The sequence below is a fragment of the Chiloscyllium plagiosum genome, unplaced genomic scaffold (assembly GCF_037043375.1).
Source record: "Chiloscyllium plagiosum isolate Xiang-an unplaced genomic scaffold, Cpla_swu_hap1 HiC_scaffold_28, whole genome shotgun sequence".
Taxonomy (NCBI): domain Eukaryota; kingdom Metazoa; phylum Chordata; class Chondrichthyes; order Orectolobiformes; family Hemiscylliidae; genus Chiloscyllium; species Chiloscyllium plagiosum.
Window position 1 is genome coordinate 48902701 of NW_028270166.1, and position 112577 is coordinate 49015277.

General features: G+C 43.4%; 2 protein-coding genes across 2 annotated transcripts; one reads left to right on the forward strand and one right to left on the reverse strand.

Annotated features, from left to right (window-relative positions):
* Positions 1 to 4377: 4377 nt before the first annotated feature.
* On the reverse strand, positions 4378 to 60087 carry tmem38a (transmembrane protein 38A). The gene is made up of 6 exons (XM_043720802.2): positions 59790 to 60087; positions 22405 to 22561; positions 8904 to 9088; positions 7933 to 8020; positions 7266 to 7383; positions 4378 to 5617 (listed from the first exon to the last, which is right to left on the reverse strand). The coding sequence occupies exons 1-6, from the start codon at positions 59911 to 59913 to the stop codon at positions 5387 to 5389; spliced, it is 903 nt and encodes a 300-aa protein (XP_043576737.1). The 5' UTR covers positions 59914 to 60087; the 3' UTR covers positions 4378 to 5386.
* Positions 60088 to 76911: 16824 nt separating this feature from the next.
* smim7 (small integral membrane protein 7) lies at positions 76912 to 102266 on the forward strand. Its single transcript, XM_087976187.1, has 5 exons — positions 76912 to 76988; positions 83895 to 83936; positions 86793 to 86845; positions 93876 to 93966; positions 100028 to 102266. Exons 1-5 carry the CDS (start codon positions 76963 to 76965, stop codon positions 100041 to 100043), a joined length of 228 nt encoding a protein of 75 aa, XP_087832313.1. The 5' UTR covers positions 76912 to 76962; the 3' UTR covers positions 100044 to 102266.
* Positions 102267 to 112577: the final 10311 nt, after the last annotated feature.

The following is a 112577-nucleotide window of genomic DNA, read 5'->3' on the forward strand; positions in this document are numbered from 1 at the left end:
TCTAGATGCATTTTGAATTAATAGTGTTGAATACAGCTATGGGGGAAAAAAAGACAAGGTGTAAGATTTGGACAAACAAAACATTGAAAAAGTTAAAAATGGAGCATTGTGTTTTGAAATTTCCATCATCGAAAGATACTAGAAATATGAAACATTTTATGAAAATCTCTGTGATGAGTTCTCGAGTATACTTGTTCTTGTGGGAAAGACATGGAAATGTTGCCCTTTAGCTTAGGAAGTTCAAAAGAACAAAAAATGATACAGCACAGAAACAGGCCCTTTGGCCTTCCAAACTTGCGCTGACACGTTTTACCCTTCCAGATTAAAATTTTCTTCACTTTCACAATTTGCATCCCTCTATTACCTTCCTATTCATGTATTTGTCTAGGTGCTTCTTGAAAGCTGCTATTGTGTCTGCTTCTACCACCTCCTCTGGCAGCACGTTCCAGGCATTCACCACCCTTTGTGTGAAAAATGTGCCTCGCACATCTCTTTTAAACATCCCCCCCTCCCCCCCCCACACACACACCTTGAAACTGTGTCCTGTAGTAATTGATAGCCATTTGGATACAGAATTGGCTCAAAGATAGAAGACAGAGAGTGTGGTGCGAAGGGTTGGTTTTCAGACTGGTGGCCTGTGACCAGTGGTGTGCCACAAGGATCGGTACTGGGTCCACTGCTTTTTGTCACTTATGTAAATGATTTGGATATGAACACAGGAGATATGGTTAGTAAGTTTGCAGATGACACCAAAATTGGAGTTGTAGTGGGCAGCGAAGAAAGTTACCTCAGAATATAACAGTACCTTGATCAGATGGGCCGAGGAGTGGCAAATGGAGTTTAATTCAGATAAATGTGAAGTGCTGCATTTTGGAAAGGCAAATCAGGGCAGGACTTATACACTTAATGGTAAGGTCCTGGGTTGTGTTGCTGAACAAAGTGACCTTAGAATGCAGGTTCATAATTCCTTGAAAGTGGAGTCTCAAGTAGATGGAATAGTGAAGAAGGCACTTGGTATGCTTTCCTTTATTGGTCAGAGCATCGAATATAGGAGTTGGGAGGTCATATTGCGGCTATACAGGACATTGGTTAGGCCACTTTTGGAATATTGCATGCAATTTTGGTCTCCCTCTTATCGGAAGGATGTTGTGAAACTTGAAAGGGTTCAGAAAAGATTTACAAGGATGTTGCCAAGTTTGGAAGGTCTGAGCTATAGGGAGAACCTGGATAGACTGGGGCTGTTTTCCCTGAGTGTCAGAGGCTGAGTAGTAAATCATGGATAGACAAAGTCTTTACCCTGGGGCGGGGGAGTCCAAAACCTGAGGCATAGGTTTAGGGTGAGGAGAGAAAGATTTAAAAGGGACCTCAGGGACACCTTTTTCATGCAAAGGGTGGTACGTGTATGAAATGTGCTGCCAGAGGAAGTGGTGGAGGCTAATACAATTGCAACATTTAAAAGGCACCTGGATGAGTACGTGAATAGGAAGGGTTTAGAGGGATATGGGCCAAGTGCTGGCAAATGGGGCTGGATTAATTTAGGATATCTAGTTGGCATGGATGAGTTGGACTGAAGGGGCTGTTTCCATGATGTATATCTCTGTGATCCCTCCACCCTGGAAAAAAGCCTCATACTTTCTGCTCTATCTATGCCATTCACAATCTTATAAACTTCTATCAGGTCACTTCTCAACCTCCTGTGTTCCAGTGAAAGCAAACCCAGTTCATCCAATCTTTTTCAGAGCTAAAATTCCCCATGCCAGACAAATCCTGGTAAACCTTTTCTGTACCCTCTCCAAAACATCCACAGTCTTCTGGTAGTGTGGTAACCAGAACTGTACGCAAAAAAAGATCAGAAGAGTAGCAAAAGGATCTTAGCAGTGGATACTGTCAATATTAATGACACAGTAGAAATGGTATAAAAGGGATTTAGCAGCAAACCCCAGCAAGTATTGATGATATGGCACTCTGAGATAAGACACATCAGTGAAATGTGAGAGTGATAAAAGATTGAGGATCAATATTGTAGTTTCAAAACTGATAGTGGAGAAAAGATAATCTCCAAATCAAACCGGGTGGATAGCAGCAATCCACTTTCTGGTTATTTTACAAAGAAAGCAGCAAATTCTAAGAAACTGTAGGACATAGTGGAAAAATGAAGCTTGAAACTTTAATGGACAAAGAAAGAAATGGGAATGTTATTTTGTTTTGTTATGTTAGACTGATTAAGAAAAAGGTTACTGTTACTATGCCACTTAACATGGTCTGAAGGAATGCTTGAAACCAAATAGAATGAAAGAATAGGTAATGGATTAATTAAGGGTTAATTGGTATTGAATTGGTTGTACAAATATGAAGAGCTAGTTATCAATGGGGCATGAGTATGATGGAGTGTGTCTTACTTAACTATAACTCACATAAAAATGTGGACTTGAATTATATTTATAGTTATCTTTTGAAATATAACAGGCAGGCAGGAGGGGAACGGGGAAGGAGACTATAAGTGAAACAGAGGGGATACATGGAAGTTACAAAAAAGAGATGTTTAAACCTGTTAATAAAGAACACTCAGCTTCCAGAAAAAAAACCCAGAAATCACTAAAGTGATGAATTACTTGCAAATGAATGTAGAAACTGTAGCTTAAGACTGCTTATGCTCAGAAGCTACCATACAAGGAAAGTGCAGTGGATACTATTGTGAAGATCACAGTTTCAATCATTACATTTAAATCTGAGATGCAATGAAAAAAGGTAGCAATGGTGCAATATTAAGGATAGCAGTTATCTGGTTAAGATTTTCCAGCATGTGATGGAAGTGCACTCACTGAGACCTCTACAATATGGAAGCTGTATTTAGAATAAAATCATACTGTATAGAAAATGCCCTTAGGCCCATAGAAGTTTTACTGCTGAAGCTACAGTAAATCCTGCTTTCTAGCATTCGGCCCATCGCCTTGAATGTTATGACGCTTCAAGTACTCATCCAAGTACTTTTAAACTTTTTTACACCTCAATTATCTTCCCAGACTGTACACTCCAGGCCCCTACCACACTCAAATGTCCTCTAAACATCCTGTCTTTCACCTTAAAATTATACCCCCTTGTTAATGACCCTTTAACTAAGGAGAACAGCTGATTTTTGTTCACCTTGTCCATGCTCCTCAAATTCTTATACAGCTCCATCAAGTTCCCAGTCAACTTCCTCTGTTCCAAAGAATTCAAACCAAGCTCGCTCTGCTTTTCTTCATAGCCAAAGCGCTATGGCAGCATCCTGGTGAATCTCCTGCACCTTGTCTACTACAATCACACTGCTTTTTAAGTATAAAAAAGTGTGTTATTTTGAAAAAAAAATTACTCCCTTGTAACTGTGGTCTTTTGATAATTGAAATACTGTCTCAGAATATTATGCTTTCCTTAGATGTTGTGCCTTTAAATTTAATGTAGGTTTGATAATTGAGGACTTTTTTGAATTCTTCTAATTCTGTTTCTGTTGTGTCCGGATGCCCATAAATTTCACAAATAGAGGTCATAACCATACCACCCAATCCATAAGTCAGTGAGAATGAAAAGATAGCCCCTGTATGTAAAAAAAAGCCCTTGGGAAAACCTCAAGACAAGCCCTCAAAAATTGTGATTACAAAGCATGTTGCATGCCAATCAATGAAATATAGTGGCTCAAATTTTTTTTTAAAAGTTCAACAGTGGAGCCATTATCTTTAAAACTAATGATCGCTGGAAATTTAAATTTCAGTCCAAACATAACAGGAGAGTTACCCAATACATTCTTCTCCAGTTTCCTCTTAGAAAAAGCACTGTCATGTTAAACTTGCACAATGGTGGTCAATGTAATAATCAACTTTTCTTTGCAAGACAAAACGCCATAGTTAACTACTCAGGAAGAAAGAAAACAAAGCTTACCGAACGATATCTAACTACCGAAAGTAGATTTTTCTTTTTATTTCAAACTTTTTCAAGGAAAGAACTCCATGAGCAAATGGCTTTTTCTTTGTTTACCCACTTGGGATTGAGGTCCTCCTGTGGTTCATTTCTCCTCTAAGGTGCAGTCGACCACATCTACCAAAATGGACTTGACTCCATGAAAATAGAGGGGCATCTGAAATTGCCACCTCCACAATTCTTAGGAGTGTAGGTGATTGCTGAGTGAAGTCATACTACCTGTGCCCTTATCCTAGGGCTATAAAAATCCCAATGAGACGTGGGAATCCTAGAATCAGGTCCTGTCAATAATTTTAAATTCCTACATATCTACATTCCAACACAGACAGAGGTATGAATACTTGGGCATATTGTTTGATAACCAGTGAATTTAGTTGTGGAAAACATGGCAGATAAGGGGAATTTCAGACATTTCAATAAACATAAAGTGTCTTATACTTAATCTTTATTATGTTACATCAGTTTCATTTCTTGGAAGACCACAAATAAAACACATTTCCTTACAATTTATTTTTTTGGCAATGATGGAATACTCTCTACATTCACCTGATAATGATTATTTTGTGCATGTTTATACAGAATTATAGGAGAATGTGGTTCTCTTTTTTTTAAAAAAAGGCACAATGACCTACTTTTGACCTGAATTTTCCTGAAGTAGCATTTTTGGCAAATGTTTGTGGTACAAATACAGCTACTGCATTTTATACTATAGATGTTAGTGAACTAAGAGTTAACGATACATATGGTATTCCACTGTCTATTTAATGGAGACTTTGACCTATTTCATTTGCTTATTACAGCCCCACTGTCCATACTGGAGATAGTGTCTGCATTTCTGCTACAAATTCAGAATGAGGACAACGCAGGTGCTCTAATTATCAGCAGAGGTCATTTCACTTCACCACTAGTTGGTATTTATAGCACCTCCACTTTGACTTTTGGCTGTCTAGTCCAAAGTCTGATATAATAATGCTGGAATTTAGAATTTATGTATGCTTTTACAAACAATGACAAAATGAAATTCTCTCTGATCTAGTACAGTATTGGTTTGACGTGAATAAAGCATTTCCTCTTACATAGTTCCAACAGTACATCCCAACAATTTTAGAAAGGAAAACGATTATTATCATTTTCTTCACATTCTATACCTGGTTGTTCAAAGACCTTGATAAATCATTACTATTACTAATGCTGTCTGCTTTTTCGAGAAGGAACTTGCTGAGGAAATATGTCCCTGCGAAGGATAGGCTAACTACTGTTTGTTCACATTTTTCTTTCCATTTAATGAGACAGACAAGCTCAAATGCAAACCCTAGTAGACTGTATGAGTACAATTATGTCGATTTCCTCATAGTACAGTTTCCAGATCACGTTAAGTACCAGAAATTGCACTTCCTGCACGCTTTGATAACTGTGATGGGAGTCATATCACTTATTCAGTCTTTTTGCATTTCTTCTTCCTTGTCCCTTCATTAAGTTCCTCCTTTGTCTTGGCTGAGTATGGAGACAGATTGGAAGGGGTACAGCTCTGTACATTGTCGCGAGAGCAGACACGATCATGATCATCATAGATACCACAGGCATTCCCAAATATAATGGGGCAAATGAAGGCTTCAATTGGAGCGAAAGGTGACCCATGGGAGTGTGTTGCTGTCATGAATACCTAGAATGGTAGATGTAAAAATTCAGTAACTAGTGATATCCATTTACTTGTCACATTCATTAATTTTCTGACATTATTTACAAGTTCAGAACAGGAGTTAGGCAGTAAGACATGTTCCATTGTTCAATTAGACCTTGGTTGAGCCGAACCTGAACTCTGTTTAACTAAGAAAAATCTAGTGAATGATCAGCATTGACAGTGTCTTTGAACAAAGGTCCAGATTTCCACTAACCTTTGTGGGAAAATGATTTCCTTGATTTCATTCTAAAATGGTTCAGATTATGGTCCGTTAACCAGGCCAGATTTGTTTTTGTTAGATCTGACCTATTGAGCTTACTTGCCCATTTTAAACTCCATCTGATCTAGAATTTGTTTATGTCTTTTTTTTCAACTTTCTGCTCTTATCAACAGCCCTTATTGTTCCCTCTTAGTGTCGTCTGTACTAAATGGCGAAAATCTGTTTATTTGTCCCTCTGGATTGTTTTTTTTCATATTTATTGACTGAACTTGTTTTATAAATTTTTTTTTTTTTAGATTAGATTAGATTACTTACAGTGTGGAAACAGGCCCTTCGGCCCAACAAGTCCACACCGACCCGCCGAAGCGAAACCCACCCATACCCTTACATTTACCCCTTACCTAACACTGCGGGCAATTTAGTATGGCCAATTCACCTGACCCTGCACATCTTTGGACTGTGGGAGGAAACCGGAGCACCTGGAGGAAACCCACGCAGACACGGGGAGAACGTGCAAACTCCACACAGTCAGTCGCCTGAGACGGGTATTGAACCCGGGTCTCTGGCGCTGTGAGGCAGCAGTGCTAACCACTGTGCCACCGTGCCGCCCACTAAAGTGAAACAACAAAATAAATAATCACAAAATTAATGTCATTAGAAGTAATAGTATGAATTGTTATTTTGGTAGCATTATTAAATTAATCAGTGCAGCACTGGCTTGGAATTTTCTGGATTATTTTTGAGTAATATGTTCAGTCCCAACCAAGGAGCAGGCTTTTTGTGTAATGATGTAGGATTAATTAATAACCTCATAATGAAAGGAACCTCTAGCCAATACTGATCATAATATGATACAATCTCACTAGCAATCTGTGGCACCAATGTTTTCCATCCACAACATGCATTTTATCAAATCACCAAGGCTCCTTTGACAGGATTTCATGCCTACAACCTCTATTACCTAACAGGACAAAGCCTTCAGGGATCTGGGAACACCATCATATGCAAATTTTCCTCTGACTGAAACATCAATCTTTACTGTTAATGAGCTTGGAACTGGAAATCCTGCATTTCTCTACCTAACAGCATTCTGCATGTACATACACCACTTGGATCACAACAGTTAAGAAGAAGGTCCACCACCAGCAAGTGAAGGCTGACATTGTCAGTGACTTTTATTCCATGAGTGAATAAAAACAAAAGTGTCTTAATGGACAATGTATTAATATACTGAAAGAAACATGAGAACTTTTTAGTCACAATCAGTATTGAGTTTCAATATTTCAATCTTTCATGAACTTTAGATTGGAAGGTAAATTAGCACTCTTGCATCCACTTGCGCAGACAGTGCATACATAACACATTCCTTAAACCTTGTTTTATTTTAATCAATTGAAAAGGCGTACTTACCTTTGTAACAACCATGAAGATGGTGAACAGGAACACGACATTGTGTTTGGATATGGGAAGCCAGCGGGCCTGCTGTAGGGTGAAGATAACTGCTCCAACCAAACTAGCTTTTGTTGGGCTATGAGAAATCAAAATAAAAACTTTACAATTTGTTTTACCAGCTGTGTAATATCTCTAGCTTTGTTTTCCTGAATTTTTTGTGACCATTGTTGTGCTTTCAGTTTCCTGATTTTTTGGATGAACTATTTTTATAACTGAAAAGGCCTGCCTTCAAATTCTGCAAATGTTTCAGGTCAGCAGCAATGTTGTTCATAACTCTTCTGTTTTCTTGTGGAGAGGCACCCTGTCTCTGCTCAAAATCCTTATCATTTGCCCTCCACCTAACCCCCCGCCCGCCCAAATCCTTGCTTTTCCACATCGGCATGGCGAGGATCTGAAGAATAGGGCTGAACTTGTACATGTCACAGTAACCAAACACTGCATCTTTAATTCCTCCACCCAGAAATACTGAGAAGATGCTAAGTTGTTTTGAAGGCAGCACAAACCAGGTTTGAGTTAATTGGTAACCACTTTGCATTCCATATTCCAAACATTGATTTTCTTTTCCTAAATTGCTCAGGTTGAAAAAGAGGCTGCCCTTTTACTTTGTGCTGTAATTTTCACTTACAAGGACATGTTGAGAAACTCGTTTGTTTCTGGCTTCCAGACTCCACGAATTAGCTGCTCAAAGTTGGAGATCAGTGCAACTCCAGCACCTGTGGGGAACAAAATAACAATGACCAGCATGTACTAATGGTCCACATGGTCTGGATATTTTGTTGCCTTCGACAATATAGCTGGGTTTCTTTCAATATGGACTGCAATTGCCATGTCATAAAATTGGACATTTTGTTTCAAGCCAATACCGATCCCTTTTTCGGGTTTGACTTCAACAAAATGAATGTTGTTGGAGGAATACGCAGTTAGAGGGCAGTGTTTGGCTCTCATGCAATTTCCGTTAGTCAGGTGTCAGAAGGATGGGGATTGATCAACACAAATGATTGTTTGGCACTGTAATATCCAATATAACATCTCAAACATAAGGCAACAAAAGACAACTTAGGCCTCCTAGCAGAGCCCTTTAGGGAACATCTCTGGGACACCTGCAGCAATCAAGCACACCGCCTTTGGCCCAACATTTCAACTCCCCCTCCCACTCAACCGAGGACATGGAGGTCCTGGGCCTCCTTCACCGCTGCTCCCTCACCACCCGATGCCTGGAGGAAGAACGCCTTATCTTCCACCTCGGAACACTTCAACCCCAGGGCATCAATGTGGACTTCAACAGTTTCCTCATTTCCCCTTCCCCCACCTCACCCAGTTCCAAACTTCCAGCTCAGCACTGTCCCCATGACTTGTCCTACCTGCCTATCTTCTTTTCCACCTATCCCTATCACCTTCATCCCCTCCCCCACTCACCTATTGTACTCTATGCTACTTTCTCCCTACCCCCATCCTCCTCTCATTTATCCCTCCATCCTTCAGGCACTCTGCCTGTATTCCTGATGAAGGGCTTTTGCCCGAAACGTCGATTTTACTGCTCCTCGGATGCTGCCTGAACTGCTGTGCTTTTCCAGCACCACTAAACCAGAAACTTACCTTTGGCCCATCCAACCAAAGCCATTATGATCCATCCGTGGTGGTAGGCATGGTGTGCATGGACAACACCCATACTAATTTTGCGGACCCGCACCACCTCTTTCATAGCAGTGAGGATCAACTTCACAGGCATGAAGGCCACACACTTGTAGAAAAGGTTCAGTGGGCAATAAAAGATGAGGTACCTAAGTTGAAATCATAGTGTTTATTTCAGTAATGACAAACTCTCAGTATTCATAACTAAATCTTATTTAATAGCTGATATGTCAACCACGTTAGTTTAAACAAATATATGGTTTTAATATGATTTTAATGTCCATAATGTCATTCACTTTGAAGTTTTCTTTTCACTCATATCAGATTGATACAGTCGGCACAGGTTCCAGCTGTGCCAATTGTCTGCTGCGTTCTGAAATTCATTAAGCAATTAGACAATAAAATAGAAGAGGGTAGAAAACAAAAGGTAAGGTCACTAACAGACCTCTCCTATTGTTTGATGATAAAAGCGTTAGTGAAGGCCTTGAAGAAAGTCGCCACATAATGTTCCGTTGGTCCAGTAAAACTATGTACTATGTTAAAAGTGAGGGAATCAAGCCAATAGGAGACACAGAAACCATGAGTTTATTCACTACTTAGTCGTACACCCCCTTCTACACTCCAGTCTCCCTTTATATCTACCAATCAATTTAATAAGTTAATTCTAATTCTGGGCTCCCTGTGATTGGAAGGATGTTGTGAAACTTGAAAGGATTCAGTAAAGATTTACAAGGATGTTGCCAGGGTTGGAGGATTTGAGCTTCAGGGAGAGGATGAAAAGACTGGGGCTGTTTTCCCTGGAGCGTCGGAGGCTGAGGGGCGACCTTACAGAGGTTCATAAAATCATGAGGGGCATGGATAGAGTAAATAGACAAGGTATTTACTCTAGGGTGGGGGAGCCCAGATCTAGAGAGCATAAGTTTTGGGTGAGAGGGGAAAGATTTAAAAGGGACCTAAGGGACAACTTTTTCATGCAAAGGATGGTACATGTATGAAATGAGCTGCCAGAGGAGATGGTGGAGGCTGGTACAATTAAAACGTTTAAAATGCATTTGGATGGGTACATGAATTGGGAAGGATTTAGAGGGATATGGGCCAAGTGCTGGCAAATGGGAGTAGATTTGGTTAGGATATCTGGTCGGCATGGACGAGTTGGACCGAAGAGTCTGTTTGTGTGCTATTTCCGTTTAACTACTTCCTATAATCAGATACTCTTCTCTTTAAATAAAACAAACAATCCTCATTCTATATATTATACAACTAATTAGTAATGATATTTTTCATATTTCACATAATACAATCAACCTTCAATATCCCTCTTTCTTTAAACAAAATGTTACATGGTTAGTCACAAAGCAGCCCAAAGTTGATTTTTATGTTCTTGTAATGCCTCATATCACCAGGTGTCCAAATTGAGGATCTGCAAAATTGCTTTTGTGAAACAATCTGACAACTAATGACTTATGAGCAAGCCAATTCTGAATTCACACGGCCAATTCACTGTTAGTCACTGTAATCTTAATCTTCTGGATGAGCCTACCTTGTTGAAAGCCTTACTAAAATCCATGGAGACAACATCAGCTGCTCTATCCTCACTGATCACATGTTTCACCTCATAAAATTCAATCACGTTAGTAAGACATGACCTGCCCTGCACAAAGCCATGCTGACTGTCCCTAATTGGACCATACTTTTCCAAATGCATCTAAATCCTATTCAATAGTTTCTCAACTACCAATGTGAAACTGATTGCTCTATAGTTTCCTGGATTGTTCCAGATTCCCTTTTTGAACAGAGGAACAAAGTTACTATATTCAGTGGTTCTCCAGGACCTCCTAGTGGCTAAGGAGGATACAAAGATCTTGGTCAAGGCTCCATCAATCTCATCTCGCCTCTTTCAGTAACCTGGGGTACATACCATTGGGCCTTGGGAACTTATACATTTAAATGCTCTTCAAGAGAGCCAACACTGCTTTGTTGATCTCAAAATGCTGTAGCATATTAGCATGATCTACACAATATCCTCAATATCCTTCTCCTGGGTGAATAATAATGCAAAGTACTCATTTAGGATCTCACCCACATCCTCTGCCTCTAAGCACAAGTTCCCTCTTTTGTCCTTCAGTGGTCCTTTCTTCTAGGCAAAAGTGAGGACTGCAGATGCTGGAGATTAGAGTCAAGAGTATGACGCTGAAAAGCACAGCAGGTCAGGCAGTATCTGAGGAGTAGGAGAATCGACGTTTTGGGCAAAAGTCCTTCATCAGGAATGAAGCCATGCTGACTCCCTAATTGGGCCAAGCTTTTCCAAATGCATCTAAATCCTATCCCGAAGAATTCTCTCCAATAGTTTCTCAACCAACAATGTGAGACTCATTGTTCTATCATTCCTGGCTTGTCGCAGTGTCCCTTTTTGAACATGATGAAGGGCTTTTGCCCGAAATGTTGAAACTCCTGCTCCTCGGATGCTGTCTGGTCCTCACTTCTCCCAGGTTATCCTCTAATTTTTGATTTAAGTATATAATATCTTGGGATTCTCTTTCACCCTACTTGCCAAGATCATTTCATGACTCCTTCTTGCTCTCCTGATTCCCTGCCTGAGTTCTTCCCTGCTTTATTTACATTCCTAATGGGCCCTGTCCAATTTTAGCTTCCGAAACCTTACAAATGCTTCTTCTCTCCTTTGACTAAATTCACAACCTTCCTCATTATCTAGGGATCTCTTACCTTGCCATCCTTATCCTTCCTCCTTACTGGGCCTGAATTCTCATCAGCAGGTCTTTAAACACATGTCAAATGTCGACTTGTCTGATAACAGCTCTTAGGAAAAAGTGAGGACTGCAGATGCGGGGGATCAGAGCACAGCAGGTCAGTCAGCAGCTGAGGAGCAGGGCAGTCAACATTTTGGACACAAGCCCTTCATCAGGAATGTGGGTGGGGCAGTGCAGAAGGGAGCTCAGAGATAAATAGGAGGGGGGAGGGGGAAGGTAGCTGGGAAGGTGATAGATGGATGCAGGTAGAGGGATGATTGTGATAGATGGGTGGAGCGGATAGGTGGGAAGGAGGATGGACAGGTAGGACAGGTCAAGAGGATGGTGCCAATATGGAGGGTTGGATCTGGGATGAGGTGGCAGAAGGGGAGATTTGAAACCTAATGAAGTTGATATTGATGCTATATGGTTGAAGGGTCCCAAGGCAATAGATGAGGCATTCTTCCTCCAGTCAACGGGTGGCTTGGATTTGGTGGTGGGCGGGGGAGTTGAACTGTTCGGCCACAGGGCAGTGGGGTTGTTTGGTGCATGTGTCCCAGAAATATTCCCTGAAATGTTCCATGAGTTGGCGTCCTGTCTCCCTGATGTACAGGAGACCACATTGAGAGCAACAGACACAGTAGATGAGGTGTTTGGATATGGAGGAAAGTCTCTGCTGGATGTGAAAAGATCCTTTGGCGCTTTGGACAGAGGTGAAGTGGGAGGTGTGGGTGCAGGTTTTACACTTCTTGCGGGGGCTAGGGAAGATGCAGGGTGGGTTGGTGGGGATCATGGACCTAATGAGGGAGTCACAGAGAGAATGGTCTCTGCAGAATGTAGTTAGGGGTGGGGAGAGAAATATATCTCTGGTGGTAAGGTCTGATTATAGGAAGAGATGGCAGAGGATAATGCACTGTATCTGGAGATTGATGGGGTGGAAGGTGAGGACTGGGGGGGGTTCTATCCTTGTTGCAGTTGGAAGGGTGGTGTTCAAGGACAGAGGTATGGGAAGTGGAGGAGATGCGTTTGAGGGCACTGTTGATCACGTGGTAGGGGAAATTGCAGTCCTTGAAACAGGAGGCCATCTGGGATGTCCTGGAGTGGAATTGCTCATTCTGGGAGCAGATATGGCAGAGGTGGATTTATTGGGAGAAAGGGATCACGTTTTTACAGGGAGTCGGTGAATTTGAAATAGCACTCATGTTGAGTTGGTCGCCAGAGATGGAGACAGGGAGGCCCAATTAATACTCCCTAATTCCTGCCTAATATTGATGTAATTGGCCCTCTGCTAATTTAGTACCTTACCCATGGTCCTGACCTCTCCTTATTCATAGCTGCTTAAGACCGAAGCAGTTGCGATCCCTGTTTCCAAAATGCTCTCGCATTGGAAGGTCAGTCACCTGGCCAGGCTCATTCTGCAGTAAAAGATCCAGTATTACCCCTCCTCAAGTTGGATGATCCAACATACTGTTTCAAGAAACCCTCTTGGATGCACTTAGAGTCATAAAGATGTACAGCACGGAAACAGACCCTTCGGTCCAACTCATCCATGCCAACCAGATATCCCAACCCAATCTAGTCCCACCTGTCAGCACCCTGCCAATATCGCTAAAAAACCCTTCCTATTCATATACCCATCCAAATGCCTCTTCATTGTTGCAATTGTACCAGCCTCCAACACTTCCTCTGGCAGCTCATTCCATACACGTAGCACCCTCTGCGTGAAAAAAGTTGCTCCTTAGGTCTCTTTTATATCTTTCCCCTTTCAACCTAAACCTATGCCCTCTAGTTCTGGACTCCCTCACCCAGGGAAAAAACCTTGTTTATTTATCCTATCTATGCCCCTCATAATTTTGTAAACTTCTATAAGGTCACCCCTCAGCCTCTGATGCTCCAGGGGAAAACTGCCCCAGCCTGTTCTGCCTCTCCCTCCTCCCAAATCCTCCAACCCTAGCAACATCTTTGTAAATCTTTTCTGATCCCTTTCAAGTTTCACAACATCCTTCCAATAGGAAGGAGACCAGAATTGCTTGCAATATTTCAATAGTGGTCTAACCAGTGTCCTGTACAGCCACAACATGACCTCCCAACTCCTATACTCAATATTCCGACGAATAAAGGAAAGCATATCAAGCGTCTTCTTCACTATCTTATCTACCTGCGACTCAACTTTCAAGGAAATATGAACCTGCACTCCAAAGTCTCTTTGTTCAGCAACACTCCCTCGGACCTTACCATTAAGTGTATAAGTCTTGCTAAGTTTTGTTTTCCCAAAATGCACCACCTCGCATTTAAATGAATTAAACTCCATCTGCCACTTCTCAGCCCATTGGCCCATCTGGTCAAGATCCTATGGTAATCTGAGGTAACCTTCTTCGCTGTCCACTACACCTCCAATTTTGGTGTCATCTGCAAATTTACTAACTATACCTCTTATGCTCACACCCAAATCATTTATATAAATGATGAAAAGTAGTGGACCCAGCACGATCCTTGTGGCATTCCACTGGTCACAGGCCTCCAGTCTGAAAAACAACCCTCCACCACCACCCTCTGTCTTCTACCTTTGAGCCAGTTCTGCATCCAAATGGCTAGGTCTTCATGTATTCCGTGAGATCTAACCTTGCTAACACTTAACAAATTCCACCCCATCTAAGCCTCTTGCACTCAGGAAGTCCCAGTCAATATTGGGTATGTTAAAGCCATGCACTATGACAACCATGTTGTTATTACATCTTCCATAATCTGCCTACGTGTTTATTCCTCAATGTCTCATTGGCTGTTGGGCGGCCTATAATGTAATCCAATTAGAGTGACTGCACCCATCTTATTTTTGAACTCTACCCATATTGACTCAGTGGATGAGCCCTCCAGTGTATCCTCTCTGAATGCAGATGGAGCATTCTCCTGATTAGTAATGCAACTCCTCCACTTCTTTTATCTTCCTCTCTATCTTGTCTAAAACAATGAAAGCCTGGAACATTGAGCAGCTAGTCCTGTTTCCTTCTCAACCAAGTCTCTGTAATGTAACCTTTTAAAATTTCCCATTCTCCCAGGCAGTGTATTCCAAATACCCACCACCCTCTGAGTGAAAAAGTTTTTCCTCAAATCCCATTTAAAGTCTGGCCTTTCACATTAAATTTCCTACAGTGTGGAAGCAGGCCCTTCGGCCCATCAAATCCACACTCTATGATTCTATGACCTTCTGAAGAGTAACCCACCCAGACTCATTTCCCTACATTTATCCCTGACGAATGCACCAAACATAGCCAATTCACCTAACCTGCACATCATTTGGAATGTGGGAGGAAACCGGAACAAACTCACGCAGACATGTGGAGAATGTGTAGACTCCACGCACACAGTCACCCGAAACAGGAATGGAACCCAGGTTCCTGGTGCTGTGAGGTAACAGTGGTAACCACTGAGCTACGATGCCGCCCTTAAAATTATGCTCCCTTGTTGTTGGCTAATCAAACTTCTTAACTGGTCTGTTACTTCCCAGACTGAAAAAAATCATCTTTCTGTAGGGATTTGGCCAAATTTATTGGGATGCAATTAACCATTTCCAAGTAAGACTGTGAATCCAAAGTCACTTGTGATGTATCCAACTTAGTTTCTAAACCCTATATATTTAAAGGACTCAGAAACCTGACTTCCAATCTTAAATTCTCTTTTATCTAACATGCACTACTTCCAACACCAGCATCTCCAAATCATGCAGTATTTGAATTCCATAGAAACTCCCTGCAGATAATCATCAACATGTATCATGAAGATGTCTGTTAGTTTCTCTTTGTAATACCAGTCGTACATTACTAGGTCTTCTTTAAGCTGACTGCAACCCACTTTCAATAATACAGATATAACGGAGAAATACCATACCCTCACTCAACATTCAACCCATAAGCACATTTACTTTCATAGTTCCATACTTTCCCTTCTACGCCACCTGCTTCTTTAGGTGGTTTCAAAAATGCTTCCCTTTGAAACTTGTCATCTTGCAAAAGGGCAACTTTTAAATAAAGTGACTGACATTCCCATGAGTATGTTAGTAAAAGAACGAAGATCTTCAAGATCAATTTTTCTGTGTTCGGGGAATTGACATTGGTATCTGATTACCAAGTTTTTAGTTGAAACAATATTCTGTCCATACCTATCTTTATGAAAAGGCTGTGATCCCCTATTTGGTACCATAGTGTATGCTAAGTTCTTTCCAGCTCTCCAACTCTATTTGATTGGCATCCTTTATAAACTTCTGATTAATCTGTAGTCACTAAAATGTGTCAATGCTACATCTATTGGTTTTGTCAGCATTTTTATCCTCTATTTTTGTTTAGATTCGCTTTTTGTGTTGATGCTTTCAGCCTGTATCTGAATGGTTTCTTTTTGCCACTCCAATCGATTCCCCCATTCTTTATGATGCTGTTAAATATCCCAATTGAGCTTGTAGTGAACATGCTTCAAGGATTTTTTTAAGCATTTCTGATATCTTTTCCAAGATAGTGTTTCTTTCTAAAAATGATTGGGACTCTAGTTCTGAAAATACTTTACACCTGATTATGTTTTTAGTAAGAAGTGGTAGAAGAGGTAATTACCTTCCTTTTTCTCTTAGTGTAGGCTTAACCTATGTACATATATCTAGTTCATTTGTCCATGGATTGTAAGGATCAGCTTTACAGAATGTCACTGGGAAATCATAACACTTTGCACTGGTTTCAATACTCTTTGCTAAAATAACTCAAATTAAAATCTTCTGCCTGCAAAGAACTTTTAGTTTTCAATCTTCACTTTTAGGCTGCTCCCAATGTCAATCTGCAACCAAGTCAGACAGAAACCAAGACATCTTTCTTTGTCAATTGAATTTATTAATGATTCAGCCTTACAGCTTCTTCCCCATACAGTCCCACTTATTTCCCCTTTATGGTCACTTTAATTAAGCTGTTCAGTTATGTTTCAACGCACCTCTGGGACATTTATGACTTGAACCCAGATCTTCTAACTTAGAGGTAGCGACACTAACATTAAACAACAAGACTGTACCTATTTGCCCTTTACACCTACTCAGTCAGTTTAATCAATTAACCTCATATCTGCTCAACTACTTTCCATATTAACAACTGCATTTACTTGCACAATGGTGTAACCATGGGTGGTAGAGAGTAACAATAGTACCTCCTTGTCACCGAAAACACACATCTCTGTCTTTTGCACATGTGCTTCTCCAATTTCTCTGAAGGTTAATCAATGAAACAGTTGGTAAGTCGAGGCTTGATATCATTGTTAAATTGAATTATTTGACAAAGGTGAACATATAGGTGGCACAGTGGTTAGCACTGCTACCTGACAGTGCCAGGGACCCAGGTTTGATTCCAGCCTTGGGCAACTGTCTGTGGAGTTTGTACGTACTCCTTGTGTCCAAATGGGGGTCCTCCAGTTTCATCCCACAATCCAAGGATGTACAGGTCAGGTAAATTGGCCACGCTAAATTGTCCATAGTGTTCAGGGATGTATATTAGTTCGGGGTAAAATACAGGGTAATAGGGTAGAGGAATGGGTCTGGGTGGGTTACTTTTCAGAGGGTCGGTGTGGGCTAATTGGGCCTGTCTCCATACTCTTTGGATTCTGTAGAGTAATGGCTGTGATCAGCTTCTTTTGAAACATTGACCTAACTTGTAATTATGCAAAAATGAAAATATATATAGTTCCCCCTTTTTTTAATTGAATAATTTAGAATTTTACTACATAAAAATAGACCTCCTCCTATATCACTCCTCCTCACTTTCTCAAATTATCTAGTTTCTTTATTAATTCCTCATATCAATCTCCCCTGACATAAGCACTCATTTCCAACTTCCAGCTTTTTGTCAGATCTACTGCTCCACAGTATTCTCATTTTAAAAAATTGAGAGCAATGCACCAGTTTTAAAACCCTCTTTTTGACTATGTTCGTTCCTGTGTTTTACTTGCCATTTGCTTCACTATCAGTAACTGTTCTTTCAGTTGCCTAGTCCCAAAGGTTTGGAATACGTCATCCACCTCTCTGGCTCTCAACTTCACTTCCTCCATTAAGACATTTGCATAAGATACAGAAGCAGAATTAGGCCATTTGGCATCGAGTCTGCTCCATCGTTCAACCATGGCTGATTCCTTAAAGCATTTGGTCATTTGACCTAACATTTCCTAATGTAGTTAGTGTCACACTTTGTGATGGAATGCTGTGCACCTTGTTGGCAATTGTTGATGTTTCATTATGTTTAAGGCACAATAGAAATAAATTGTAGTTTAGTTGCCAAGCATGTAGGACCAACAACTCTTCACTACAATAGGCGTGAATTCTTTCATTTGCCAAAACAATAAACTATTTTAACTCATTTACATCATAATTGCCTATTATTTCTATTCTTCTTTCTGTGAAGAGATAATGTTGCAGCTGTACAGGACATTGGTTAGGCCACTTTTTGAATATTGCATGCAATTCTGGTCTGCTTCCTATCCGACAGATGTTGTGAAACTTGAAAGGGTTCAGAAAAGATTTACAAGGTAATTGCCAGGGTTGGAGGATTTGAGCTATAGGGAGAGGTTGAATAGGCTAGGGCTGTTTTCCCTGGAGCATCAGAGGCTGAGGGGTGACCTTATTATAGAGGTTTATAAAATCTTGAGGGGCAGGTGGGACTAGATTGGGTTGGGATATCTGGTCGGCATGGACGAGTTGGACCGAAGGGTCTGTTTCCCTGCTGTACATCTCTCTGACTCTATGATTAGAGTACAAAAAAATTACAAATGATTCAGCTTGACCTATACAGTTGTGGTACCTTGCATTTCAGCACATATACACATCCCAGTTCATCCTCAACCATATAAAAGTAACAACTGATAAAAAATTAAAATGAAGCCAATTAGAAATGGAAAAAAGACTCTGGAAAATTATTTTTCAACTCAAAACTAGTCAGCGAGAGTACTCTGGCCCTGATTAATATTACAGGGTACCTATGCTTGTACCAGGTGATCTTCATTCAAGCTAAAAACATGCCCAGCTTTTAGAGCATAGAACAGTACAGCACAGTACAGGCCCTTCAGCCCACGATGTTGTGCCAAGCATTTATTTTAGTCTAAAATCAACCACCCTACATAGCCCTCAATTTATTGCTGTCCATGTGCTTGTCCAGCAGTCCCTTAAATGTCCCTAATGTCTCTGACTCTGCTACCACCGCTGGAAGTGCATTCCACTCGCCCACCACTCTCTGTGTAAAGAATCTACCCTTGACATCTCCCTTACACCATCCTCCAATCACCTTAAAATCATGGCACCTCGTGACAACCATTTCTGCCCTTGGGAAAATGTTTCTGGCTATCTACTCGATCTACATCTCTCATTACCTTGTACACCTCTGTCAAATCACCTGTCTTCCTGCTTCTCTCCAGTGTGAAAAGCCTAAGTTCACTCAACCTCTCTTCATAAGACATGCCCTCCAAACCAGGCTGCATCCTGATAAATCTCCTCTGCACCCTCTCTAAAGCACCTACATCCTTCCTATAAGGATGCAATCAGAACTGGACAAATATTCCAAGTACGGGGTAACCAGAGGTTTTTAGAGCTGCAGCAAAACCTTATGGCTCTTAAACTCAACCCCCTTGTTAATGAAAGTCAGAACACCATCTGCTTTCTGAACAACCCTATCAACTTGGGTAAGAGTTGCCTCAGCCACTTCCACCCCCAACAACGTCACTCACTAAACACTGCTGACGACATCGCAAATGTCACATGTTACGTCACTTCCACCCCTTCGGATGCCACAAAAGGCACCTCTTCCACCAGACCTTCCCACCCACCCCTCTAACCCCATGGTGACCTTCCATTGTCATTTCCATTGATTATGACACCCCCGATTCCATAACCACACCCACTCCAGAGACAGTCTCCACCCCCACTCCCAATTCCAGCCCCACACCAGGTCCTAGCTTCCAGCACTGCTGTGTTTTTACCATCTTCCCCCAGACCGTCCTCAGTAAAGGCCTCACCTTCATCCCCATATGCCCCAGATCAATGAATTCAACATGCATTGCGACATCAAACTCTTCTTCCACCATCTCTGTCTCTGTGCTTACTTTTTCCATCAAGACACCCACTCTCCCTCCAAGGACCCCTTCTCCCGCCTCCACCACAACCCATCCACCTGGACACCCTGTGCTGGTCTGTTACCTGCCCTCGATCTCTTCATTTCCAACTGCTGCCATGACATTGACTGCCCCAACCTGTCCACCCCTCTCACCTACTCCAACTTCTCACCCTTGCCACGTGCAGCCTTCCATTCCCTCTGCTCCAACCCCAACCTCATCATCAAACCATTAGACAAAGGGAGCACAGTAGTAGTTTGGCCCACCGACCTCTACACCGCTGAAGCCAGGTGCCAAGTCGACCACAACCGCACCTCTCATCACCAAACCATTATCTCCCAGACCATCCACAATTTCATCACTTCAGGGGATCTCCCACCAACAACCTCCAACCTCAGTTCGGGAACTCTGCACCGCCCAGTTCTGCCTCTTACCCAAAATTCTCAAACCTGACTGCCCAGTCGACCCAGCATCTCAACCTGCTCCTGCCCCAGCAAACTTATCTCTGCATACCTTGATACTGTCCTGTACCCTTTGGTCCAGGATCTCCCCACATACATTTGGGACTTCACCCACACCCTCCACCTCCTCCATGACTTTCATTTTCACGGCCCCCAAAACCTCATCTTCACCATGGACATCCAGTCCCGGTATACATCCATCTGTCATGACGAAGGCCTCTAAGCCCTCCCACCAACACAACCAGTACCTTTCCACTGACACACTCATTCAATTGGCTGAACTAGTCCTCACCCTCAACAGTTTCTCCTTTAAATCCTCCCACTTCTTCCGGACCAAAGAGGTAGCAATGGGCACCTGGATGGGTCCCAGCTATGCCTGCCCCTTTGTCGGGTACATGAAACAGTCCATCTTCCATAGCTATACCGGCACCATTCCCCATCTTTTCCTCCGCTACATCGATGACAGTACCAATGCCTCCTCGTGCTCCTAAGCGGAGATTGAACAATTTGTTAACTTCACGGACATCTTCCATCCTGACCTCAAATTCACCTGGACCATCTTGGACACCTCTCTCACCTTCCTGGACCTCGCCATCTCTATTTCCGGCGACTGACTCAACACAGACATCTAATTCAAATGCACTCACTCCCACAGCTACCTGGACTACACCTCCTCCCACCCTGCCACCTGTAAAAAATGCTATCCCTTATTCCCAATTCCTCAGCCTCCACCACATCTGCTACCAGGAGGACTAATTCCGCCACAGAACATCCCAGATGGCTTCCTTTTCAAAGACCGCAATTCCCCCTCCCAAATGGTCGACAATGCCCTCCAGCACATCTCCTCCACTTCCTGCATCACCACCCTTGAACCGCACCACTCCAATCGCAACAAGGACAGAACCCCACCCCGGTCCTCACCATCCACCCCACCAATCTCTGGATAAGATGCATTTTCATCTGCTGTTTCTGCCACATACAAACAAATCCCGCCACCAAGGATATATTCCCCTCCCTCCCCTATCTGCGTTCCAGAAAGACCCAACCTTCGCACCACCCTCTTGAACTGTCCTACCTGTCCATCTTCCTGCCCACCTATCCGCTCCACCCTCCTCTTCGACCTATCACCTTCACCCCCACCTTCATCTTCCCATCACATTCCCAGCTACCTTACCCCCAGCCCCACCCTCCTCCCATTTATTTGTTATCCCCCCTTAGGCCACCCCTCATTCCTGGTGAACAGCCTAAGCCCGAAACATCGACTCTCCTGCTCCTTGGATGCTTTCTGATCGGCTGTGCTTTTCCCACTGTTCCTCCATACTGCCAAGAATCCTGTCATTAGCCCTGTACTTACCTTCCAAAATGAATCACTTTGTATTTATCCAGGTTGAACTGCATCTGCCACATCTCAGCCCAGCTCTGCATCCTGTCAATGTCATGTTATAGCTTGCAACTGCCCTTGACACTATCTACAAAATCACCGATCTTTGTGTCATCGGCAAACTTACTGGTGCTCCCCCCCCACCTCCTTCCACTTCTTCATCCAAGTCATTTATAAAAACTACAAAGAGCAGAGGCCCAAGAACAGACCTCTGCAGGACACCACTGTTCACCAACCTCTAGGCGAAATACATTCCACCCACTACCAGTTGCTGTCTTTTTTCGACCAGCCGATTCTGTATGCAGACAGCCAAAATTCCCTGTATCCCATACCTCCTAACTTTCTGGATGCGAATGTTTAAAAAAAATTTGTTTCAAGAAATTCAATGAACCAGCATTCCCCAAACAAACCAACAACCTGTTTTGTAAATTTCTGTCCTTATGCTGTCAGTAAAAGTGACCCCCATTCTCCCTAGTCTTTTCAGTTGGTCTATGCAAAAACATTTTAATTCCAATAATTTTATAAATCTCACTAAAATTACCCTTTTAAATTTATGTTTCCCTCGGCATGCAACTCTTAGTACAATCTGGATAACCACTGTGTTTTAACTTGTAAACTAATCCTATGGTTCTTCTCAATATTTATTCCTCAATATATTTTACACCCTCATGTTCTCATCTGCCAACCAACCTGATTATCACACCTGCAGCAAAAAAGTGAATTTGACAAAGTGAATGACAAAATCTGTGTTTACTCACCAAACAGCAGTTGCCAGCAAGATGTGAGAGGTGTTGTTAAAATAATGGAGGGGTGATTCTCCAAGCAGTATATCAGCCATTATATAACTGGCAAAGCAATAAAGCATTGCACACATCCATGAGGCAATTGGATTACGACGGGACACTTCCACTGATCCTGGAAAAATAAAGAAGCTAATTAGCCATTTTTACTAGTCATTTAGGCTTTTACAATTGTCACTGAAGGTGAGAAACCTTTCCTCCCCTTAATGTCCATCATGCTCACATACTGTTTGTAAAAATAACTGAAAATTTGGTCCTCTCTTCTTTCCATGTCACCTGAAATTGATGGTGCAAGAGTTAAGAAAGACTTGCATTTGTGTAATATCCTTCATGAGCTCAGGGCATTTCCAAAGTGTTTTTCAACCAATTAAGTACTTTTAAAAGATAATTATTATTGTAATACAGTGAATTTCTTTCATCATGCAGTCATAGACATCAATGTGATCCTGTTAATGACAAGATGAGTTAGGGATTGATGTAGACATCAGAGAGACCTCCCATGCTATTATTCAAAATAGTGCCCTGGGCTTCTTTAGGTCCACCTGAAAAGGCACTGAAAGACTAAACTGGGATTGCCAACCAAGATTTTGTGTTCAAGACTTTGGAACGGGATATGAACTGACTCAGAAAGAAGTGTGACTCAGAGACAAAGGTTCTATCATGGGCAGACAGATAATGGCTATCAGGTATGAATGCCAATTGCCTGTGCCTTTCTTTCAGGGTCTAAAATCATAACTGAGATTGAAATTTCGAAGAGGGCTGGGTGAGCTTGTGTTTAGAGCCGTTTGGTGCTGTAAACACCAAACCAATACACTCTCATTTTGACCCCTCTCCTACACCAATCAGCCAATTAACAAGTGAGTTCCAAACACATTTGTTCAGTTTTCGAGCTGCAATTTACCCATGTATCTCTCACCACCTATATCCTACATCAGCACAAAACTCTTAATCCCAGATAATAGAGTTGTTTTGAGTACAGGAATCATAGAATCTTGCAACACCAAAGGAGACCATTTCAAATCGAAGTAATGTTCCAACTTCCCAGCATTCCCCAAAACCCTTCAAATTAATCCTACTAAATTACTCATACAATGGCTAGGTTCTCTTGTTTCTCTTATATTAAAACTTCTCATAATGTATGAATTTTAGGATTCCCTGTAACCCCTGTTCTGGGTAGACCAATCCCAATTTCTCAATGTGATTATATAAATGAATTCTTAGGGTTTTGGTGGTAATGAACCCACATCTGGACCAGGTGATCCGGGTTCACCTGGTCCAAAGGTATGTGACAGTATGTCTGAATGTTGGGGGCGGTACGGTGGCTCAGTGGTTAGCACTGCTGCCTCGCAGCACTTGGGACCCGGTTTCGATTCCAGCCTTGGGTGACTGTCTGTGTGAAGTTTGCACATTTTCTCTGTGTCTGCTCCAGTTTCCTCCCAGAGTCCAAAGATGTGCAAGTTAGGTGAATTGGTCATGCTAAATTGCCCATAGTGTTCAGGGGTGTGTAGGTTAGGTGCATGAGTCAGGGGGAAATGTAGAGTAACATGGGGAATGGGTCTGGGTGAGTTATACTTTGGAGGGACTTGCTATGCCGAAGGGCCTGCTTCCACACTGTAGGGATTCTAATTCTTAACATGTTGATTTAAACATACTTATAACTCAATTCTTCCCTCCATGGAAATATCATGGGAGTTCTGTTACCTCTCCAGGATGTTAACACCGTTCCTAACTATCCAAAATTGTATAAAACAATACTCTAGCTTAGGCCTAAACAGGAACCTGCCTTAACAACATGCTGTTCCTCCTTCCACTGCCAGATTTGGCAATATTTGCATTCACCAAATTAGTACCTGTTAGAGTCAGCTGCCTTTCCATGTTGTTTTACCTCAGATTGTTTCAAATTAATCGCATCAACGATGGTTTTGCCTATTTCATCAGTCTATCTGCTTTCAGTGTTCTTTTTTAAAAACCAAATTGTCAAATTTAATATTGCCTTCAGAATCTGAAATTGTATTCCCTATACTCAACCCCAATTCATTTCCATAATAATAAAAAACAGTCTTAATATGAATCTTAAGTACCAAAACTGCACCCGTCTATCCAGTCAGCAAAACATCTGTTCACCGCAATGGTCTACGTCCTATTCCAAGTTATAGCTGTGCCTTCTTGCATTTCAACCTTCTGTATGAATATGTCTTTTGAAATTTTACATATACATTTACTGCAGTACTTTTAGCAATTCTGTAAGAAATAATGGGGTTTTAGAATTATAGGAAATGGTATTATGGAATTGGAAGGTCATTAAGGGAAATCTTCAGCAGTCTAAGTGAAACAGAATAATAGTGGTAATCAGGTCAAATGAGATTTTTCACAAAGACCTGCAATGTGGCCAATGACATAAGCCATAAATAAGCCTTTGTGTGGGCATAGTGTGTGCCTGCTGAGAGGTTGGGATAGAAGCCTCAAGATCCCCATATCTAAACAAACTGCAAGTTAACAAAATATGCATACACGAGATAAATAAAAACATCTGGAGTCTGTTCAGAGTCTGTCTATGTATTCCTCACAACTGAACAGATAAATGTAATTGAACAAAGGATTATTGTGAGATAGCCCCGGCCCCTCCAATGAAGTTTATAAATCAGCAGTCCAGGAGAGAAGACCAGATGGAGGAGAACTCCCTGTTAATTTTGATTAAACAGCTCAACCATAGAGTCATACGGCACAGACACAGACCCTTCAAGTCCAACCAATCCATGCTGAACATAATCCCAAACTCGACTCGTCTCACCTGCCTACTCCTTGCCTATCACCCTCCAAACTCTTCCTATTCATATTTCTATCCAAATGTCTTTTCACCATTTTCTCAGAAAACTCATTTCACATGCTAACCATCCTCTGTGTAAAACATTTGCATCTTGTGTATTCTTTAAATGTCTCTCCTCTCACCTTAAAAATGTATCCCTTCATCTTGAAATCTCCCATCCTAGGAAAAAGGCAACTGCCATTAATTCTATCTACACCTATTTATTATTTTATAAACTTCTATCAGATCACCTCTCAAACTCTGATGCTCCAGTGAGAAAAGTCCCAGCCTCTCCAGCCTTTTTTTACAACTCAAACTCTTCCATACCCGGCAACATTCTGGTAAATCTCTTCTGAACCCTCTCCAGCTTCATAATATCCTTCCTATAACTGGGTGACCAGAATTGGACACAATATTCCAGAAGAGGCTTTACCAATGTCCTGTACAACCTCAACATGACTTCCCAACTCCTTTGCTCAAAGGACTGAGCAATGAAGGCAATCATGCCAAACACCTTTTTAACCACCCTGTTTATATGTAACGCTAACTTCAAAGAATTATATATCTGCACCCCTCAGTCCCTGTGTTCTACAATACTACCCAAGGCTTTACCATTAATTGTACAAGCCCTACCCATGTTTGTTGTACCAAAATGCAACATCTCGTATTTATCCAGATTGAACTCCATCTGCCATTTTTCAGCCTATTGATCAAGAACCCTTTTGTAGTCTTAGAAAACCTTCTTCACTGTCTACAAATGCCACCAATTTTGGTGTTGTTCACGAACCTACTAACCATGCCTTCTATATTCTTATCCAAATTATTTATTTATGTAAATGACAAACAAAAGAGGACCCAAAACCGATCCCTCTGGAACTAGTTAGAGAGATTATCAAAGAAGAACCAATCATTACAATAGGCTGCAAAGATCTGCTTCCTCACCCATTAGTCCAGTCTTCAGTGGGAAGACCTTCTCAATTTTTACTTAAAGTCATCTTTATCAATAAACCACTTGTGATTTCTTGACTCTAGTAGGAGCGATCATGACTTAAATCTCTCAATAGCATCAAAAATGGGATCACAGCAGTAGGAGACATGCAGGTCTTGATAACAAAACTTAATCAACTATGACCACTGCTAAGACTGGATAGGAAGGTGTCTTGAATAAGTGGAATCACAATTTCAATGGCATTTGCATTTCACATGGATGAGTTGATAGAACACAAGACATAGGAGCAGAGTAAGCCATTCAGCCCATCAAGTCTGCTCCATCATTTAATGAGATTATGGCTGAACTAATAATCCTCAACTTCTCTTTCTAACTTTTGATTTCCATAATCCTTGATTTTCTCAATGATTTAAAAATAATTGTCTACTTCAGTTCTAAATATATTTAATGACCCACCTCAAAGGTCCTCTGCAGTAAATGATTCTGGATAGGAGTGAAAGTAACAGGGTCATTGTTATGGGGGTCTTTAACTTTCCTAATATTGACTGGAAATGCTAAAGTTCGAATATCTTAGATCAGTCAGTTTTTGTCCAATGTGTTCTGGAGGGTTCCCTGACACAGTATGTAGGTTTTTTTGTATTTCAAAAATATATTTTAATCATAAAAATATTTTGAAGATCTGTACAATTGGTCATGCCATACATATGTAAACATTCAATTTCTTTGCATACAGAGATCAAGTCTTTGCGTACAGATACAGGTCTGTACGTTTACAATGCATATATTTAGCTGAGATGTCGGCGGAGCCCACTTACTGCGTGGGCCCCCTGTTCTTTGGCAGGCAGACATTACATGGTGGTCTTTCCCCACCGCGCCTTGGCGGCAGCTGCCCCAAGCTTCAGCGCATCCCTCAATATGTAGTCCTGAACCTTGGAATGTGCCAGTCCGCAACACTCAGTTGGGGTCAGCTCCTTCAGCTGGAAGATCAACAGGTTCCAGACAGACCAAAGGGCGTCTTTGACCGAGTTGATGATCCTCCAGGCACAGTTGATGTTCGTCTCGGTGTGCGTCCCAGGGAACATAGAGCAGGGAGTCCCGCCTCACGGAGCTGCTCAGGACGAACCTCGACAAACACCACTGCATTCCTCTCCAGACTTCTTCTGCGTAGGCACATTCCAGAAGGAGGTGTGTGACAGTCTCATCCCCTCCGCAGCCGCTTCGAGGGCAGCGTGCGGTGCGGCAGAGAGTCCGGGCGTGCATAAAGGATCTCACAAGCAGAGCCCTTCTCACCACCAGCTAAGCCATGTCTTGGTGCTTGTAGGAAAGTTCTGGCGATGAGGCATTCTGCCAAATGACTTTGACAGTCTGCCCAGGGAACCGCTCAACCGGATCCGCCCTCTCCTTTTCCCGAAGGGTCTCAAGGACACTATGTGCTGACCACTTCCTGATGGACTTGTGGTCAAAGGTGTTTTTCTTCATAAATTTCTCCACGAAGGACAGGTGATACGGAACGGTCCACCTACTTGGAGCGTTCCGCAGCAGCGAGGCCAGGCCCATCCTGCACAACACCGGGGACAGAACCTCAGTACATAGTGACACTTTGTGTTTGCGTACCGGGGATCCATGCACAGCTTGACGCAGCCACACACAAAGGAGGCCATCAGGGTGAGGGTGGCATTAGGTGTGTTTTTTCCCCCATTGCCCAGAGCTTTGTACAACAAGTCCCTTCGGACCCTGGCCATCTTTGATCCCCATACAAGTGGAAGATGGCCCAAGTGACTGCGAAGGCACAGGTTCTGGGAATAGGCCAGACCTGTGCCACATATAACAACACTGACAATGCCTCACACCTGATGACCAGGTTTTTCCCTGCGATGGAGAGCGACCTTAGCTTCCATCTGCCCAGTTTCTGCCTCACTTTCTTGATACGCTCCCCCAAGACTTGGCGCACGCCCCAGCCACTCCGAACCAAATACCCAGCACCTTCAGGTGGTCAGTCCTGACGGTGAAGGGGATGAAGGATTGGTCGGCCCAGTTCCCGAAGAGCATGGCCTCACTCTTGCCTCGGTTGCCCTTGGCCCCCGAGGCCCATTCGAACTGGTCACATATGCACAAGAGTCTGTGCACGGACTGCGGATCCAAGCAGAAAACGGCGACATCATCCATGTACAGGCAGGCCTTAACCTGCAAGCCCCCACTGCCAGGAATAGTCACCCCTCTCAAGCTCGCATCCTTCCTGATGGACTCGGCAAATGGCTCTATGCAGCACACAAACAAGGCAGGAGAGAGGGGGCAGCCCTGCCTGACTCCAGATCTGACTGGGAAGCTATCTGATTCCCACCCATTGATTGAGACTGCACTGACAATGTTGGTGGAGAGCAGTCTGATCTAATTGCAGATTCCCTGCCCAAAGCCCATTTTGGAGAGAACATCTCTCATATACGTATGTGATATCCTGTCAAAGGCTTTCTCCTGGTCCAGGCTGATGAGGCAGGTGTCCAAACTCCTGCACGTAGGCGATCGTACCCCTGAGGAGTGCGAGACTCTCAGCGATTTTCCTTCCCGGTACAGCACAGGTTTGGTCAGGGTGGATCACCAATTCCACAGCAGACCTGATCCGGTTGGCAATGATCTTTGCCAAGATTTTGTAATCTGCATTTAATAGTGAGATAGGTCTCCAATTTCTGATTTCCTCCCTCTCCCCCTTCCGCTTGTAGATGAGGGTGATGATGCCTTTCTCATGGATTCACTCATGGTACCTGCCAGAAGCATTCTGACATACACTTCCAGCAGGTCCTGGCCAATCAAGTCCCACAGAGCAGAATAGAGCTCGACCGGTAAGCCGTCGCTTCTGGGAGTTTTATTCTTTTCGAAGGACTCGAGGGCCTTGGTCAGCTCGTCCAGAGATGGCGGTTGGTCCAACCTCTCCCATGTTCTGTCGTCTAAGACCTCCGTGATAGAGGACAGGAACGACTGGGAAGCTGCACTGTCGGTTGGCTTCGAGTCATACAGACTGGCTTAGAAGGATTTACTGATCCTCATGATGTCAGCCTGAGATGACGTTATCGAGCCATCTTCTTCCTTCAGGCTGCTGAGCACGGAGCTCTTTTTGTGTACCTTCTGGAAGAAGAAACGTGAGCACGTTTCATCCTGCTCCACGGAGCGGACCCTGGACCGGAAGATTATCTTGGAGGCCTCCGAGGCAAAGAGCGAGGCTTGCTGGCCCTTCACCTCCTGGAGGTCCTCCGTGACATCGACCCCCATCGTCTGCAGCAGGAGTAGGTTCTGCATACTTTCCTGGAGTTGGGACAGTTTACACCACCTCTCTCTCTCGCCTCCTGAACACCTTTGAGGATGAAGAACCTCTTGATGTTCCCTTTTACTGTTTCCCACCAGTCCGCTGGAGACTCAAAGAGGGACTTCATGGTTCTCCAACCTGCGTAATCCCTCTTGAGCTCCTCAATGTTTCCCAGGGTCAACAGCTTGGTGTTCAATTTCCACGTTCCCTTATCAGCCCACTAATCGTCCTGTAGGTGACAGTTGACCAGCAGGAGGCAGTGGTCAGAAAAGAACACCGGCTTGACGTCGGTGGATCTAACCGAGAACGTTTGGGACACAAACAGGTAATCTATCCTTGAGCGGATAGACCCGTCTGCCCGTGACCAGGTGTATCTACGCTGCGCTCCGTCTGCAGGGGTGCTGAAGACGTCGTGCAGCTTGGCATTTTTGACCGTTTCCATCAGGACTCTGGACGTGGTGTCCAGTTTACTGTCCCCCTCTGCCGGATCGTCCATCTGCATCAATGATACAGTTGAAGTCTCCGGCCAGAATGACCGGCCTGGACATAGCCAGCAACAGTGGAAGCTGCTGCAGGACGGCCAACCATTCACTCTTACCCACTGGGGCGCACACATTAATCAGTCTCAGGGGAGCATTTCTGTGCATGACGTCGGTGACGAGGAGGCGCCCGCCCACCATCTCCTTAACCTCGGAAATGGTTAAGTTACCTCCTTGCAACAGGATACCCAGGCCGGAGGCATGGCTATCGTTGCCCCCCGACCAAACTGACGGCCCATGGGCCCACGAGCTTGACCATCTCCTGTAGCTGCTGAGGTGCGGTATCCCACACTCCTGCAGAAACAGGAAAAAGGCCAATAAGAGGCGAAGCCACATTGATTTTGGTACTGGGTAATGGACTGGGCCAGGTGTTAGATTTGGAAGTAGGTGAGCACTTTGGTGATAGTGACCACAATTCAGTTAAGTTTACTTTAGCGATGAAAAGGGACAGGTATAATTTGCAGGGCAAGAGTTATAGCTGGGGGAAAGGCAATTATGATGTGGTTAGGCAAGAATTAGGATGCATAGGATGGGAAAGGAAACTGCAGGGGATGGGCACAATTAAAAAATGGAGTTTGTTCAAGGAACAGCTACTGCATGTCCTTAATAAGTATGTACCTGTCAGGCAGGGAGGAAGTGGTCCAGTGAGGGAACCGTGGTTTACTAAAGAAATTGGAGCTCTTGTCAAGAGGAATAAGGAGCCTTATGTAAAGATGAGATGTGAAGGCTCAGTTAGGGCATTTGAGTGTTACAAGTTTGCCAGGAAGGACCTAAAGAGAGAGCTAAGAAGAGCCAGAAGGGGACATAAGAAGTCTTTGGCAGGTAGGATCAAGGAAAACCTATGTTCCACAGATTCAATACCGTCTGACAGAAGAACTTCCTCAGCTCTTTTCAAATGCATGAACTCCTTATTCTGAGATTATGCCCTCTGGTAGACAACCTAACAGAGATAAATAGGCTTAGAGGATGGATATCCTAAAAAGGTTAGATGAATGCAGTGGGGATTACAATTGCAGATTCTCTAAGGACATCCAGAAATACATATTTAAGGTAAATATTTTGATCGGTTGTGGGGACATTTGTGCACCTCATTGTTAAATGAAAGAGAATGAAGGAATTGAAAGAACAATGAGCACAGGAGCTAAAACAAGCTGCTGAGATCATAGATCAAAAGAAGAGAAATGAACTTAAAGTTGCAAACATCACTGAAGCTGATAACAGATTTGGAGCAATAAAAATTAAACCAAATGAAAAATCACCAAGTGAAAGTTCCTTTTGTTTGAAGTCTCTCTTTAAAAAGTATTTGTGATTTATTGTTTTCTGTAGCATTACCCACCTTGTGCAGTCTTGTCTTGAGTGTTAGCAGCATGCAGGCATATTTTATTTTAAGTCAAAAAGTGTGGCACTGGAAAAGCACAGCAGGTCAGACAGAGTCTGACAAGCATGAGAGTCGACATTTCAGGCATAAACCATTCATCAGGAATGTCAGGGGGAGGGGCCAAGGCGGCTGAAAGATAAATAGGAGGAGGGTGGGGCTGCGGGGGGAAAAGTAGCTTGGAAGACGATAGGTGGATGCAGGTGGGGGAGTGATGGTGATAGGTCAGAGTGGAGGGTGGAGCAGATAGGTGGGAAGGAAGATGGACAGGTAGGAGAAATTCAAGAGGGTGGTGTTGAGTTGGACGGTTGGATCTAGAGTAAGGTGGGGGAAGGTGAGACCAGGAAACTGGTGAAATCAACATTAATGCCGTGTGGTTGGAGAGTCCCTAAGCGGAAGATGAGGCATTCTTCCTCCTGACATTGGGTGGCTAGCATTTGGCGGTGGAGGAGGCTCAGGTCTTTCGGAGTGGGAGAGGGAATTGAAGTGGTTGGCCACAGGGCGGTGAGGTTGTTTGGTGCATGAGTCCTGGAGATGTTCTCTGGAATCTTCCGCAAGTTGACATCCTGTCTTCCCAATGTAGAGGAGATCATATCAAGAGCAACGGACACAGTAGATGAGGTGATTGGATGTGCAGGAAAAATCTCTCTTGGATGTGGACAGATCCTTTGGGGCCTTCGATGGAGGTGAGGGGGAGGTATGCTGGCTTTGCACTTCTTGCATTGGCAAAAGAAGGTGCTGGCAGTGGAGGGTGGGTGTTTGGTGGGGGCACTGGATCTTGCGAGGGCATTGTGGAGGGAATGGTCTCAGTGGAATGCTGATAGGGATGGAGTGGGAAATATATCTCTGGTGATGGGGTCTGACGTAGATGGTGGAAATGGCAGAGGATAATGCGTTGTATCCGCAGATTGGTGGGTTGGAAGGTGAGGACCGGGGGGTTCTATCCTTGTTGGGGTTGGAGGAGTGGTGTTCAAGGGCGGAGATGTGAAAAGTGGAAGAGATGTACTGAATAGCATTGTTGACTACGTGGGAGGGGAAATTGCAGTCTTTGAAGTAGGAGGCCAACTGAGATGTTCTGGAGTGGAATTGCTACTCCTGGGATCAGTTGCGGCAGAGGAATTGGGAGTAAGGAATAGTGTTTTTACAGGAGACGGGGTGAGAGGAGGTGTAGTCCGGGTAGCTGTGGGACTCAGTGGGTTTGAAGTAGATGTCTGTGTTGAGTCAGTCACTGGAAATGGAGATGAAGAGGTCCAGGAAGGGGAGGGAGATGTCCGAGATGCTCGAGGTGAACTTGAGGCCAAGTGGAAAGTGTTCTTGAAGTTGGTGAACTGTTCATGGGAGCACAAGGTGGCGCTGATACAATCATCAGTGTAGTGGAGAAAAAGGTAGGGAATAGTGCCAGGGTAACTATGGAAAATGGACTGTTCCACGTACCCAACAAAGAGGCAGGCAAAGCTGTTACCCATGCTACCCCTTTGGTCTGAAGCAAGTGGGAGGATTTGAAGGAGAAGTTGTTGAGGATGAGGACCAGTTTAGCTAATCGAATGAGGGGTATTGATTGGGTCTATGGGAGAGGAAGAAATGGATGGCTTGGAGGCCTTCGTCATGGTGGATGGACGTGTACAGGGACTGGATGTCCATGGTGAAGATGAGGCATTGCAGGCTGGGGAACCAAACATCATGGAGGAGGTGGTGGCCCAAATGTATGTAGCGAGATCCTGGACAAAGAGGTTCAGGTCGTTGTCAAGGTATGAGGAGATAAGTTCGGTGGAGCAGGAGCAGGCAGAGATGATAAGTCGATCGGGACAGTCAGCTTTGTGAATTTTATGTAAAAGGTGGAACTGCAAGGTGCGGAGTCCTGGAACTATGAGGTTGGAGGCTGTGAATTGGAGATCCCCTGAGGTGATGAGGCTGTGGATGGTCTGGGAGATGATAGTTTGGTGATGAGAGGTGAGATCATGGTCAAGGGGACATTAGTGTTCATTAGTTGGCACCTGGCTTCAGCAACATACAGGTCGGTGCACCAAACCACTGTGCTCCCCCTTGTTCACTGATTTGATGGTGAGGTTGGGGAGTGGATAGCTGCACATTGCGAGGGTGAGAGGTTGGAGTGAGTGAGGGGTGGACAGGTTAAAGCAGTCAATGTCACGGCAGAAGTTGGAGATAAAGAGATCAAGGTTTACTTAGTGTGTGTGTGTGTGAGAGTGTGTGTGTCCACATTTTGTTGAGAAATTAAGTCATATTTTTCATTTCAAAAGGGTTAAAAATCTAAACTTCTCTTTGCCTAAACTTCTGGTCTCCTTCCTATTGGAAAGATGTTGTGAAACTTCAAAGGGTTCAGAAAAGATTTACAAGGATGTTGCCAAGGTTGGAGGATTTGAGCTACAGGGAGAGGCTGAACAGGCTGGGGCTGTTTTCCCTGGAGCATCGGAGGCTGAGGGGTGACCTTATGGAGGTTTACAAAATAATGAGGGGCATGGATAGGATAAATAGGCAAAGTCTTTTTCCTGGGATGGGGGAATCCAGAACTAGAGGGCATAGGTTTAGGGTGAGAGGGGAAAGATATAAAAGAGACCTAAGGGGCAACTTTTTCACACAGAGGGTGGTACGTGTATGGAATGAGCTGCCAGAGGACGTGGTGGAGACTGGTACAATTGCAACATTTAAGAGGCATTTGGATGGGTATATGAATAGGAAGGGTTTGGAGGGATATGGGCCGGGTGCTGGCAGGTGGGACTAGATTGGGTTGGGATATCTGGTCGGCATGGACAGGTTGGACCAAAGGGTTTGTTTTCATGCTGTACATCTCTCTATGACTATGACTCTAATATCACAAAAGGTTTGATTCTTCTGTATTCATAATGTATTACAGAAATTCATATTTCTAAAGTGCATCTAAGTGTGACTATGTAAAATGTGTTCACTTCAACTTGAGAATCTCCAGATTTGGCGTACTGCAGAATTGGAGTAATAAAACATTATAAATGAAAGATGATGTGGATTTATTTTGATTAAAATTTCCTTGTACAACTTTGAAAAGCACCAAAGATTTTATTTTTATGAAAGAAGAATTTCAGCCCTGAAGTTACCTTTTCTGGAATGCTTGGTAAAGAATCAATTTGAACATTTATTTAGACTAATTTAATTTCAGTTGTATTTTTTATTTAAATTTTTGGAAAGTGTCACAATTATGTGCATCTGAGAATGTTTTATTCCACCTTTATTGCAAACAAGCAGAGAAGTTAACCCTTTTCACTGACAGCTGACAGTTTATTCACCATGCAACAGGTTTGCTTTAATAAATATGCATGTATATATTGAGCACTATTTTTAAAGTTATAGACAAACTAAGTGTTAGTGGTGTTTTTGCCCCTTACTTGAAGAGGAATGTGGTTGTATTGGAGACAGTTCACTAAATTGATTCCAGAGATGAGGGGTTTGTCTTATGAAGAGATTGAGCAGATTAGGTCTGTACTATCCAGAGTTAAGAAGAATGAGAGGGGATCTAATTAAGGTATACAAGATGTTAAAGGGATTTGATAAAGTAAACGTAGAGAGGATATTTCCTCATGTAGGGCAATCTAGAACAAGAAGCCATAGCTTTAAGATAAGGGATAGTAGATTTAAATCAGATGAGGAGAAATTACTTCTCTCAAAGGGTCATGAATCCGTGGAATTCACGAGCCCTGTAATATAGAAGATGCAGTATATTGAGCAAATTTAAGGAGGAGCCCGACAAGGAGATAGACAGCACTGTGGCTCACTGGTTAGCCTCACAGCACCAGGGACCTGGGTTCAATTCCACCTTCAGGTGACTGTCTGTGTGGAGTTTTTATGCTCTTCTTGTGTCTGAATGGATTTCCTCTGGGTGCACTGGGTTCCTCCCATAGTCCAAAGATGTGCAGACTAGGTGGATTAGCCCTGGGAAATGTAGGGTTATAGGGATGGGGTGGGGTGCTCTTCGGAGGGTCGGTGTGGACTCAATGGGCTGAACAGCCTGCTTCCACACTGCAGTGATTCTATAATTCATCCAAATACTTTTTGAAGGTTGTGAGGTTTCCTGTCTCAACTACCCTCTCAGCAGTACATTCCAGAACCCCACCAACATCTGGATGAAACGCCCTTTAAATTCCCTCTCTTCCAAGTTAAAATTATGCCCCTCCTGTTATTGACACTTCAAATAAGAGGAACATTCGCTTTCTATTCACCTTACCCAATGTTCCTTCATAGTCTTCTAAATCACTTTTCAGCTCCCCCACTCTTCACAGCTGAAATGCTTCATCCCAGGCAATACCCTGATGAATATCCTCTGCACCCCCTCCAGTGCAATCACATCCTCCCTGTGTTCTTATGCAGAGTGACAACAGATTCTTTGAGCATTGCTGAGAAAGGAACAATGCTGTTGAAGCTTTTCTGATTTGAAATTAAAAAGCTTGCCAGTTAATTCATGCAATGTCCCCAGTAACATGTCTGGATCAGAGTTCACTTGTTAATCAATGAACACCTTCTTATGCAATATATAATGTTATTCCCTTTTGAGATCTCGTATTATGTCAATTCTTGCAAAACAAGAACCTTCAGTAGCATGTAATTTTCTTCAGTAAACCTTAAGTGGTTTACCTTCAAGTGACTAATTGTTTATTTTCTTCTAATTTTAGAAAAATGAAAGGTGATCTCATTGAAATGTATCGGATTCTTAAGGGACTTGACAGGGTAAATGCTGAAAAGATGTTTCCCCGCATGGGAGAATCTAGGACCAGAGGGCATTGTCACAGTGAAAAAGGGGTACCAATTTAGAAATCATAGAATCCCTGCAATGTGGAAACAGGCTATTTGGCCCAACATGTTCACACTGACCCTCTGAAGAGTAACCCACCCAGACCCATTACCCAGCCTATTACTCTACATTTACCCCTAGCTAATGCACCTAACTTACACATCCCTGAACACTATGGGCAATTTAGCTTGGCCAACTCACCTAAACTGCACATCTTTGGATTGTGGGAGGAAACCAAAGCACCTGGAGGAAACCCACACAAACACAGGGTGAATGTGAATGGAATCAAACCCAGGTCCCTGGCGCTGTGAGGCAGCAGTGCTGACCATTGAGGCTGAGATGAGGAGGAATTCTTTTTTCTTGGAGGGTTGTGAGTCTTTGGAACATCTTGCCACAGAGCTATGGGAGAAGGATCCTTGTGTAAATTTAAGGTTTAAATAGATAGTTGGATAGATAGACAAACAGATAGACAGATTCTTGATCAGTTGGGGAATTCAAGCATTATGGAGAAAAGGTAGGAAAGCGGATGTGAGGTAGACTGGATCAGCCATGCTCCCATTGAATGACAGAGAAAGCTCAAGTGGCCTAGTCCAGTTCCTATTTCTTATGGTCTTAAATTGAGACTAATTGTTTTCTGTCAATGTGAAGAGTTCTAGTTGTTTTAAGAAATTAAGAACTCACCTGAATAGGATTTCCAGCTCCCTTTGAGGGTGGGATCAAATATTGGCAAGGGATTAAAAATGCCAGCACAAATCATTTTGCTGTATTCCCATCAATAATCCTGGTGCAGGTGAGTTTCACCAGCTCTAAGAACTTGTCCAATCCATAAGCTGCATAACTAAGAGCTCATTTAGCTCTTGCTGAAGAAAGTCCAGGCGCACGGAGGCAGACACATATTTGAGATCCAGTCATGCTGACCTAGGGAATTCGTTGGACTCCATGAAAGGGAGAATCAGTGGAGGACTTAGCAGAAAACAGAGGGGGATCATTGTGTGAGCACATGATATGGGCAGAGTGGTCATTGAGATCTCAGACCTTGCAGGGGTTTGGCATTTTGATGGAATTATGGAAGCATATGAAGAAGGGGACAAAGCTTCCAAACATAATTGGGAGACCACCTGAGTACAAGGAAAATAGTAGCTGGAAAAGGGGATATTAGTTTCTGATTATGCATCTGGTGGCAATAAAGAACAAAACCCTTTGTGGTAATGGTCATGGAGGACTACAGAAGCTGAAAATTCCTGCAGGAATACATTTCATTCCCTGCCAGTAACTATTAAAGTCACTTTGGATTAAGACTACAATTGATCTTGAACTTGTCTCTGGCTTTTTTCTTGGATCAGTTTTGAAGTTTAGTGGCATCTCACAAAAAGGCTAAACAACACAGCACTCACAAGTCATCTCACAGGTCAATGGTGTCTTCTTTGCAATCATCAGCTCCGCACAGATGGAACCTCACTAGGGTTGAGAAACTTATCAGCCATGATTGAATGGCAGAGCAGACTTAGTGGGCTGAATGGCCTAACTTCTGCTCCTTAGTCTTATGGTCTCATCAATAAGACCTTCCATTTTTTCAACATTCATATTGTTTGAAGACAAATCTCGAGCTTCCATCATGTGTACCTTCACTTTCCTCGTAATTTTATGTCTCCTTCCCCTGCTAATCTAAGCTGCCACAGCTCCACCCTTAAATTCCATTTTTGAATTTCAATTGGCAAAGGCTATCCCTAATGAAATGTCATTCACCTACAGTAAGAACTCAACATAGAATCATAAAGTCACAGATATATACAGCACAGAAACAGACCATTCAGTCCAACTCATCTATGCCATCTAGATATCCTAAATAAATCTAGCCCCATTTGCCAGCATTTGGCCCATATCTCTCTTAACCCTTGCTATACCCACCCAGACACCTTTTAAATGTTGTAATTGTACCTGCCTCCACCAATTCCTCTGGCAGCTCATTCCATACACGTACCACCCTCTGCATGAAAAAGTTGCCCCTTAGATCCCTTTTCAATCTTTCCCTTCTCACCTTAAAGCTATGCTGTCTAGTTTTGGACTCTCCCACCTGGGGAGAAAAACCTTGTCTATTTACCCTATCCACACTCCTGCAATTCTCTAAAACTCGATCAGGTCATCCAACACTCCAGGGAAAATAGCCCTAGCCTATTCAGCCTCTCCCTATAGCTCAAACCCTCCAACTCTGGCAACATCCTTGTAAGTCTTTTCTGAACACTTTCAGGTTTCACAATAGTCTTCCTATAGCTGGGAGACCAGAACTGTATGCAGTATTCCAAAAGTGACCTAACCAATGTCTTGTACAGCTGCGACTTGTCTTCCCAACTCCTGTACTCAGTGCACTGACCTGAAGCAATTTGCTCATTGAGACCATTATCGAACATCTTCTGAAGATGTGGTTCCCACAGCAGAACAGGTTACATAGCATGTGCATCATTCAGTGCCATCCTTTGTCAAGGGCCACCAAAATATATCTGCACTGGTGATGGATTTGCTTGTACAATGTGACAGTGAGCTCTGCTCTGACAGCACTTGGCTTGGAGATGATCGAATATTAGTCTTAACACTTCAGTGTCTGAACCTGCAAGAGACACTGAATGAGGGGAAACCATGCCGTAGGTTTTGGGCTTTTGCCTGCTCCATGTTTAGAAATGAATGTGAAACAGCAGCTATAGTGTTAGCTGCTATGGTTTATTTAAATCAGGCACGCAGTCTTGCAGTCCTACCTCTGTTTCTGCTGTTAGTCATTCACCCAAAGTGACTTCCATATTATTAATAGCCCAACCCCATGATAATTAAATGCTATGACTGGTTCTTTTTGGAGGTGAAACCTGGATCCAGAGAAACAGAGGAAACAGGAGGAAAATCTTGCCCCAATAGTCACAGCATAGTAACAATTTGAATAAAAGTGTTTGCCTTACAAAGATTTCAAAAACTGGACTCCACTGTTTTTTTCCCTCGACAAACGTTTGGGGAAGGGAAATGTGGATGCCATCTCCAAAATAGCTGCATACACCACCAAGCACTGTTAGTGACTACAAAAAAAAGAATTTAAAGGAAATACAGGGTAATCCCATTCTCAGTGAGAAGAAAGTGGTGGAAAGTGGATTGGTATCAAGAGTTTTTTTGAGAGGAGAAGTAAAACTGAATTTTGACATAATCTGTAAGCTCAACAATTATTTGAATTTAGGGTAATTTTCAAATGATTAAAATGAGTAATCTGTGACATTGAAAAATAGGAGCAGGATTAGTCTATTCAGTCTATCAAGCTCACTCTGCTATTCAACATTATCATGACTGACAATATGGCTGATAACCCTTGAAGCCTTTCGTCTCTAAATATCTATTTCTTAAATATGTTCAGTGACTTGAATTCCACAGCCTTTTGTGGTAGAAAATTCCATTGGTTGACCACCCCTGAATGAAGAAATGTCTCCTAATTTCAGTCAGAAATATGAATTCTAGGATCATGATCCCCTGTCCTGGACAACTCAGCTAGGGATAAGATGGATACGTCCAGCCAGTTCAGCCCTGTCAGAATTTTGTACATTTCAGTGTAATCCCCTTTTATTTTTCTCAACTTCAATTAATGCAGATTTAGATTTTATTGTCACATGTACTCAAGTACAGGAGTACATGAAAAGTGTATAATAGTACACGGGTACCTGGATACAAAAAGTCTTTCTTAATATAAACTAGAAAAATAAAGTAATGAAGTTAGAAGTTCAACAGTCTTTCTTGCGTGCTTAGCTATGTTGGAGTCTAATTTCCTCCACTTAGCTTGCTCTCCAGGAGACCTCAGCTACCTGTTCTTGCTGCAGCCACTGATATCGAGCACCTTCCTCCCTGCTCGCCATGCTACACCAGTTGTGATTTCATTGTTGCCCATGCCACCACTGATGCTGCTGCCTCTGATCTCCTTCAACTGCCTCCAAGAACATGTCAGGGTTCTATAAATTGACTTAATCTCTCCTCACATGATGTGTCTGCCATCCCAAGAGTCAGGCTGGTGAACCTTTGCTGCAGTCCCTCTATAGTAAGTATATCCTCTTAAATAAAAAAAAACTGCACCCAGTATTCTAGGTGTGGTCTCACCAAGGCCTTGTAAGACATTCTGCTCCTGTACTCTTGTAATGAAAGGCAATTTCCTAACTAATTGCTGTACCAGCATGTTTTCTTTCAGTGACTGATGTACAAGGATCCTGGTTTCTTTGCAGTTCCCAATCCATCACCATTTAAATAGCACATTGTCTTTTTGTTTTTCCTCCCAAAGTGTACAACCTTATAATTATCCATGTGAAACTGCATCTATCATGCATTTCCCCACTCACACAACTTCTCTAAAATCACTTGGAAGCATCTTTACTTCCTCCTCACCACTCATAACTCCACCTAGTTTTATGTTTCTTGCAAACTCGGACATATATTTGATTCCTTCTTAAATAGTTGATAAATGTTATTAATTGTTGGGGCCCAAGCACTGATCCTTGCCATATCCCATTCATCATCACATTCCAATTTCAAGTTACCTCTGATACCCTACTTTTACCCTCCTACTCAAAGTCTTGTTCATCATTTGCTGAGTTCTAAACTGTTCCCAATCCTTAGGTTTGCTACTTTTACTAGCAACTTTATAAGACTCATTTTTGGATCTAACCATAGTAGGGCCACTTTTCCCTTTGTGTTCTTTCAGTCGAGAGAATTGTATAACTTTTGCAATGCATGCATTGCTTCCTGAAATGTTACCCATTACCTATCCATCATCATGCCTTTTAATTAAGTTATCCAATCTATCATAACATATTTGTACATTTCTTTCAGATTAAAGTCCCGAGTTTCAGATTGGATGACTTCAATTTTTATCCCAATGAAACATTCCATCACGCCACAGTCACTTTTTCCTGAATAACCTCTCTCAATTTTTTTTATATCCATTCATGGGATGTGGGTGGCAGTGGATAGACCAGCATTTATTCCCTATCCTTAATTGCCCAGAAAGTAGTTAAGAGTCAGCTACAGTCTATGGGTGTGGAGTCAAATGTAGGCCAGACCAGGTAAGGATAGCAGATTTCCATCCCTAAAGGATGTCAAGGAACTAGATGGGTTTTTACAATCATTGCTGGTATTTACATGGTCACCATAAGACTAGCTTGTATTCCTGAGAATCTTTTAACAGTAAATTCAAATTTTACCATCTGCCATGGTGAGATTCAAACTGATGTCCTCAGAATTACAGCTGGTGTTCTGGATTGTTAGCACAGTCTCAGGATAACTGGTAGGCCATTTAGAATTGAGATGAAGAGAGGGTAGGGAACCTGTGGGATTCTATACCGCAGAAGTCTGTGGAGGCTTATGAGAATAAAGTAGGAATATAGCATTAAGACAGAGGACTTGCCACAATAGTATTGAAGGGTGAAGTAGGCTTGAAGGTCAAATGGCCTGCTTCTAGTTTTTATTATTCTGTACAGGGTAGGTTTCACCAGATCTCCCAGAGAGTGAAAAACTCTCAGCAGAAACAAATCCTTCATATTAAGCCTAACATCTGTGGTAGGTAAGTTACTTGAGAAGATTTTGAGAGATAAAATATACATGCATTTAGAAAGACAGGGTTTAGCAACAGTCAACATGGCTTTCTGCATGGGAGATCATGCCTCACAAATTTGTTAGAATTCTTTGATGAAGTGACCAGGAAGGTTGATAGGACAGGATGGTACACATAGTCTAGATGGATTTCAGTAAGGCCTTTGATAAGTAAGCTGGCAGACTGCTCTGGAAGGGGTACTGGCAAATTGGACACACAATTGGCTTGATGGTAGGAAGCAGAGGATAATAGTGGAAGAATGCATGTCAGACTGGAGACCTGTGACTAGTGGTATGCCTCAGGGGTTGGTGTTGGGCCCATTACTGTTTCTTATCTATATCAATTATTTGGATGAGAATGTACAAGACATGATTAGTAAGTTTGCAGATGACACTAAAATAGGAGGTATTGTAGCCAGTGAGGAAGGTTATCAGAAATTGCAGTAGGACCTTGATCAGCTGGAGAAGTCGGCCGAGAAATGGCAAATGGAGTTTAATATGAATAAGTGTGAGGTCTTGCATTTTGGAAAGTCAAATCAAGGTAGGGGTTTCATGGTGAATGGTAGGGCCTTAAGGAGTGTAGTGGAACAAAGGCACTTTGGAGTCAGGTGCACGGTTCTCTGAACGTGGAGTCACAGGTAGACAGGGCAGTGAAGAAGGCTTCTGGCTCGCTGACCTTCGTCAATCAGGGCATTGAGTTTAGAAGTTTGGAAGTTATGTTTAAGTTGTACAGGATGTGGGTGAGGCCACACTTGGAGTATTGTGTTCAGTTTTGGTCTAGGAAGGATGTTATTAAACTGGAATGAATGCAGAAGAAAGTTACAATGATGTTGCCAGGACTCAATAGTCTGAGTTATAGGGAGAAGTTGAACGAGCTAGGACGTTTTTCTTTAGAGCACAAGAGACTGAGGAGGCATCATATAGAAGTGTATAAGATCATGAGAGGCATGGATAGGGTGAATACACTCAATCTTTTTCCCAGGGTTGGGGAATCGAGGACATCAGTTTAAGGTTAGAGGGGAAAGGATTAAAGGAAACTTGAGGGGCAACGTTTTTACAAAGAGGGTGGTACACATATGGAATGAGCTGCCAGCGGAAGTGGTTGAGGCAGGTACATTAACAACATTTAAAAGGCATTTGGACAAATACATGGATAGGAAAGGTTTAGAAGGATATGGGCCGTGCAGGGGAATGGGGTTAGCGTGGATGGACATTTTGGTTGGCATGGACCAGTTTGGGCCGAAGGGCCTGTCTCCGTGCTGTAGGATTCTATGACTCTAATTTTTAATCTCTGCTGACTGCATTTGCTCTAATTCTGTCACCAACCTTGAATCTTCAATCACCGTTGTGCTGTATAACTGACATTGTCTCTCTATCCCCCAACAAATTGATTTTTAAACCTTTTTCCTCATCTCAATGTGTTTCTGTTCTGCACAGCTTCATACTTCCCCAAACTTACAAAACCAATTTACATCTAGTTACTGCCTGGACACTCCACTCTTCTAGTTACCTGCTTTTGCATTTCCCCGTGTTTAGCTGCAATCCCATTTTACCCCCAAATCTCTTATTCTGCTAGCTGTAGGTGTCCAGTAACTCTCAGCATTTTGGGGTATTGATTTTCATACATAACTTTTCCAGCTGTATGTGATTTCTCTGCTATTGGCAGAGGGGTGGAAAATCAGTCATGGCATCATGTCACATGGCCAACAGTGCCTTCTGAATATGTTCTCATTTATACTTACACATAAAGCATTGTGATTCTTTAAAATTGTTTAAATTGTTCTCCCCATTTTGTAATGATGTTTCTGATTTATCAAGAATTAATGAAAGGAAACAGATAGGATGACACTACATTATTTTTATCATTTGATACACCCATATCCACAAGTACTTGCAGCAGAGAATCTCAAAAGTTTGAATTTGAAGCCAGTAGAAATTCCCTAAGACAAACAGGGAAAAGAATGAGAACTTGGACTGGTATTTCATTACAGCCACATCGCAGTGACTCATTCCCTTAGTGGTTATCCGATAGAGATCTTGCCTGGTCTAGTATTTCTCTACAGTGCTATCACAGTGGCTTCAGCATAGCTGGTGGAGGGATGCTGGTATTCAGTGAGACTGAAGCTGGCTTTGCAGGATAACCTTGAAGAGCTCTAGACATTGAAGATATGGTTGCAAACTGCAGCAACTCAGCATTAGTGCAAACAGCAAGGTCAATGGTGTACCTGCAATGAGAGCAGGATAAATGCTGCCATCTTGTAAAAGGATAGCAAATTTGTATTCTATGATACTATTATCTCTCCCCCAGGATGGCAGCTTGCTGCCAGATCCTGAAAGCCTCTGAAGACTGGTGTCCACAGTCATGATAGCAGCCGAGTGAGCCTTCATGGCATCTAGATAAAATAGTAATCCAAACTCGCACAACACTTGGCTGAGCTTCCATGACATCAGCCAGAATTTCCACTTCAGCACTTTGGATGGTTTTGGTTTGCTCTGTACTGGAAACTGAGATATTAATCATGAGACATTGCATCATGGTTGAGTCTGCAAGTATAGAGCGGGCCATCATGGGCTTCAAAGGTCTGCAGACAGCTCCATGCCTGGCTGATGCTAGACTTCTCAATATTACAAGCTCTGTGACAGGCTTGCTAGTGCATCAAGTATGTCATTGTACAAAATGACTTCTTCTGCTTAGCCTCCCATTAAAGTTTTCTTCTAAGTATTCTGCAAATCTCAAGTGTAACCTTGCCTTCTGACATGGTGAGGTACCATGTGAAGATCCCTGTCTCTAAGCTTTCCTGTAAAGTACATACAGTGTCAATGCCTGAACTGGTGGCTGAAAGTGTGATATCGAGTGATGATGTTTCTTCATCATCACTGCAAGTGTCATTTCTTGGTTTCTAGAAGGAAGAAAACAAAGGTAATGTTCTAGTGAGGGATGGGGAGGAAAACAAAAGGTACATATTGGAACACAGGTATTCACAGTTTTCAAATCAGTAGTGATTGTGCGATGGGGCAGTTCATGGAATATGAGCACAGGAACCAGGTGTAAGCACGCCAGCCTCACTGCTGGGGCTAATCTCAGTCATGACCACTCAGACGATAGTGAGTGCTATAAACAGACCATGCATTCTACTCCTCTTGCATTGTGTTCTTTTGTTTCTCTATTGCTACAAGGACATGTAACCGTACCTGTCTCACTGGTTAGAAACCAATTTAGGCTTCCTTGTCCTGCAAAAGAGATGCAAGTGTGTCAGTGATTGCAGTCAGGGTGATGTGACTATCATGATTGAATATGTAAGTTGTAAGATGTGGGTGTAAGACTGTGTGAAGTGTGTGAGGGTGAGATGAAAGTGTGAGTGAATGTAACATTGCGATAGGAGTTAAACATTACTCATGAGGATGTGGTGAATTGAGCAGTGGATAAGACTAGTAGGAAGCTGTCCATGGGAGTCGTCTAAAAGCAGAGAAGTTCTTACAGTACATTGCTTCTGCTGCTGATCTACTTTATGTGCATAATTTTAGCTCAGTGCATTTCACAAGGTATTTCTGTTCAAAATGAAACTAGAATTCCAGGTGTTCTGATAAAAGTTTTGCTATTGACATCTAATAGCAATTTATCACTCAGCAGAATGCAGGATTTGTATGAAAATATGTTACAAAGTACAATGATTAGACAGATTAGAGATTTCAGGTGTTTATTTGCTGTAAGCATTTTAGAATCACATACAAGGTGGCCTTAGAGAATGTTGCCCACTTGTCAAGTATCCTGTCAGCCAAAGCAGCTATTGATGAAGAGATCCAGCATCGCCTCCAGCGTGCTAGCACAGCTTTCGGCTGCCTGAGGAAAAGGATGGTTAAGAACAACAACATCAGTTCCAACACCAAGATTATGCTTTACAGAGCTGTGGCGGTTCCTGCCCTCCTACATGGCTCTGAGATGTGGACAGTCTATAACAGATACCTCAAGGCACTGCAGCAGTACAACCAACGCTGCATGAGCAAGATCTTGCAAATCCACTGGGAAGAAAGACACACCAACACCAGTGTCCTTGGCCAGGCTCACATCCCCAGCATTGCGGCACTGACCACCCTTGATCGGCTACGATGGGCTGAACACATTGTCCACATGACCGACACAAGATTTCCCAACCACATGCCAACTTCCAACTACTCCCAACTTCAAAACAGCAGGTGAGCCCCATGTGGACAGAGGAAGCATTTCAGTGATACGCTCAAGGCCTCACTGGCGAACTGTGGCATTCCCACAGACACTAGGAATCACTAGCCAAAGACCATCCAAAGACCAAGGAGGAACATCCGGCATTGCGCACCTTGAGACTTGCCATTGGGGAGAAAATGGAAGCCAAATGAAATCAACGAAAGGAGCATGCTGCCACACCAATGCCCCAGTCACCCTTTCCTGTGACCACCACATGCCCCAAGTGTAATAGAGCCTGCGGTAGCCGCATCGGTCTGTACAGCCACCCACAGACTCACCCTGAGAGTTGAAGAGAGTCATTCTCGCTTGCAGGGGATCACCAATGATAATGATGAGAATCACATAAGAAAAAGGTGTATCTGGGAGAAATTTTGAGAAATATGATAAATATCAAGTATAATGTCAGAATTTGATTGTGGTATGGGAAAATATAATCATCCCCTTTCACTGCAATACTGCACCATGCCAGATTGTTCACTGCAGCATTCTCACGAGAACACCTTGACATACAAATGCACATCTTTCTACTCTGGCTTCCATACACATTTATTATCTGCTACCTCAGTTATATTGCACAATGTGGAATATCTGTGTTGCATTGAATGAATGATAACTGAGAATGTCATATATCAGAGTGATTCATTGAGAAGTGAAGATCAGAGGGATCTAGTGAAGGGTATAATCCATCATACTGAGGCCAGATGCACACTAGACAGTCATGTGAGGCACATTGTTTTCAGTATTATTTAATAATTGGTGTGGAGAAAAGAGAGAACGCCATATATTGACTTATGTTTGACATTAAAAATGTTTCACACATTAATTAAGAATTATACTGATATCATGGGTGAGGTATATATTATTTTGAGTAGTGTGGTATGTCAGAGTATACTGGGAGGCTAAAGAGCGGCACGGTGGCACAGTGGTTAGCACTGCTGCCTCACAGCGCCAGAGACCCGGGTTCAGTTCCCGCCTCAGGCGACTGACTGTGTGGAGTTTGCACATTCTCCCCGTGTCTGCGTGGGTTTCCTCCGGGTGCTCCGGTTTCCTCCCACAGTCCAAAAGATGTGCAGGTTAGGTGAATTGGCCATGCTAAATTGTCCGTAGTGTTAGGTAAGGGGTAAATGTAGGGGTATGGGTGGTTTGCGCTTCGGCGGGTCGGTGTGGACTTGTTGGGCCGAAGGGCCTGTTTCCACACTGTCAAGTAATCAAGTAATCTAATCTAGAGACTGCTGTATCTTCAGCAGGTTCTTCCAATAGAAATATTTCTTGTTGGTATTTATGTTTACAAGTTGTTTTATTCTTTGAAGAGTTGTGTGTGTCACTTGGCAATTTACTGCTCATTCCTAATTGCCTTTTACCTTGCTTGGCCATTACAGAGGACAGAGTCGAGAGTGTGGTGCTGGAAAAGCACAGCAGGTCAGGCAGCATCTGAGGAGCAGGAGAATTGACATTTGGGACATAAGCCCTTCATTAGGAATATGATGAAGAGCTTATGCCTGAAACGTCGATTCTCCTGCTCCTTGAATGCTGCCTGACCTGCTGTGCTTTTCCAGCACCACACTCACGACTCTGATCTCCAGCATCTGCAATCCTCACTTTCTCTTATTACAGAGGGCAGCTAAGAGTCAACTATATTGCCATGAATCTGGTGTCACATGTAGTCCTGGAAAAGGTTGGCAGATTCCATTTCTTAAAGAACATTAATGATGGTTTCCTGGTCACCAGTTGAATTGAAATTTCACAAGCTGTTACGGTGCGATTTGATCTCATGTCTGTGGTGCAGTAGTCTGGCCTTCAGATTATAATCTAGAGTTGTTACCATTATACTACTGTCTATACTTCTCTTTCAAGTAGCTGGGAAACTAAGGAAGAGATTGTAGAATATTTAATAACATCACAAAAAATTGTAAAATAATGGGTAGATATACGAACTTAGGTTCAGCTCTTCTTACTATTAGATAGAAGCTGGATCTGAAAGGATAATAGAATCAGAGGCTAATGCACCAAGCTCCATTTACCCAATAGGTGTTTTCAAATCGGTCTACAGTAAGAACCAAGTTGTTTTCTAGGATTCCATTTAATAATAGTTTGTTCACAACACTGTACTGAACTCCTGTTTAATACAAATATTTATTATCATTATAAAATTAAGATTACTTTTTAAATCTCCTCCAGTTCACAAAAAAACTTAAGTATTTTCTTCTGAGTGCTAGATCTTCATTCCGGTCTTGTCAATCGTAAACAAATTTATTATTAACTGTTTCTAATAATTCTCAATGTACTTAAAGACCAGGAGTTAATCTTCCCAAACAGCTGCTCTCAGTTAGGTCCATTACAGAATGATGAGGCTGCAGATCATGTGTAAGAGATATGGGGATCCTAAAAATATCACGATATGATCATTTCCAACACCCTCAACCTGAATACCACCACTCCCATCCACTGTCACCTGCTATACTCCTTCACCCAACCCGTCATCATGTCAGATAGAACCAAAAGCCACACACATCTACTTTATGCAAAGACCAAAAACAGTGAGAAAAATTTTTGAAGAATAACTAATTGTGTATTTCTTAGATCTAGTTAGTGGCCTTGGTAAAGAAATAAAGAAGATTGTGTGTGTGTATATATATTGGTCAAAAACATTAATAGTTTGAAATATTAATTTTAACTGAACTGGCCAAATAGCAACCCATTGACTTCAATGGAAACTGATTTTACACCGATGTAATTTTATTGTTAAAACCCAATTCCATCAGCTTTTGAACGGGATGATTGTTAAATTACCCATGCCAAAATACAAGACTTATTAAAACAAATCAAACTGCTGAACACTTTTGGTGTGTTTGCTTTGTAATTTGGAGATAAATACAATAACAAATATTTGAAAGTAGACAGATCAGTTTGTGAGACTGTTCTTTTCTTTTTACTAAATTTATAGATTGAATAATTATGTTCATTGCTATGTTAATTTATACCATATTTGAAGGAAGGAAATGGTTTCACCACTAAATCAACCATGTTGAGACAGGAGTTGTGTGAAGGGCACTACTTAAATCTGAGTTTTTAATCAAAAGGCAACCTTCATTTATATGTTTCTAATGCATTATCAGATATTATGAAATAATTTGCACAGGTAACTTGTTATTAGTCTGGGATCATAACCATTAGACTGTCATATCTATGGATGTTCATCACAATCTAAATACAATAGTGTTATTCTTGAATGTAAATTTGATTTAATGTGAGTTTATCCAGCAGTGAAAATGTTTGCCTTGTTCAGAAACAACAGCATTTATTGTTTTCTCTGGGATTTGTTCATCAGAAGCATAGATCAGCAGCATAAATATTCCTTACAATCTCTTATCTTGCTGCATCTGTTTTCTTTTAATCCTATAGCCTCTATTTGGTTAATTGTTCAGTCAAAATTAAAGAGTCTCCATATGTCCACACCATCTGTATCTCCCAACAGTTCAGATACCTGAACTATCATTTCCCTGCCCCTAACATACACTCAAACTTAATTGCTCTATTAATAGTTCTCTATTTCCATTCTATTCTCACATGTCGGAACCAAATGGCATAGAAACATAGCCAATAGAAGTGGGAGTAAGCTATTCAACCCTTCAAACCTGTTCTTCCATTCAATATGATCATGTCTTAAAATCCAATTCAGCATCCTGTTTCTACTTTTGCTCCATACCGTTTGATCACTTTATTCCCAAGAATATTATCGAATAATCCAGAAACCATCTGGACTGTTATTTGCCCAACCTGCTCCAAATGCAAAATTCCACACAATTCAAACTCATCATCAATACTGAAGAATTCTTAGTATCAAACATAATCAGCAAACAAATAAGGCAAGTATAGTCATTGGAACCAGTTGGATCTTGTTGACTACGAGATCCTTGATTGGGGTTTGTTAACCTGGGCCAATCAAGAAGCCCTGGCTGACCAATATAAACAGAAGATTCAGAGCCTTCTCAGTTTAGGGGATTGACTCTGTGTTGGCTGGTATTATTGTTGGTTTCTACTTCTCTCTCTTTTGGAGGGGGAAAAACCTGATTACTGAACTGGCTGAATTATTTAGCCAGTTTGTTAACTGGCATTCCTTTTAGTGAGGGCTGTTTGTTAAACTCCTGATGCACATAATGTGTTTCAGGTGTGACTCAGTTCTCACTAGGTGAGTGTTGTTTCACTGGCTGGTTACAGCCTGTGTTACTCTTTTTTCACTCCTTTTTGAGAAAAGGATAATAATTTTGTGGTAGGGCTTAGCCCTTGGACTCTAGTTTCCTTTGCTTTTTGTAAGTGTCTTCACTGTTTTTTGGTGGTTGGACTGAGCCCTTGTGGAAGACCTCCACTTCACCAGAGGAGTGGTTCCTGTGGGGAGGCCTAGCCCTGGGACTGGGCCTCTGAAGATTGAATACCTGTGTGTGTGCTGGGAGGTGAGCACTTGCTGTATCCTGGAGTTTGGGTGAAGACCTTTCCTTCAGGAGTTGATCAAACCCCAGTGTGTTAACTGCACCTGTACTATGTTCCTGTGAGTGGGCCTGGTTTTCCCTGGCTGGGCCAGGACTCCATGGAGGCTGAACACCTGTGGGATGTGGATTTCCTGCCTTCAGGAGTGGACTCTGCTCTTGGTTGTGAAGAACTGGAAGGGGCATGGGGTGGACTGAGAGCTGGAAGGTACTTGGGGATGGACTGCCTTTAGTGGTTGAAAGGTGGGAGGGATGGGCTTGCTGGGTCTGTATTGTATGCATTTTTTATGTAACTGGATTGTCCTTTTATGTACAAATGTTGCTGTCACTGTCCTTTATATGTGAAACTGGGATTTGAGGTTTGTCTTCATCTCCCTGTAAACAGGTTGAATGGTAGGGGTTTGGGGCCTAGCTTTGCTGCTCCCCTCCCTTGCAAAATTGCTGTTGTATGCAGCTGTAAATGTTAAGCTTTTTTTGTAAACCGTTTTGTAACTTGTTTAATAAAATATTAAAAACAGCAGATCCCCTGCTACTGCAGATTGTGGTGGCTTATGGACTCAGCCCAACTGCTTGTTCTGTGGTGCTCTGGAGTCTGAACTATGTATATATTGGTGTGGGCATTTGCACTCTTTTGGTTTTCTTAAACTTTCTTCTGTTTACGGTTGCATTTCAGTCCTATGCTCTTGATCTTTGAGCAGGTTTGAGGGCCTCCTTGTGGGTCTGCTCCTGGGCCTGGCCAAACTGGAGGGGGTTGTTATGGCCTATTATTGCTTGGCCCTCTTTCACGGTTCTTTTAGAGCCCAGATGTCTCTGGAGAAGGAGCATGCAGTGTCCACAACACCCTGGAGTAGTTCAGGGAGAAGTGGGCAACACGGAGTAGAGTGTATTATTTCCCTGTACAATCTATTTTGATTTAATCCCTGCCCTCCCCTTCACTTTGATCACAGCATTGCCCTTTGTGAAGGGCTCTGCTTCTCTCGCCACTCGGGTGTTTCTTTTCTTCCTGGTGGAAAGTGAATAAACATTTGTACATCTGTTATCTTTCTCTCTCTCTCTGCCACACATACAAACAACATGGGTGCTGGGGAAAATATAAGCACTATTGCAGTTAGGTGGTAGTAAGGGGGGTAAAAAATTAAATATCCAGGAGATTGGAAAAATAAACTGTTCAATAAGAAATATAAACAGGGGATTAATTGTGTGGACCAGAGTGGGCTAGTCAGTACAAGCTACCTGAGGTAGTCCAGTCAGTATGCAGGGTGACTGGGAGCGGAGTGGTCATGACCAGCCTGGAGGAAAGCAGGCCTGGGGAGGGTCAGTCGGTACACAAAGCAGGTAGAGACTGGAACTCAATGTTGCTGGAAAAGTGCAGCAGGTCAGGCAGCATCCAGGGAACAGGAGAATCGATGTTTTGGGCATAAGCCCTTCACCCTCACCTTGACCTCTTTCCACCTATCACATTTCTGATGCCCCTCCTCCCTACCTTTTATCTTAGCCTGCTGGACAAACTTTCCTTTAATAATTTCAACCAGGTAGAGACTGGAAGGCTTGCGACCTTTCCACATGAAGGCTAGTCAAGAACTCTGATCAGTATGTTGTGTGGATGAGTGTCAGGTCTTTTATAGCTATATTGGGTCTGTGATGTGTGAATGTTGCTGGAAAAGCGCAGCAGGTCAGGCAGCATCCAAGGAGCAGGTGAATTGACGTTTCAGGCATGAGCCCTTCAGGGTGTGTCCTGAAGGGCTCATGCCTGAAACGTCGATTCTCCTGCTCCTTGGATGCTGCCTGACCTGCTGTGCTTTTCCAGCAACACTTTTCAGCTCTGATCTCCAGCATCTGCAGTCCTCACTTTCTCCTCTGGTGTATGCACTACTTCTCATTTGATTGCACTCTTGTCTGTTACTGTTATCTTTGTGATGAATGGAAGTGAGATTTAAGGTTTGTCCTCATCTCCCTGAAAACTGATTGAATGGTGAGGTTTGGGGTTTGGCTTTGTTGCCCTTTCCCCTGTGTATAGTGTTTTATTGTGAACTGCTTTGTTTATTGTCAACTGTGTATTTTGTGCTGTTTAAAATTTTTAAAATAAATAAACAGGAGATTTAGAATCTACATGGTCTAGGGGACTGACAGAGTTGATTGGCCATAGCCAGTGTATACTGTTGGTTTTTTTTTTGGGAACCTAATTCCTGAACTGGTTGATCTACACAACCAGTTTGTTAACAGATACTCTTTTTTTTGAGGACTTATTTCTAAACTGGCTGTTCTTCAATGTGTTTCAGGTATATTTCAATTCTCAGTAGGAAACTACTGTTTCACTGGCTGGTTACAGCCAGTGTTGCTCCTTTTTTAACTTTGAGAAAAGGACTATACTGATTTTGTGGCAAGGTTTAGCCCTTGCCCTCTGGATTTCTGTTGGTGATTGGACTGGGCCCCTGAGAGTCAACTGCACCTTTCCAGATGAACTGTTCCTCTGTGGGTAGGCCTGGCCCTCTGTGGGTGGACTAGATGTCAAGACTGAATACCTGTGCTGGGAGGTGCACAGTTGTTGCAGCCTGGAGTGGACCATTCCCTGTGAGTTAACTGTACCTTTTTACAATGAACTGTTCCTGAGTGGATCTGGTTGTGTGGATAGACCAGGCCTGCAGTTGAATGCCTGTGTGCATTTGCTGTCTTCAGGATGGGACTCTATCTCTGACAATGCATTCTGCCTTCAGTTGTGGACTCTGTTTCTGGTAATGGACTCTGCATTCTGAAGAGAACTGTTTATGATAATTGACAGTGTACCAGAAAGGACTCTGTTCATTGGTGATTGACTCCGTCATCCTCAGTCTTGTCTATCCCTGGGCATGGTAGGCCACACTGAGCTGGGAGGCTCATAGGTCATCCTGAAAGCTGTCGCCCCGAGATCTGGAGGGTGGTTAGGCCATCCTGAAAGGTGGAAGATGGGTAGGCCATACTGAGCACTGACTTCCCGAGAAGGGGTAATCGGGACGGGCCATCTTAGAGGTTGCCAGCAGGTGTCAGAACAGCTGAGTGCCAGGAGGTGCATAGTGACAGGCTGAAATCCATAAGGCCTGTGGGCTGCCCTGTGCATTGTTCCCCCAGGAAGGGGGATGAGTTGGTCTAGACATGGCCCTGATGTCTCAGTGCAGCCCACAGGCTGGTTGGTGCACTGGGGTGGGTGAGAGCCAATGATATGTAGGGGCAAAATAGCTGGAAGGCAGGTAGGCCATCCTCAGCGCTGTCACCCCAGGAAGGTACCAGGGTGGACAGTGCACAAGGGTGGTTAGGGAAGCCAGAAGGTTCATAAGCTGTCCTGAGGTGGGGGGGAGGGGTAGTGAAACAGGATGGGCTGTCCTAGAGGTGGCTAGAAGGTGTCAGGTGGACCAAGAGTCAGGAGTGAGGCAGATTGAGAACCAGAAGGGGCATAGGGGCAAGCTGTCTTTGAGTGGCCAGAAGGTGGGAGGGTTGTGTGGTTGCGGGGTTGCCAGGGGTCTGTTATATGCACTGTTCTATTGTTTGGTTTATTGGACTGTTTGTATGTGACTGTCTATTGTTTTCTTTTGATATGATAGTGGGATTTGAGGTTCATCCCCTTTTTCCCTGTGAACTGGTTGTATGGTGGGGATTGGGGGTCTGGCTTTCTCTTAAACTGCTGTTTCTTGTAACCTGCTGTTCATTGTTACTGTTTGTTTGTAACTTGTACTGGTTAATAAAATTTTTATAAATAGGGGCTTTAGAACTTAGTCTAGGGGACTAATTCTGAGCTGGCTGGCCAGCCAGTGTACAGTGCACAAGTAAATAGTGATTTGGTGATGGGATACTGGCCTCTGTAGTTCAGCAAAATACTGATTGGAAATGTCAAATCACAAACTGATCCAGCATAGAATGAAGCTATTCAACCCATTGAAAGAGCTCTCCAATTAGTCCTATTGTGATCTTTCAACAAAAGCCAATAAGTCTTTTTACATATACAGTTTGCATTATGTTCTCTTGTAAACAAACTGATTTTTAGTTTTCTCAAATTTTGCCATCTTTCTAAGAATCCACAAGCAAATGTGTCAAAAGAAAACAATGAAATTTTAGTTGGCATAAAATATCTATACACTCTTGGGGGTCAGTCCACAAATCCAGATCACAATTGATTGTCCATCTCAGTACCACATTCCTTGCCCTATTCCCATATCTTTTGATGTCATTAACATCTAGAAATCTGATGAACCCTGTCTCCTACATGCTCATTGACTGAGTTTCCATAATTGAGGTAGAGAATGCCAAAGACACACCCCTTTTTGAGTGAAAGAATTTGTCCTCCTCTCAGTCCCAGTTGCTGGATATTGCAACACTGTGCTCCTGGGATCTCCACTCACTCAAACAAGGGAAGTATCCTTTCTGGATCTACCAGGTGAGCCCATTAAAATTTTAAAATTCAATTATCACTTCACATTCTTAACTCTAAGGAATACAGATTCAATGTTTCAATCTCACCTTTTAATGTATGTACATCATTCCCTCCCACAGAGCTTACTGTTGACTATACATGTTTTTAGGGAGGTTGCTGAATAGTCTGATTTCATTCTGTTCTGCTTCACACAATGAAGATTCATCTTTAACAATTATCACCTATTTCTGGACTACTATTGATTCCTTGAATGGGAGGAACAAAGTGAGTGTGAGGACACTTGCTTATTATCTCATAACATCAGAAAACAAGAATCCAGAAGAGCTTGTTCCTTCTATGGGCTATAAGCAATTTTTAATCATGGTTTCTATCCAACCATTTTGTTTTATCAGGGCCAATCCTGCTAAAACTTGATCCCAAAAACTCTTAAGATCTATCTATCCATGCTTCTGCTGTTCAGTGACAACCAGCTTCCCTTGAAGAAACAAATTGCTGAAAAAAACTCAGTTCTGAAGGATAATGAACTGTAATAATCTGTGAACAAGTGCACAGATTCTAATATTTAGAACTGGGGGCAATTCAATATCATAAACATCCCCTTTGAGTAGTATTTAACCTCAAGGGTTAGTTTCACTTCGAGGCAAACTTTCTTCAATGCCAAAGATCATAGTTGGGATTTAATGGAAGTAATAAGGATCTGAGCCAATGAGTTCCACATTATGTCCCACAGGGTGTGCCTGCTAATTAAGTATCAGGCACTTAACTGGGCACAAACAGATCCCTGAGTTGTGTGGCCAATCAGAGGCAGGCAGCTGTGTAATTTTTAAGGAACAGTGATTTGTTAGTTATGGACTGCAAGGAGGTGGAGGATGACTGACTGAGACACCAATGTATGGGGGGAGGGGCACTGGACATGATGATGAAGTGGGATCACAGAACAAGGCAGTAGCTGTCAGTTGGCCATCCCCTCTCCAAAGCAGCATGCTTCAATCAGGCACTGAGCCTTTCAACAAGCTACCACCCACCTCCCTACCCTTTCCTCTCCATCACCACCCTATCATCTTGGAATCTAACAAGCAACTGCACCAGAGGTTCTTGCATGGTGTTACCCCACCTGCTACTGGGTTCATTGCTGACTGAAGAACCTCAACTGCTGGTGGTATGTGCAGGCCTTACATTGGCCTTCCTAGCCCAGCTTAATCCAGGCAGAAGCTGATGGCACCTGCAATCCTCCTGTCCAATTACATGCTTTCCCTCCATTAAATCCACCTTGGGAAGGGCATTATGCAATATCCTGTGAATTCCAAACCCACTTCAGAGATCTAAGCACATAATCCAATACAGTGCTGAGGAAATGCTGAAGAACCATCTTTCAAATCATACACTAAACTACAGTTTTGTTAGTCCTCGCAAATGGAAGCAGAGTGTATGGTGCTATTTAAACTCAATGGTGATATCCAAATTTACTAAAGTATATCGACTGGGCATTTATTACTTCGGTGTTTGTTGGATCTTGTGCACACTTTGGCTACTGAGTTTGTTGCAAGTGAGACGCAATATAAATGCAACTCCTTTCTCATTTAAAAATACAATTCACTTCTGTTTCTAAGCTGATCAGTTCCTGAATTGTGGGGTGTCACAAAGACACCCCTCATTAGCTTAGTAATCAAAAATGTTATGACCACCTCTAGCAACTGACTATGCAGCAGCTTTCTGTAAGATCACTATCCATCTCCCAAGTACACTTTCCCATCCACCTTCAGCCACCATCTCTAAAATTATTTCTCATTTCCAGCTCAAACAATTCAAAAGCTGTTCCATTGCAATGATTTGAAACACTAAGTTAGATTTTGAAAGCATTGACTCATTCCTTGATGCTTGAAGACTGAAGATTGGCTCAGGGTGGCAGTGAATCCTATTTGTACATATCTAAATATCAGTAGAGGCCAGGGTTGAAATCACATTCTGTTATAAGAATTCAGTTTTGACCCACAGTTATACCAAATTATTTCAACTGACAGTGTAGAACATTATAGGTCTCTGAGAAAATGAACACAAACCATGGTCTATGCTCTAATCTCAATACACTCAACAGGGTTTGACCTCTATTGTAAATTATACAAAGATTCTTACTGGAGCCCATGTCTTGCTATAACTCTGACAGGAGTGGAATGGAGATTTGGATGGGTGTAACTTAGGATGTGGCAGAGTAGGTGGGTTTGGACTGGAACCATGATCTCTAACATTAAGGAAGACAATACAAAGTATACTTGAAAGCCAATGCTGATGGGCAAAGATTCAAACAATGTTTGAAAGAGACAATTGGTAAGACTATGGAAGTGTGTAGCCAACTCAGTTTTCAGAAATCAGCATCTGGGGAAAGAGACTAAGGAAATGTCCTCCAATGTATGTTTGCTTCTCAGTCTGATAATGAGACAAATGAGATTTGATGTCTGAGAAAAGAATGGATTGTAATACTAATATAGTGCAATTTATAGATTCAATATAGTTGTATACCCAACTGTTCTTTTAAGTAGATTGTATTGATAGATACAAGGCTGTTTGAGACTAGGTTAGGTCATTAAATGGGTGCATTTGGGAGGCAGCAGTAATATGGCTTGGGTTACAGACAAAGGAGGAAACATGAACTAATGGACACAGGTCTATTTTATGGTGTGAGGTAAGTAGTCCAGAGTTCTGCACTAATAATCTGAGGACATAAGTTCAAATTTTACCACAGTAACTCAAATTTAAACTCAAATAAATCTGGAATTAAACATTAAAAAAATTATAGTTTTGGGATGGAATTTGCCATTGTTACCTGCTCTCTACGTAAGTCCAGACCTGGTGTTGGCTCTGGAATGGCCTAATATTCAGTGATCTCAATTCATGCTGGCCTTACCAATGATATCCACATCAATTGAATAATTTTAAAAACCCCAAGTCTCTAAATGAAAAATGTTTGCTCATCTCCTGTTCTGATCATTCTTCAAACATTGAATCCCAGTAAGAATCTGCTTGACAGATGGAATATTGTTTCTTTAAAGTTTCAGTGAAAATCATATCTTAACCTTCTCTATGCACAGGAACAGTCCTAACCTTTCCAATGCCTCTTCACATTAAATGCCCCTCATCCTGGTCTATACCTTTTCTATTCCCTTTACATCTTTCTTGAAATCTGGTGCTCAGAATTATCCATAATATTCCAGTGAGGCTTTAGCCACTGTTTTACATTTGAGAAAAATCTCTTAGCCTATATATTCGGTCCCTTTATTTACAAACTCAAATAATCCATGTCATTTTGATTACCCTATCAACTGGCCCGACCACCTTTTTGTAAATGGACATCAATGTCATTGAATCAGGCAGTGCAGCAGAGGCCCTTTGGCCCATCAAGTCTGTACTGCCAAAACTATACTACTACCTAGACTAGTCTCAATTTCCCACCTCTATCTATCTCCAAGGTTTCCCAAAGTGAAGGCAGAACCCCAAGTGGGATTATGAGATGACCCAAGCTCAGAGGCAGTAATGGCCACAACATAGATCTGATCAAGTTCCAACAGTTGTGCTCCCAATTCAACAATCTCCTTACTATCACGGTGACTTTCCCCAGCCCCATTTTCACATTTCCCTCAGGGGTTGGGTGCAACGATTTTTAAGCTTTGAAATGGGTCACAGTGGGACAACATTTGGGAAACATTACTGCTGTAACTTGTCAAATGTAAGCTACACTAGCTTTTTGTATTTGCCCTCCCAAAGTCTATCATTTCACACTTAGAGGATAAAAGAGTTGACAAATAAATAACAATGTCTTTAAGTGTTGAAGATAAAGACAGAAGGCTTGAACGATACTGCATTTTTTGATGATGGGCCGTGTGCTCAGACATGGAGATATGAAAGAATGAGAAGCTTCAATCATGCTTCCATTGGCACTGCCCCTTTGAGCAGATTGTCTATTTTCCCTCTCACTTAGAGCATGACACAGGCAGATTTAGCACTTGGATGGCACCTGTCCAGATCAGGGAATTTTGGGCCTTTTTACATCAACAGTGTTACTATTTGATCAACAAATGTTTCAATTGATTTGTTGTTTAATGACTGCCCTTCCCCAGGGTAATTACAACATTCGGTCTGATCAGCAACATTCATGCAGCATTAAGATGTATTTTTTCTTTCAAATCTTGATACTATTTGCTTTATTTCCCTTTTTTGGTTTTCTTCCAATTGGAAACTGTTCGGTAAGGAGATAGATGTGAAGGTCAAGCTCCCAGTATCTATATTAAGAATAACTATGTAGCCTTGTTGCTTCTACTGGGGATTGATAGCTACAATCCAGACAGCTGCAGCTATTCTCGGATAATTCCATTTGGACTCTTTCCTCCTGACACATCCAGAAGATTTCTGTAGATTCTCACCATCCCCAAATGTGTCATAAATGCCCCATCCAACAATAGTTTGATTCCAGTTTTAAGAAAGAAATTGGGTGAAGGAAAAGACAATTGTTTTTTTAATTCTAGCAGCAGCTCTCGTTGTAGATGGAGCTAAATCCCATTCACGATGTGGAAAGGGACTCCGTGCAAGACACGACTCAGTGACTCTGGCCAGCGTCCTGCAGTTTCTGGGATCACTGCTCTTGTTCCCCTGAAGTTATTTTAATCAACAACAATGTAAATAGAACAGAGTCATACCTTTTAAGGCCCATCGTTTTCGGGTTCACGGAAAAACGCCCCTTGCATTGACAAACCGGTTAAAACACCGCAAATCCCATGCATTCACAGCGCTGTAAACGATGCTCAAACCGCGAAATTAAAACATTTGTGCCATCACCAAAACTGTATACAGTACGCACTGCCCTCAGTTACAGCAATCAGAGTGAAATGTACAGACCTGGTTCGTATTTTAGGTAGAGAATGGACACGATGTAATAAGCCAGGTCAAACAGCGGGAACATGGACATCTTAGAAAAATAAAGAGCGATTTCGCTCAGGTTCAACACCGCCAGGATATCCATAACTGAAGAAGTTCGGTGTTTGCAGCTCCTGCGTGTGATTCCGATAGCTGCTTCGACCCAATACCTCTGAGTCTCGTCTCCAGTTCCTGGTCTCTGATATCTCTCTCTCTCTCTCTCTCTGTCTATATCTATCTATCTGCCTTTCCCTCTATCTGCCTTTCCCCAGCCACGGTTGACAGTGTAACTGCCCCCAACCCAACCCCCGGCCCTTCCTCAGCGATCACAAATAACCCCTTGACGTCAGGACCACAGCACACAATTGCACAGCCAACGTCTGATCCAAGCCAATCAGGGACTGAGTGTAACTGCAGCAGAAATAAACACGACATACACAGCCCTAAAAAGGCAGAGGAAGCAGTGATCAGGTATAGCCTAGTCAATGTGCAAACCTTCACTGAAGGCAAATACCTCCACGCACTCCTGCTTGGCCTGTTGTTGGGGGGAAGAAGGGGTGCGAATTTTGGAGGGTCACGAGGAGAGGATGCGAGCCTGAGGCTCCAGAAATTCTGATCACAAATTTTGAACCCGAATTCAATATGCACGTTTTGTTAAACAGAAGCAAGATGCCGCAGATCATGGAAACTTGAAACTAAAGCACAACAGATAACACCGCAAATGTTCAGCAGCTCAGGCAGCGTCGCTGCAGGGAGACTCGGAACTGCTGCTAAATGCGGCAGAGTTTTCTGAGCAGGACTCCTGTGAGATCGGGGCGTTAACCGAACCCCGGAAGAGTAGGGGGGAAAGCCTCGCCCACCTACAGATAAACCTGTACGGACAAGTTTAAAAACACAAAAACACACACTTAATGCACGGAAACAGACCCTTCGGCCCACATGGTTCATTCCGACCTGGTTTCCTAAACTGAACTAATCCTATATACTGTACCTGCGTTTGGCTCACGTCCCCTGTAAACCTTTCCTATCCATGGACCTGTCCAAAAGACTTTAAATGTGGTGGTTGTACCCATCTGTACCACTTTGCACTTTCTGACATTTGATTTTCCTCCCTCGTAACTACAGTGCTGAAGGTTTTCAATATTTTTCTACTGCATCAAATGAAACACAGCTCTTCTCTTTATAACAGAAAATGTAATTTGTATTTCAATAGGCCTGTCATATCCTCAAGAATATCACGGCCAATGATTTGGAGATGACGGTGTTGGACTGGGGTGTACAAAGTTAAAAATTACATAACACAGGTTATAGTCCAACAGGTTTATTTGGAAGCACTAGCTTTCAAAGCGCTGCTCCTTCATCAGCTGGTTGTGGAGTGTAAGGTCATAAGACACAAAATTTATTGCAAAAGTTTAGTGTGATGTAACTGAAATTATATATTGAAAAATACCCGGATTGTTTGTTAAGCCTCTCATTTTTGTTAGAATGAACATGTTGGTTTCAGTTCTTTCATATGTAAATTGCAGAACTTTTTAAAAGTTACATTCTCAAGTGAACTTTAACAACTGGTGCCATGTCAGCCCAGATAATGCATTGAAGGTATGAGGTGCCCTGTGTGAGACTGTCTGTGCCACAATGTTCAGACTGATTCTAATCTAAAAAACGGGTTTAAAGAACCTTACATGGATTGATGCAGTTTTTGAGCAAAATAAAATGTAATTCTGCAAGTACAAATTCACCCCACAAAGTTATATGTGTATGTGTGCATGTGGATGTATGTGTATTGGGTGGGGTGTTATGAGTGTCTGTGAGAGAGTGTGTGTATGTGTGTGAGTGTAAAGAGGTATAAGTCTGTGAGAGGGTGCATGTGTGCATGTGATTGTGGGAGTGTATGTCTGAGTGTGTGAGAGAGGGTCTGCGTGAGTTTATGGGTCTGTAGGAGTGTGTATGTCTGTCTGTAGGAGTATGTGATTGTGCGTCTGTGTGTGTGCATGTGTGTGTGTAGTGCAGCGGGTCACCTGTAGTGTGACATGAACTCATGGTCCTGGTTGAGGGATCCCAATTAGTACTGAACTTGGCTATCAGCCTCTGCTTGCCACTTTGCGTTGTTGCCTGTCCCGAAGTATGCCTTGGAGGACGGTCACCCAAAGGTCGAATGTCCCGGACCGCTGAAGTGTTCTCTGACTGGGAGGGAACACGCCTGTCTGTTGATTGTTGTGCGGTATCCATTCATCTGTTGTCGTAGCCTGTGTTTGGTCTCGCCAATGTACCATGCCTCAGGGCATCCTTGCCTGCAGCATATGAGATAGACAACGTTGGCTGAGTCACATGAGTACCTGCCATGTACATTAGACAATAGACAATAGGTGCAGGAGTAGGCCATTCTGCCCTTCGAGCCTGCACCACCATTCAATATGATCATAGCTGATCATCCTTAATCAGTATCCTGTTCCTGCCTTATCTCCATAACCCTTGATTCCACTATCCTTGAGAGCTCTATCCAACTCTTTCTTAAATGAATCCAGAGACTGGGCCTCCACTGCCCTCTGGGGCAGAGCATTCCACACAGCCACCACTCTCTGGGTGAAGAAGTTTCTCCTCATCTCTGTCCTAAATGGTCTACCCAATATTTTTAAGCTGTGTCCTCTGGTTCGGCACTCACCCATCAGCAGAAACATGTTTCCTGCCTCCAGAGTATCCAATGGTGAGAGGTGTCCCCAAGCGTAATGGTGGTTATCCATGTCAACACTCTGACATGTCTTGCAGCATCTACCGTGACAGGGTTGTATGGTGTTGTCCTGAAAGCCAGGCAGTTTGCTCGAACAGTGATCTGTTTGAGGTTTGGTGGTTGTTTAAAGGCAAGACGTGGAAGGATGGGGAGGGTCTTGGCGAAGTGCTTATCCTCATTGATAATGTGTTGCAGGCTGCGAAGAACATGGCGTAACTTTTTCGACTCCTGGGAAGTACTGGAAAATGAAGGGTACCCTGTCGGTTGCAGCGCATGTCTGTCTCCTGAGGAGGTCATTACAGTTTCAAACAAAACTTCTTCTCTATGCAGGACCTCCAATCAACTCTATACACCAGGTACATTGATGACATTTTCTTCCTCTGGACCCATGGTGACGAGTCACTGAAAAAATTACACAGGGATATCAATGGGTTTCATCCCACCATCAAACTCATCATGGACTACTCTCTACTATCTGTCTCATTTTTGGATACATGCATCTCCATCAAGGATGGGCACCTCAGCACCTCATGCTACCACAAACCCACAGATAACCTCACGATGCTACACTTCACTAGCGTCCACCCGAAACATATTAAAATAAAACTGAAATATCAAGTGTGTGGAGATCTAAAATAAAACAGGAAGTGCTGGAGAAGCTCAACAGGATCTGTGGAAAGAGAAACTACCCTTCGCTCCAACTCATCCATGCTGACCAGATATCCCAACCCAATCTAGTCCCACCTGCCAGCACCCGGCCCATATCCCTCCAAACCCTTCCTATTCATATACCATCCAGATGCCTTTTAAATGTTGCAATTTTAAGGAAGTGCGAGTAAAACACCTAGAAGGAACATTTAGGGCCTTGAACACCCAGAGGTGGTGGACGTGGATGATCTTTTGAATAGAGAGGCTGGTGGAGAGAAGGTGAGGTAAGGTGAATCCTATTCTGGTTCTGAAGGAGGAGGAGTACGGGCAGAAGTGCAAGGAATGGGTCAGACCTGAGCCATGCCACTTCTATGATGGGTGGCATGCATGACTGTGGGGGGAATTATCATTGGTTGAGGAAAAAGAAGACAAGTTAATATCACTGCTATGAATAATAGTATCAACTGGGAGATGAAATTTAATCTTTACAGGAGGCAGGGTGTGAAATGGTGCAGCTATGGTAACTGTGGGAGCTAGTGGGTTTGGAATGTATATTTACTAAATGGCCTATCTCTGGAATGGAGGCAGAGAAGTCGAGAAAAGAAGAGAAGAGTCAGAGATGGACAGTGAAAATGAGACAAAGGTTAGAAGAACAATTGATCAATTTTTCTTTTCCGGACAATGACCAGAAAGTGACACCAGGACAAGTCATCCATGTTATTTCACCTACAACTCCTCACATCCTGCTTCCTGTAGCGGCTTAATTTCATTTTCCTCGTGTCTCCTTCACTGTCACATCTGTTCCAGTGATGTTACCTTTCATAATGATTATGATATGTCATCATTTCCTCTTAAGTGAGGATTTTCTCTCACTTCTCTGCAATTCTGTCCTCACTCCTTCTCCTCTCTCCCAGGACCATGATAGATTTTCTCTTTCCTCACTTTCCACACCCCACCAGTCTCTTTTTTCAAAAGATCAACCTCTGCTGTTTTTGCTACATCGAGAGGGATGCCACCACCCGAGCACGTATTCACTCCCTGCCCATGTCTTCAGGGTCCATTCCTCCATCACTCCCAACACCTCATATTCCCTTCCCACAACCCCTTCCTGTGAAATCTCAGGATGTAAAACATTTGCCCTTTACCTCCTACCTCCCCATTGTCTGAGGCTCAGCCACTTCTTTCAATGATTTACTTCTTTCAATCTAGTCTACTATGTTTGCTGCTTACAATGCAGTCTCCTGTACACTGCACAGACCAGAACACCAGCCTTGGTAACAGGTTTGTAGAATGTCTCCACTCAGTGTGTAAGAATGGCCTCAACCTCCCAGTTTCCTGCTGTTTCAATGCACCATCTTGCTGTTTTGTCACATTTCTGTCATCAGCCTGCTCCAATGAAGTCCAGTACTACATGGAGGAACAACACCATATTTTCAACGTTGGTACTTTACAACCTTCCGGATGAACCTCTTTATTTGTTCACAGGATGTGTTACCACTGGCTGGGCTAGCATTTATTGCCCATTCCAAATTTCATCGAGGGCAGTTAAGAGTCAACTTTACTGCTGTGGATCTGGAGTCACTTGTAGGCTTGATCAGGTAAGGATGACAAATCTCCTTCCCTGAAGTACATTAGTGAACCAAGTGGGTTTTTACAAAATTGATTAATAGTTTTATGTATTTTTCAGGCTAGCTTTCCATTCCAGATTTTTATTGAATTCAAATTTCACATCAACCTTGTTGGTTTAACAAATTCAGGTTATGAACAGTGGCCTGCATTTTCATGCTTTAGCTTCTCCATGGTGCTCTATCCTGCTTTTGTGTTTCAGTTGGAGCTGACCTTTAACCTACCATTATCTACTGTGACTTCACTGTGACAATTGCCATTCAATCACACCTTTGATTTCTGGTCTCCACTAATCTCTAACCTTTCCCTGACTTTCCTTTTGGGAGAAAGTGAGTACTGCAGATGCTGGAGATCAGAGTTGAGAGTGTGGTGCCGGAAAAGCACAGCAGGTCAGGCAGTATCCGAGGAGCAGGAGAATTGACGTTTCGGGCATAAACTCTTCATCAGGAATGACTTTCCTTTGTCAAGTCCTGTCCAACTTCCCCTTTCAAGAGCAGAAAACCCATCACATTTCCCGCTTCAGTTCTGAAGAAGTCATATTGGACTTAAGATGTCTCCTCAGATGCTGCCAGACCTGCTGATTTTCTCCAGCGCCTTCTGGTTGTATTCTTGTAAAAGACCAGACTGCTCAGAGACTTGTCCAGGAGATTAATCTGTACCATTGCAATTCTGAAGGGTTTCCACCTCAAGGTGCAATTTACTTACTAACTGCACTGAGATGAGAAGAGAATTTTATTGTTTTAGGTGCGTTGAGAGTGACTGCTCTTGGCATCCAAGGAGCTCTAGCAAAACTGGAATCAATGGGAATCAGAGGGTTATCTCTCCCCTGGTTAGAGTCAGATCCAGCACAAAGGAAGATGCTCGTTTGAGGTCAGTCATCTCAGCTCCAGGATATCTCTGTAGGGGTTCCTCAGGGTAGTGTCCTACACCTAAACATCTTCAGCTGCTTCACCAATGATCTTTGCTCCATCATAAGCTCAGAATTGGGGATGTTCGCTGATGACTGCACAATGTTCCGCACCATTCACAACTCCTCAGATACTGAAGCAGTCCATGGTCAAACACAACAAGATTTGGACAATGATGTTTTGGGGCTGACATTACTGACTTGCAACAATCACAACCATCTTCTTTTGTGCCAGGTATGTCTGCAACCAAAAGATGTTTGATTCTTTTCCTGACGTTTCACACATTAGATGCAATTCAGTTAAAGCTTATTAAAGCTTGTACAAGCTAGGTGACCCCTCTGACACACTTCACTGGTCATGGGAAGTCGAATCAAAAATGAGGCCCTGAACAAAGAAAACACATCCCCTTTATACAGGTCAGTTGGTAATGCTTACAGGTACTCTGGCCACTCTCCCTCATGACCACATGTCACCCTAGGTACAATCTCTGAGATCATCCTCAGAGATCATGTAAATGTAAATGTCCTAACCCTGGGGAATCGTTATGCAGTCGATTTCCTGAATCCGTGATTCCCCAAGATAATGTAGGTGTGATACGTCCTAGCTTTGGGATGGCCCTGCAAACGAGTTCTGGCTCCGCTATTTCCCCAGACAATGTCGGTGTGATATGCTTCAGTATCAGGGATGTTCCCACAAGTGAACCTGATTGACTGGGGGATGGCTATGAAAGTATTTCTGAATGGAAGGGACTGAATGAGAGTTTAATTTGATAATAGTAGGAGATTAGTAGTAAATGACTGCCTAAATGAAGTGGAAGTCACCCACATTCCTGCATGAATATCGTCTCCACCCCCTTCCAGAATGTTCAGCTTCTGGAGGAAGACAGTACAATTTAACTCTTTAATATTATATTAATGTCTAGAGGAGATAGTCCAATTTAATCCTTTAATATTACACAGAGTGCTCTCTCCCTGATTCCCATTGACTCCAGTTTGGTGCCATATTCGTTCAAATACTGTGTTTACCGTATTATCTACATGTAATCTGTATTGCCACATCAGTAATACCTTTACAAGCTGCTAATTTTGAAATATATTTGTTATAAATTCAGATTCTTGTTACTTCAGATACAGTTTGCTATTAATCAATCAACTGAAGAAAAAGACCAAAGATTCAATCATTGTTTGTAAGACCATAGAAACAGCCATTCAAGTCTGCTCCACCACTCAATGGAATCATGGCTGGTTTGATAATCTCAAGTCCAGTTCCTTGCCTTATCCCCACAATCCTTAATTCCCCTACTGATGAAAAATCTCTCTATCTCAGCCTTGAACATACTTAATGATTCCTGATTCTCAGATTATACTGCCTGGTCCTAGACTCTCCCACAAGGGAAAACAATCTCCTAGTATTTACCCTGGCAAGTCCCCAAAGAATTAGAGTCATAGAGTCAAATTTAACTGAAACAAAAAGTCTGGAGAACATCAGAAAGTCTGGCAGCATCTGTGGAAAGCAAGCTGGGTTAGCATTTTGAGCCCTCCTTGAAATCTCCAATGTGTACAAATCCAACGTACTCAACTTTTCCTCTTCAAAAATCCCTTGATATCTGGGATCAACCAAATGAACCTTTTATGGGCTACCTCCAATGCCAGTATGTTTCCACTAGATGAGGGAGATCCTGAACAAGTTGTTACAGAATGCGCATTGGTCATTTCAAACTGGAATAAGGAGATATTCCTTCACACAGAGGGTGGTCAACCTGTGGAATTTTCTGCCACACAAGACTATAGAGGTGAAATCACTAATTTTCTTCTAAATTCATTCATGAAATGAGTGTTACTAACTTGGCCAACATTTATTCCCTATCCCTAGTTGCCCTCGAGAAGGTAATGATGAGCTGCCTTCTCAAACAGCTGCAGTCCATATGCTGTAGGTAGATCCACAATGCTACTATGGAGGGAAATTACAGCTTTTGACCCACTGACACTGATGGAGCAGCAATCTATTTCCAAGTCAGAATGGTGAATAGCTTGGAGGGGAACTTGAAGGTGGTGGTGTTGCCATACATCTGCTGCCTTTGTCATTCTCGATAGTAGTGGTCAAGGTTTGGAAGGTGCTGTCTAAGGATCCCTCGTGAATTTCTGCCACTACTGAGCATCAGGAGTGTAGAGAGTGGATGTGTGGCCAATCAAATGGGCTGCTTTGTCCTGAAAGGTAACAAGCTTCTCGAGAATTGTTGGAGCTCATCCAGACAAGTGGGGAGTATTGTTGTGGTTCTGTTCGCCGAGCTGGAAGTTTTTGTTGCAAACGTTTCATCCCCTGTCTAGGTGACATCCTCAGTGCTTGGGAGCCTCCTGTGAAGCGCTTCTGTGGTGTTTCCTCCGGCATTTATAGTGGCCTGTCCCTGCCGCTTCCGGTTGTCAGTTTCAGCTGTCCGCTGTAGTGGCCGGTATATTGGGTCCAGGTCGATGTGTTTGTTGATGGAGTTTGTGGATGAGTGCCATGCTTCTAGGAATTCCCTGGCTGTTCTTTGTTTGGCTTGCCCTATAATGGTAGTGTTGTCCCAGTCGAATTCATGTTGCTTGTCGTCTGCATGTGTGGCTACTAGGGATAGCTGGTCGTGTCGTTTCGTGGCTAGTTGATGTTCGTGGATGTGGATCGTTAGCTGTTTTCCTGTTTGTCCTATATAGTGTTTTGTGCAGTCCTTGCATGGGATTTTGTACACTACATTAGTTTTGCTCATGCTGGTTATCGGGTCCTTCGTTCTGGTGAGTTGTTGTCTGAGTGTGGCTGTTGGTTTGTGTGCTGTTATGAGTCCTAGTGGTCGCAGTAGTCTGGCTGTCAGAAATGCTCTTGATGTATGCTAGAGTGGCTAGTCCTTTGGGTTGTGGCATGTCCTCGTTCCGCTGTCTTTCCCTTAGGCATCTGTTGGTGAAATTGCGAGGGTATCCGTTTTTGGCGAATACCTTGTATAGGTGTTCCTCTTCCTCTTTTTGCAGTTCAGGTGTGCTGCAGTGTGTTGTGGCCCTTTTGAATAGTGTCTTGATGCAACTTCGTTTGTGTGTGTTGGGGTGGTTGCTTTCATAGTTCAGGACTTGGTCTGTGTGTGTGGCTTTCCTGTGTACCTTTGAGGTGAATTCTCCATTTGGTGTTCTCTGTACCATCACGTCTAGGAATGGGAGTTGGTTGTCCTTTTCTTCCTCTCTCGTGAACGGATTCCTGTGAGTGTGGAGTTGATGATCCGGTGTGTGTTCTCTATTTCCGTGTTTTTAATGATTACAAAGGTGTCATCCACGTATCTCATCCAGAGTTTGGGTTGAATTCGTGGTAAGACTGTTTGTTCTAACCTTTGCATTACTGGGGAGTATTCCATCACACTCATTACTCGTGCCTTGTGGATGGTGGACAGGGTTTGGCCATTCAAGAGGTGATTTACTCACTGAAATATTTCTAGTCTCTGACCTCTTTTGGACACTGTATTGATATGGTTAATGAAGGTATACTTTAAAAAAAAACATTGATTCCTTAAGGCTAAAGATGAGGGTTCAGAAAAGATTTACAAGGATGTTGCCAGGGTTGGAAGATTTGAGCTATAGGGAGAGGCTGAACAGGCTGGGACTGTTTTCACTGGAGCATCGTAGGCTGAGGGGTGACCTTATAGAGGTTTACAAAATTATGAGGGGCATGGATAGGGTGAATAGGCAGAGTCTTTCCCTGGGGGCGGGGAGTCCAGAACTAGAGGGCATAGGTTTAGGGTGAGAGGAGAAAGATATAAAAGAGACCTAAGGGGCAACTTTTTCACACAGAGGGTGGAACATGTATGGAATGAGCTGCCAGAGGAAGTGGTGGAGGCTGGTACAATTGCATCATTTAAAAGGCATTTGGATGGTTATATGAATAGGAAGAGTTTGGAGTATATGGGCCGGGTGCTGGCAGGTGGGACTAGATTGGGTTGGGATATCTGGTCGGCATGGACGGGTTGGACCGAAGGGTCTGTTTCCATGCTGTACATTTCTATGACTATGACATGCATTATCTGCCACTGTTTCAGATCTCCAGCACTGTAAATACAGCAGCATTTTACACCAGTGCTTCCACTGTGACCCGATTTCGAAACTTGAAAATTGTAGCCACACTTTCGTAGAAAATGTCAGAGTGGGTGGCATTCACTGTGAAAGCAGGGGGTCTTCTTTGGGACAAGGAGCACAACCATTATGACTTGTTCAGAGCTTCATGGTTAGAGAAAAAAAACCTGCAGATGCTAGAATCTAGACAGGCAAGGAGGCTGGAAGAACACAGTAAGCCAGGCAGCAATTACTGCTGTAGAGTTCACAACCCCAAAACGTCAGCTTTAAAATTGGGAAACAATGTTTTAGTGTGTATTATATTATTCTCTAGATGAAAAGGTGTTACTTGAAGCTCAGATATTTCTGCAATGGAAGCTCCTCGAATCTATTTTTTGCAGAATATTTGATGATCAGAAGCCACTGAAAGATTCTCAAGTTTACAAAACTATGGAGAAGAGATCGGCAACTCAAATTCAGTTTAACTGTTGTTAATTTGGGAGAATTTTGCACAATTTATATTTACAGATTTTCATTGTATGACTTACTGACATGAAAAAAATTAGAATTTTCTTGAAAATTTTATAATTTTTTTCTCTTTTAGAGTCAGAGACATAGAGATGTACTGTATAGAAACAGACCCTTCGGTTCAACTCATCCATGTCAACCAGATAACCTAAACTGATTAGTCCAATTTGCTAGCATTTGGCCTGTATCCCTCTAAATCCTTCTGTTTGGAAAGGCAAGGACTGATTACAGATAGTCAACATGGCTTTGTGTATGAGAAATCATGTCTCACTATGTTGACTGAGTTTTTTGAAGAAGTAATGAGAGGACTGATGAGAGCACTGTGAGGTCCTGCATTTTGGAAAGGCAAATCAGGGTAGGACTTATGGTAAGGTCCTGGGGGACATTGCTGAACAGAGACTTTGGTCTGCAGGTTCATAGTGCCTTGAAAGTAGAGTCGAATATAGACAGGATAGTTAAAAAAACATTTGGTATGCTTGCCTTTATTGGCCAGTGCATTGAGTGTAGGATTAGGGAGGTCATGCTGCAGGTGTACAGGACATTGGTTAGGCCAATTTTGGAGTATTGCGTTCAATTCTGGTCTCCCTGCCAGAAGAAGGACATTGTGAAACTTGAAAGAGTTCAGAAATGATTTACAAGGATGTTGGAGGGGTAGACAAGGACTTTTTCCTGAAGGCATAGATTTAAGGTGAGGGGGGAAAGTTGGATTGAAGGGTCTGTTTCTGTTGTGTACAGCTCTATGACTCTTTTCATATACCCATCCAGATGCCTTTTAAATGTTGTTGTTGAAACGGTCTCTACCACCTCCCCTGGCAGTTCATTCCAGACACACACCACATTCTGCATGAAAAAGTTGCCCTTTTGGTCTTTTTTACGTCTTTCCCTTTGCATCTTAAACCTATGCCATCCAGTTTTGGACTCCAGTGCCCTGGGAAAATACTTTGGCTATTCACTCTATCATGCACTTCATGATTTTATAAACCTCCACCTCAGCCTCCAATGCTCCAAGGAAAACAGCCCCGGCCTATTCAGCAACTCTCTATAGCTCAAATCCTCCAACCATGGCAACATCCTTGTAAATCTTTTCTGAACCGTTTCAAGTTTCACAACGTCTTTCATACAGCAGGGAGACCAGACTTGAATACAGTATTCCAGAAGTGACATAACCAGTGTCATGAAAAGATTCTAGATTAGAGTGGTGCTGGAAAAGCACAGCAGGCCAGGCAGCATACAAGGAGCAGGAAAATCAATGTTTCGGGCATTCCTGATGAAGGGCTTTTGCCCGAAATGTCTATTTTCCTGCTCCTCGGATGCTGCCTGACCTGCTATGCTTTTCCAGCACCACTCTAATCTAGACTCTGATCTCCAGCATCTGCAGTCCTCACTTTTGCCCAGTGTCTTGTACAGCCACAACATGATCTCCCAACTTCTAAACTCAATGCACTGACCAATAAAGACAAGCATACCAAACACCTTCTTAACTACCCTGTCTATCTGCAACTCCACTTTCAAAGAACTATGAACCTGCACTCCAAAGTCTCTTTTTTTTTAAGATTACTTAAAGTGTGGAAACAGGCCCTTCAGCCCAACAAGTCCACACCGACCTGCCGAAGCGTAACCCACCCATTCCCGTACATTTACCCCTTTACCTAACACTACAGGCAATTTAGCATGGCCAATTCACCTGACCTGCACATCTTTGGACTGTGGGAGGAAACCGGAGCACCCAGAGGAAACCCACGCAGGCACAGGGAGAATGTGCAAACTCCACACAGTCAGTCGCCTGAGTCGGGAATTGAACCCAGGTCTCTGGCGCTGTGAGGCAGCAGTGCTAACCACTGTGCCACCGTGTGGCAATACTCCCCAGGGCGTTACTATTAAATGTATAAGTTCTGCACTGAGTTGCCTTACCAATGCAGCACTTCACATTTACCTAAATTAAAATCCATCTGCCACTCTTCAACCTATTTGCCCGTCTGATCAAGATTTCATTGCACTCTGACGTAACCTTCTTCGCTGTCCACGACACCACCAATTCTGTGTCATCTGCACTTCCAGTGATTGCATCCAAATCATTCATATAAATGACAAAAAGCAGTGGACCCGGCACTGATTCTTGCGGCACACCACTGGTCACAGGGTTCTAGTCCGAAAAGAATCCCTCCATCACTACCCACCCTCAGTCTCCTACCTTATAGCAAATTTTGTACCTAAATGACTAACTCTCCCTGTATTCCATGTGATCTAACCTTGTTAGCCAGTCTACCATGAGGAACTTTGATGAACACCTTGTGGAAGTTCATATAGACAGCATCCACCAGTCTGCCTTCAATTTTCTTTGTTGCTTCTTCAAATAACTCAACTAAATTAGTGAGACATGTTTTTCCACATGCAAAGCCATGTTGACTATGCCTAATCAGCCCTTAACTTTCCAATTTCATGTAAATGCTGTCCCTTTGAATCCCCTCGAACAACTTACCCACCTCTGATGTCGGGCTCACTGGTCCATTGTTCCTTGGCTTTCCTTACCACCTTTCTTAAATAATGATTAAACAAATAATCAATAAATGGGATTCAAGTCATTTAGCACCCCTTGAGAAAAAGAACATGAAATGACATCACTACAGGAAATGACCTCACGAACTCAAGGAAACCTAAACACATAAATAAAAAGTGGGCCATACCACCAGTGCTTCATCAGAGGCTCACTGATTATGTTACCTAGCATAGTAACGAAATGTCTGAAAACAAACCTTCCAGCTCAGCGAGCAAACTTACATCCAGAACCCCAACCTGAGCTACAAATCTTCTCAACACTCGCTAATATTGCTATTTATTTCTCCAAGTTATTTAGCTTCCATAGTAAACACTGATGCACTGATACTCGGTTAGTATCTCACTCATCTCCTACATTTCCACACATAAGCAACCTAAGGGGCTCTATTCTCTCCATAGTTACTCTGTTGTCCTTAATGTATTTGTAGAATCTCTTTGGATTCTCCTTAACCCTAATTGCCAAAGCTATCTCCTTGTAAATCTTTTCTGAACCCTTCTTTCCCTCCTGATTTCCCTCTTGAATGTATTCCTACTGCCCTTATACTCCTTCAGGGATTCACTCAATCCTTGCTGTCTATACCTAATGTATGCCTAATTTTTTTCTTGACCAGAGCCTCAATTTTTCTAGTCATCCAGCATTCCCTCCACCTCCTAGCCTTGCCCTTCACACTAACAGGAATAGACTGTCTCTGCACCTTTACGCTTCCTGGGATGACAGAACTGACATATGAAGAAAGACTGGGTTGACTGGGCTTGTACTCACTGAAATTTAGATGAATAAGGGGGGATCTCATCGAAACATACAAAGTCCTGACTGGACTGAACAGGCTAGATATGGGAAGAATGTTTCTGATGTTGAGGTCTAGAACTGGGGGTCACAGTCTAAGAATAAGGGGTAAGCCATTCAGGATTGAGATGAGGAAGAAGTTCTTTACTTAGAGTTATGAACCTGTGGAATTCTCTCCCAAAGAAAGGTCCAGGGGCCAGTTTGTTAAGATATATTCAAAAAGGCAGTGTACGTGGTCCTTCGGCTAAAGGGATTAAGAGGTATGGAGAGAAAATGGGAATGGCATACTGAAATTGCATGATCAGCCATGCTCATATTGAATGGTGGTGAAGACTTGAAGGGCCAAACATTTTCAATGTTTCTATGTTAACTCATTTTTGAAGGCCTCCCAATTTCCAGTTATCACTTCACCTGCAAATAACAGCCCCCAACCAACATTTGAAAGTTAGAGTTAGAGTCATACAGCATGGAAATAGACCCTTCAGTCCCACTTGGCCGTGCCAACCATGTTTTCAAACTAAACTAGTCCCACCTGCTGCACATGGCCCATATCCCTCCAAATCTTTTCTATTCATGTACTTATCCAAATGTCTTTTAAACATGGTAACTGTACCTGCATCCACCACCTACTCTGGCAGTGCATTCCACACACTAACTACTTTCTGTGTAAAAACGTTGTCCTTCGTGTCCTTTATAAAATTTTCTCCTCTTTCCCTAAAAATATGCCTCCTAGTTTTGAATTCTCCCAAAGGAAAAAAACCTTGTTATTCACTTTATCTGCACGCCTAATGATTTTTTAAACCTCAATAAAGTCACCTCTCAACGTGGACTTTAGTAAAGTCTTTGACAAGGTTCCGCATCGTAGACTAATTAGTAAAGGTCGATCACATGGGATTCAGGATGACCTTGCCAATTGGATACAAAATTGGCATGATAGTAGGAGACAGAGTGTGGGGTGGAGGGTTGTTTCTCAGACTGGAGACCTGTACCCTCAGTGGTGTTTCATTACCCATTGTATTATTCTATTTATCCCATAATGGCTATGATCAATAACTTTTTAAAAATTGATACATTTACAAAATTATTTAATACTTTGTTTTATGTTCTTTGATAAGTTCACGGTTCCTCTTCACTGTCCAAGTGTCTTTTAGATATGCCTTTGAAAGCTCCCTAATCATGATCTCTGCTGTCTATGTGCTTAATAGATGCATCTTAAACGTTAACTATTGCCTTATGACTAAAGTCATTCCTGGAATTGATGAGTGATTGGTTTCTTACCTCCATTTAGTGGAGTATACTTTTCTTGTCCTCATCCTATATCACTGATTGCTAATATTACAGAAACATAGAAAATAGGAACAAGAGTAGGAGGTTCAGCCCATCCAACCACCTCCACTTTTCAACATGGTCACTGCTAATCATCTTTCTCAAGGTCGTGCTCCCCCTTTTCCCTATGACCCTTGACATAGAGTCATAGAGATGTACAGCATGGAAACAGACCCTTTGGTCCAACCCGTCCATGCTGACCAGATATCCCAACCCAATCTAGTCCCACCTACTAGCACCCGGCCCATATCCCTCCAAACCCTTCCTATTCATATACCCATCCAAATGCCTCTTAAATGTTGCAACTGTACCAGCCTCCACTTCCTCTGGCAGCTCATTCCATACATGTTCCACCCTCTGTGTGAAAAAGTTGCCCCTAAGGTCTCTTTTATATCTTTCCCCTCTCACCCTAAACCTATGCCCTCTAGTTCTGGACTCCCTGACCCCAGGGAAAAGGCTTTGTCTATTTACGCTATCCATGCCCCTCATAATTTTGTAAACCTCTATAAGGTCAGCCCTCAGCCTCTGATGCTCCAAGGAAAACAACCCCAGCCTGTTCAGCCTCTCCCTTTGGCTTAAATCCTCCAACCCTGGCAACATCCTTTTCTGAACTCTTTCAAGTTTCACAACATCTTTCCGATAGGAAGGAGACCGGAATTGCATACAATATTCCAACAGTGGTCTAACCAATGTCCTGTACAGCCGCAACATGACCTCCCAACTCCTGTACCCAGTGAAAGAAAGCATACCAATCGCCTTCTTCACTATCTATCTACCTGCAACTCCGCTTTCAAGGAGCTACGAACCTGCACTCCAAGGTCTCTTTGTTCAGCAACATTCCCTAGGACCTTACCATTAAGTGTATATGTCCTGCTAAGATTTGCTTTCCCAAAATGCAGCACTTCGCATTTATCTGAATTAAACTCAATCTGCCACTTCTCTGCGCATTGGCCCATCTGGTCAAGATCCTGTTTTAAATCTGAGGTAACCCTCTTCGCTGTCCACTACACCTCCAATTTTGGTGTCATCTGTGTGTTGAGAAAATTCAGATGGGTTTTTTGGGAGTGAATGTCTTGGGAAACAGCCTTTGGATAGAGTTTTTAAGGATGTGCATTTTTCAGGCATTTGGGCTATTTGTGTGGGATGGTTAGATTCCTTACAGTGTGGAAACAGGCCCTTCAACCAACAAGTCCACACCGACACTCCAAAGAATAACCCATCCAGATCCATTCCCCTCTCTGACCGTATATTTTATCCCTGACTAATGTACCTCGCATTATGGCCAATTTACCATTTGGACTGTGGGAGGATGCCCATGCAGACAGGGGGAGAATGAGCAAATTCCACACAGTCACCTGAGGTGGGTACTCGAGCCCAAATGTGGGTCCCTGGCACTGAGGCTGCCAGTGCTAACCACTGAGCCATCAGATGGTTGGGGGAGAGTGAATTTAAGGTTGCTGAGGATTTTATGGCCAAGGGAATTTTGGGATAGAAATTTGGTAGAACTAGGAATCACAGAATCCCTACAGTGTGTAAGTGTAAGCAAGTCATGGAGTCCACATGGATCCTCTGAAGAGCATCCCAGTCACTCCTTCCCATGGCCAATCCACCAAAACCGCGCGTTTTTGGACGTAGAAACCGACACCCGAACTATATTGTGCCTGAGGGGGGATCGAACCCGGGCTCCCCGTTGCGGGGTGCCGGCGGTGGGCATGGGATGTGGGCGGGGCAGTGGGGTGTGGGCGGGGCAGTGGGGTGTGGGCGGGGCAGTGGGATGTGGGCGGGGCAGTGGGATGTGGGCCGGGTTATTGGTTTGTGGGCGGGGACGGCGGCCGTCGGCCGAATGACGTCAAGCTCCGAACAACCGAACTTGCTAGCGGGGACCTCCCTTCCGGCAGTTCCGATTGGTGGACGGCTATGAAGCTTGTGCCGTGATTCGTTGTTCGCTGCTGTCCGGTTAGGTTGCACGGGGAGTCGAAGGAAAATGATCGGAGACTTTCTGCTGTTCGGGTAGGACCCTTCAAACCCCCCCACCCCCACATCCCCGCCCGAGGGACAGGACCCGGGGAGGGTAAACACAGGGTGGGCGGGATAGAGGCCGAGATGGTGGGGGGGGGGGGGGAGAGAGTGAACCTAGAGGTTAGAGGGAGGTTAGAAAAGAGGGGGGAGGGGAGTCAGATTGATCCTGGTGGGGGTGGGAAGAAGGATCCTTGGGGGGGGGGGGGTCGAGAGGTGAGGACAAGGATCCTGGGGGGAGGGGAGAGAAGGAACCTGGGGGGGGGGGGGGGAGAAGGAACCTGGGGGGGGGAGGGGAGAGAAGGAACCTGGGGGGGGGGGAGGGGAGAGAAGGAATCTGGGGGGGGGAGGGGAGAGAAGGAATCTGGGGGGGGGGAGGGGAGAGAAGGAATCTGGGGGGGAGGGGGAGAGAAGGAATCTGGGGGGGAGGGGGGAAGAAGGAACCTGAGGGGGGGGGGGAGGGGGGAAGAAGGAACCTGAGGGGGGGGGGAGGGGGGAAGAAGGAACCTGAGGGGGGGGGGGAGGGGGGAAGAAGGAACCTGAGGGGGGGGGGGGAGGGGGGAAGAAGGAACCTGAGGGGGGGGGGGAGGGGGGAAGAAGGAACCTGAGGGGGGGGGGGGGAGGGGGGAAGAAGGAACCTGGGGGGGGGGGGAGGGGGGAAGAAGGAACCTGGGGGGGGGGGGAGGGGAGAGAAGGAACCTGGGGGGGGGGGGGGGGAGGGGAGAGAAGGAACCTGGGGGGGAGAAGGAACCTGGGGGGGGGGGGGGAGGAAGAAGGAACCTGGTGGGGGGGGGAGGGGAGAGAAGGAACCTGGGGGGGAGGAAGAAGGAACCTGGTGGGGGGGGAGGGGAGAGAAGGAACCTGGGGGGGGGGAGGGGAGAGAAGGAACCTGGGGGGGGGGGGAGGGGGAGAAGGAACCTGGGGGGGGGGAGAAGGAACCTGGGGGGGGGGGGAGAAGGAACCTGGGGGGGGGGGGAGGGGGGAGAAGGAACCTGGGGGGGGGGAGAAGGAACCTGGGGGGGGGGAGAAGGAACCTGGGGGGGGGGAGGAACCTGGGGGGGGGGGGAAGGAGGGGGGGGAAGGAACCTGGGGGGGGGGAGAAGGAACCTGGGGGGGGGAGGAACCTGGGGGGGGGGGAGGAGGGGGGGGGAGGAACCTGGGGGGGGGGGAGGAACCTGGGGGGGGGGGGGAGGAGGGGGGGGAAGGAACCTGGGGGGGGGGAGGGGAAGGAACCTGGGGGGGGGGGGAGAGGAACCTGGGGGGGGGGGGGAAGGAACCTGGGGGGGGGGGGAGAGGGGGGGGGGAGGAACCTGGGGGGGGAGGAACCTGGGGGAGGGGGGAGAAGGAACCTGGGGGGGGGGGGGTGAGGGGGGAGAAGGAACCTGGGGGGGGGGGAGGAACCTGGGGGGGGGGTGAGGGGGGAGAAGGAACCTGGGGGGGGGGAGAAGGAACCTGGGGGGGGGGGGGAAGGAACCTGGGGGGGGGGAGGGGGGAGAAGGAACCGGGGGGGGGGGGAGAAGGAACCTGGGGGGGGGGGGGGAGAGAGAGAAGGAACCTGGGGGGGGGGGGGAAAGGAAGGAACCGGGGGGGGGGGGGGGGGGAGGGAAGGAACCGGGGAGGGGGGAGAAGGAACCTGGGAGGGGGCGGGGGGGGGGGGAAGAGAAGGAACCTGGGAGGGGGCGGGGGGGGGAAGAGAAGGAACCGGGAGGGGGAGGGGGGGGAAGAAAAGGAACCGGGGGAGGGGAGGGGAGAGAAGGAACCGGGGAGGGGGGGTGAGAAGGAACCCGGGAGGGAAAGAGATGGATCCTGGTGGGGTGGGAGAGATGGATCCTGGTTGGGGGGGGGGGGAGAGAAGGATCCTGGGGGAACAATAATTCAAAACTTTTTTGACTCTGCTTGTTGGAAAAAGAATTCTGTAACTACTTTACAGGGTTTTTTTGCTTTTCTAAGGCAGCTTATGTGCAAATCTGATATGTGTTATAGAGACTTAGAGATGTACAACATGGAAACAGACCCTTCGGTCCAACCCGTCCATGCCAATCAGATATCCCAACCCCATCTAGCCCCACCTGCCAGCACTTGGTCCAAATCCCACCAAACCCTTCCTATTCATATACCCATCCAGATGCCTTTTAAATGTTGCAATTGTATCAGCCTCCTCTGGCAGCTCATTGCATACATGTGCCACCCTCTGCATGAAAAAGTTGCCCCTTAGTTTCTTTTATATCCTTCCCCTCTCCGTTCTGTATTCCCCCACCCCAGGGAAAAGATTTTTATGTATTTATCCTATCCATGCCCCTCATGATTTTATAAACCTCTATAAGGTCACCCCTCAGCCTCTGACAGTCCGGGGAAAACAGCCCCAGCCTATTCAGTCTCTCCCTACTGCTCAACTTCTCCAACTCTGGTGACATTCTCGTAAATCTTTTCTGAACCCTTTCAAGTTTCACAACATTTCTCCGATAGGAAGGAGACCGGAATTACATGCAATATTCCAAAAGTGAACTAACCAAAGTCCTGTACAGGCGCAACATGATCTCCCAACACTCAATACTCTGACCAATAAAGGAAAGCACACCAAGCGCCCTCTTCACTATCCTATCTACCTGCAACTCTATTTTTAAGGAGCTATGAGCCTGCACTCCAAGGTCTTTGTTCAGCAACACTCCCTAGGATCTTACCATTAAGTGTATAAGTCCTGCTCTGATTTGCTTTTCCAAAATGCAGCACCTTGCATTTATCTAAATTAAATTCCATCTGCCACTCAGCCCACTGGCCCATCTGATCAAGGTCCCGTTATAATCTGAGGTAACTTCCTTCGCTGTCCACTAAATCACCCTCAATCCCATGCCTCCATATTTTATGCAATAGCCTACCGTGGGGAACCTTATCAAATGCTTTACTGTAATCCAGATCAACCACTTTACCCTCATCCACCTGTTTGGGCACCTTCTCAAAGAACTCAGTAAGCAATGTGAGGCACGACCTACCCTTCACAAAATATCCACTACCACTTCGTCTTCTTTCGGCCAGTCAATTCTGTATCCTATACCTTCTAACGTTCTGAATGAGCTTACCTTATCGAGTGCCTTACCGAAATCCATATCCACCAAATCTACTGTTCAACCTGTCTCATCACATCCTCAAAGAACTCTAAGGCTTGTGAAGCATAACCTGCCCCTCACAAAGTCGTGCTGACTATCTTTAATCAAGCTGTTTTTCCAAATAGTCATAAATTCTATCTCATAGAATCCTTTCCAGTACCTTGCTTACCGCAGACATAAAAGTTTCACCATCAAAGTTTTACCTGCACATCCACATATCATGGAACGGCATCAACTGTATCCATTGCTGCCGATGTGGTCTCTGTACACTGGGGAGACTGGAGACATCTCTGGGACACCCGCACCAACCAACCCCATCGCCCCATGGCCGAACACTTCAATTTCCCCCTCCCACTTCACCAAGGACATGCAGATCCTGGGCCTCCTCCATCACCACACCTTAACCACCCAACACAAAAAGTTAAATCACCTCATCTTCCATCTTGGAACCCTCCAACCATACGGCCTTCACTAGTTTCCTCATTTCCCTCTCCCCACCTTATCTCAGTTCCAACCTTCCAACTCTGCACCGCCCTCATGTCCTGTCCATCTTCTTTCCACCTATCCGCTCCACCCTTCTCTCCCACATATCACCTTCACACACACCATCATCTACCTATCGCACTCTCAGCTACCTCCCCCCTCCCCCTCCCAGCCCCACTCACTCCCATTTATCTCTCTACCTCAGCTCACAAGCCTCATTCCTGATGATGGGCCTTGCCCAAAACGTCGATTCTCCTACTCCCCAGATGTTGCCTGACCTGCTGTGCTTTTCCAGCACCATATTCTCAACTCTTACCACAGACGTAAGCCTGACTGGTATGTAATTCCCAGGGATTACCCTATTCCCTTTCTTGAACAGAGGAACAACATTTGCCTCCCTCTAATCAGCCAGTACTACTCCCGTGGAGAGTGAGGATGCAAACATCATCGCCAGAGGCACAGCAATCTGATTCCTTGCTTCCCATAGTAATCTTGAATATATCTTGTCTGGCCCTCTCTCTAGTGAGTACTGAAGCAAAAACCTCATTTAGGGCCTCCCCTCCCTCTTCAGACTGAAGCACAAGTTCCCTCCACTATCTGTGATCAGCCCTACCCTTTCTCTGACCATTCTCTTGTTCCTCACATGAGTGTGGAACTTTGGGTTTTCCCTAATCCTTCCCACCAAGACTTTTTCATGTCCCCTCCTAGCTCTCCTCAATCCATTTTTGAGTTCTTTCCTAGCCACCCCGTAATCCTGTAAAGCTGTGCCAGATCCTTGCTTCCTCAACCTTATGTAAGCTTCTTTCTTCCTCTTGACGAGAAGCTCCTCTTCTCTTGTCATCCAAGGCTCCTTCACCTTGCCATTCCTTATCGTTCTCAGTGGGACAAGTTATCCAACACTCGCAGCAGCTCTTGGAAAGGTGCAGATGTAACAGAGTTGTTGTTATGGGTGACTTCAACTTACTCAATATTGATTGGCACCTCCTTAGTACAGGTGGTCTGGGTGGAGCTGATTTTGTCAAGTGTATCCAGGAGGCAATCCTGACTCAATATGTAGTTAGGCCAACTAGTAGGAGGCCATTTGGATTTGGTGCTAGGTGTCAGATCACAGAACAGATTGATTAGAAAACATCTTAAATTCGTTGCTAATCCAACTTGCTTCATTGCTTCAAAGTTTGCAAATATGGAATAGCCTTTTCAATTTCAAAGTATTCATATTAAAACTGCATCTGTAGAAAAGTTTCTTTTCATTAATCACCTTGAGCTGTGCAATATTGCGTTAGCTGTGGATGTTGTTTTATTTGACACTTCCTTTCAAAAACAAAGTTTAATTTAGTTATGCCAGCACTGTTCCAAGTACACATGAAGTCCAGGGAGGGGAATGTATGAATAATCTTTTAATGCATTTCTAATACAAAATAACTTGGCTTCTTACAGTGTACATTATTGTGTGCTGCCTTATGCTCTCAAATCAGACCAGTATGTCCTGTCTGAACTGTTCAACCTCACCACAGTGCACCTTAATTTCCCTTCTCTTCTATCTCAGCTGAAATGCCAGTAAATATAATGTTTTTCATACAGGATTTAAAAAAGACATAGCCCTGAATTTCATTTGCCTAGTTTTGAAAGGAGAAAACTTAACCAAAGCACAATTTTCGTTTGATGTGTCCGGTTGTTTGCTGAATGTGATTTTTATCCGTTCAATCCATTACCTCAGACTCCTCCACAAGAAGCAGTATGTTAAATGTTGGCTGTGGCCTGCAGGGAGCACTGTTCTCTCTGATTCAGAAATTAGTTCAAGTCTGACTCGAGATTTAAGCGTATAACCTCGGCAGACACTCGAGTCCAGTATTGTCCTGTCCTTGGATGAAATGTGACACTGAACCCCTCAAACAAAAAAATCTGTAATTATCTCATGGGAGTTGCTGGGCTATTGGCTGCTGCTTTTCCTGCATTACATTTCAAAAATACTTGGTCATAAAATCCTGGAGCTTTTTCAGTTATGAAAGGGGCTATTAATACAATTTTTAAAAAGAAATATGACATCACTGACATTTACAGTAAATTTTTATTCAGTTATTAATGAAATTTTTGTTTTGTAAGTATATTTTAGCCTGAGTAAATGAATGCAGTTGACGGGTAATGATAAACATTTCAGGAATTAATTCATCATTTGCAATGATACATTCCCTTAACAAATAACAATCTCTCATATAGTTCAATCGTGGCAAATGAGATAAGTAATAAACCTGATTGATAGGAGAGCGATCAGGAAATTAATGTTACAAGTAAAGATAGAATATAAGAGTCAAAGATGGATTTTAGAAGTTTATATAGGTATTTACATAAAGAGGAGATGAGTTTGAAGTGGTTTTCATAGCAGCAGGGACAGAAAAATTCAATAAGAACCTTTTTTGTAAAAGGTGATTAACAAGCTGTGGGTGTCACTGGCTAGGCAAGGGGTTAATGGCAGTCCCCAGGTTGCAAAGGGGGTCGGTTCACAAATCGATGTGTCTGACTTGCATACGCAATAAAGAACAATGTAAAGGGGAAGTTATTAAGTACAGGAAATATTCGTACGTCGAATCTTTAAAATTATGTCTCTATGTAGGATTGCATTCATAAGTTTGAGCATTTGTAAGTTGAACGTTCATAAATCAGGAACCCCCTCTAAATGAATATTTGTAACTAACATCAGAGTAGAAAACTCTGTCCCAGCATCAAATCAAAAGAAGTTCAACATTTCCGAATGTTTGTGGAAAATTCTTAAAATTTACTGCAACAGGAAAACTTCCTGAACTAATCACATTTCTCCTCGTCAATGAGATAGACAATAGGTGCAGGAGTAGGCCATTCTGCCCTTCGAGCCAGCACCACCATTCATTATGATCATGGCTGATCATCCTCAATCAGTATCCTGTTCCTGCCCTATCCCCATAACCCTTGATTCCACTATCCTTAAGAGCTCTATCCAACTCTTTCTTGAAAGTATCCAGAGACTTGGCCTCCACAGTCTTCTGGGCCAGAGCATTCCACACACCCACCACTCTCTGGGTGAAGAAGTTTCTCCTCAACTCTGTTCTAAATGGCCTACCCCTGATTTTTAAACTGTGTCCTCTGGTTTGGGACTCACTCAATAGCGGAAACATGCTTCCTGCCACCAGAGTGTCCAATCCTTTAATATTTAATAATTACTGAAGTTTAGTCAGGTCCACCAAATAGAGTAAATACAAAATGCAACCAGCATGAATAAATGCTAAAGACTGGTAAATGAAATGTGTGTCTTGTGTTCACTCTGTTTAATCTCTTGCAGTACCTTGCTAATGAATGCAGGAGCTGTGCTGAACTTCAAACTGTGAGTATGCAAATCTCTATGGAGGTGGAATCACGCTATAAAATGTGTACGTGTCCTGTTTAGAGATGAGGTTGGAGGTCGTCTGTGCAGGAGAGTACATCTACCAGAGACATTGTGGGCACAGGGAGCATTCATGGCACAGTACAGTGGGCTGGTCATTAGCCCAAGAGTTCTTCCACCACCTCCCAAAGGGAGACAAATAGTGTGTTTGCAGCGATACCGTATAAAAAAGTTAGGACGTTTTTCTCCCTTTACCACTGGCTGGCACATTCCCCTCCCCCCACTTTCACCATCCCACTGGCCCCTTCCAAATCACTCTCACACTAGGTGGTTCCCAACCCCCCCACCCACTCCCACCACTCACTCCACCCTGCCCCTCCTTTGCCATCGCACCCGGCCTATATCCTAGCGCTCACTAATTTCCATTCACCTATCATCTCTGTGCTCACTGATCTAAGTTGGCTCCCAATCTGGCTACCTCTTTATGTCTGTACCCCAACTTCCTCCTTTGAGGTCCCTCTCTGCTCAAACTTTGGGTTCCACATCCATTGGGCCGCACAGTGGTTAGCACTGCTGCCTCACAGCACCAGGGACCCGGGTTCAATTCCTGCCTCAGGCAACTGTTTATGTGGAGTTTGCACATTCTGCCTGTGTCTACGTGGGTTTCCTCCCATAGTCCAAAAAGTGCAGGTTAGGTGAATTGGCCATGCTAAATTGCCTGTTGTGTTAGATGTAGGGGAATGGATCAGGGTGGGTTGTTCTTCGGAGGGTCTTTGTGGACTTGTTGGGCCAAAGGGCCTGTTTTCATGCTGTAAGGAATCTAATCTAAAATATTTCTTCATCTAACCAAGTGTCAAATTTAGTTTAACTTTTCTGTGAAGGTCCTCAGATCATTTGACTATGTTATAAACACTATAATTGCAAGTTATTAAAATTGTCAGGCTTGTGTTAAATCCTTTCACTGCCCGACTCTGTAACATTCTCCAACACTCTCAGGTTGGTGTGTTTCTTGAATTCTGGCCTTTTGTTGAGCCCCTGTTTCTCGTGCTCCAAAACTGGTGTGCCAGCTCCAGCCGCCTGGTATTATCTTCTGAAACTTCACCTTGTTCCTCTTTTTGTTTTTCCAGGGGTAGGGGGAAATGGTGTGGGGGTTAGGCAGGAAGGTGGAGCTATAGACACAATCCAATCAGCCTTGATCCTGTTGAATGGCAGAACAGGGTTGAGGGCTGAATGCTTTACTCCAACTCCTTAAAACCTTAAACACTAATCAAAACTCATCTCTTCAACTCATCAATGGTCACCTGTCCTGTGACCTCATCTGACTCAGTGTCCTGTCTTATTTGACAACGTTGTCCTGGTGAAGTTCGTTGGGTTATATCACAAGGTTAAAAAAAAGCCGAAGGTTAATGAATAGCCATGCTGTCGATGCAAGGTTTACAGGTGGTATGTTTGGTGGGAGATAGCAGTTTAGACTGTATCCTCATGGAGTACTTGAGCAAGAGAGAGACAGGCCACATTTTGATTGGCTCCAACTCAGCAGCGAAACATTCTGTGAACTTCAGTCCATTGTGACAATTGCCACAGAAGATCCACGAGTACTCTGTTTATATTGAGCATTGTTCTACAGAGCACATATCCATGCTTGAATTCTAGTAATAAGTTACCTGCCAAATTCAGGATAAAATATATTGGTGACAATCTCCTCCAACGCCCCTCCTCCAAGTCCCTCCTCCCTACCTTTTATCTTCTCCTGCTGAACACTCTTTGCTCATTCCTGAAGAAGGGCCTGTGCCCGAAACGTCGAATCTCCTGTTCCCTGGATGCTGCCTGACCTGCTGTGCTGTTCCAGCAATAAAGTTTCAACTTTGATCTCCAGCATCTGCAGACCTCACTTTCTCCTCGAAGATTTCAACCTACTGCGAATCCTCTTACAAGGATGCCTTCCTTGAAGAAGCTCTCTGCCTCTCTCTACAAAGATTTCAGTGAGTCCCTCTCTCACTGCACACCCCAGGTCATCTCCTCCAACGCCCCTCCTCCAAGTTCCTCCTCCCTACCTTTTATCTTCTCCTGCTGAACACTCTCTGCTCATTCCTGAAGAAGGGCCTGTGCCCGAAACGTCGAATCTCCTGTTCCCTGGATGCTGCCTGACCTGCTGTGCTGTTCCAGCAATAAAGTTTCAACTTTGATCTCCAGCATCTGCAGACCTCACTTTCTCCTTGACAATTGACCAAACCCATCATTGGAAAAGGCAGGCTTCCCTCCCTCTGCTGATTCGCTACCACAGTTGGTTATTTAATAAGTTGGTCACCCAGTGTGGGGACATTTTTCCAGCCTAGTCTGGGTGAGGTACATGTGACTAAAAGTAAAGATTTATACAGTTTTTCTAGTGATAACAGTCTCGGTGAAAAAAGCACTTTAGGCGTTTTCTGGAACACCAGTGGAAAGATGGACCAGCTCTGCATAGATGAAAGAAAGAAGGTTGAGTAGGCGGTCATAGGTGGGATAGAGATAAGAAATAGAGAGTGACATAGAGAAGGCAATAGAGGGAGGATGATGCAGGAAGTGGGATAGAAGGTGGAGAGAGGCAGATTTTCCTGATAATCTATACATCTTCAAATTGTTTTTATGTTCCCTATGATTGTCAAGAAGATCTTCATGCAGTATAGTGATGTGGATGTAGACACCCCACCTCCATTTACTTAATGCCTTTGTGGCTTGTGCCTGATGCAGTGCAATGTGTCCACTGTCTCCTTCGTCCCTGTATCATCTTTGAAGGGATACTCTTTCAGACAGCTTTGTTTAAACTCATCTCACTTGATTGTAGGGTGAATAATTTTTTAAAAACTTTTATTCCAGAAAGAGAAGAGAGCTACAGGGTTTTGGAGATGATGGCCGTGAAACGACAACAGGTAAGAACGTATATTTAATTCTGTCCCCAACAGTAATGTCACAGTACTAATTTTTGAGGGGGCCAGACTAGTGTATTGGGGATAGGGCTCCAAAACCCACAGTCAAGATTAGAGTAGTGCTGGAAAAGCACAGCAGGTCAGGCAGCATCTGAGGAGCAGGAAAATTGACGTTTCAGGCAAAAGCCCTTCATCAGAAATGAGGCTGGAAGCCTCAGGGTGGAGAGGTAAATGGGAGGGAGGTGGGGCTGGGAGAAGGTAGCTGAGAATGCAATAGGTGGATGGTGGTGGGGGTAAAGGTGATCAGTTGGAGAGGAGGGTGGAGCGGATAGGTGGGAAGGAAGATTGACGGGTGGGACAGGTAATGAGGATGATGCTGAGCTGGAAGGTTGGAACAGGAGTAAGGTGGGGGGGGGGGGGGGGAAGTGAGGAAACTGGTGAAGTCCACATTGATGCTATGGGGTTGGAGGGTCTCAAGGCGGAAGATAAGGCGTTCTTCCTCCAGGCATTGGATGGTAAGGGAGTGGCGATGGAGGAGGCCCAGGATCTACATGTCCTCGCAGAGTGGGAGGGGGAGTTGAAATGTTCGGCCACGGGGCAGTGGGGTTGATTGGTGCAGGTGTCCCAGAGATGGTCTCTAAAGTGCTCTGCGAGAAGGCATCCAGTGTCTTTGTCTATTTACCCTATCCATACCCCTCATGATTTTATAAACTTCTATAAGGTCACCCCTCAGCCTCAGACACTCCAGGGAAAACAGCCCCAGCATGTTCAGCCTCTCCCTATAGCTCAAATCCTCCAACCCTGGCAACATCCTTGTAAATCTTTTCTGAACCCTTTCAAGTTTCACAACATCTTTCCGATAGGAAGGAGACCAGAATTGCATGTAATATTCCAACAGTGGTCTAACCAATGTCCTGTACAGCCGCAACATGACCTCCCAACTCCTGTACTCAATACTCTGTCCCACCTGTCCATCTTCCTTCCCACCTATCCGCTCCACTCTCCTCTCCGACCTATCACCTTTACCCCCACCACCATCCACCTATTGCACTCTCAGCAAACTTCTCCCCAGCTCCCCCCTCCCCCATTTATTTCTCCACCCCCCCCCCAGGCTTCCTGCCTCATTCCTGATGAAGGGCTTTTTGCCCGAAACGTCGATGTTCCTGCTCCTGGGATGCTGCCTGACCTGCTGTGCTTTTCCAGCACCATTCTAATCTTGACTCTAATCTCCAGCATCTGCAGTATCCAACTCTAAAACCCACAATGATAGCTGGTGATAAAATATGGAAATATAAAGCTCCTCTCAGTATTGATTACCATGAAAACTATAAATGATTGTCACAATAATACATCCTTTAGGGAAGGAAATCTGCCAAATTTACAGAAAACAGGACGCTGAACCTATCAACAAAGACGGCATACTTAAACTACTGGACTTGTGCCTCACAACACATTTCACATTCAACAACCAGATATACGAACAAATCAACGGAACACCCATGGGATCACCAATCTCGGGACTCATAGCAGAGGCAGTTATGCAAAGGTTAGAACAAACAGTCCTACCACAAATTCAACCCAAACTCTGGGTCAGATATGTCGATGACACGTTTGTAATCATTAAAAACACGGAAATAGAAAAAAACACACCGGATCATCAACGCCACACTCACAGGAATCCGATTCACGAGAGAAGAAGAAAAGGATAGCCAACTCCCATTCCTAGACGTGATGGTACAGAGAACACCAAATGGAGAATTCACTACAAGAGTATACAGGAAAGCAATATACACAGACCAAGTCCTAAACTATGAAAGTAACCACCCCAACACACACAAACGAAGCTGCATCAGGACACTATTCAAAAGGTCCACAACACACTGCAGTACACCAGGACTGCAAAAAGAAGAGGAACACCTATACAAGGTATTCGCCAAAAACGGATACCCGCGCAACTTCATCAGCAGATGCCTAAGAGAAAGACCACGGAACGAGGACATACCACAACCAAAAGGACTAGCCACACTACCATACATCAGGAGCATCTCGGAACTGACTGCTAGACTACTGAGACCCCTAGGACTCATAACGGCACACAAACCAACAGCCACGCTCAGACAACAACTCACCAGAACGAAGGACCCGATACCCAACATGAGCAAGACGAATGTAGTGTACAAAATACCATGCAAGGACTGCACTAAACACTATATAGGACAAACAGGAAGACAGCTAACAATCCGCATACATGAACATCAACTAGCCACGAAACGACCCGACCAGCTATCCTTAGTAGCCACACACGCAGACAACAAGCAACATGAATTCGACTGGGACAACACTACTATCATAGGGCAAGCCTGACAGAGAACAGCCAGGGAATTCCTAGAGGCATGGCATTCATCCACAAACTCCATCAACAAACACATCGACCTGGACCCAATATACCAACCACTACAGCGGACAGCTGAAACTGAAAACCGGAAGCGGCAGGGACAGACCACTATAAACACCGGAGGAAACATCAAAGAAGCGCTTCGCAGGAGGCTCCCAAGCACTGATGATGTCGCCTAGCCAGGGGATGAAACGTTTGCAACAAAAACTTCCAGCTCGGCGAACAGAACCACAACAACGAGCACCCGAGCTACAAATCTTCGCACAAACTTTGAAGACCATTAACTGCCCTCTGAAATGTCCAATGAAGCCACTCAGTGCAAGGACTGTTAGGGGTGGGCAGTAAAGGCTGATCTTCCAGTAACACACTCACTCCATGCAGGAATGAAAATCTTAATTCTAACCTGTATGGCATCCATGAGTTAACTCACTGGCTGTCACACTTCCTCTCACTGCATTCAGTCCATCTCTCTGCTTCTTTCCTGAATTCACTTATCCCAGATATCCATTTGCTCAACAGTTAATGTACAGGTTTTGAGAATTGTTGTCCTCCAGATTTGACTTGTGACCCATCCAATATTGTTTATTTTTAGATGTCAGTTGTTGACTGTGTTGTTTCCTCTGGTTTTTAGCAGTATCAAAGATTGTATTTTGTATATTTGTGGAGCGGCAAACCACTTTTGGTTACACAGGATCTGAGTGTAAAATTGGTGGGCCGTTTGAAAATAGGAAGTTCAGAGGTTGGAGATTCACAGCTCTGTAACACAAAGTATTCAACAGCAAGAATAATAAATACTTGGGAGTATGAGATTCTGCATGAGATTGAAGAGAGTTGAAATGCCTCTGTGACCTTCAAATAGGTGATTTTGAAAACATAGTGGTGCACACTCCAATGCCTGACCACCAGGGGGCATTGCCTGACCATGTTTCAGGCTCACTGCCTTTATTCCTGATGAAGGGCTTTTGCCCAAAACGTCGATTTCGCTGCTCCTTGGATGCTGCCTGAACTGCTGTGCTCTTCCAGCACCACTAATCCAGAATCTGGTTTCCAGCATCTGCAGTCATTGTTTTTACCATGTTTCAGAAGGCCTTGCTCATCTGCACCTTGCATGCAGTTTTGCAAAAATTCAAACCTGGAAGTGGCTTTGTCAGGGCTTGAAGACCACTGGCTTGTAGAAAGTAAACTTCAGGAGGTGTAGTTGACTCAAGTGTCTGGTGTTGCAATGTCTAATTAAAAATTAAAAAAGCATAAACAAAGAAAGAGGATAAGTTAGCAGGCAGAAACTCGAGGTGAATACTTCTTAATTCCCATTTTTGAACAAATGGCAGTTTAGCTATGTGAGTGTATTTGAAGGGGTTACCTGATGTAGAAATCCCTGAAGGAAGTCCCAGTTTGCAGTGGTCCTAGTTTTATTATGTAGGCATTTGTAGGCAATTGTGAATTGTATCCCGGTCAGCCCCGTTAATTGGTTTACACAGTGGTGTAACAGGGTGAGACAAGAGAATCCCCAAATGATCTACAGGGTAAACGTCACTCACCCGTTCCTCACAAACATGTTACATTTAATCACATGTCATGTCTCACTAGAGAAGTATGCTGTCTAGTCTAGGATGAAGCAGGGTCCCAAAGGATTAGATTTTCATGGCTAATGTGATTAATTAAGGTGTATTTGCTTTGAACTCCTATTTGATATTCCTGTTTTGTTCTGCTTTTAATTCTTTTACCATTATGTTTAAAATTTACTCGTAAGCAGCCATCCTCCTATCCTCCTTTCCGCTATAGTATTTCTGTGAATCTCTGACTCATTCTTCCTCTCTGCTTTTTTCCTTCTCCAACACCTCCTGAGACTTGCAAGAGAGTCTGCGCTTCAGCTACCGCTGTCTTGGTTGTTCGTTGAACAGGATGGGGTACAGAATTTACCTGGCGACAGTTAACTCCCTGATGGATTTGTCTTAGTGGAATTAAGTACAGCTCTTGTGTTCTTATGTTTCATTGAGGCAGTGTTTTGCACTTTGCTATCAATGATCTGTATTTGGTGCTTGTTGACTAAACTCCTCTATTTTGAATCTGTTGTCTCAGAAACCCAACAATCACCTATCTGCGCTTCCCTCAGTTCCCCACCATATTTTTATGTATTACAAACATTTGTGTATTTTATACTTTTGTATTCCTCCTCCTCAGAGTTTCTTGCCGTTAATATATAGCTTTGACCACACACTTTTTCTAGTTTCCCCACACATTAACTGATTAGGGAGGTTATCTTTCTAGTTCTAGTTCACTTTACAGTTCTCATTTCCTGGGAATGCTTCCAAAATTTCCCTGATGGATGCTGGCCAGAAAGAATAGCACAGATGTGACAGTTTCTACCTTTTGATGCTTGCTATCTCCTAACTCCCCACCAGTATGGGTCCAGGTGCCCATCCCAGTTATTTGTTGGCAGTCCTCACCACCATAAAGGAGTGGGACTTCTTAAGTGATGCAAATCCAAAAATATATTTTTAATGCCCTTGACCAGAAAGAGAACCCAATACTTTCTGACTGACATGAAAGCACTTATGACAGGGATACACTGCCACAATCACTATTAGATGAAAACTTCCCGACAATTTTGCACTTAAAAGGTCTTGTGTTTGTGTAGCTCCCCTCTTAACCTTAAGACATCCTATAGATCTTTTTACCCAATTAAGCAGCTTTTTGAACTGTGCTTATTGAATCATTGTGATGTCAGAAACAAAACAACAAGTTTATCTGGTCAGCATGGACTAGTTAGACCAAAGGTTCTGTTTCCATGCTGTGCATCTCTATGACTCTAAATTTGTGTGGAGAGGGATTTCATAAAAAGAAACATGATGTATGTGCATCTGCTTTGGTAGTATTGTTCCTGAAATAAACAATAACACTGGAGCAAATATCCTGCCTCTTAGAAAATGTTGTAGGAATCTGTGTCCACCTGAGACAGGTTTTATTTCATGCCTCTGTTCCAATTACAGTAGAAAATGCAAATATCATTCGAAAATGATTAGGTATTCAAAGGATAAAAGGAGGAGAGGTAATACAGTAATTACAATAATATGTAGTTACACAATAGTTATATAGAGGAAAAAGTCAGAGGGAAACTAATGGGGCAAAAGATGCTAGGTTTCCTGCACTTCATTGTTTGCATCCTACGATATGAAAGTAAGTAGCTACACTGATAGTGAATGCATTGATAATAGTCTTAAATTCCCAGAATACTTAAATTCCCAGAGGGATGAAAAACTGCCAATGTAACATGTTTGTTTAAAAAGCAAGGTGATAAAAACAGGTAACCATCGGCCAGTTAGCTTAACATCTGTTACTGGGAAAATGTTCGGGTCCATTATAATAGCAGAGCATTTAGAGATACATGATATGATCAAGCACAATCAGCTTGACTTCGTGAAGTGGAAGTCATGCCTGACAAAATTACAAGAATTCTTTGAGGAGACAACAAGCAGGATAGGTAATGGGGGGAGAAGTAGCTATAATGTACAGTATTTGGATTTTCAGAAGATAAGTTCCCACACATTAAACTACTTAATAAGAGAAGAGCCTATGGTGTTAGGGTAGAATATTAGCACAGAGGATCGGATCAATGGTAAAAGACACAGTAGAGATAAATGGGATGCATTTTCAGGATATTTCCAATGTAAATGTCTTAGATGGGAAATGTGAATGTATTATATCCTTGTGAGAAGACAAGTGAGGAAGAAACAAGAGTTAGAAGGATATAAACAGGTTAAATGAGTGAGCCAAAACTTAGCAGATAGAATATAATATTCAACATGAGGTTGTGCATTTTGACAGGAAAAATAGAGGAGCTGTATAAATGGAGAAAGACTGCATAAAGTTACAGCAGAGAAAGACATGGCACCACATCTGCACACGTCCATTTTCTCCACTACTCACACTCATACATGCTGCTTTTACTATCTACAAGATGCCCTGAAGAAACTGACCTTAGACAACACCTTCCAAACCCACGACCAGGACAAGAGCAGCAGATACATGGGAACATCACCACGCTCATGTTCCCCTCCAAGCCGCTCACCATCCTGACTTAGAATTGTATTGCCGTTCCTTCACTATTGCTAGGTTAAAATCCTGGGACTCCCTCCCTAACAGCACTGTGGGTCTACCTACAGTACATGGACTGCCCCAGTTCAAGAAGGCAGCTCACCACCAACTTCTCGAGGGCAACTAGGACAATAAATTCTGGCTAGGCAGCGATGCCTACATCCCACAAATGAATTCAAAAAGAATACTTGGGATTCCTAGTCCATGAATCACGAAAAGTAACCACATAAGTTCAAGTAATGGAGAAGGCATGTGGAAAGCAATTGGAGTGTAAAAATAAGGAAGTCTTGCTCAAACTATAGACAGCACAAGTGAAACCAGCACTGGAATATTGTGAACAGTTTGGTCCCCTTGCCTCAGGAAAGATATTCTGACATTGGAGGCAATCTTCGAGAGAAAGTTCATTAGTCTGATCCTAGTTAAGGAGGGACTGTCTTGTTCAGAGAGATGAGTAGTTTTGGTCCTGTACTCATTGAAGTATACAGAATGTCCTGAGGTCATTAAAGGCACTATCTAAATGCAGGTTTTTTGCTTCTTTCTCAGGTGATAACATCAAAGATTTCCTGCTGAGTCTGCGCTACTTTCGGATCTTCATTGCCTTGTGGAATATCTTCATGATGTTCTGTATGATTGTGTAAGTGTCTTTTTTCTCAGTGTAACTTTGGGGGTTTTTTTTCCAAAAAGGAAGAGAATTTTAGAATGTTTTAAGTTGCTTCAGTGAGCTCTGCTTCAGTCTCTGTAGGATCAGCATTAAACACGTTAGTGAAGCAACCGACACCAGAGTGCGAAAATATCTTCAATATGGTGTGTACTAGACAGCCTTGGTGTCCCTGCTGTGTTGTTACTGAGTTTGGTTTTCTAGTATATAATAGGAAAGGCTGGATTCCACATTCCTGCAACTAGAGAGGCATCTTGTACAGCCTCTTTGTCCTCTGGTGGCTTTGTCTTCAGCTGCCAAGGCCCTCACTACAGAATTCCCTCCTTTAAACCTTTTCATCTCTCATTACCATTTTTTAAATTCATGGGACATGGGTGCATCTGTGTAGCAGTGCTCCCTGTAAGTGGCTGCGATGCCGCTCTGCAGTTCCACTCATGCTTATACATTGACTTCTGGTTTCCGAAGTGACATTGTGCACAGACCTCTGAGGTTTCTGCAACAATAACTAGTCAGTGGGAGTATTGCTGGCATTTATAGCTGTATTGCCATAATTTTCCTGGAGAAGGTTTTGCTGAGCTGCTTTTTGAACTGCAGCAGTTGTTGGATGTCAGGACACCCACAGTGCTGTTTTGGAGGGAGTTCCAGGATTTTGATCCAGTGCCACTACAGGAATGGTGATATATTTCCAAGCCAAGATGGTGAATGGCTTGAAGGGGAACTTGCAGGTGGTGGTGTTCCCATGTATCTGTTGCCCTTAACATTCAAGATGATAGATGGTGTGAGTGTAGAAGATGTTGCCGAAGGAACCTTGGTGAGATGCTGCAATGCATCTTGTTGTTGGTGCACACTACCCTCTGTGTTTCTGTGGTGGAGAGAGTGAATGTTGAAGCGAGTGCTAAGGTGCCAGTCAAGTGGCTCCTTTATCCTGGATAGTGTCAAGTTTCTTGAGTGTTTTTGGACCTGCACTCATTCAGGCAAGTGGGGAGGATTTCATCACACCCCTGACTGGTCCTTTGTGAATGGTGAATAGTCATAGGGAAGGCAGGAGATGAGTAGTAGTATTTCTAATCTCCGACCTGCTCTTGTAGGCACAGTATTTATATGGCTGTTCTAGTTAAGTTTCTGATCACTGAGAACCTCCAGCATGTTGTTAGTTGGGGAGTCAGTGATGGTGGTTCCATTGAATGTCATCGGGTGCCGCTTAGACTGTCTCTTGTTGGAGATGATCATTGCCTGGCTACTAATGTTGCTTGCCACTTATCAGTCCGAACCTGGATGTTCTCCAGATCTTGCTGCAAAAGCACACAATACATTGGTGTTTGAGGTATCTCAAATGGTGCTGAACATTGTGGAGGGAAGATCAGTGATGAAGCAGTTGAAGTTAGTTGAGCCGTGAATTTTGTCTGGTGTGTAGATAGGCATTTTTATGGAGCCCTATCCTCCACTGAGTTCTTTAGTTGTTCACCACCACTCACAACTCGATTTGGCAGGACTTCAGAACTTGAATCTTATCCATGGATTGTGAGGCCATGTGATCTTCACTATTGCTTGGCATGCAGGTAGTCCTGTATTGTAACTTCATCCGATTGATACCTGGTGCTGCACTTGGCGTTCCCTTCTGGGCTCTTAATTGAAGTAGGGTTGGGCTCCCAGTGTGATGCTAATGGTAGAGTTTGGGGATATACAGGGCTTGTAGATTGTTGTTTAATATAACCTTACTGTTGCTGATGCCCTCTCCCTGCTCACGGATGCCCAGGTTTGAGTTGCTAGAATGGTTTAACGCCTGTCCCATTTAGAATGTTGATACTGTAGACCCTCTTTCCTCCATGGATAGGGTAAACAGACAAGGTCTTTTCCATGGGTTGGGGGAGTCCAGAATGAGAGGGCATAGGTTTAGGATGAGAGGGGAAAGATTTAAAAAGGACTTAAGGGGCAACTTCTTCATGCAGAGGGTGGTACGTCTATAGAACAAGCTGCCAGAGGAAGTGATGGAGTCAGGTACAATTACAACGTTTAAAAGGCATCTAGAATAGGAAGGGTTTAAAGGGATATGGGCCGGGTGCTGGCAAATGGGACTAATTTAATTTAGGATGTCAGGTCAGCATGGATGAGTTGGACCGACGGGCCTGTTTCCATGCTGTACATCTCTATGACTATTAAAGCTACCTCTTTGATCAAACTTTGTTATTTGGCCTAATACACCCTTCAGTTACCTAGTGTCAAATTTTCTTTGATAATTTGCCCATGCAGTTTTTCAGTTGCTTTATTAAAGCACTACATAAATGTAAGTTGTTGTTGTTGCTGTGGCCCAGTTAACTTGGCCTGTGTTTGATACCTAGATACCCCATGTGTTCAGTCTCCAATCCCAACAACCATGAAACATAAAAGAGAGACCACAGAACATAGAACCTAGAACAGTACAGTACAATACAGGCCCTTCAACCCACGATGTTGTGCCATGCATTTATCTTAATCTAAGAGCAATCTAACCTACAGATGCCTCAATTTACTGCCGTCCATGTGCTTGTCCAGCAGTCGCTTAAATGTCCATAAATGTTTCTGACTCTACTACCACCGCTGGCATGGAATTCCATGCACCCACTACTATCTGTGTAAAGAACCTACCTCTGACATCTCCCCCTATACCTTCCTCCAATCACCTTAAAATTAGGACCCCTCGTGACAGCCATTGTTGCCCTGGGGAAAAGTCTCTGGCTATCTACTCGATCTATGTCTCTCATAACCTTGTACACCTCCATCAAGTCACCTCTCTTCCTTCTCTTCAGTGTGAAAAGCCCTAGCTCCTAAGATATAAGATTGTCTCCAATCCAAGCAGCATCCTGGTAAATATCCTCTGCACCCTTTCTAAAGCATTTACACCTTTCCTATAATGAGGTGACCAGAACTAGACACAATATTCCTAGTGTAGTCTATCTGGGGTTTTATAGAGCTGCAGCAAAACCTCGCAGCTCTTAAACTCAATCCCCCCTGTTAATGAAAGCCAAAACACCATACACATTCTTAACACCCTGTCAACTTGGGTGACAACTTTGAGGGATCCAGTGTTCCTCCACACTGCCAAGAATCCTGTCTTTAACCCCCTGTTCAGCATTCAAATTCGACCTTCCAAAATGAATCACTTTGCATTTCTCCAGGTTGAACTCCATCTGCCACTTCCCAGCCCAGCTCTGCATCCTGTCAATGTCATTTTGTAGCCTGCAACAGCCCTGTACACTATTCGCAACACCACTGACCTTTGTGTCATTGGCAAACTTACAAACCCACCCTTCCACTTCTTCATCCTTTATAAGTCATTTATAAAAACTACAAAGAGCAGAGGCTCAAGAACTGATCCCTGTGTCACTGGTCACTGACCTCCAGGCAGAATACTTTCTATCCACTACAACTCTGCCTTCTTTTGGCCAGCCAATTCTGTATCCAGACAGCAAATGTCCCTGTATTCCAGACCTCCTAACTTTCTGAATGAGCCTACCGTGGGGAACCTTATCAAATGCCTTACTGAAATCCACACATACCACATCAACTGCTCGACCTTCACAACCTGTCTCCTCACATCCTCAAAGAACTCAATAAGGCTTGTAAGGCATGACCTGCCCCTCACAAAGCCATGCTGAGTATCTTTAATCAAGCTATGTTTTTCCAAATAGTCATAAATCCTATCTCAGAATCCTTTTCAATACCTTGCTTACCTCAGACATAAGACTGACTGGTCTGTAATTCCCAGGGATTTCCCTATTCCCTTTCTTGAACAGAGGAACAGCATTCGCCTCCCTCCAATCAGCCGGTACTATACCTGTGGAGAGTGAGGAAGCAAAGATCTTCACCAGCGGCACAGCAATCTCATTCTTCACTTCTTGTAGTAACATTGAATAAATCTGGTCTGGCCCTGGGAATTTATCTATCTTGATGCTTCCCAGAATTTCCAGCACATCTACTTCCGTAATATCAGTCTGTTCAAGCCTACTAACCTGGTCCAGTGGTCTCACTATCAACAAGGTCCCCCTAATGAATACTGAAGCAAAAAACACATTTAAAGCCTCCCCAACTCTTCAGACTCCAGGCATAAGTTCCCTCCACTATCCCTGATCAGTCCTAACCCCTCTCTGATTCCTCATGTACGTGTAGAACTCCTTTGAGTTTTTCCTAATCCTTCGCCCCCCCGCCCACCCCCATCAAACAAGGCTTTTTCATGCCCCCTCCCAGCTCTCCTCAGTCCACTTTTGAGTTCTTTCCTAGCTACCCTGTAATCCTCTAAATTTGTGCCAGATCCTTGCTTCCTCAACCTTAAATAAGCTTCCGTCTCCCTCTTGATAAGAAGCTCCTCTTCTCTTATCATCCAAGGCTCCTTCACCTTTCCATTCCTTGCCTGTCTCAGTGGGACAAAATTATTCAACACTCTCAATAGGTGCTTCTTAAACAGCCTCCACATTTCAGTTATGCATTTCTTGAAGAACAACTGTTCCCAATTTGTACAACACAGTTCCTGTCTACTAGCAGGATAATTTCCCCTCCCCCAATTAAATACCTTCCCATACTGTCTGTTCCTATCCCTTTCCATTGGTTATGGTAAAGGTGAGGCAGTTATGGTGACTGTCACCGAAATGCTCTCCCACCAAGAGATCTGATACCTGGCTTGGCTCGTTGCCTAGCACCAAATCCAATATGGCCTCCCCCCTAGTCAGACTATCTTATCTATTGAATCAGGAATCTTTCCTGGTCACACCTGACAAAAGTGGCTCCATCCAAACCATCTGCACTAAGGAGGTTCCAATCAATATTGGGTGAGTTGAAGTCACCCATAACAACAACTCTTTTACATCTGCATCTTTCCAAGATCTGCTGTCCAATCTGTTCTTCCATCTCTCTGCTGCTACTGGGGAGTCTATAGAAAGCAACCAACAAAGTGACTGCTCCTTTCCTGTTACTGACGTCCACCCATACAGGCTCAATAGACAAACCCTCCTTAACAACTTTCTTTTCTGCAGCTGTGACGCACTGTCTAATTAACAATGATACTCCCCCTCCTCTTTTATTCCCCCTCCCTGTTCTTTTTAAAAGATCTAAACCCTGGAACACCCAGCAACCATTCCTGCCCCTGTGAAATCCATGTCTCCATAATAGTGGCCACTACACTGTAGTTCCAAGTACTGATCCATGCACTAAGTTCACCACACTTATTCCTGACACACCTTGCATTGTAACAGACAAACTTTAACCCACCCCTTTGCCCTATCAACTGTGTATCCTTCCTGACAGACTCTCTGCATTTAATAACTAGCCTCTCCTCTGATCTGTAGCTCTGGTTCCCACCCCCCTGCCAAACTCGTTTAAACCATCCCGAAGTGCTTTAGCAATTCTCCTGCCCAGGACGTTGATGGCCCTCAGTTTAAGTGCAACCTGCCCTTCATGTATAGGTCCCAGAAGGTACCCCAATGACCTACGTATCTGAAGCCCTCCGTCCTGCACCAGCCCTGTAGCTGCACTTGCTCCGTTCCTCTCCTCACTAGCAAATGGCTCCTGAGGTTACTACTCTGCTCGTCCTGCTTTTAAGCTTCCAACTTAACTCCCTGAAATCACTTTTTTTAAGATCCTCATCCCTTTTCCAAGCTATGTCATTGGTGTCAATGTGCTCGATCTCTTGATTAGAGATATCCCGAACCCTGGCACCTAGGAAACAACATATCTTCCATGAGTCCCGTTCGCTAGTCCAACTGCTATATTGCAGGCAACTTATCCAGAAAGACCTGACTAGCACCAAAGCTCAGTCATGAGTCAAATGAACTGTGAAGAGATTCCAGGAAAGTGGGGTGCAAGGAACACCTGGGGCCACATCAGATTGACAACTGTAAAACTATCCATGCTGGGAAGTGCTTTGAGCCATCCCAAACTTATGATGGGATTAATTCATGTTTATTGAAACATCTGGTGTTGTCTAAGATCATCCTTATAAAGTCATAATGTTAAAAGTCAATTTGTCAAAACATGTGGCTGATGTTTTTTCTTTGTTGGTTTCCAGATTATTTGGATCGTGAAGCTTCCCAATGCAGTGAAAGTGATGCAATTCAGGATGGACCCTGGACGTGAATTTTTAGCAGGCTCTTTTCCTTTTCCCAATAATTTCAACATTTGTTCAGTCTTTAGGGACAAGCAAGTGTTTTTCCACATTTACAATTGTACATATTCAAAGTTTGTGTTCTGTAACAGCAGCTACAGAAGTGGTAGCAACTATCTGGTGTAACCATCCCAAACTTTTCACCCCATTGATAAATCATGTGGTTAGGAAGTTTCCCACATACTTTCACACGCACAATGGAAAGACTTGCTTGTTGATATTTATCCATATAGTTCTATTGTAGTTTATCCCAGTTAAATCCTGATCCAGATCTAGAAAGTCAGGCATGCTGTGGACTTCTGCTAGGGCAAATACTTAGTGAATATTAAAGTTAAGTTGAGTACATAAACAGTTTGTTGCTATCTTGGCAAATTAATTCTGGAAAATCATTTTTAAATGGGAAAATTTTGTTGGTATTTAAAATAGAATACTTTCATACGATGGGCAGTTCAAACTGTAAGTGCACCCTTTGCAATCACACATGAACTGTACAAAACACAGTCTGCAAATTTAGAAAGCAATGTGCCAATATTATTACACTGGTCCTGACTGGCTCAGAAATAAGAGCTAATTAACTGACAGTGTCATGTTGACTCCAGAGATGATGAGGCTTGCTTTGTGTTGAAGCCTCTGCTAATCTGTAACACTCACACAATGCACCATCTTTCAGTGATATTTTTAATGTGAATTTTAGCTTTTTTCCTCCCAGATATCAATGTGATGTGTGCAATGGGAGAGTAAACATAGTGAAAGTGACTTTTGAAACTGCACCATAAAAAAAATCAATTCTTTTGAAATTTTGCAATAGAAATTTATTCAAATTTATCCTGATGGTATGTCTCCAGCCATTAATCTGCTTCTGCATACATAGAAGAATTGATTGGCTTTCCTTTGTATGAGTGAGTTATGAAGCTGAGGTGCAACATTATCCTAAGGAGGAAGTCTCCTCACAGCTTTAAACTTGTCATAATTGTGCTCATTGCTTGCAGATTTTTAACCAGCATTTAACCAAAATCAAGTCAATGAAATAAAACTTTAATGGGCCACAGTTTGTCACCAAAGAGTTAATCATGTGCTGTTCCCTGCAATAAATCAGTGACTATAATGATAATGTTAATGTCCTATGCCTCCATATTTTAGTTTAGCCACCCTGATCCAAAATGTTGCGGTTGAGAAATGTGGTGCTGGAAAAGCACAGCAGGTTAGGCAGCATCCAAAGAGCAGGAGAGTCAATGTTTTGGCATAAGCTCTTCATCAGGAATGCTGATATGTCGACTCTCCTACTCTTCGTATGCTGCTTGACCTGCTGTGCTTTTCAAGCACTACACTTCTCGATTCCAAAATGTTAAGCCACTGTCTTCAAGATTAGTGCTTTTTGATTGCCTTACAAATGGAAAACTTTCAAAATGTGACTAACCCTTTGGTCGACCAGTGATTTGTGCAGCAAGGGTGTGTTAGAAATTCTGTCCAGAATTTATGCATTTGTCATTCTCAAGGCAATAGTTCTACCTCCATGTAATGCCTGAAAACTAAAAGGAGTAACACTGTCGTGTAGTGACAGGACAATGGGGATCTGTGGTTTCTGAAGATGACATTGGATATACCATGATCTAATAGGTGAATGGAAAAATCAATCACAGAAATAAACTTTTACAGATGTAGTGAAAGCGAACACCATTTTGACTTGAGAACAAAAATTGTTAATCTGCTCTCTTCACTATATTCACATCATGGCTACAGTTAAATGCTGGAGATTGGGGTTGGTGTAGCAAGCTACATGCTTAAAAATCCTGCTTTGCCACTGAAGTTTGCACTAGTCTCCATTAACATTACCGTTTGCACCATTAAAATGAAACTAAACTTGAAGCTGTAAACTTATACGGTGAGCACAAATTGTAATATAAAAACCTCTCATATTGATATAAAATCTCTTCAATTTCTAGAAAGCTGTTGAAATGAAATTTTGCTGAGTATAATCCTGTTATTCATTTTCCTGCGGGCTTTTTAAATCTAACCATGAGGTTGGAGATTTGGTCACATGGAGCATTGTTTATCTGATCCATCATGTTCAGACACCATTACAGTGTACCAAAGTCATGGTATCTGGAAACTAATCACAAGAACTAAATATAGGAAAACTGGATTCTGAGAGTAAAGTGTATTTTTTAACCATTTTTGTGCACTCTATCTGAATAGATGCAGTAAACACTTTAAAACTTCCTTTTATTTAAAGTATTTGTGACCTGCTTCCATTTAAAGTTGTTTCATTTTACCATCAATATTGTCTGTTAGATTTGCATTTCAATTGAACTGGAAGGGGAGTACAAATGATTGAGCAGATGATTACTTACAGTGTGGAAACAGGCCCTTTGGCCCAGCAAGTCCATACCGACCCTGCGAAGAGCAACCCACCCAGACCCATTCCCCCACATTTACCCCTTCACCTAACACTACGGGCAATTTAGCGTGGCCAATTCACCTAACCTGCACGTATTTTGGATTGTGGGAGGAAACCGGAGCACCCAGAGGAAACCCACGCAGACACTGGGAGAATGTGCAAACTCGACACAGACAGTTGCCTGAGGCGGGAATTGAACCCAGGTCTGTGGCGCTGTGAGGCAGCAGTGCTAACCACTTGCCACCGTGCTGCCCATAAAACAGGTTAATTGGAATACATTAGTTTGTGCATTGAATGTAGCTAAATGTTCAGACCATGTGTGTAGCCTGAATTCTCAATACGTTATAGCTGCATCTCTGTTGTTTCTTGTTTCAGTGGTTTAAAACTATTACACTGCAATACTTAATTTTTCTTCTTAGATATTTTTCTTGAATCCCTTGGCTCCATATGGAGTCAGTCATCTTTCTAATCCAATTAGATCAGCAATGGCAAAAACAATAATTGTAACCAATTGAGTCTCAGCGTTTCAAGACATCCAGCACTCCATCCTCTGTAATATGGACATTTTTCAAGATGTCACTATCTGTTTCCCTACATTCTACATCTTCCAAGTTCTTTTCCACAGTAAATACTGATGCAAAATACTCATTTAGGATCTCCCCCATTTTCTGCGACTTCACAAAGAGGCGGCCTTGCTGATCTTTGAGGGGCCCTATTCTCTCCATCTGTCCTTAATGTATTTGTAAAACCCTTTGGATTCTCCTTAATTCTGTTTGCCAAAGCTATCTCATGTCCCCTTTTTGCCCTCCTGATTTCCCTCTTAAGTATACTCCTACAGCCTTTTTACTCTTCTAAGGATTCACTCAATCTATCCTGTCTATACCTGACATATGCTTCCTTCTTTTTCTTAACCAAACCCTCAATTTCTTTAGTCATCCAGCATTCCCCGCACCTACCAGCCTTCCCTTTCACCCTGACAGGAATATACTTTCTCTGGATTCTTGTTATCTCATTTCTGAAGGCTTCCCATTTTCCAGCCGTCCCTTTACCTGCGAACATCTGCCCCCAATCAGCTTTTGAAAGGATTGGCGCTGGGTGCTCTACTTTTTGTCAGTTATATAAATGATTTGTATGTGAGCATAAGAGGTAAAGTTAGTAAGTTTGCAGATGACACCAAAATTGGAGGTGTAGTGGACAGCGAAAAAGGTTACCTCAGATTACAACAGGATCTTGATCAGATGGGCCAATGGGCTGAGAAGTGGCAAATGGAATTTAATTTAGATAAATGCGAGGTGCTGCATTTTGGGAAAGCAAATCTTAGCAGGACTTATACACTTAATGGTAAGGTCCTAGGAAGTGTTGCTGAACAAAGAGACCTTGGAGTGCAGGTTCATAGCTCCTTGAAAGTGGATCGCAGGTAGATAGGATAGTGAAGAAGGCGTTTGGTATGCTTTCCTTTGTTGGTCAGAGTATTGAGTACAGGAGTTGGGAGGTCATGTTGCAACTGTACAGGACATTAGTTAGGCCACTTTTGGAATATTGCATGAAATCCTGGTCTCCTTCCTATCGGAAAGATGTGCAACTTGAAAGAGTTCAGAAAAGATTTACAAGGATGTTGCCAGGGTTGGAGGATTTGAGTTATAGGGAGAGGCTGAACAGGCCAGGGCTGTTTTCCCTGGAGTGTCAGAGACTGAGGGGTGACCTTGTTGAGATTTACAAAATTATGAGGGGCATGGATAGGATAAATAGACAAAGTCTTTTCCCTGGGGTGGGGAAATCTAGAACTAGAGGGCATAGGTTTAGGGTAAGAGGGGAAAGATATAAAAAAAACCTAAGGGGCAACTTTTTCTCACAGAGGGTGGTATGTGTATGGAATGAGCTGCCAGAGGATGTGGTGGAGGCTGGTACAATTGCAACATTTAAAAGTCATCTGGATGGTATATGAATAGGAAGGGTTTGGAGGGATATGGGCCGGGTGCTGGCAGGTGGGACGAGATTGGTTTGGGATATCTGGTCGGCATGGACGGGTTGAACCGAAGGGTCTGTTCCTGTGCTGTACATTTCTATGACTCTGAGTTTAACAACTACTGGAAAACAAAATTGCCAACTTTCCAAATATCTGCCTGGCCAAGTGTATTTGCTTGTTTGACCAAATTTCTGGATAACTGGGAGGTAATTCTGAGGTGTTGAAGAGGAAGTTTGAAGGAAATTCTATGTAGACAAGCTTGTTTACCACACAACTTCCCAATATCCTTCTGGAGACTTAGCAATATAATCTGATGGTCAGGAAAGCACGGTAGTCCTATCACCTTAGCCTCAACAGGACTTATTAAAATCTGGCTTTGAATTTTCTATAGCTGCAAAAATCCAACATAACATGAATTTTCTCAATGACAACTGAAATGAAATGTCCAATGATGGAACATATTTCTTAATCATCATAAGATTGATGGTGTTCCCAGTATGCAAGTTTAAATTTCAATATTGAATGACTATTATTTATATTTTTTGTAATGAATGTAATTCTTCACAAATACAGGCAGTTCTCCTACAACATAGTAGTTGCGCTCAGGTGTGATAGAAAATTGCACAATATAAATAATGGGGTCCATAGAAAAAACAGGGTAGGGGCAAACCACCAAACAATCAGTAAAAATGGAAACAAAAGTAATAGCCTACCACAAATGATTGCACAGTCTAAGCAAATCTTTAAATCATATATTTGAATGAAATATTACAGTAAATGTAACATTTTAATACTAAAATCACTGACTACAGCACTGTACCTTTTATGAAGCTCTTCATCAGAAAGTGAACAAGCTGACTGACCACGTGATGCCAATACTGAAGTCCAGACCTCCTCAAGATGCTCCTCCAGCTTGAAATAAAGTTCCTTCTACATGTTGACTACAATTTCCAACTTCAAACTAAGTTTCAAGATTTGCACAGCTGATTGCATTCCTGTTTTAGCTGAACACACTGAATTTATATTTTGCAGACAGAGGATCCCGAGGCTGGATTCTGCTGTTCAGGTAGTGCCAGGGATGGAATCACACAATAGCGAATGGGAATTTGCTTTATTAAAAAAAGGTCTACAATTCCCAAATTGTGTTTAATAAACTCTTTTAGGAGAACTAGCTGTATTCGCAGCAAGCCAAAACCATTCAGCTCCTCAAATCTATTCTGCCATTTACCAAGGTCACGGTGGATCTAATTATGGTCTCAATACTTTTCTAGGAGAAAGTGAGGGCTGCAGATGCTGGAGATTAGAGCTGAAAAATGTGTTGCTGTCGCCACCAGGGCAGAACCCCACTGGTCCTCACCTACCACCCCACCAACCTCCAGATACATCGTATCATCCTTTGTCATTTCCACCACCTCCAAACAGACCCCAAGGATATATATCCCTTCCCTATCAGCGTTCTGGAAAGACCACTCCCTCTACGACTCCCTCGTCAGGTCCACACCCCCCACCAACCCAACCTCCACTCCCGGCACATTCCCCTGCAACCGCAACAAATGCAAAACTTGCGCCCACACCTCCCCCCTCACTTCCCTCCAAGGCCCCAAGGGATCCTTCCATATCTATCACAAATTCACCTGCACCTCCAAACACATCATTTACTGCATCCGCTTCACCCAATATGGCCTCCTCTGCATTGGGGAAACAGGCCGCCTACTTGCAGAACGTTTCAGAGAACACCTCTGGGACACCCGGACCAACCAACCCAACCGCCCCGTGGCTGAACACTTTAACTCCCCCTCCCACTCTGCCAAGACATGCAGGTCCTTGGCCTCCTCCATCGCCAGACCATGGCAACACGACGCCTGGAGGAAGAGTGCCTCATCTTCCGCATAGGAACCCTCCAACCACAAGGGATGAATGCAGATTTCTCCAACTTCCTCATTTCCCCTTCCCCCCCACCTTATCTCAGTCCCAACCCTCAGACCCAGTACCACCTTCTTGACTTGCAATCTTCTTCCCGACCTCTCCGTGCCCACCCCCTCTCCAGCCTTTCACCCTCACCTTAACCTCCTGCCACCTATCGCATTCCCAACGCCCCTCCTCCCTACCTTTTATCTTAGGCTGCTTGGCACATCTTCCTCATTCCTGAAGAAGGGCTTATGCCCGAAATGTCGATTCTCCTGCTCCTTGGATGCTGCCTGACCTGCTGCGCTCTTCCAGCAACACATTTTTCAGTTTAATACTTTACTGTCTGTCCTTGTAACTCTTTGACTTGCTAGACTGACAAAAATCTGTCTAACTTGGCCTTAATTATATTCAAGGATCCAACTTCCTCTGTTCTCTGGGGAGGAGAATTCTACAGAGTAATAATCCTCTGAGAGAAAAACATTCTTCCTCATCTCAGTCTCAAGGGGCAGACTCCTAATTTTTAAACTTTACTCCTTAGATTCAGCACCCCACCCCACTGCCCTCTTGGCATCCACCCTGTCAAATCTCTTCAAGATCTCTTATGTTTCAATAAGATCACCTCATTCTTCTAAAACTAATTAGTACAGGCCTCACCTATCCAGCCTTTCCTCATGTGCTAACTTCTCTATCCCAGGATTCGGTTGAGTGAACCTTCTCTTATTTGTTTCTAATGGAATTATATCCATTCTTAAGTCAGGAGACCAAAACTGTTCAGAGTGTGCTAGAATGCAGTCTCACTAAGGTCCTGTGCAGCTGCAGCAACATTTCCCTACCTTGATACTCGATTCCACTGACAAAAAAGTGCTCATGTTCCATTTCTCTTCTTAATCACTTGTACCTGCAAACTGACTTTTTAAGATTCGTGTTCTGGGACACCCTGTACCGTAGAATTCTGCAGTCTCAGTCTATTTAAATAACATATTTTCAAATCTTCCTATCAAAGTGGACAAGTCACATTTTCCCATGTTATATTCCATCTGCCAAGATATTGCCCACTCAAATAATCTACAATGTAATTTAAATGATTTATACCCTCTTGACAACTTTGCCATCTCTGCATATTCAGGAAATTTAGCTCCAATCCCAAAATATAACTTATTGGCGAGGAATCTTAATTAGAGGTGGCTAATTTTACATTAACTTTAAAATTTCTGCATTGATTTCTCAAGATGAACAAGGAAACGTCTGTTAAAAACAGCTAATAATCCAGCAATTGATAAATTGTTCCTTGAAGTGATGTGTTGGTATATCAATTAATTGTGTCATACAGTCATATGAGTTTGAACGTGGTGTTCCATGTCAGCAAGGAAATTGAGTCAATTGATCAGATGCCCAAGGGGGACAGAGTCATGGGGTGAGCTAATATATCTTGCTCTGAATCAATTCCCAGTGGAGCATTGTCACAATGGTGGGAGTAGGTATTGCTCAATGACAAAGAGATAGAAAAATATAAACACTGGGATCCTGTAACGAGATGTACAACCTTTTTTTCTAGTGCAATTAACTTACTTAAGATTCAAAACAAAATAATTCACTCTGTCTGAAGCACTAATGAAGTTTGAGAAATGTGATAAAGTTTTGTTTTAATCCCTTGAAATGATGGCAATTTATAACAGTCAAGAGGGAATCGGTGATTATTTAAACACTAACCAGTGCAGACTTTAGTATCATTGAGATTGAGATTAAATTTATGTGTCTCTTACAATTGAACACATCATACAACAACCTTCAGAGATTTTTTGAAGATTTCATAAATAATTATCTCTATTTCACATTTCTCTCCAATAAAAATAAACTTCCTACATCAGTGTCTTCCAAAACTCTCAGTAGGCAAGAAGGTTTCAAATGCAGAGTTTTGTTAAGTTAAGGTGCTGTAGTTAGTTTCCCTGCTATGTCTCACCTCAGTCATCTCTGTTCCTGAAAAATGAGAGATTCATAGTGGAAAATACCAGTAGCATACATGAACTTCAAGAGTCAGGGGACAGAAGTGAGTTTGGTGACCATCACTAAGGAGAACGTGCTGGGGAAGTTGAAAGATCTGAAGGTGGATAAATCACCCAGATCAGATGGCCTAAACCCATGGATTTTGCAGGAGATAGTTGAGGAGATTGTGGGAGCATTGGTGGTGACCTTTCAGGAATCACTGGAGTCAAGGAGTGTTGCAGAGGATTGGAAAAATGACTAATGTCACATTTTTAAGAAGGGAGGAAGGCAGAAGACAGAAAATTATAGGATGATGACCTTAGTTGTTGGTAAGATTTTAGAGTTAATTATTAAGGATGAGATTAGGTGGCATGGAGGCTCAGTGGTTAGCACTGCTGCCTCACAGCACCAGGGTCCCAGGTTCAATTCCAGACCTTGGGTGACTGTCTGTGTGGAGTTTGCACATTCTCTGCGTGGGTTTCCTCCAGGTGCTCCAGTTTCCTCCCACAGTCCAAAGATGTGCAGGTTAGGTGAATTGGCCATGCTAAATTGCCCATAGTGTTAAGTGCATTAGTCAGAGGGAAATGGGTCTGAGTGGGTTACTCTTCAGAGGGTCGGTATGGACTGGTTGGGCGGAAGGGCCTGTTTCCACACTGTAGGGAATCTAATCTACTTGGAAGTGCATGATAAAATAAGTCTGAGTCAGTACAGCTTCACCAAAGGGAAGTTGTGCCCGACAAATCTGTTAGGGCGCTTTGAGGAGGATGTGATCTGTTGCATTTCCTGAAGGCCTCTGACAAGGTGCCACACAGGTGGCTGCTAAATAAGATGAGAGCCCAAGGTGTTAGGGGCAAGATACTGGCATGGATAGAGGATGAGCTGACTGGCAGAAGGCAGCGAATGGGGATGAAGGAGTCTTTTTCAAGATGGCATTTGGTGACCAGTGAAGTTTCATAGGGGTCAGTGTTGTCACGTTATACATAGATGAATGATCAGGAGGAAGAAATCAAGCTAAGTTTGCAGATCACACAAAGATCGGTGGAGGACAGGTAATGTTGAAGAAGCGTGGAGATTGCAGAAGAACTTGGATAGGCTACGGGAGTGGCAGAGAAGAGGCAGATTGAATCCAATGTGGGAAAGTGTGAGGTTATGCACTTTCGTAAGAAAAATAGAGACATAGACTATTTGCTAAATGGAACTGAAAATGTGTTGCTGGAACAGCGCAGCAGGTCAGGCAGCATCCAGGGAACAGGAGAATCGACATTTCGGGCATAAGCCCTTCTTCAGGAATGAGGAAAGCAGGCTAAGATAAAAGGTAGGGAAGAGGGACTTGGGGGAGGGGTGTTGGAAATGCGATAGGTGAAAAGAGGTCAAGGTGAGGGTGATAGGTCAGACTGGGGTGGGGGCGGAGAGGTCAGGAAGAAGATTGCAGGTTAGGAAGGCGGTGCTGAGTCCTATTTGCTAAATGGAGAAAAGCTTCTGAAATCTGAAGCACAAAAGGGCTTGGGAGTCCTAGTTCAACATTCTCTTAAGGTTAATATGCAGTTAGGAAAACAAATGAAATATTAGCATAATTTCAAGAGAGCTGGAATATAAGAGCGGGGATGTACTGCTGTATAAAGCTCTGGACACACAGCATTTTGAATGTTGGGCTCCATATCTAAGGAAGGATGAGCTGACCTTGGAGGTGATCTAGAGGAGGTTTAAAAGATTGATCCGGTGTCATATGAAGAGCAGTTGAGGACTCTGGATCTGTAATCAATGGAGTTTAGAAGGATTAGGTGGTGGAGGAACCGGATTGAAACTTACAGAATACTGACTGACCTGAATAAAGTAGAAATGGAAAAGATGTTTCCACCAGTAAGAGAGACTGGGATCTGAGAGCACAGCCTCAGACTGAAGGGACAGCCTTTTCAAACTGAGATAAGGAGGGATTTCTTTAGCCAGAGGTGAATCTGTCGAACTCTTTGCTGTGGAGGCCAAATCATTGAGCGTATTTAAGTCAGAGATTGATCCCCTTATTAATCAAGAATCTAAGTAAGGGAGCAGGCAAGAGAATGGATTAAGAAACATATCAGCTTTGATCAAATGGCAGAACAGATTAGATGGGCCAAATGGCCCAATTCTGTTCCTCGATCTAATAGTCTCAGGTTTATATGAGAATACTGTCATGGTCAAATAGCCTGCCTGCTGTCCATGCTGACATTGCTGATTCACTATCTGTGTATCCAGTTAAACGACTTTTGGACCCCACTTTTGGTTCTGCAAATTCAGACCAGGATGTTTCTGTTTGTTTGCTATTTCCGCCAAGTTCAGAAGAGAAAATCTTCCATTCCTACTTTGCAACATTATCTAGTGATTGCTAGAGAATGATCTTGTATCTCTGAATATGTTTTTAGATGTTCTACAATAAAAAATTATTGTCACATGTACTTGTATATGAAAAATACAGTGAAAAGTTTTATCAGTCACTCTACCACAGTGACTAAATAAATGCAGAAGTCATACATCATAATTTTTAAAAGTAAAATTAAGACAAAGTCCATCACATGCTCTTGGTTAACGCTGGTACAAATGTTCTAAATGTGCACACTGGTTTTGTTTCCTGCTATTCCCAAAACCAACTGGATATTGAATGCCTGGTAGCTCAAGTGATGCAACAGATGTGTTTGTTGAGTTGATGAGCCTTGTGGCTGGTCAAATTCTTGAATTGCTTATGGTGTTCTGTTAATTAACTAATAATTTGGAGGTGTAACATTAAATCCCTTTTGCTATGTCACAAAACTCAAGTGTTTTTTTGAGGAAAGAAACACACCTTCGTTACCCAGTCTGGCCCATGTGTCCTTCCAGATCTGGGCTCTCAATTGTTCTCTGAAATTGTCCAGTGAGCCACTCAGTTTAATCACATTTCTACGAAACAAAGCAAAGCTACTGAGCATTGACCTAACTGTTAGACCTGGCTATCACAGGCAGGTACACCCAGCCCAAACAGCCCTGAAAAGGGAGTACTTGGCCCAGTGGTATTATTGCTAGACTATTAATCCAGAAACTCAAGTAATGTTCTGGGGATCCAGGTTTGAATCCCACCTGGAATTAAGAGTCTAATACTGACCATGAATCCCACCAATAGCAGATGGAGAACTTTGAATTCTATAAAAGTCTGGAATGAAGACTCCAATGATTACCATTACTTTGGGGCGGCATGGTGGCTCAATGGTTCACACTGCTGTCTCACGGTGCCAGGGACCAAGGTTCAATTCCCACCTCAGGCCACTGTCTGTGTGGAGTTTGCACATTCTCCCTGTATCTGTGTGGGTTTCCTCCCACAATCCAAAGATGTGCAGGTCAGGTGAATTGGCCATGCTAAATTGCCCATAGTGTTAGGTGCATCAGTCAGGTGTAAATGTAGGGGAATGGGTCTGGGTGGGTTACTTTTCAGAGGGTCAGTGTGGACTTGTTGGGCTGAAGGGCCTGTTTCCACACTGTAAGTAATCTAATCTAACCTAAAAAAGGGCCTGTTTCCACACTGTAGGGAATGTAATCATTACCAATTGTTGGAAAAAACCCACCTGGTTCACTAACATCCTTTAGGGAAGGAAATTGCTATCCATACTTGGTCCAATCTACGCGTGACTGCAGACTTACAGATACATGGTTGACTCTTAGCTGCTCTCTGGGACATTAAAGATGGACTAGCCTAGCCAGCAAAGCCCACATCCCATGAACAATGTTTATTAAATCTTCATTTCAGTCTTGCTTCATTACTCTGCTTGGGTAAGTCATGTCTCATGTGCAGGACAGAATCATTAGAGGTGACAGGTGGTAAAGGAAGGAGTAACCTTGGCAGTTCTCAACATTGTCTCTGGACTCCAGGAAGCCTAATTGAATCAGGTCAACCATTGGACATGAAGAATTCTATTGATCACAAACTATTGTCCCCACTCATACTTTTTCACTTTCAACACCACATGGTCGAAGTAACAAGGTCCTACTACAATGAAACAGAGCTTTGCTGAGACCATACCTGGTGTATCGTGTGTAGCTTTATTTTTCCTCCCTAAGAAAGGATATACTTTTCATGAAGGGAATGCAGTTCATTAGGCTGATAGCAGGGATGGTTTAGAATGATGAGAGATCTGGTTGAAAAGTATAAAATTCTAACAGGGCTGGACAGATCAGATGCAGGAATGATGTTTTCC

Coding starts and splice junctions, on each gene's coding strand:
- tmem38a (XM_043720802.2), bottom strand. CDS start 59,913: ATGGATATCCTGGCGGTGTTGAACCTGAGCGAAATCGCTCTTTATTTT. Junction 8,021..8,903: donor TTTGGTTGGATGGGCCAAAG/GTAAGTTTCTGG, acceptor TGTTCCCCACAG/GTGCTGGAGTTGCACTGATC. Junction 7,384..7,932: donor GAGTTTCTCAACATGTCCTT/GTAAGTGAAAAT, acceptor GATTTCTCATAG/CCCAACAAAAGCTAGTTTGG.
- smim7 (XM_087976187.1), top strand. CDS start 76,963: ATGATCGGAGACTTTCTGCTGTTCGG. Junction 83,937..86,792: donor GCTGTGCTGAACTTCAAACT/GTGAGTATGCAA, acceptor CTTTTATTCCAG/AAAGAGAAGAGAGCTACAGG. Junction 86,846..93,875: donor TGGCCGTGAAACGACAACAG/GTAAGAACGTAT, acceptor CTTCTTTCTCAG/GTGATAACATCAAAGATTTC.